This window comes from Mycena indigotica (assembly GCF_014461135.1).
Source record: "Mycena indigotica strain 171206Taipei chromosome Unknown Mind.scaff0015, whole genome shotgun sequence".
NCBI lineage: Eukaryota > Fungi > Basidiomycota > Agaricomycetes > Agaricales > Mycenaceae > Mycena > Mycena indigotica.
Window position 1 is genome coordinate 1,106,843 of NW_023503014.1, and position 141,049 is coordinate 1,247,891.

The 141,049-nt window shown below is 52.7% G+C and overlaps 12 protein-coding genes across 12 annotated transcripts; 5 read left to right on the plus strand and 7 right to left on the minus strand.

Moving 5' to 3' along the window:
• Nucleotides 1-492: 492 nt before the first annotated feature.
• MIND_01339000 (uncharacterized protein) lies at nucleotides 493-2,317 on the minus strand (the record flags this gene model as incomplete). The annotated part of the gene is made up of 2 exons (XM_037369835.1): nucleotides 493-1,962; nucleotides 2,018-2,317. The coding sequence occupies 2 exons, from the start codon at nucleotides 2,315-2,317 to the stop codon at nucleotides 493-495; spliced, it is 1,770 nt and encodes a 589-aa protein (XP_037213831.1).
• Nucleotides 2,318-21,371: 19,054 nt separating this feature from the next.
• MIND_01339100 (uncharacterized protein) lies at nucleotides 21,372-22,978 on the plus strand (the record flags this gene model as incomplete). The annotated part of the gene is made up of 2 exons (XM_037369836.1): nucleotides 21,372-22,577; nucleotides 22,634-22,978. The coding sequence occupies exons 1-2, from the start codon at nucleotides 21,390-21,392 to the stop codon at nucleotides 22,976-22,978; spliced, it is 1,533 nt and encodes a 510-aa protein (XP_037213832.1). The 5' UTR covers nucleotides 21,372-21,389.
• A 690-nt stretch (nucleotides 22,979-23,668) lies between these two features.
• Nucleotides 23,669-25,031, plus strand: MIND_01339200 (FAD/NAD(P)-binding domain-containing protein; the record flags this gene model as incomplete). Its single annotated transcript, XM_037369837.1, has 2 exons — nucleotides 23,669-23,848; nucleotides 23,907-25,031. Exons 1-2 carry the CDS (start codon nucleotides 23,675-23,677, stop codon nucleotides 25,029-25,031), a joined length of 1,299 nt encoding a protein of 432 aa, XP_037213833.1. The 5' UTR covers nucleotides 23,669-23,674.
• Nucleotides 25,032-39,026: 13,995 nt separating this feature from the next.
• Nucleotides 39,027-40,145, minus strand: MIND_01339300 (uncharacterized protein; the record flags this gene model as incomplete). Its single annotated transcript, XM_037369838.1, has 2 exons — nucleotides 39,027-39,753; nucleotides 39,802-40,145. The coding sequence occupies 2 exons, from the start codon at nucleotides 40,143-40,145 to the stop codon at nucleotides 39,027-39,029; spliced, it is 1,071 nt and encodes a 356-aa protein (XP_037213834.1).
• A 5,616-nt stretch (nucleotides 40,146-45,761) lies between these two features.
• Nucleotides 45,762-47,214, plus strand: MIND_01339400 (uncharacterized protein; the record flags this gene model as incomplete). Its single annotated transcript, XM_037369839.1, has 4 exons — nucleotides 45,762-45,985; nucleotides 46,034-46,141; nucleotides 46,213-46,591; nucleotides 46,636-47,214. The coding sequence occupies 4 exons, from the start codon at nucleotides 45,762-45,764 to the stop codon at nucleotides 47,212-47,214; spliced, it is 1,290 nt and encodes a 429-aa protein (XP_037213835.1).
• A 461-nt stretch (nucleotides 47,215-47,675) lies between these two features.
• MIND_01339500 (C2H2 finger domain transcription factor mtfA) lies at nucleotides 47,676-48,582 on the minus strand (the record flags this gene model as incomplete). The annotated part of the gene is made up of 2 exons (XM_037369840.1): nucleotides 48,123-48,582; nucleotides 47,676-47,770 (listed from the first exon to the last, which is right to left on the minus strand). The coding sequence occupies exons 1-2, from the start codon at nucleotides 48,544-48,546 to the stop codon at nucleotides 47,676-47,678; spliced, it is 519 nt and encodes a 172-aa protein (XP_037213836.1). The 5' UTR covers nucleotides 48,547-48,582.
• Nucleotides 48,583-50,840: 2,258 nt separating this feature from the next.
• Nucleotides 50,841-52,221, plus strand: MIND_01339600 (uncharacterized protein; the record flags this gene model as incomplete). Its single annotated transcript, XM_037369841.1, has 8 exons — nucleotides 50,841-50,869; nucleotides 50,920-51,005; nucleotides 51,060-51,163; nucleotides 51,216-51,281; nucleotides 51,330-51,394; nucleotides 51,440-51,574; nucleotides 51,628-52,025; nucleotides 52,082-52,221. 8 exons carry the CDS (start codon nucleotides 50,841-50,843, stop codon nucleotides 52,219-52,221), a joined length of 1,023 nt encoding a protein of 340 aa, XP_037213837.1.
• A 9,213-nt stretch (nucleotides 52,222-61,434) lies between these two features.
• MIND_01339700 (uncharacterized protein) lies at nucleotides 61,435-63,252 on the minus strand (the record flags this gene model as incomplete). Its single annotated transcript, XM_037369842.1, has 4 exons — nucleotides 63,091-63,252; nucleotides 62,877-63,011; nucleotides 62,405-62,819; nucleotides 61,435-62,357 (listed from the first exon to the last, which is right to left on the minus strand). The coding sequence occupies exons 1-4, from the start codon at nucleotides 63,178-63,180 to the stop codon at nucleotides 61,435-61,437; spliced, it is 1,563 nt and encodes a 520-aa protein (XP_037213838.1). The 5' UTR covers nucleotides 63,181-63,252.
• Nucleotides 63,253-79,417: 16,165 nt separating this feature from the next.
• MIND_01339800 (Multidrug resistance-associated ABC transporter protein) lies at nucleotides 79,418-85,935 on the minus strand (the record flags this gene model as incomplete). Its single annotated transcript, XM_037369843.1, has 36 exons — nucleotides 79,418-79,537; nucleotides 79,582-79,605; nucleotides 79,655-79,755; nucleotides 79,809-79,820; nucleotides 79,870-79,925; nucleotides 79,975-80,180; nucleotides 80,232-80,357; nucleotides 80,409-80,431; nucleotides 80,482-80,713; nucleotides 80,765-80,912; nucleotides 80,964-81,066; nucleotides 81,113-81,138; nucleotides 81,188-81,342; nucleotides 81,389-81,509; nucleotides 81,558-81,701; nucleotides 81,754-81,922; nucleotides 81,947-82,250; nucleotides 82,301-82,376; nucleotides 82,421-82,470; nucleotides 82,528-82,580; nucleotides 82,631-82,864; nucleotides 82,911-82,940; nucleotides 82,989-83,343; nucleotides 83,391-83,406; nucleotides 83,458-83,529; nucleotides 83,579-83,610; nucleotides 83,659-83,671; nucleotides 83,719-83,783; nucleotides 83,836-83,886; nucleotides 83,942-83,961; nucleotides 84,004-84,078; nucleotides 84,128-84,846; nucleotides 84,895-85,046; nucleotides 85,091-85,267; nucleotides 85,313-85,567; nucleotides 85,615-85,935. The coding sequence occupies 36 exons, from the start codon at nucleotides 85,933-85,935 to the stop codon at nucleotides 79,418-79,420; spliced, it is 4,836 nt and encodes a 1,611-aa protein (XP_037213839.1).
• An 18,638-nt stretch (nucleotides 85,936-104,573) lies between these two features.
• MIND_01339900 (uncharacterized protein) lies at nucleotides 104,574-106,263 on the plus strand (the record flags this gene model as incomplete). Its single annotated transcript, XM_037369844.1, has 6 exons — nucleotides 104,574-104,628; nucleotides 104,680-104,795; nucleotides 104,961-105,054; nucleotides 105,097-105,612; nucleotides 105,653-105,980; nucleotides 106,026-106,263. The coding sequence occupies 6 exons, from the start codon at nucleotides 104,574-104,576 to the stop codon at nucleotides 106,261-106,263; spliced, it is 1,347 nt and encodes a 448-aa protein (XP_037213840.1).
• Nucleotides 106,264-123,965: 17,702 nt separating this feature from the next.
• Nucleotides 123,966-125,826, minus strand: MIND_01340000 (Multidrug resistance-associated ABC transporter protein; the record flags this gene model as incomplete). Its single annotated transcript, XM_037369845.1, has 8 exons — nucleotides 123,966-124,000; nucleotides 124,038-124,181; nucleotides 124,229-124,239; nucleotides 124,286-124,738; nucleotides 124,787-124,938; nucleotides 124,982-125,158; nucleotides 125,204-125,458; nucleotides 125,506-125,826. 8 exons carry the CDS (start codon nucleotides 125,824-125,826, stop codon nucleotides 123,966-123,968), a joined length of 1,548 nt encoding a protein of 515 aa, XP_037213841.1.
• A 9,395-nt stretch (nucleotides 125,827-135,221) lies between these two features.
• MIND_01340100 (Multidrug resistance-associated ABC transporter protein) lies at nucleotides 135,222-137,081 on the minus strand (the record flags this gene model as incomplete). Its single annotated transcript, XM_037369846.1, has 8 exons — nucleotides 135,222-135,256; nucleotides 135,294-135,437; nucleotides 135,485-135,495; nucleotides 135,542-135,994; nucleotides 136,043-136,194; nucleotides 136,239-136,415; nucleotides 136,461-136,715; nucleotides 136,761-137,081. The coding sequence occupies 8 exons, from the start codon at nucleotides 137,079-137,081 to the stop codon at nucleotides 135,222-135,224; spliced, it is 1,548 nt and encodes a 515-aa protein (XP_037213842.1).
• Between the last annotated feature and the right edge of the window lie 3,968 nt (nucleotides 137,082-141,049).

A 141,049-nucleotide genomic window follows, 5' to 3' on the forward strand; every position in this document is an offset into this window, starting at 1 on the left:
TTCGGCCTCCTTTGGACCGTCCGAGCGCATCCGAGGCACATCCAACCGGCGCCCCCTCGGACGCTCCGACCCACCCCAACCATCGCCCACGGCCTCCTTCGCCCGCACAATCACCGATCCGTCAAGACCCTCCCAACGATCACCTTGGGACAGAGCCTGCAACGCCGCTCAGGACTTCTGCGCTCTACGTCGGCAGTTACGGACGACCAGTATATAGTTGGCGCCCTAGCAGGCGGACCCTTAGAGTTTCTTCTCTTTGGATCCTCCCCTGCTAGGTCGGTCCCTCCGTGTATTTCCGTAGCTTCTATTCACGCTTTGGATCCTCTCCTGCTAGGCTTTCGTTGGAGTCCCCAGGGTTGCCCTTACAGAAGCAAATGTCTCAAGGAATCTATGCTAAAAACCAATTTAAGTTACCTGGCTACTTGATGCTACATGCCCTCCCAAGATATTACCATAACAATATATGTCACACCAAACATTTCATTATAAACTCTAGCTATACTCTCCCGGACTTAACACCCCGTCGCGAAATCTCAAACCCTTCTCGGCGAGGCCTTGCATGCGACGTACGAGTGCATCGCTCAGCCCCGCTGTCGGCCATTTCTTCGTTCGTTGGGGTGTCCGGTGACCTCGCGCAACCGTGCGCGCGGACACGGGCAGTAGGCTCGTCGCACTGCTCGCCGCAGCGGGGACGGCGTACAGGTTTTCACCCTCGCCCTCGCTATTGCTGTCGCTCTCCTCGTCGTCTTCCTCGCTACTGTCATTACCGGAGCCTTCCGCCCCGTCCTCTGAGTCAGACTCAGACTCCTCCTCCTCTTGCTCGGCGCCGCTCTCCTCTTCCTCATCCGTCAATATCTCGTCCCCGGCCACCGCTGCCGGCCGCGGAACCCAGAACACGCCGAGAAATGTAAGCCCTTTGTCCACCCGGCTCTCCACGAAGCGCACGAACACGTGCTCGTCAAACCCCAGCAATGTGCGCAGATACAGCCTCTGTAGGCGCGGAAGTATGAGCACACCTTTCGCGACCGCCAACAGCCTCAGGACGCCGTCTGTTATGACGATCCTCTTCCCCTCAATCACCACATCTGTCAGGTCCAGCTTCTCGAGGGCTTTAAGCGGCGCGAGAACCTCTCCTAGCTCACGCTCGCCAACGAATGTCCGCAATGTGAGCGACACGAGCGTCCGGGCGAACCCAGACCGCTCCGCCATCGCCATAAACGACGTGTGGTGCCACATCGGCGCCGGATGCGTTCGTCTTGCTTTCAAATGGAGGTGGTACAGCCCCGTGAACGTCACGCCGTCCCACAAACGTCGTACCGCCGCGCCGCTTACTGGCGGATCAAAGCAGCACCCCACATCGATCCCGAACCGTCGTACGACGCTACGCACGTGCGGAAGTGGTACATTCGGCGGAGGCATGCGCTGTGCGTTGATGTAGAAGTACGCTGACGCGCCGGATGGCAGGGCACCCATGAACGACAGCGCTGTCCGCGTCTCCATCGGGCCGCCGCATGCACGGAACACATCCACGCGTGACCACGGGACCGTGAGCAAGCACGTGCTCGGTCCCCAGAAGATGACCTCACGCAGCCGCGGGGCCTCTGCGAACATGGATACTGTCTCTGCACGCGTGTGCAGGCCGAGCTTCTCGAGGAGGGGTAGATTTCCGCGCACAGGCCCGAGCAAATGCAACAGATTTCGATCGATGCGAATGTCGGCCTCGCGCCAACGCGCCGAGTGAGGCACAAGCCGAGCAAAAACGTCGGAGGCGTATCGGTCGTCGGATTCGGTGATCACGCGGAGCGTCAGCGGCGCACCCGTGCTGTGCGTAAGGCACGTGTCGAGGAGGGCCAAGAGTACTGTAGGCCGGACGCCACAGCTGCCCCACGTGCCCGTCTCGATCGCGATGTGCGCCCAAAGTTTCGGTGTGCCGTGTATGAGGCGGCGCCAGTGGCAGGAGACCTATGTAAGTTCACTGAGCAACGAAAACCTCCGTAATAGGAATCAGTCAACTCACCTGGCTGAGTGTCACCAGCCACGGCTTCCGCAATCTCTCCAGCTCCTGCTGAGGGCTCCCCGTGTCCGGAACGCCCTGCTTCCTCACGGGGACGAGACCCGATGGCGCACACAAGTCGAACACTTCACACAACAACTCCACCGGCAGTCGTCTGATTGGGGCAAACGCACTGGCGATCGCGGCCGCCTCGGTCCGGACCACAGCCCGCTGTCGTCTGAGGCCATCTAGCTCCGCTTCGCATGCCGCTATTCGTGCGTTGTAGTGCGCCAGCTGCCGCGCGGGGTTAGCAGATGCAGCCATTGCTAACGGAGGGACCACGTTGGCGCGGAGGAAGGGGGAGAAGTTGGCCAAGGCGCGAGCGGTGGCCGGTGGGAACTGGGAGGGGTAGTGGTAAGGGAGCTGCGGTGGACCCTAGCGCAGAGGGCGAGGGCGAGTCCTCGAGCGCGTGAGCGTCGTTGTCGTCGGCGTCGTCGGCCCACATGCCGTCTGTGAGAGAGGGATCCGGTGAATCCGCTTCGTCGTTTGTCGGATGTTTGTCGTCGTCGAGTGGCGTGGCGCGCGCGCGGGGCCGGCGAGGCGGAACGAGGTGGGTGAAAGTAAGAGGAGAAGGGCGTGTGGGAGAAAACGAGGCGTGGCACCTGTCAATCGCTGATCAAATTCAAAAAGACCCGACCCGATTCTAATTTGCCGGGCCCCGCAATCTCCCGCGATCCGACCCGACAACATATCGTAAATCGATTTTTCCGCATTGACATTATAATATCGGATGTTTGGCCGCGCCCATTGTTATGATATTGGGTTACTTCCTATCAGGGAAAAGAAATTGGATATAATTCTGAGCAGTGCCAATCTGTCACTTTTTACATGAGAAATTCATGTTCAAAGACTGTGGCTCCTTGTAAGAACAAACACTTATAAATATGATTTGATGTAGTAATATGATTTGAAAATTGAAGCTGACACACAGAATGGAGCATTATTATGTTGAGGGTTGCAGACACTATATTGCAGCTTATCTGGATACTAGCAAGTTTGCACTAGCCTTTGGACAGCAGTGGCATTTTGCTGTTGCATGTTGGGTGGCTCCAATGCCCTAGAGTGGCTCCACAGGTGGCTCTGTCAATGACATCATCACCACTGATTGCGCAATGGCAAAGCTTGGCCTTTTTTGACTGGCTTGGCCTTTTCTGGTCAAAAAAGGCTGAACCCAACCCTCTTTTTGGTTTAGAAATGGTTTTGGCTGAAGTTAAGTTTGGGTTCGAACTACCAAACCTAGCCATCACTAAGCAAATGTGAGAAATGACAAAGGTAGATAAAAGAAGTATACATGTGAGTGTGGTAATAATGGGGTTGATGGTGAATAGTATGGAGAAGGTATTGGTAGTAATGGTGTTGAGTGGGGTGGGGGTTAATTCAGAAGAGAGTAGGTATGATATACAGAGTAGGCCCTTGTAGCTATGTCAGGCGGACATCCCTTTCAGCCCCCTGGAGACCATTCCGGTCTAATTCCAATTCCGAGCTAACCCCTACTAAAGCCCGCACCCTAGGACCTAGCCTGCAGCGCTACCCAAGCCTTCTGTACTTAACAGTTCTAGACCTTGCTAACCTCTGCAAGTGCCTTAAACAGCCCGAGGCACTTGTGGGAGAACTCCTCAGAGGGCTGGGTTGTTCTAATGTTAGAGGTGTCAAGCTAAACCTTATTACTAACTTAGATTTTTGGGGTGTCTGAACGCTTCTAATTATAGTACTGTTTATACTTGTTCTTGGCTTTGATAAGCACGGCCCTTGCTTCAAAGACACTGTTTGCTATCCAATCACAAACCTACTAACTCCAACTCAAAGTGGACGCCTGGTTCGAAACCGATTTTGGGAAGCCGACTGGTGTCTGGAATAAAGGATACCTGTTAAGTGGAGAATAAATGTGGTTGTTATAGGTGTACTCAGCGGCAGGGATAAGCTCATCCCAGGTATCTTGTTTGTAGTTTTTTTAGATTTAGGTGTTGTTGGGAATGGCATCGCCGGCCGGCGCTTATTCAGCCCGGCCGCTCCGGACCTTCCCCGAGTTTCTTTCTGTTTCTACTTATTCATCTTGCTCACTATTGCTAGAAATTGCTAGAACAAATCTACCTACTATATAAACCAATGTAATAGCAGTAGTAAATTCATACTCTTCTTCTATCCTCCTGCTCCTCTGCGCCTCTTCTTCCGCCTACATCCTCAACAGGTTATGGGCCCCGGCCATAACTGAATTGCCCGAGTATCACACGCCGCCGGAATCTTGCTTCTATCACACATCTGCCACTACCGCGATCTATTCGCACGCCAAGGAATCTACTACCGCGCACGCCTGCTGCGCAACCGCCTACTGTCTAACTACTGCCGTGCACTGCCGCACAACCTACTACTACTGCTTTACCACTGCCGTGCATTGCCGCACACCTGCCACGCTACTCGCCGCCCGCACGCTTACCGCGCACCGCCACTGATTGCCTACTGCCGCGCACGCTTACCGCGCCACTGCCACACTACTTGCTTATCTCGCGCACCGCTTGCCGCGCACCCGCTACCTGCCGCTAACCACCACACTGCTTCTCCGCCATGTCTGCCTCCGAAGCCGCTTCCGCTTACCGCATCCATCACCTGACTGGTGAGGACAACTACGCCACATGGGCCGTCAAGATGACGGACATACTCACCGACTTTGGCTATCTTGAGCATGCCCTGGGCACCGCGCTCCGCCCCGAACACAAACTCGATGACAAAGGAGCTGTTGTCGACCCCCAAGGCACTACTGCCTCCGCCATCACTGCCTGGGACGTCAAGGACCGCAAGGCCCTGTCCCAAATCCGTCTCCGGATCACCGACGACTCTCCGCTCGTCTACGTCACTGCCGCTACCACCGCTGCCGAAGCTTGGCAAACCCTCGCTGACACCTACCAGCCAAAAGGCGTCATCGCCATTGTACTTCTTCGCCGCCAGCTGTTCCGCCTCTCATGCCCCGGAAGGCGGCAGCATCGAGGAACACATACGCAAGCTTACTAACCTCCGCACACGCCTTGCTGGCCAAAACTCACAACTCACCGACAACAAGTTCTCCATCACACTGCTTACCTCGCTACCAGACTCCTGGGACACCTTCATCTCCGGGATCGACACCGCCGCTCTCACGTCGTCCACCAAACTTATTGCCCGCATCCTCGAACAGAACCGCCGCCGCACTGCTAAGCCGAACTCTGATGAGGTCGCGTTAGCCGCCCGCAATACCTCGAACAAGCCGCCCCATAAGCCATTCAATCCCAACGTCACTTGCTTCGGATGCGGCCGCCACGGCCACATCAAGCCAGATTGCAACGACACCCGCCGCGGCATCACATTTACTCAGGCCGAGAAAGACCGCAACGAGCGCAACAGCCGTACCGCGCTCGCATCGTCTGCGACCGCACCAAGGCCACGGACACCCCCAACTTCACTCCAGGGGGAGTTTTTCCTTCCATCCGGCAAGCCCGCGTCAAGCACACAGACATACGCACTCACCGGCGACTCCATCGGGCAACACAGTCTTCTAAATGAAGATTCAGTTGTTATCTCCACCATATGCCCCCCTACTCACGGACTCAACTCTTCTCCATCACCACCTTTCAATCGCGACCCGTCTCGACGTCACGCCGCCGCCTCGATGGGACTCGCGCTTGAGGGGGAGTGTTGGGAATGGCATCGCCGGCCGGCGCTTATTCAGCCCGGCCGCTCCGGACCTTCCCCGAGTTTCTTTCTGTTTCTACTTATTCATCTTGCTCACTATTGCTAGAAATTGCTAGAACAAATCTACCTACTATATAAACCAATGTAATAGCAGTAGTAAATTCATACTCTTCTTCTATCCTCCTGCTCCTCTGCGCCTCTTCTTCCGCCTACATCCTCAACAGGTGTACTGCTTAAGCTTCTAGTTAACACATTTAGTTTGTCTATTAGCCTGCAGGTGGTAAGCCATTGAGGTAGTGGGCTTGACACCAATCAGAGACCAGAGTTTAGGCATGAAGTTAGCAATGAACTGTGAACCACAGTCTGAAATGTACTTCTTGAAGGTTCCATAGTAACTCTAGACATTCAGATAGTATAGGCAGGCACCTCAGACTGTGTATATCACCGTAAGGTACTTGGTGAAGTGAGCACGCATCGTACGCATAGGCTTTAGGGAGCTTGATGATGAAGTCCACCATGACAGTCAGCATTTAGGGGGGACTTTGATTGGGTGTAACTTCCTCTGCAGCAACCTTTGGAGGGTCTTTGTGCAGCAGCATAAGTTACAGGTTGCGACATAGTATCTGATATAGCAGCTGTTAATTATGTGAGCCTGAAGTGCATCAGTAAAATATTATAGATACATTATAGATATTTGTAGAATATTTTAGATACTGTCCTGTAGTATATAAAGGGTTCAGAATAGCTAAACCCCCAGTGTTTACTACAACTAGCCTAATAGCTAGAATACACAAGTACCATTGATGAGTCAAAACTTAACAGCAGCCCATCTAGCCACTGGGAACATGGTACAGCATGAAGTAGGCAAGCCTTATATAGGTAATACTACTGGTAACATGTTACATAGCACATTATTGAATATTGGAAGCCAAGTCATCTAGGTGCACATGGTGATATGTGTCTTGTGTAAGCACCTTGACCTCCTAAACTATGCGACACAGAGATAAGGGTAAGTAGTAGGGTGCAGTTTTTTGATCCGGTTTACAAACCGGTTTATAAACCAGTGTTTATAAACACCGGTTTAGAAAGATTTCACTGGGTCTCTGGTTCATAAACCAGGCTAGTCACATGACTTAAGTGATCCAACTACTGCTAGCTGATCAACATTATTAATTATGAGTCCTGTACATTATATATAGTAAATTATCACCTGTACCACAGGTTACTGAGAGAAAAGAGGTATAAAGGCAACCCTTTCAGCTAGAATGTAAGGCTGGAAAAATTTATATCATGCCATCAAAAATATCACATGTTTAGTTGCCTGGTTTATAAACCAGTTTATAAACACCAGTTTGGGACACTGAAAATTATAAACCGTTTTTAAATACTCAAATATTTAAAAACTGCACCCTAAACAGTACTTGTAACTGCACTTGACTAAATAATCACCAGCAACTGCTTATGATGTTCTGCTCTGTTGTAATCACAAGCTCTGCCAGGAAGTTCATAAATTAAAGAAAGAATGTTGCAAGCTGAAAAAGAAACAAACCTCTAAGGAAAACGAATGATGCTCTATGCTGGAGTGTATATTATGCCTTTTTTCATCACAATACCAGTCAGCTTCCTCTGACATTGAAGGTGGAACCTGTGCTGTCTGCCTAGTCTCTTGCTTAAGGTGTTCTTTGCCTGTGAGAAGAATACAAAGATCTACCCCAATTTAATAGATATTTTTGGGTTCAAGAGAGCTAAAAGGTGCTGATATGATGTTGCAGACAGTATCAGGCACCCAGCAAGTGACAGTGTAGTATTTAGAGAGCTGGAGATAACATAATGAGGGTAGCTCAAGTTTGGCCAACTCCTTGATTGCATGGATCCTTGTGTCAGGGGAACCTCCCTTTCGGCCCGGAGACACGTCCGATTCCGGTTCCGACTCCGGTCCGGCCCTCCATCTCGGCCGCACAATCACCGATCCGTCAACGCCCTCCCGACGGTCGCCCTGGGACCTCGCCTGCGACGCCGCCCAAGCCTTCTGTGCCCGACAGCGGCAGCTACGGACAAGCAGTATATAGTCAGCTACCTAGCAGGCGGACCCTTAGAGTTTCTTCTCTTTGGATCCTCCCCTGCTAGGTCAGCTTCATTTGTATTCGCTTACCAATGTTCACGCTTTGGATCCTCCCCTGCTAGGACCTTGATCTCAGGCCTCCAGGGTTGCCCTTACAGCAGAAGAAACTCTCTACGGGATCAACCGGACAAGATTGCCAGGTTCGGCGCTGACTCAGGCTTGGAGTACGAGTCCGTCCTGCCCTCGTCACCACCCCTGCCACTTGTCCCCTCCTCCTCTACTCCTGTGGTCCCCGCACCCGTCATGCCGTCCGGAGTCACTCCTACCGCAGACGCCCGGCTGGACTCACTCGAGGCAAAAATCGATAGCCTAACTGAGGCCCTTGCTTTACTCACCAACCAGGCTTCCGCTGCCGCTGCCGCCGCTAATAATGCTGGCGGACCCCAAACACCATCGCCGGAGACGTCGATTCCGACTCCGACTCCGGTCCAGGGCAACTCCGAAGCCCTTTTTGGCGATATCAACCTCGCCTCAAAATTGGTCTTGTGACCAAACCCCCCGTTCACCTTCAACGGCGATCGGAAACGCGGCCGCGCATTCCTCTACGCGGTCCGCACCTACGCCCGCCTTGCCCCTGAGGCCTTCGTGGTCAACGGAGAGGCGAGCGAGGAAAAGGCTGTCCGCTATGCCATGTCGTTTATGGCAGAAGGACCCGCTCAGCAATGGGCGGAGCGCCAGCCCGTTTCCGTTTCCGTCCTGGGGCTCGTTCGTTTCCGAGTTTCGACTCTGGTTCGTCGAGGAGAACGAGCAAGATCACGCTCTCTCCAAGCTGGAGACTTCCGCCTATCACATGGGGCACAAAGGATGTCTACCAGTACACTGACGACTTCGAGGACCCGCACCCGGGCCTTCCGTCAATACGAGGCCCTGGTCCGGGCCAAGCTGATTAAGTCAGCCGCCCCCAAGACGCCTGGCGGTTTGATTCGGACTCCGTTTCCGGTCCACCGCATCCTGGCTCCGGCCCCTTTCCGCCCGGTGGCTCCGGTCGTGCCACCCGCGGCCCGCGGCCCGCGCCCCCCGCTCCGGCGCCTCCAGCTCCCGTCCCTATGGAGTTGGATCGCACCAGGGCTCGGGGTGCCTCTCGTCGCGCCTGCTTCAGGTGCGGCAACCCAAACCATCTCGCCCGGGATTGCCCCCTCCCCGCCGATGTCCGCTCGATGGACATCCTCGACGAGGTGATACAACAACTCGGTGACGAGATGTCAGCAGAGTTGATCGCCCGCTACACGGACACAGCTGCCCTGCCGGAGACGGCAGCAGAGTCGATGGCTGGAGAGGATTTTGTCCCCCGCGACGAGTGACTGGTGTGCCCTTGTTCGCGTCCATAAATCGTTTTGCCTCTTTGTATGATGAATGCAGTTCCTTGCCCTACAATGAGCCCGAAACAAAAGACACACCCTCTCCTGCCCCCGCCTCGACTCCGACTCCGACTCCGCCCGTGACTCCGGTCATCGTCCTTCGCCGCCTCACTGCCTGGGAAAAGAAACTATCCAAGCAGTATACTGTTGCCGCTGCCCCTGGGGCGAACTCCCTCCACCTCCCGTTGGAGCTCGAGTCCACCACCAGTGCGTTGAAGCTCTCGCTCTCTGGGCTTGTCGACTGTGGTGCCACCTCCGACTTCATTGACACGAACTATGTCGCTCGGAATGGCATTCCGGTCCGCACTCTTGATCAGCCGATCCCGGTCTTCAATGTCAACGGCACCCCTAATGATGCCGGCTCCATCAAACAGATCGCAGACTTGGTCCTGCGCTACAGAGGCCATGCCGAACGAGTTCAACTGGCTGTCACCCATCTTGGCAAGCAAGACCTTATCCTGGGGTACTCCTGGTTGCGGAAACACAACCCAGAGATCAATTGGGAAACCAAGGAGGTCAAGATGACACGGTGTGTCCGCAATTGCTCAACCTGCCGCGAGGAAGAGCGCGTCAAACGGACCGAGTTGCGGCGACTCCGGTCGCTCCAGAAACGTCTCCGCTCTGGCCCGTTCCCCTCGGTTTGCACTATGGACCTCTCTGGCCCTAAGGACGGACACCCATAGCTGTAAGAATTAGCCTCCTGGCTTAGGTGCACCTAGGAAATGCATTGCCTAGGATACTAACTGTACCTAGCCTAGGTGTACCCAGTGATCTAGGCTAGAATCACCTCAGGGTGTTTGCATCAATATAGCATCAATGATGGAATAAATGGTTATATAATACCTATAATATTAATAATAATACATGGATGATACTTTAAACTCCTTTTCTTCAGGCCGATGACCCGGTATATAGTTGGGAAGGCCTGTGTCAATAACAATCCTAATTTGGACAAAAATGATGTATTGTGATATAGCCATCAAAAGTACTGATGGCAATCAAAAATGGTTCCACATTAAAAACATTATATAAATGGGTGCACTAGCTTAGGTAATAGAATACCAGATAAAGAGTAATAATATATATTTCTATTAAAATAATGCTTTTCCCTAGGGAGAATTGCTAGGCTAAAGTTCTAGGTGCACATAGCCTCTGGCTGTACCTAGTATCCTAGGCAATGCATTTCCTAGGTACACCTACTGGATTTAGGCTAAATACTACCACTACGGCTCGGACGGAGACGATTCCGACTCTGGTCTCGATTCCGACCTGCCTGATCTGACACCGGACTCGGACTCGGACGACGAAGATGACCAGCTCGAAGATGGTGACCGCATCTTCTACACCTCGTTTCGTCCCTCGGAGGAGATACGCGCTGGCAGTACTGTCTCGCAACGCCTGGCCGAAGCCTTCGCCAGGAACTCTGCCCCTCCGCCCTCCGAGATCCCGGACTGGGCTAAGGAGTTCCAGGACGTCTTCAACAAGGAGTCCTTCGATACGCTACCGGAACGGAGAGCCTGGGACCACGCCATTGAACTCGTCCCCGACGCTAAGCCCACCAACTGCAAGGTGTACCCCATCTCGCCCCTCGAGCAACGCGAGCTCGACGCGTTCATCGAGGAAGGGCTTTCGACGGGCCGGATTCGCCCCTCCAAGTCTCCGATGGCGTCTCCGGTCTTCTTCGTCAAGAAGAAGGACGGCGGACTCCGCTTCGTCCCCGTTTTCTCAACAATACGCTTAATAATATTTGGGTCATCGAACTTGGTGGCCAATTTATACGCCCGTTCCTCGCCGTTCTTGCGTTTCCCCGTTTCTCGCCCTGGAGATTCCGAATGAGGAGCCATCCTCGCTGCGTATTCCAATTTCTCATCTTCCGAGTCTTCTCCTCTGAAACGCGCCTTTCATCTCTTCTTCGGCACATCCTCTTTTTCCAACACTTCGGGTTCTGTTTCTTCTCCACTATCCGAATTCGACCCCTCCTCCAGTTCTCTTCGGTCCTGCCTCCGTTTTGACGTTTCCTTCGCAACTTTAGACCGGTTCTCAAGAGACTTCGTTGCCTCGGAAGCTTTCTTTCGTTTGCTTCCGGCCTCCATCCTCGAACTATCTAAAAATTTTGGTTTCCGCCAGCCGAGTTGTCTTTCTGCGAACGTGTGTTCGCGTACTGCGACTCCATCGACTGTCCTCCCGATTGCGAACCCGACCCAGGCGAATTCTGCATTGCCTGGACCATGTTATACATCGTCAAGAACTGTTGAAAGTTCGAATCTCCTGCCGGCAAGCCCGGTTGAACGGGCGCTTGAATGAAGGAAGGATAGGCTTCGTTCCCAACTCCACTCTCCCCCATTCGCTGCTGCGTTCTTCCACCACTTCCGTTTTGCACCATGGGTTCCCGTTGAAGGATCTGTGGATAGGTCTGCACTGGTGCTTGAGGACTTGAAAAACGCTGCTGTTGGCTACCAGTCGACATGCTATTGGCTTGCACTTGTTTCGCCATAGCCGCCATCTGGGCCCGCAACGAGCGGATTTCGTCTTCGCTTGTGTCATACAAGAGATTGTACTGCTCGTTCGGAGTATACTCGTTGAAGAACGACGATTGATAGTTCACTTGCGCGTTCCCCGTCGTTCCAGCTCCTCCACCCTTGCTATACCAATCCAACACTCGTTGATAACGCGACACGTTCTCAGGATACTTAGGGATATAATATCCACCAGGTAATCGCAAACCCCCATTCTCCATAACGATCTTTCCTTGGTCCAATAACGCCCTCTTTTTCGGACAATCCCGCACCATATGCCCAGTCTCTTCGCAGAAATGGCACTGTTCATTTCCTTGCATTCCACCATAGTTTCGCTCTCCACCCTGGCGATATTCTCGTTGAGGCTGCCCTTGGTGCTGGTGAGTCGCTGCTTCTTTTCGATCTAGATTCAGTTGCTACATGCATCTGCTTCATAGTCTCAATCAACTGCTTATCCCGCACAGCCATGACGTCCTTTAACGCATTTATTTCCAGCGCAAAACTCTCCATCTGGTCTCTAAACTCCGACTTGACCCTCGTGTCCGAGGTTAACGGACCTCCACTGAGATTCGACATCGAGATCGATGGTTTAGCATCATCCCTCGATACCGCATCCGCTTCTCTGCCCGACCAGTTGTTCGCAAGCCATGCCACCACCTTGAGAACCTCCTTGTAACTCCAACGATCCCCTCTACGAGTGTTTGCTGCGTTCTGATTTGCATTTGCGTTTGGGCCTAGAATATTTGCGATATTTGGCTGGTTCAACGCCGCTTCGACTGCTGACGCGAAGTCGCTACGCAACGTATTCAAGATCGAGGACACCAACTCTTTGTTCGTGACCAACGATGGAGGCAGGAGTAGTTTTTCTGCTTCTGGTACGAAGAACGCACAAAAACGAGTAACCAACCCCAAATCCTCTCGACTCGCCCCCTTGGCTTCCGCGCAAATCTCTCTCAAACGCCTTCTCGACCCTTCGTTCACCTCATCCAACTCTGGATACATCGACTTTATCGCCGTTTTCCACTCATCGAACGTTCCTCCTTCGTACGGCGTCAAGTTCTTCCACGCTTCCTTCACATATCGAGTATCCAAATACCGCAACACCGTCTCCTTCTTTTCTGCCGCTTCAGTAATACCCGCCTGGTCGATAATGCGGTCGCATTCGTCTAGGAATTTCTCCAACTTGCCAGGAGTCTTCCCATCGAAACTTGGATGACCCGAATCCCAGGTTTCCGGTACTTTAAAACGCGCAGCCATACCCCCCAAGTCCTCCGTTATTCACGTTTCCGTTATCCCCCATGTTGTTGTTTTGTTCAATCGGTTGTTCGTTAATCCGATTTGTGTTGTGTTCGCCTTCAGATAGGTCCGTTAGAGGCGAAGATGGTGTCGACGATTGCTGTTCTTCTTCGACTGTAGTGTTCCTTTCGGATGTTTTGCGCTTTGTAGCTGGTTTTGTTAGTAAGCGCTTTTTTGTTCGATGCTTGAATCGATTTCCGCGACGAAGATGCTTGAGGTTTCGTCGATTTTTTGTGGTGCCTCTCTGTTCCGAGCTCCTTGTGAGTTGAGCGTGGTTCTCGGTGTTGGTTTCTTCGTTAATTTGGGAGCAAAGAGTGGTGTTGGTCGCAGTTCTCCAACGCCTCTTAACAATCCAGGGAAGTCGTTTGGTTGGGAATCAGTGAGATCTTTCTGTTTCCCTTTTGGTGGAATTTTGTACTTTGATCCAAGCGTGTGGGCGCTTGCTTCTTCTTTCTTGTCACAGCTGTTTTTGCACTAAACAGAGTTCTTTGCAATATAACACTCGATCACCCCTCGCGGTGGGCTCCAGATGATGAGGGTGGATGACGGGTGGGGAGACCGGAGATGAGACCGACACTACACAACTAAAACTCAACAACAAAACAACAAATAGTCGTTCTGTCTGAGCGATAACCGTATAACACCGTTCCAAACGTCCAACAACCACCAATAACCGTCTCCTAATACGAGTGCAGAACCCTGGGAACAGAGCCTGTACACGGTTGTGCAAGGTTGTAGGGTAGATCGAATGAAATCTTGTTAAAGATTTGTTTTGTGGTCGTCCTTAAGCGTACTATCGACGAAATCCAGCAATAGGAAAGCGCCAATACGATGCCCAGAACCGTTTATACTCGTTTGGATCAGGAACTAACTGCCTTAAACCCAAGGAGTCGTCTCAAGTCAGGAACTAACTGCCTTAAACTCTCGACCGCCAACCGAAACCAAGTGTACGCCAACCGAAACTCTCTTATACGGCAACCGGAACCCTCAACTCTTCGATCACAACGCCTTTTTACTTGAATGAAAGAGCTAGCAGGATGATATTGACAAGCTAGATCCCCAGATGCACCTAGTAACGGGGCAATCCGTGAATCGCTCAAATACAGGACAGAGATATAAATACTAAAACAGAAAATGATAAGATCAGGTAAATCGCCACAACAGAATGATGGTCCATGTGCATAATTTGTAAGGTATCGTTTCGCCATAAGGCCCAGAGTCGAAAATCCAGGTCTAGATGACCGGTAGCGCGTGTTTGGTGTCAATGACCTTTGTAAATCCTCCTTTATTGCGACCGTCTATGCGTTTTTGTGAACGGTCCGCTAACCGTTGTTGTTATCGTCGTGTTGCTCCACTTCCTAGCTTTCCATCGATATCCATGACTTGAGGTTAACCGCCAGACACCGTTAGGCAAATCTCTTAACGAGATAATCGCAATCTGTTGTCGAGTTGTTCGGTTGGACGGTTGCGGGTTAAGGTCGCCACGATCTGCAGCCAAGCCCTCGTTTCCACTGAGTCATGCTTCCCGTTTAACCGCACCTCCACATGTCCTTATCCTTGCGTAAGTTCCGAAACCGCGTTCCAATGCTGTCAGGGACTGATCCGTTCGAAGCCTGGTTGAACCTTCGTCGGAGCGTTCTGAGTTCGAGTCCCAGCGCGTGTCAGACCGAATATGCCTTTTGGTTTACACTCCCTTTTGGTATATATAAAGGATTGGATGGATCCTCTATGTTGGTTGGGCTCTGCTGTTGTTTTTGGTTGTTGTAAGAGTCGTTCTGAACGGCCAGTTGCTATCCACAACGGTCGAATCGGAACGTCTCCTCGCAGATATCTCCCTAACTGGCCATTCGGGACTCATGCCAGTTCCTAGACGTGCGCTGTACCCGTGAAACGAACAAAAATAGTGGTTTCCTATGTGTGTTCCAGAATGTGGCTTATCAGCGGAGGCCTCCGCGTTCCAAGCGATCAAGGACGCGGTCACCTCGGAACCGGTCCTGGCGATTCCGGACGACGCACGGCCTTTCCGACTCGAGGCGGACAGCTCTGATTATGTGACGGGGGCGGTTCCTTCACAATCCGCCCCGGATGGGAAGTGGCAGCCTGTAGCATTCTATTCCAAAAGCTTAAATGATGTCCAGCGCAACTACAAAATCCACAACAAGGAGATGCTCGCGATCATCCGCGCACTCGAGGAGTATAGACACTTCCTCGAGGGCGCTGCGCACCCTGTCGAGATTTGGACTGACCATAAGAATTTGGAGTACTTCAGGAAGACGCAGCACCTCAACCGGAGACAGGCCCGGTGGTCTCTGTACCTCTCCCGGTTCGACTTCACGCTGCACCACAAGCCTGGCCGCGATATGGGTCGGCCTGACGCCCTCTCCCGGAGACCCGACCACGGAGTCGATTCTGACAACTCCGATGTCGTCCTTCTGCGGCCTGAACTCTTCCACGTCCGCGCACTCGAGGGCGTTTCCGTTTCCGGTCCCGGCTCTGAACTCCTCCGCGACATTTGTGATGCCCTCTCCGGTGAGCCTGACCTGGAGGAGCCTGTCGCACTAGCAGCCCGGCAACTTCTTAAGGTCCAAGGTCAAGCTCGAGGCCCCCGCTCCTCGCGGTCTGACGAGTGGGCCGTCTCCGGCGGCCTTCTCCATTTCCGAGGGAAGATCGTTGTAACAAAGGACAAGGACCTCCGGAGACGCATCATCGAGCTCTGCCACGACACCCGAGTCGCCGGACACGCAGGTCGTTTCAAGACCTTGGAGTTGGTCTCCCGGAACTACTGGTGGCCTCAGACACTGGGGGCATTACCTAAGGCGTGCTGGAACACGCGGGCCGGCCGCAGAGCTCACCGCATACCTACCGCGGGCTTGCTCAGTGACAACAACTTTGGCGTCTAATCGGCATCAAGCCCGCCACGTCCACCGCGTATCATCCACAGACGGACGGTCAGACAGAGCGCGTCAACCAGGAGTTGGAGCAATACCTGCGGATCTTCACCAACTATCAGCAGGACGACTGGGATGAGCTGATTCCGGCGCGGAGTTCGCCTACAACAACCATGTTCACTCCTCCACGCAGCAGGTCCCCTTCATGACGGACACGGGACGGCTCCCGCGCATGGGCTTCGAACCCGGAGTCCGTTCCGCCATGGAGTCAGTGAACGAGTTCCGTGACCGGATCGCCACTGGTGTTGCTGAAGCCAAGGCAGCACTCACTAAGGCCAAAGAGGAGTACAAGCGCTACTACGACCGGAGACGCACTCCGTCTCCGGAGTTTAAGGTTGGCGACCGTGTTTGGCTAGATGCCTCTGACATCAGGACGACTCGCCCCTCGGAAAAGTTCTCCCATCGCCGTCTCGGACCGTTCAAGATAGTCGCGGAGATCAGCAAAGGTGCCTACAAGCTCGACCTCCCTCCGCGCTACTCGAAGCTCCACCCGGTCTTCCCCGTTGTCAAGCTCGAGCTCGCCCAGGACGACCCCTTCAACGGACGCCCCGGCTACGACCAGCCCCCTCCGGACCTCGAGGACGGAGTCCCGGAGTGGGAAGTAGAAGAAATCTTGGACGCAAGGGTGAGGTATAAACGGCTGGACTACTTCATCAGATGGAAAGGCTATGACGCATCGCACGACCAGTGGGTCCGCTTCGACCGCGTCTTCGCCCCGGAGAAAATTGCGGAGTTCTATGCCCACGACACATCGCCTCCGCGACCTTCGACTCGATTCTGTTCCGGTCTATGCGTCGAGACACTGCATTCAAAGGGGGGTGATGTGAGGGGAACCTCCCTTTCGGCCCGGAGACGCGTCCGATTCCGGTCCGATTCCGGTTCCGACTCCGGTCCAGCCCTCCATCTCGCCCACACAATCACCGATCCGTCAACGCCCTCCCGACGGTCGCCCTGGGACCTCGCCTGCGACGCCGCCAAAGCCTTCTGTGCCTGACAGCGGCAGTTACAGACAAGCAGTATATAGTCAGCTCCCTAGCAGGCGGACCCTTAGAGTTTCTTCTCTTTGGATCCTCCCCTGCTAGGTCAGCTTCATTTGTATTCGCTTACCAATGTTCACGCTTTGGATCCTCCCCTGCTAGGACCTTGATCTCAGGCCTCCGGGGTTGCCCTTACACCTTGCAGTAGTGATTTTCCAGTGGTCCGCAAAAGCTAGTGTGTTGAGATATTTTCTCTCTCTTGCCTTGTGGATAAGACCCCGCCTGTCCGTTCCAGCGCTAGTATCGGGCCATCGCGGGCCCTATGCACCCCAGTAGGAGGCATGCACACGTGGGAAGCATATGACCGAGAACAACGCGTCGAGCCGTTGCAGAGCCCAACTTCGGCACCAGGGGACTGGGGAGGAGTACTAGGAGGTTAAAAGTAGTGCGGCCTGCAAGGGATGTATAATTGTCCCCTCTGCGGCCAGGAACGGGGCGAGGAGGAGCAGGAGAGGCCAGGGTGTCCGATCACCCATTTGCAGGCCCACGTATATAATGTGCAATAGTATACTATGTACTCTATCGCTTAGATCGTCTAAAAAACTACCTTTCTTCGTGCAAGGAGGTGCTAATGACTTATCGGGCCTGATATGACCCGATTCAAACCCTTGACCACTGACAGCAGCAAGGGACCAAGTTAACGGGCCCTTTCGGTTTCAATCTACCCCGCTTGCTCTGCTTGCGAGCCCGACAATCAATCTATTCTGTTCCAGGCGCGCGTTCCTAGGAGAAGTCCTTGCACAGCCCAACCCGCAGTCTGACAATCCTTAGGTTCGATATTAACCTGATTGAGGTGAAAAACATAAACATAGTTGAAACATTCAATCTTATCCAAACTTACCACGGGTATATAAAACCAAGAGAGTCTACAAGGGCCTCTGTCAGGGGAAACCCTGATGCCGTCACTTGATCCCATCAAGCGCCGCGTCTCCGCACCCTGACACTCTCCCTCCACTGCCTGCACTACATCCCACATCCAGTGATCCCCAGTCTTCGACTTCCCTGGCCACTCCCCTCTGGAAGTCCCTCCGGAATCACCATCAGGGATCACTAATGCCATCAGAGACCTCTCCGGATGTGGACGCACCACTTCCCTCTGAGACCTTGAGCCTATGGCATTCTAGCCTCTCTGGGCTGTCACTTATCAAGGTCTCCCTACAATCTCTATCCGCTGGACCTCTTGGGTATCCCCAACCTATGTCAGCGTTTGGGCTTACGTTCGGATGGCTGAGCTTTGCCATGGCTCTGCTCTCCACTCCGCCACCACGGCCCCCGTCGTCGGGTCTTCCCCTGGGTGAGGCCTACTGCCGTTAAGGCTCGTGCCCACTGCAGCGCCCCAGGCTGCACGCCCTCACACCTCCACCTCTCTGGAGACGTCCGGGGACGTCTCCGAGTGACCCCCTGTTGCTACCCTTCAGTGGTCATGGCTGGCCGCCATTCCCATTAGTCCTCTTCAATACTCCCTGGCCCTTAGGCTAGACCAGACTCCTTCCCTTTCCGCTCCACGCCTTCCCTCTCCGCTTCCGGTTGCCACGTCACGGTCACAAGCGGAGACGCCCAGAGGCAGCCTGGACCTCCCGAAGCCCTTCTTAGGCCTTCTAGGGATGCCTGGGCCCCTCCCTTGGCATCACGGTCCCAAACCTGCCTCTCCGGAGCTTTGAGGGCTACTCGACACTCACCTAGGGTCCATTAGCGACACCTGACTTCTCCAACCCGTCATCCGTCGCTACGCAGTCACTATATCATTACTCCGGTCACTAGTATATAGTAGTGCACCTGGGCAGAGGGCTCCTTGGCTTGTTCTCTAAGGATTCCCCCTCTGCTCAGGACTCTGATTTTAAGCCTCGCAAGGTTGCCCTTACAGCCTTGGTAGTAGTGTCAGCAAGAAATGCAGGCCAGAACTCGGTTTCCTCAGATTGTCCCTGAGGTTCTACCATCTCCGAATCTAAGCTAGAGTCTTTAGTCAATTTAGCCTGATGAATTGCAAGGAGGTTAGCCATTGCTGAGGACATATGCTCTAAATTGCTATTTCCGCAACAGTCCAACCAGTATCAGTAAAAAAAACTAGTCATAGTGGTTGATGCTGAAAGCATATCGATCATGCTGTTCTGACAAAGCTCATATCTACTGGTGTTAACCCGTCTGTTACTGAGGTTTTAAAAGCCCTAAGAGTTAGCCGTTCTGTTCTACTATAGCATTTAAAGGACTTTAACCTTATTTGCAAGTTTTTAAAATTACAAAAGTTAGCACTTGATGTACTAGTTATGAGTATTCTAGTTCTAGTTAGCAATATCTAATTAAAAACCTCCAACAAAATGGGTTGTAAATCCAGCGCCAATGGGTTAAAGCATCAGTGTGGTGTATTAATGGTCTTAACTTTGGCAGCAGCAAGTTATTTAGTAGCTAAAATACCCTGTGTCTTGTTTAAATGCTCTGTAGCATATAGATAGCTACTACAAACTCATTCTCTAAGGTATAGTTATTTATAAAATTGTTAATAGCTTTTTACGCATGGTTTGTAATATTTTCTTTACATTATAAAACTCATAGACATAATTAAATTGCAGGACTCTATATCAGTAGTAACAATAGAGCATCAACTGCTCTAATCGTGTTTCTTACTACGGTCGAGGAGTATGGTAATCCTTCTCATATTCAAGGTGACCATGGTGGTGAGAACAAAAAAGTATTTATCTATATAATTCTCAAGCATTTTTTATGTAGGGCTTATAAGTTTCCTTTTCTTAATAAGTACCGCTTAGAACATTTTAAAGTTTAATAATAAATACTCAGATTAAACAATTGTAGGTTGAAGTTGGTTCATAGTTTGCTTGCCCTTAGTGAGCTTTTCTTTACCAACTAGAAGATCAACATGGCCTTGAACACAGGAATCCGCAACATTTCTGGCTTCTTAATCTGTTATTTCTTAAGACAATTAACAATGACTATAATAATTTCTGTCGACAATTTCAATAATGTGCATCCTAGTGTTATTAACTACTATTACGGTACCCATGGTGCACCTGCCCATTGTTGATCTCATAAAACTAGTACAGGTTAACTGGCTGATAAAGATATCTTAGAGGCAGGATCAGATGTGGAGAGTTATATAAAATCTGACTCGGAGATCAACAATAAAGCCACCAACATTATAGCTGCTGTTGCTGAGATATATAACAACAACTTTTATTATAAACTAATGGCTATTCCAAAACACTCCTGTCTTTTTAGAAGCAACAACCTATAGCTTTTTAATGACGCACTCTATAAAGCAACACAGCAGAATATTATACTAGAAGGCTTAGGCTTACTAGAGAATAAGTAGGAAAATGGTATTTATTTATTATTTGCTATTCTGAAATCAGGTTGGTAAGGGACAAAGGAACTCCACATTGAGCTACTAGATGATATTTAGTAGCTAAGAGCAGAGCTCTAGGGAAGAGCTAGGAGCCCAGGGACCATTCCTCTAGAAAGGAGTCATATCAAAGTTGATACTAAGAAGTGTTTGGCAATACACAGTAAGGAGCTCCCTCCTGGGTCCTGTGGTTGTCTAGGACCGATTGGGCCTGCTATCAAGGGCGTCCGGCAGCGCATCATAATCCCTGATGGCGGGTTATGATGGCTTGATGGCTAACTACAGCGTGATCCGTGATTATATCTCTTCTCTAGGATATTAGTATTGTTGCTCAGTGCCTTGAGCTTGTAAATTATGAGGGCTTGTTAAGCCCTAGGGCTCTAGGGGTGGTGAGGGCCTGATGGGCCGTATAGAGCCCAACAGCCCAACCCGAACTATGACAACTCCGAAGTCAGCATCAACTCAGTGCTGGACTCATATCTTAGTCTGACTTACTATGACTTATATTCTAGAGTAGTATATATACTCAGCTGTATTCTCGCTACTACATTGAATTATCTAGTTATTCTTTCAACAAACCTCCTCTAATCAGAGGTGAAGAGTATTTTAGTCTCCACCTCTAATTAGAGGGGATATGGGTAAGCTATAGAAAGGTTTGAGCAACCCTAAAGTTTAAGTAATGATATAACATTTTTGCGAAATCTTGTGAGCAATATATTTAATTTACAAATGGGCCTGCATACCTACTATCTATAAATCTCAAAGTTATGAATTAAAAAGGCCAAAATTTACCTCAAAAATTTCCTAAAGAGGCAATTTTTATCTCCCCAGTCATATCGGCTATTAAAGTTGGTCGATAAAACCTAAAAACCGGTTTATAAACAGGGTGTCAGTGGCTATTTTTATCAAACCATTTGATAACCTCCAAAATCTTTACAAACCAAGCCCTATCAATGTACCATCATTTGTCACCACGTCAGATCGGAACCCGAAACAACCGATCATCGCTCTCACGGCGTGACTCACCCACGCTTGACTGTCATGTCCGCCACGTTTTTCACCGACGATGTGCCTGATGAGCTCTGGCTCGAAATCGCCTCCAGTCTTCCGCGAGCACACCTCCAAACACTTCACCAGCTAGACAAGCGGTTAAGCCGGCTCACCCGCCCCTTGCTCTTCGCCGACCTCGCCTTTTCGCGGACGTTTTGCTCGTCGCCGACGCCGCCGATCTTGCCCGCGCGCCCGGCGTTCGACAGCGGGCAGAAGCGGCTGGACTTCTGGCTGTCGGATGATATTGCGCCGCTGGTTGAATCGTGCCACCTGACTGTTAGGGTACTGAGCGAGGACGAGCTCGCCACGCAGATGCCGGTCGGTGCGGACTGTGTCCTTCCCACGGCAACCGACCTCCGCATCCTCTCTCGCCGACTCGTCGAAAACCTTTCCCACTTTGTCCGACTGCGGCGGGTGCAGGTCGACGATGAAACCTTGTCGATGGCCGCGATCATTGGCATACACGGCTTGCCACTGCTGGAGCAGTTGGACCTTACGGGGTGCAAGATTGAAGACGGCGCAATTAGCCTCGCCCTGGCAGTGACACGCGCGCCGCTCTCCTTCGTACAGCTGTCCGCGTTCCAGTCATTTGCCCCAGAGAAGGAGCGGTTCTGGAGCGCGTTTTTCAACGCTGACAGCCTCCGTGCTGTAACCCTGAACATCGACCTCGCTTTCTGGCTCCAGGATCCGCAAACGGCACCCATATTCCGGCGCACGACTAAGCTCACCTTACTCTACCTCGCGGCCGCGCCTGCTGCATCGCTGCCGCGCGTTCTCGCGAAGTCATTCCCCGCCCTGCAAGACCTCGGGCTCTTCCCTGCAGCCCTGGCGCCGCGGACTCGAGACGAGCCCGACCAGTGGGGCGGGGATCCCCATGACTCCTTGTGTCCCATTATCCGCACCGCGCTCCTTCCCATCGCTGGCCAACTGGTGCGCCTCCGTGGGTACTACAGCATCCTGCACCACTTTTCCACGGACCCGTGGCGGGTGAGCCACCTCGGTCTGTCCCCGCACCTCTTCCGCGCGCTCGCCGACCTCATCGAGGACCTCGACCCCTGCGCGACGCTCACGCATCTCTCGCTCAGCATCTTCGATGTCGACACGGAGAGTCTGAACGCGACCCTACGGCTCTATCCGCGGCTGGAGGCGCTCTACCTGCATGGCCTGAATCTTCCAATGGTAAGTAAATCCTCATCCAGCCATACCATGACGATAGCCGTTGACCGAATGTCCAGCGAATGTCGATCTGGACAGAACTGGCCTCGGACCTCACTCTGCCGCCGACGCTGCGCTCACTGCTCGTCAATACGAAGCGCTGGCGGGCCAACGGTCACATGCCTGGAGACGTAACACAGGCCGTCGCCCCAGCGAACGACGCTGACGCGTCTGCGCTACTCCATGCATTTGTTGAGCGATATCCGCAGCTCGCGCGCCTCTGGATCCGCGGACGGGACTTTTTCATCATGCGCAGCGGCGCGGAGCAAGGGGCTGACGCGCGCGTCGTGGCCGTGGGCGACGATGTTGATGCGGTTAGCAACAAGTACATCGACTTGTGGAATCGGCGGGCAGAGTTCATCTAGAGCACAAGCAACCAGCGATATGAATACCCGAGTATCACTTGTCGCGAGCAGCCGTTTTGTTCTTCAGTGGCCCTACGTCACCCATCAGCACATCAAATGATCGGATATTTGTTCCCCCATGCGGGCAACATGCGGTTGCCACGTCAGCCACGGCCATCACACAGCCCCGTTGCTTTTCCCTGCATCTCCACCACCGCTCCCAGGCGATCCCGTCGACGCTGCAGATGCGGCTGCCGCCCGCTGCATATATAGCCGTCCCCCGTTTACCCGCGCATGACGCGTACACACCCCGCTGCAAGCAGTTGATCTGGGTACTAGCATGGGCTGAGCAGCCTGAGCCGTCCGCTGAGCGACGAACGTCCCGACGGCACGCGTACGACGACGCGTCGTCGGGTGTCAAACGGCCTGCCCTGAGCTAAGGACCACAGAATCGGCCTCTATCGAATCTACGGTATCCAGCTGCAGTAATCGCCACGTTGACAACACGTACCAGCACGGTGGCTGGCAGCACCCAGGCTCCCCCGAAGCCCAGAGCCCGGCCAGGCTAAGCCCGCGACGCAGTAAATGGTGGATTCGGGCGGCACGGCATCAAATCAACTTCCGTCGATCCACGTGCTAAACTGGGGTCCGTTTTGCCGTCCCTCTATTTAACGCGCGTGGCTGCTCCGCTGGCTGTAAACTCCCCTACTAGACGCGATGGCTGCGCTGCTCCCGAGCGAAACGACGGTGTGCATTGTCGGCGCGGGGCCGAGTGGGCTCGCGTGTGCATTGGGGCTTGCGCTGCGGGGGGTACCGTTCGTTATCGTGGACGCGCTCGAGGCGGGTCACAATAGCTCACGCGCGGTGGTTATGCAGGCGAATGCGCTCGAGGTGCGTCTACTGACCTCTCCAATGACTCCCCGCACTGACTGATGGAGCAACTCCCCAGGCACTAGAGGCGATCAACCCGGCGCTTGCGGCTGCTATTGTCGCAGACGGCGTTGCGGCTGAGACTATCTCGATGATCAACGTCCATGAGAAGACAATTTTCGACATGCGCATGTCGGAAAATGCTTCAAGAACAAAGTACGGGTACTGCCTGCTCATCGGCCAACACCGGGTGGAGGAGCGGATGCGGGAGTGGCTCGGGCAGGCCGGGGTGGAGATTGCGTGGCGGAAGCGCGTAACGGCGGTCCGGGAGGATGGATCAAATTACGAACTCGCGTTTGAGTCGGGCGAGACACTCCGCGCGCGGTACATCGTCGCGGCTGACGGATCAAAGTCGTCTCTCCGCCAATTCGCGGGCATCCAGTTTCTCAACCCGTACACGAAGACCGAGGCCATTCCACGGCCAGGAGACCCGTCTTTCGTCGTCGCGGACGTTATCTTCCAGGAGCCCTTGCCGCCAAACGTGCCCCGTGACCGACTGCAGATGATGGTTGGCGGCGGTGGCGTTGTTTTGACCGCGCCAATGCTGTCACCCACTTCCAACGCCCTGTTCCGGCTCTACCTCGGCGTCCCCGCCAACCCTCCGTCGCACCCGGATGCCGCCTATCTGCAGGCCGTCCTCGACAAGCGCGGACCTGGCTCCCACTCAAAAGCCTATCCGGTGCCGAAAATCGTGTCGGTGCTCGACAGCTCGCGGTACCTCACCCGGCCCGCGCTAGCCGAGCGCTACGTGCACCGCGCGCCCGGCGGTGCGTACCTTCTCCTCGTCGGGGATGCGGCACACAAGCACGGCCCGACCGCCGGCCAGGGGATGAACATGGGCATCGTCGACGGCGCGGAGCTCGCCGGCGCCCTCGCATCACACATTGCACAGTCCGGGGAGAAGCCCGGGTCAGCAGACCCCGCGCATATATTGGACGCATACTCGACACGCCGCCGGAACGTCGCAAGACAGGTGATTGACATGGTAGAGACGATGGGGCGGGTGGAAGGCTCTGGCGCGGGGTGGACGTCTTCGCTCCGCGCGGCGGCCCTTTGGCTGCTCCTGAAGGTCTCCTTTGTGAACAGCGCGATCTCGTGGAAGATCGGTGGGCTCGGGCACTCGGCACAGATGCTCGGGAAGTAAAGGAGAGATCTGAGTTGATCTAGAGGCTGGATACCCACTAGACAGTTCATAGAAAATTTTGTAGCTTACCCTAACTTATCAAACTATATTTCTTGTTCAAAAGTTCCAAGGCAATTTATAAGCATGACCCCTTCATTGTTCTCGTCATCCTAGAGATTTCCTGCACGTCGATTCCAAAAGTGCATGTATTTCTCCCTGACAAATATTGTGGAGTGTCCAACAGATGCCACGTGCTTGCATCACAGCACTTAACAGGGCCCCGGTGAGAATTGCAAGGCAATGCAAGCAGGCTATCCTTATGACCTAGTACAAAGAAGAAATATGATCAATTGAATTGTAATAGCCTTTTCAATCAAATATAACATCAAAAGCAACTTCCTGTTCATTATTTGAACTATTCATTTATATTCAATCGACTTCATTGTGGAGCTCCCTGGACCTTGAGGCCCACGTTTGACAATTACGGTTCAGGCTGTTATGTTGAGACAGCCAAAAATAGGCCCTTTAAAAGGGTTGTCCATGCGTGGCAAAAAGAGGAGGAATGGGTAGCTGGGATTCAAGCTTAGCACAAGTGTCAATACCTGCGAATGTTTGGCGAATGTCACCACAGGTACCTGCAAGAAAACATCCGTGGGTTTGACCATCCGCAGATACAGGTATCCATTTCCCACGGATGCCAAGAGTACAGGTATGGCTCTGAAAGATCTTAATATTTATTATCTGACCAAGTCTTGAGTTGACTGGGCGGAAATTTCATTTGATCATGATTGTCACACCGAGCTTGTCACATCAAACCTCTTCTCTTCTCTGCCTCACCACCCCGCCCTCCTGGACATGCTCTGTGTCAGGAGTGGCAGCGGCGGTGGCTTCCAGATTTCCTATCTCTTCACCCCTTCTCCCCTAACATTTGCACCTAGGCGAAGATTATCCTTGTAGACAAAAAATCACCCTTCTCGACAAAAACAGACCACCACCCCGCCTTCCTGGATGCACTCTGCGTTGGGAGTGGCGGTAGTGATAGCTCTTTCATTCATCTTCCCCCCTTCCCCTTCCGCCTCAAGATGGACACTTGGGCAAAAAATCGTTACTACCTGTAAGGGCAACCCCGGAGGCCTGAGATCAAGGTCCTAGCAGGGGAGGATCCGAAGAGTGAACATTGGTAAGTGAATACAAATGAAGCTGACCTAGCAGGGGAGGATCCGAAGAGAAGAAACTCTAAGGGTCCGCCTGCTAGGTAGCTGACTATATACTGCTTGTCCGTAGCTGCCGCTGTCGGGCACAGAAGGCTTGGGCGGCGTCGCAGGCGAGGTCCCAGGGCGACCGTCGGGAGGGCGTTGACGGATCGGTGATTGTGCGGGCGAGATGGAGGGCCGGACTGGAGTCGGAACCGGAGTCGGACCGGAATCGGGCGCGTCTCCGGGCCGAAAGGGAGGTTCCCCTGACATCACCCCCCCCTTTGAATGCGGCGTCTCGACGCATAGACTGGAACGGAATCGAGTCGAAGGTCGCGGAGGCGATGTGTCGTGGCTTGCCGGGGTACTTACGATAGAACTCCGCAATTTTCTCCGGGGCAAAGACGCGGTCGAAGCGGACCCATTGGTCGTGCGATGCGTCGTAGCCTTTCCATCTGACGAAGTAGTTCAGCCGTTTATACCTCACCCTTGCGTCCAGGATTTCCTCTACTTCCCACTCCGGGACTCCGTCCTCGAGGTCCGGAGGGGCTGGTCGTAGCCGGGGCGTCCGTCGAAGGGGTCGTCCTGGGCGAGCTCGAGCTTGACGACGGGGAAGACCAGGTGGAGCTTCGAGTAGCGCGGAGGGAGGTCGAGCTTGTAGGCACCTTTGCTGATCTCCGCGACTATCTTGAACGGTCCGAGGCGGCGATGGGAGAACTTTTCCGAGGGGCGAGTCGTCCTGATGTCAGAGGCATCCAGCCAAACACGGTCGCCAACCTTAAACTCCGGAGACGGAGTGCGTCTCCGGTCGTAGTAGCGCTTGTACTCCTCTTTGGCCTTAGTGAGGCGGCCTTGGCTTCAGCAACACCAGTGGCGATCCGGTCGCGGAACTCGTTCACCGACTCCATGGCGGAACGGACTCCGGGTTCGAAGCCCATGCGCGGGAGCCTTCCCGTGTCCGTCATGAAGGGACCTGCTGCGTGGAGGAGTGAACATGGTTGTTGTAGGCGAACTCCGCGGCCGGAATCAGCTCATCCCAGTCGTCCTGCTGGTAGTTGGTGAAGATCCGCAAGTACTGCTCCAGCTCCTGGTTGACGCGCTCTGTCTGACCGTCTGTCTGCGGGTGGTATGCGGTGGACGTGGCGGGCTTGATGCCGATTAGACGCCAAAGTTCCCGGGTGAAGTCCGCGATGAACTGCGAGCCGCGGTCGGAGACGTACTTCTCCGGAGTCCCATGGTGCCGCCAGACGTTCCGGTAGTAGAGGCGGGCTGCCCCTACTGCATCGACCGTCGTATGACACTCCGAGAAGTGGGGCGCTTTCCGAGGGTGTCAACGACGACCATGATCGCGTCGTACCCATGGGCTTCGGGAAGCTCTACGATGAAGTCGACGGAGACGGTATGCCAGCGTTCGGGGGCGTTTCCGTGGGGTGCAGTTCTCCGTGGGGCAGTCTCCGGAGTGCCTTGGTGCGACAGCACAAGTCACAGGTCGCAACATACCGGCCGATATGGCGAGACATCTGAGGCCACCAGTAGTTCCGGGAGACCAACTCCAGGGTCTTGAAACGACCTGCGTGTCCGGCGACTCGGGTGTCATGGCAGAGCTCGATGATGCGTCTCCGGGAGGTCCTTGTCCTTTGGTACGACGATCTTTCCTCGGAAATGGAGAAGACCGCCGGAGACGGCCCACTCGTCAGAACGTGAGGAGCGGGGGCCTCGAGCTTGACCTTGAACCTTAAGAAGTTGCCGGGCCGCTAGTGCGGCGGGCTCCTCCAGGTCAGGCTCACCGGAGAGGGCATCACGGATGTCGCGGAGGAGTTCAGAGCCGGGACCGGAAACGGAAACGCCCTCGAGTGCGCGGACGTTAATACACGGGGAAAGTGAACTAATAGAGGAGTTCAATCAAGACCTCAACCCTATTAATCTACTAATCCACTATTTGTTTGTGTATGTGTGTGTGTTCGGGGGTTCGAGTTGCAGGAAACAACTAACTGACTCAGAATATCCAAATATAGCAATAGAATCTGCTTATTGAGAACTTTCTACAGATCACTTTGTACTGTTGTTATGAAACACAGAAGAAGGAACAATTAAGCTCAACCTCTAAAGTGCTTCACAAAATGAACAAGAATATGTATCTGTTCTTGACACAAGATACTAACTCAATATGCAAACAAACTTGCTTCCTAGCCACTTGTTTCTTACTATAAAGTTTAAACAAGATCCCTTGCTTCCTTGTCCTTGCACTTAACCTAACTTGACTACTACCTTGCTACCTGGTTACCTGGTTGTCACACTTGTGACCTAGCTGCCTTGCTTACTTGCCAAATATGGTAATAAGTGGGGTGGGATTCGTTCCTCTCATCTACTACAATCGAGCTCCTTATATACTACTCAGAAATTAATTATGTAATGTGACAATTAAACCAATGATGTGACAAAAGAAGCACTATGACTCAGTTGGAGTCAGTATGACTCAGTTCGAGTCATTGTGGCTGTGCATTCTAGAATATTCTGGACAATCAATCTTCTATATTGGAATGTTCTATTCCCATAACCAATGGTTCTGGTTCAGGTCTAGGCCGGAGTTCTGTGGCTGTGCTGCTAGAGCGGTCCAGAGCTGGTATTCTTAGCATTTCTGGGTTCATCTAGGTCTCTAGACCTATCAGACTCATATAATTCTGCTATAACTTTGGAATGTTCTCAAGTATTTAGAGCATTCAAATCATAATATTTGCTCTGTTTGATCAGTTTCTAGATGTGCTCCATTTACAGGCTCATCATCTCCCTTTTTCATAAATATTGACCGTCCTCGGTCAACTGATCATACTTGTATTTGACTACATTTTTCATCAAAACCCAGCTACATTTTTCACTGGACATGGAATTACATTTTTCAGTAATACCATGGATGAACATTCCAAGGTTACTTTCAGAAGTCTAGTGAATTTAATTATCCACCACTTATGTCTGACACCTAGTCATTATTTTGCTGAACACTACTGTGGTTGTCTAACAATATTGGGATTATCACTATATATTTCCCAGAATTTTCCACAATTTTATGGCTTGCCATCTAATTTTTCTGAATATTCCCAGCAGTATTCCATCCCATATCACCTTCTTTGTAGTTATCCTGCGCGATGATATGTTATTTACATCAATCGGTCTTTGTCCGAAGCTGTTCTGCTTTGGTCTTGCACTTCTGCAGCATATATCATTGATATCCTCTTATAACGGAGTCTTATCCTAATAAGATTGTTCTTATCGGTCATAATCAGTTGCCGATCATAGACCTCTCATGTTTGTTTGTCCTCAATCGCATTTAGCAGCTCTCGAAAATCTTATCTGACGGTCGGCGATTTCGGTCCATTTCGGCGGTCGGGATCTTCGGTCGGAATCGGTCCGTTCCCGATCACCGTTCTCACGCGCTACCTTAACCACCATCTACGCTGCTTCAGTCAGCTCCTCTCCGGTCCAACACCCTCGCGTTCGCAATCTAGACAACCTGGACGACTTCATCAAGCCCTGGGCAACGCTGGCTTCCAGCCTTTCAGTCTATCTCGCGACTTCCGCGGGGCTGTGTCGGCGACGCGTCATCGCTCGACGCTGGTGCTTCTTTCGCGTCTCGCGCTCCGTTTCGCGTTTCTTCGACGGCGGGATGCTGACGGAAACACATTGGAGTGTTTCCCAGGTCCGGGATTATCGTGTTGGACAGGGTGAAGCACTGGTATGGGGTTCCATGCAGAGGGACCAGCGAGATACTCTCGGGTGAGTGCTCCTTTTCAGTTCTTTATGAATCTAGTCGGTCTCCTTTGCTTTCGCACCCTGTACCTCTCGTGTCGTGGCGCCTGCCTCGTGCAACTGCGCAACGTCGAATCCCGCGCTGTGTGTTCAGGATCGCTCGCGATCTCGACACGAACGTGGTCCCTTTTCGAACCCCGGTCCGTCATTCCGGCTATCTCTCACGGTAACTTCTGGGCAGATCCAGGCCCTTCCCTATGACTCTTGGTGACTCGCTGCGGAAGCGGCACCGCTATTTGTGGCCTTAGTCAGCCGCCTCCGCTGGCCTATATATATGTGGGCTTTCTCCTCCATTGTGCTCAGCTCCCCACCTGTATACCATTACATAATCCAGTTTAATGTACCATTATTGTTCAAATCCGCTACTCAAACTGTGCAGTTCCCATCCCGGAATGCGCAGTTTATCCAAGTTGGAGTCATGACTGATTCAACTTGATCAAGTTGAATTATCTGAGCCTTGACAACCTTGATATATGATAGTACATATTAAAGAGCAGTGACCCTAGGTCTTCAACTGTTCCTTTTTAGTTGACAGGCCCGAGTTCAGAGCTCTAGGCTATAATCCAGTCATACAATATTGTATATCATGACTGTCATGTTGAGAAAATGGGTAACATAGGTAAACGGAATGCATAACTTAAATCTCATAATTTGTAGAGGCCTGCTCCACCATATCTTCAAAATTTATAAATTAAATTCCAGATTAGACATAATGGTTGAGTTCATTGAAAAGTCTTATTATAATAGACTTGAACTCTCCAGGCCAGTGGTTCATTTCCTGATGGGAGACGCTTGCCATCACCAAGCTGAAGTTTTCCTCTGTGATCCAATTTGATCCATGAATCACGAATATGCTTCATTTTCTGAGGGCACTCCCTGGCAAAGTGACCTGTGTGATCACAGTAATAGCATCTAGACTTATCTGCAGTACTGTATGACTTTCTTGCAGGGCTTTTGTCTGTAAATTTGTTGACGGATTTATTGATATGTTCAGACTGTACAGCTTGACCAGACTGAAACATTGCAGAAAACTTAATTGGTGAAGTACCATATGTCAACTCTAATTCAGCTTTCTTAGCCTCAATATAGTACTCAGCAATTTCAGTCCTATTCTTGCCTATAGAGAACTTTTCTGCAATACCAAGTAAATCTTGTAATGTGATAGAGCCATTGTCGATTGACAGAGGCTCTATAATGACTTCCATATTCATCAAGGAATCAGAAATTTTGGAAATAATATTTCTGATTGCCCATGCAAAATAGTGTGTCAATGTAGAAACATACAAGTTACAGAACATCATATGGATTGATTTCTGTGAGTCTGGTATTACTTCTGCAAGCTTTGCACATCTGATATTGTGAATATGAAGCTTTCCACATTCTACTTGAGAGATTCTAGGCATTGTAATGAATGACCTAAGAGTATCTTCAAAATTATTCAAATGAATTTTGGGCTGGTTGTATATAGCCTTCACTTCATCAACAAATTCACTATAACTGTGAGGAGGCTGGTAGCTGTCAAGGTCCCTCCAACTGAATTGTTTGACAGGTGGAACATAACAGGTTAAGCACTCCTTCTTGTCCTGCTCATTGACTATGGGAGCACATTGGATAATTCTATTTATTTGATAAATGTAATCATCCAAATCATCAGGACCATCAGTTTTGAGTCTGGGACGATCTTCATCCAAAACATTTGGAACTTGAAAAGGAACCAAGAATGACATAATTGACCAGCAATTCTGGGTAGGGGATTAAAATGAAGAAAGAAAAACTGAATTGAAGAGAAAGTAAAATTTGATCAAGTTTCTTTGTCCTTGTCAAATAATTGGTAAGTAGTGTTGTCTTCTCACTACTTGGGTATATCTAAGCTTACACTTAGGTTTTTGATCTGGTGGAAAGTGTGCAAGATTCTTTTTGAATTATGCAATTGGATTTCTGAATGAACCCCCCCTGCAGTGGGCTCCAATATAATACACGGGGAAAGTGAACTAATAGAGGAGTTCAATCAAGACCTCAACCCTATTAATCTACTAATCCACTATTTGTTTGTGTATGTGTGTGTGTTCGGGGTTCGAGTTGCAGGAAACAACTAACTGACTCAGAATATCCAAATATAGCAATAGAATCTGCTTATTGAGAACTTTCTACAGATCACTTTGTACTGTTGTTATGAAACACAGAAGAAGGAACAATTAAGCTCAACCTCTAAAGTGCTTCACAAAATGAACAAGAATATGTATCTGTTCTTGACACAAGATACTAACTCAATATGCAAACAAACTTGCTTCCTAGCCACTTGTTTCTTACTATAAAGTTTAAACAAGATCCCTTGCTTCCTTGTCCTTGCACTTAACCTAACTTGACTACTACCTTGCTACCTGGTTACCTGGTTGTCACACTTGTGACCTAGCTGCCTTGCTTACTTGCCAAATATGGTAATAAGTGGGGTGGGATTCGTTCCTCTCATCTACTACAATCGAGCTCCTTATATACTACTCAGAAATTAATTATGTAATGTGACAATTAAACCAATGATGTGACAAAAGAAGCACTATGACTCAGTTGGAGTCAGTATGACTCAGTTCGAGTCATTGTGGCTGTGCATTCTAGAATATTCTGGACAATCAATCTTCTATATTGGAATGTTCTATTCCCATAACCAATGGTTCTGGTTCAGGTCTAGGCCGGAGTTCTGTGGCTGTGCTGCTAGAGCGGTCCAGAGCTGGTATTCTTAGCATTTCTGGGTTCATCTAGGTCTCTAGACCTATCAGACTCATATAATTCTGCTATAACTTTGGAATGTTCTCAAGTATTTAGAGCATTCAAATCATAATATTTGCTCTGTTTGATCAGTTTCTAGATGTGCTCCATTTACAGGCTCATCAACGTGGAAGAGTTCAGGCCGCAGAAGGACGACATCGGAGTTGTCGGAATCGACTCCGTGGTCGGGTCTCCGTGGCCGGGAGAGGGCGTCAGGCCGACCCATATCGCGGCCAGGCTTGTGGTGCAGCGTGAAGTCGAACCGAGAGAGGTACAGAGACCACCGGGCCTGTCTCCGGTTGAGGTGCTGCGTCTTCCTGAAGTACTCCAAATTCTTATGGTCAGTCCAAATCTCGACAGGGTGCGCGGCGCCCTCGAGGAAGTGTCTATACTCCTCGAGTGCGCGGATGATGGCGAGCATCTCCTTGTCGTGGATTTCATAGTTGCGCTAGACATCATTTAAGCTTTTGGAATAGAATGCTACAGGGTGCCACTTCCCGTCCGGGGCGGATTGTGAAAGAACCGCCCCCGTCGCATAATCAGAGCTGTCCGCCTCAAGTCGGAAAGGCCGTGCGTCGTCCGGAATCGCCAGGACCGGTTCCGAGGTGACCGCGTCCTTGATCGCTTGGAACGCGGAGGCCTCCGCGTCGCCCCAAGTCCATTGCTGGTCCTTCTTGGTGAGCACGAAAAGTCGGCGCGCAAGGGTCGAGAAGTCCCGAATGAACCTGCGGTAGAAGTTAGCGAACCCAAGGAACTGCTGAATGTCCTTCTTGTTTTCCGGAGTCGGCCAAGCGGAGATGCCTGCGACTTTGACGGGGTCCATTTCGACGTGGTTGTGGGAGATGATGACTCCGAGGTACTCAATTGACGATTTTTCAAAGTCGCACTTCTCCGCTCGAAGGTACAACTTGTGCTCCCGGAGTCGCCGTAAGACCTCCTGGACAATCTGCCGGTGTTTCCGGAGGTCGGAGTGGGCGATCAGGATGTCGTCAAGGTAGATCATGACGTCTCCGGAGAGGATGAGGTCCTGGAAAATGTCATTCATCATCGTTTGGAACGTCGCGGGAGAGTTTGTCAGGCCGAAATACATCACCAAGGGCTCGAACAGGCCTCGGTTAGTCCGGAAAGCCGCTTTCCACTCGTCACCTTCCTTGATCCGGACGTTGTTGAAGCCCCAACGGACGTCGAGTTTGGTGAAGTAACGAGCACCTTTGAGCCGGTTGATGAGGTCGTTGATCAGCGGAAGGGGGTACCGGTTTTTGACAGTCATCGCGTTGAGAGCACGGTAGTCCTGGACGAAGCGGAGTCCGCCGTCCTTCTTCTTGACGAAGAAGACCGGAGACGCCATCGGAGACTTGGAGGGGCGAATCCGGCCCGTCGAAAGCCCTTCCTCGATGAACGCGTCGAGCTCGCGTTGCTCGAGGGGCGAGATGGGGTACACCTTGCAGTTGGTGGGCTTAGCGTCGGGGACGAGTTCAATGGCGTGGTCCCAGGCTCTCCGCTCCGGTAGCGTGTCGAAGGACTCCTTGTTGAAGACGTCCTGGAACTCCTTAGCCCAGTCCGGGATCTCGGAGGGCGGTGGGGCGGAGTTCTTGGCGAAGGCTTCGGCCAGACGCTGTGAGACGGTGCTACCTGCGCGTATCTCCTCTGAGGGACGGAACGAGGTGTAGAAGATGCGGTCACCATCTTCGAGCTGGTCATCTTCGTCATCCGAGTCCGAGTCCGGCGTCAGATCAGGCAGGTCGGAATCGAGACCGGAATCGGAATCATCTCCGTCCTCAGGGCCAGAGAGGTCCATAGTGCAAACCGAGGGGAACGGGCTGGAGCGGAGACGCTTCTGAAGCGACCGGAGTCGCCGCAGCTCGGTCCGCTCGACGCGCTCTTCCTCACGGCAGGTCGAGCAATTGGGGGCACCGTGTCATCTTGACCTCCTTGGTTTCCCAATTGATCTCTGGGTTATGCTTCCGCAACCAGGAATACCCCAGGATGAGGTCTTGCTTGCCAAGATGGGTGACGGCGAGTTGAACACGCTCGGAATGGCCTTTGTAGCGTAAGACCAAGTCCGCGATCTGGTTGATGGAGCCGGCGTCGTTCGGAGTGCCATCAACGTTAAAGACCGGAATCGGTTGCGCTAGGGTGCGGACCGGAATGCCATTCCGGCGACATAGTTCGTGTCGATAAAGTCGGAGGTGGCACCACAGTCAACCAGGCCAGAGAGCGAGAGCTTAAGCGCTGGTAGTGGACTCTAGCTCCAACGGGAGGTGGAGGGAGTTCACTCCAGGGGAAGCAGCGACAGTGTACTGCTTGGGCAGTTTCTTTTCCCAGGCAGTGAGGCGGCGAAGGACGATGACCGGAGTCGCGGGCGGAGTCGGAGACGGAGTCGAGGCGGGGGCAGGAGAGGGTGTGTCTTTCGTTTCGGGCTCATTGTAGGGCAAGGAACTGCATTCATCATACAAAGAGGCAAAACGATTTATAGACGCGAACGAGGGCACACCAGTCACTCGTCGCGGGGACAAAATCCTCTCCGGCCATCGACTCCGCTGCCGTCTCCGGCAGGGCAGCTGTGTCCGTGTAGCGGGCGATCAACTCCGCTAACATCTCGTCACCGAGTTGTTGGATCACCTCGTCGAGGATGTCCATCGAGCGGACATCGGCGGGGAGGGGGCAATCCCGGGCGAGATGGTTTGGGTCGCCGCACCTGAAGCAGGCGCGGCGAGGGGCACCCCGAGCCCTGGTGCAATCCAACTCCATTGGGACGGGAGCTGGAGGCGCCGGAGCGGGGGGCGCGGGCCGCGGGGGGCACGACCGGAGCCACCGGGCGGAAGGGGGCCGGAGCTGGGATGCGGTTGACCGGAAACGGAGTCCGAATCAAACCGCCAGGCGTCTTGGGGGCGGCTGACTTGATCAGCTTGGCCCGGACCAGGGCCTCGTATTGACGGAAAGCCCGGGTGCGCCAGCTAAGGTAGTCCCGGAGGTCCGGGGGTCGTTCGAGGACATGATTCCGTTGTTGATCAGGGGGTCAAGTCCGTGGCGGAACTTGGTCACCTTGACCAACGCGTCTTCGAATCCGGCGAGGTCCATCAGGTCCTCGAAGTCGTCGGTGTACTGGTAGACATCCTTTGTGCCCATGTGATAGGCGGAAGTCTCCAGTTTGGAGAGAGCATGATCTTGCTCATTCTCCTCGACGAACCGGAGTCGGAACTCGGAAACGAACAAGCCCCAGGACGGAAACGGAAACGGGGCTTTGCTTCCGTGGCGCTCCGCCCATTGCTGAGCGGGTCCTTCTGCCATAAACGACATGGCATAGCGGACGGCCTTTTCCTCGCTCGCCTCTCCGTTGACCACGAAGGCCTCAGGGGCAAGGCGGGGCGAGGTGCGGACCGCGAGAGGAACGCGCGGCCGCGTTTCCGGTCGCCGTTGAAGGTGAACGGGGGGTTTGGTCGCAAGACCAATTTTGAGGCGAGGTTGATGTCGCCAAAAAGGGCTTCGAGTCGCCCTGGACCGGAGTCGGAGTCGGAATCGACGTCTCCGGCGAAGGTGTTTGGGGTCCGCCAGCATTATTAGCGGCGGCAGCGGCAGCGGAAGCCTGGTTGGTGAGTAAAGCAAGGGCCTCAGTTAGGCTATCAATTTTCGCCTCGAGTGAGTCCAGCCGGGCGTCTGCGGTAGGAGTGACTCCGGACGGCATGACGGGTGCGGGGACCACAGGAGTAGAGGAGGAGGGGACAAGTGGCAGGGGCGGTGACGAGGGCGGAACGGACTCGTACTCCGAGCCTGAGTCAGCGCCGAACCTGGCAATCTTGTCCGGTTGATCCCGTAGAGAGTTTCTTCTGCTGTAAGGGCAACCCCGGAGGCCTGAGATCAAGGTCCTAGCAGGGGAGGATCCGAAGAGTGAACATTGGTAAGTGAATACAAATGAAGCTGACCTAGCAGGGGAGGATCCGAAGAGAAGAAACTCTAAGGGTCCGCCTGCTAGGTAGCTGACTATATACTGCTTGTCCGTAGCTGCCGCTGTCGGGCACAGAAGGCTTGGGCGGCGTCGCAGGCGAGGTCCCAGGGCGACCGTCGGGAGGGCGTTGACGGATCGGTGATTGTGCGGGCGAGATGGAGGGCCGGACCGGAGTCGGAACCGGAGTCGGACCGGAATCGGGCGCGTCTCCGGGCCGAAAGGGAGGTTCCCCTGACACTACCCTACATTTGTGGACGTGTTTTGCATCGGCAGTGGCAAAGCCCTGGGGAGATTTTCTCTCCTCTCAAGCCTCAAACTTTGCATCTAGGTGAAAAATGGATAGCCCACCCTGTCATAGGCCTATCATGTGTTTAAAGGTTCCAGACCTACACATATGCACATATTCATACATAATTGTTTTTGCACAAAGAAAAAAGTTTCACAAAGATGGAATTTTTATCCCACTTTTTGATCACATCAGTGGTCACATGACGTGAATCATGGGAACATATTACCTTATATGGCAGGAGGGTGAGGGGGGGGGGGTCCCCAGAGGGTTGGAAAAAAACTTTCCGACCCTATATCCATGTTTTGAATTTGAACCCCCCTTGTCATGGGCCTGAAAGTATATACTTAGATGTAAGTATAAGGGTTGAGAACTATAGAAATTAGAGTATACACTATATTTTCAGGTTCTTTATTCCCATATAAGGCTCAAATCTTTCATATCCCCCTCCCCCCACCCCATGTGCCTGATAAGATATTGAATACCAGTTTATAGGCCAATTGAATACCTTCCTGCTCATATATAACATGTTAGGAACAGATAAGAACTCATTAAGATATGACCCTACCACTATTTTGAAAACTCAGGGTTGAGTCAGTAATTTGCATTTTCTGACTCAACCATTGACTTTGAAGCATAGGTCTAAACTGAATAGTAACATGTATTAAGGGTCCCTACAATCTGGTAACATTTATTAGAAAGTTGGAGGTCAGACCCTTGGGGTTGACTTGAGGGTTAACTTGAGGGTTGACTCTCAAGTCACTGATATACATATAATATCTCTTACAATTTCTCCAATGTATATACTGACAATTTTAATCACAATTTCTGGCATGAATAAATTTGAGATTTCAACAATGATTTCATTGTACTGTAAACCTACAGTTTCAGCAGTGGAGAAATGCAAATAGAAACAAAGAGAATCTATGTGCATTTCTTGTCAGACTGCAGGTCGGGATGTGCAAGGACTTCTCCTAAGAACGCGCGCCCGGAACAGAACAGACGGATAGTCGGGCCCGCAAGTACGGCGGGCGGGGTAGATCGAAACCGAAAGGGCCCGTGAACTCGGTCCCTTGCCGTAGTCGGTGGTCGAAGGTTCGAATCGGGTCGTGTCGGGCCCGATGAGTCGATAGCGTCTCCTCGCATGGAGTAAGGTAGTTCTTCAGACGATCTAAGCGATAGAGTACAGGGTACACTATCGCGCCTTATATACGCGGGCCCGCAAAGGGGGTGATCGGACACCCTGGCCTCTCCTCCTCCTCCTCGCTCCCGTTCCTGGCCGCAGAGGGGACGATCGTACATCCCTTGCGGGCCAGGCGCTACTCCTGACCTCCTAGCACTCCTCCCCAGTCCCCTTGTGTCGAGTTGGGCTCAGCGACGGCTCGACGCGTCGTTCTCGGTCACGTGCTTCCCACGTGTGCCTTCCGGGGCGCATGTTCCCCGTCGTCACGTGCTGCGTGTTACGGGCCCGCAATGGCCCGACACCAGCGCCGGAGCGGACGGGCCGGGTCTTATCCGTGACATTTCTCCACTGCTGATTTCCTTTGTATCATCTGTGCTGAAACTGTCAGTGAAATCCTTTGTTTCACTGTCAGTTTCGCCACATTTGATGCGCGTGATATCATGACCAAATATATGTGCACAGATATCAACCATTTCAGGAATGGTTTCAGTCCCATAGATAGTTTTCATCTCAGACTGTCTAAAACTAGTATATATTTGACTAAAATCATTCTCAGTTTCAAAAATGTATATTTTGGGCAAATCTCCATAGGTTGATTTGGTTCTAGATTCTACCAGAATCTAGAACAGTTTCTACTTTAAGGGATATTTTACCAAATCTGGTGTGTTTGGGTTACCTTAAAGGCTTCATTTCAGCTGCTGCCAGTTGTATTGCTCTAGACCTAAGCAAGGAATGACACAAAGAGTAGGAGTAGGACTAGGAGGAATAGAAGCCATACAAAACTTGAACAACTGTGCTACTCAGGTGGCCTGTAGCCCCGCTGCCCCAGTCTGACCAAAGTTCAACCCGAGACATCTTCACTAAATGTCTGGGCCTTCCTGGCCTCCAGCGTTGCCCAGTCACCCAGGTCAAATATTCGCGGGAGCGCCTCCCAGAACGCCTCGTCTGCCAGGCGCTTCAGGCGGCGCATCTCCCCCAAACACCCGCCACAGACATGCATGTCCGCCATCGCCTTCCACCACGCCTCGCCCCAGAGGTCGAGCGGCATCACATACTGCTCCTTCGGCGACTCCCGCATCTGCTCCGTGCGCTTCCGGTAGGCCAAACGCGTCTCGGGACAGGCGGCGGCCGGCGACGCCGGCTTGGTGCATTGCGTAATCTGCCGCGGCTGCCAGAGGAAGTCGAGCGCCTGCGTGCGCCATTCGAGGTCGAGCTTTCGCACGGCATCGCCCCAGCGGCGCTTGTCCGCCAGCGACAGGTCGGAGGCGAGCACGGGGAGGGAGCTCTTGGAGCGTGTGAGGCGGTAGAAGGCCATCGGGAGGAGCCACTCGAGCCGAAAATCACGCGCGATGAGTATGATCTCGATGCAGAGCTCGGCGCTGGCGCCGTTGACGAATGACGCGGGCATCGCCGTAAGCGTGTACCAATCATCCAGCGTGGTCGGGTGGGTACGAGCGAGATGGGCGAGCGCGCGCCGCTGCAGCCAGCCAACGTCGTATTTGTGGCTCAGTCGGAGGACAGGCCGCAGTTTCTCGAAGGTAACCGCAGCCGGCGGGGACTCGAAGAAACTAATTATGACTCAGCAGGGACTTGTGTGCGGAAACCGGCGTGCGAACCTTGGGTACATTATCCCGCGCAGAAACGCCGCCATGTCTCCCGCCGAGTCCGAGACCGCCACCACTAGACACCCGTCAATCTTCTCGGCGTCGGCCGGGACGGGAATGGACAGCATGTCGCGAAAGAATGCCGAGTGTGTCGCCAGATATTGGCCAGACACGCGAAATAGGGTGTCGTCCGCGCGGATGATCAGCCCGCAATCCTGGAAGTACAAACCTTCAGCGCGCTTAAGATCCGGACTGCCCGACGTCTGAGCCACGGCCATGTCCGTGTCGGCGCTCATTTGTGGTGGTGGTCTGGGAACAACCTGTGATAACACTGCCTCAATGATCGGCAGAATCATGTGAGGAATATGATCTATGTATTTGCGTCTCCGAGTCTCTGCAAAGTCCACGTATTAGTACATTACCTACTCTATGTTCTACGGTGCGACGCGGCTGGGGACAGTCACTCTCGAATCTGCATCCCAATACGTCGAAAACAGCCCCGTCTCTAGGCTCACACCGTCCTCAGTTGTATGCGTGCGATGCGTGCCGACGGGAGTGGCGTGCCTCGAGACAGCAGGGTCGCGGATGTTCAGCATCAATCGCGATATCATGATAGACGAAACGCTACTGGGTGATAAGCCGTGAAAATATGAAGTTTGGCAGACGGACATATTGGTGAAAGTATCGAGGATGCCACGTGTAAAGTCCTGGGCTCTTTATAAGTTCGGGAGGCCGAAGGAAACTTAGCGTACCTCCCCGACCTGGAACACGATGAGTTTCGGGCTTCTACTGTAGAGCAGCAGATACGCACCGCAAAACTGACAATGTTCCCAATGTTACAGAGGATCATAACGCTGGCAGCAGTCAGCGTCCACTGGCATGTCGGACCCGAACGGCATACCCGAAATACAGACACCCTAGATTTTGTTTCAGTACTTGCTTCAACTGGAAGACAACAGGACTCGCCATCGCGCATCAGGATACCAACCAGCCCCATGCTGCCCCTTATCCGGCCTACTCCCACTCCACGCACGCCGAGCGAAACGACGGTGCGATACAGCGTCAGCGCGAAGATCATAGAGTCGAAAAGGCCCATCGCGGACCATGCGACTATCAAGCCCGTACTTCTGCGCGCAGGTCAGTAAAATCCGAAGTAGCTGGATATGATTTAGATGTACTCGCTGGATGGGATGCTTCGCGCACAGCCGGTCTGCAGCGCGAACGTTTTGCCCGCCTCTCCGGGGGTCGTGTGGAGTCCGCCCCACTGCAGAAAAAGGTATTCAGTGAGAGCCACGCTAAGGGACAAGCGGACGCACTAGGCCGACGGCAACCATAATGAGACCAAACGCAAGCATGCCGACGAGGACGGACCGGGATTGGTCATAGAGCGCGTATGTGCGGAGAAGAAGCATGACTATCGGTAGTTTGAGCACTGTACATTGACAGTCCTGAGCCTTGAAGCATACCTCCCACGAATACCTGTACGACCAGTACGAAGTAGCGATGATACGTTTCGAGGTCGTCGCAGCTGAATGAGCGGATGAATCTGGGAGAGAGAGTTATAGCAGCGGCGAGGACTCACAACTATAGCCAGTCAGCTCAGTCCAGATATCCAATTGTCGACACGCACTTTTAGCTTCCGTTCCCCCGGCTTTGCACCCCAAAACTGCAGCACCACGACGGGCACGTTGCCCAACAGCGTCGCATAGCGGTTGACGAAGAACAGCACGCTGGGGACACTTGCGCGGGCTCGGGTCCGGACGAGTGGCGCCCAGTACCGCGCCACCTCCCACTCGAGCGTAAGCAGGTAGTCGTAAAAAAGCAGCGCTGCGGAATGCGTCGGAGCTTGAATTTGTGGGGCCGGCGGGACTTACTGAAGGCGGCAATGTTGATGTAGTGGTTGAGGGTTCTGCGAGACGACAGTTTAGCAGCGCACGCAATGCATATGGTCGTAGGACTCACATCTGCTGGTGCACGTCCGCGGGCATATGCGTCGCGCCACCGTCCGTCATAGTCGAGACCGCGGGCCGCACATCTACGGGAGGTATGACAGTCTGCCTGCCTTGGACGCAGGAAGGGGTCGATGCAGCGGTCGCACAACGTGGAAGTGGGAGGCAAAGAAGAAAACGCCATTCCGGCTATTCGCCAGCCCCATGACGTGTGATTGATTGCATTATTGCGTAAATGCGCAAATGCCGCTCAACAGCCGCATTCCGGCTGTCCGACAGCCAGGCACAAGTATACAACACCCAAGCAGACCGGTGGTTGACACACCGGGGTTCCTGCCAAAAAATGGGCCCTGAAGCGGGATTTATTGATGATAAATAGTAGCCAAAAAAAAGATATATATTTTAACAACTTGGAAAGATAATATAACTTGATTTATAAGAAATTGGAGCATATATTAAGTCATCAGATTGGACTTGACTTAGAGCCAATCACAGGGCCTGGTTTTTAAAAAAATTTCTAGGTTATCAAACCTGTTTTATAAAAAACCTTCTCAGACCCCTGTTTTTAAACCATTTTTTTTAGTTTATAAACACCTTCACTGAGATTCAAGTTGCCAAAATGAACCAAATTTTCCATTTTAGGCAAGGGGGCATGTGAATGGCGGATAAGATAAGATATACCATAAAAGGAAATATTTGATCACACATGTCTGTTAAGCACAGTTCCATAGCACTTTCAGTCTCTGCATTCTGGGCAGGGAGCCCTTCCCAAAGTCCCAAGAACATGGACATCATCTTTCTGCCCCAAGGCCACCAATGCCGCTCCAGTTGCTACTGTCACAAGCTGGACTGCCAGTCTATACTCACTGGCAGTACTAGCAGGATTGTGACAGGTAGGACAGACCATGGTTTTGCAATCTGTTGTTCTTCATTCTGACATGGTGGCTTTTGGCCAATGAGAAGCTTGATAGAGCTGGCACATGCACTTCCCTTTGGCCTATGATTATGGTACAGCTTGCAAAGAACTTCCAACAAGTTCCAAGGCCTATTCAATGGTCAAGCAAGCATTCTGAGGCTATTGTGCATTTACCCAGCCCATTATTAGCCTAATAAAACCTAAATATAATCATTGACAGAAATTATTTTAAGCCCTCCCAGGGTGACCAACCACCCAGCATGTAGTCAGATTGTCACATCATGATGCCCCTTGATTTTAGGATATCTGCTTTAGTATCCATGGTGCCTTATATTAGCTTGGAAAAAAAGGCTATTTTTACTATATATCAAAGTTTGATCGTCTTGATGGTTATTTGATCATATCAACAGCAGCGGATAGCACCCTCTTCTTGTCCTACAGGATGAAGTTTATAACAAAATCAGGACAATTAGTTCTGATTTGGCCAGAAACATTGTCAAGAGCGTTCACCTCCTCTTGGATGCTTACTAATACAAACATTAAAAACAGGGCATTCTGGGAGAAGGTGTTGAGAAACAAATAAAACAGGAGTGTTTTAAACCTGGTTTCAAAACACCCTAATAAAAACAAGGCCCTAAATCACACTGGAAATTCAAAGAAAAAAAGGCCACTGGAAGCAGGATTTTTATGTGACAAATGTCTGTCAAAATCAATACCCCTGATTGTTTGCAAACCAAGGCCCTTGATTTCCATGCATATGACCAGAACATTACCAAATAAGGTAATTCCCCAGTGCAACTATATCCAGGGCCTTGATTTAGCAGCAATCAGCCTGTCATTTTTGGCACTGGATCCTTGCCATATAAATCCAGCTTCGAGTGGCCCTTTTTGCCCAAATTGCCAGTGTGCAATATCACCTGACAACTTTGCGGCTATAATTAATGCACCAAATATGCTACAAGATATAAGACCACATATATAAACAATGGGGGCCAGCACCAAAGTACACCTATAATAAGTATAAGGGCATAGTAAGGGGAAAAAGAAGACATACACAAGATAAAGAAAACAAACTAAACATCTAAAGTATATAAGGAAACAAGCAAAAGGCCAAATGGGATGACATTCAAATCATTCAATAGATTTATAAGGGCAACCCCGGAGGCCTGAGATCAAGGTCCTAGCAGGGGAGGATCCAAAGAGAAGAAGCTCTAAGGGTCTGCCTGCTAGGTAGCCGACTATATACTGCTTGTCTGTAGCTGCTTGTCCGGCGGACAGCTTGCATTATGCGTTATATGCCCCGGACAGTTGATCGAAATGGGACAGTGCCTTGAATGGTCCCAGACAGCAGTGGGAGAACTTCTCCAAGGGGCGACTCATCCTTGATCTCACCCTTACAGTACCCACTATAGATTGCTAGGCTTACTCATACAACAAGATGTGACACTGGTATCTATGTTATACAATGCCATAGTATGTCAATCAAGTGTCTGTGTTACATGTTACACTGTAAGGGCAACCCTGGAGACTCCGATGAAAGCCTAGCAGGGGAGGATCCAAAGCGTGAATAGAAGCTACGGAAATACATGGAGGGACCGACCTAGCAGGGGAGGATCCAAAGAGAAGAAACTCTAAGGGTCCGCCTGCTAGGGCGCCAACTATATACTGGTCGTCCGTAACTGCCGACGTAGAGCGCAGAAGGCCTGAGCAGCGTCGCAGGCTCTGTCCCAAGGTGATCGTTGGGAGGGTCTTGACGGATCAGTGATTGTGTGGGCAAAGGAGGCCAAGGACGAGGGTTAGGGTAGGTTGGAGCGTCCGAGGGGGTGCCCGTCGGATGCGCCTCGGATGTGCTTGGACGGTCCGAAGGAGGCCGAAGTGGGGGTTCCCCTGAGATACACAGCCAAAAAAAACTCCTTAGAAAAAAATTGCTAACATCAAAATTCAATTTTTTTTAGCCTTCTTGGGCACAAAACAATGGAAAATTGCAGGACACTTTCAAAATACTACAGTATGCATTAATTGATTGAAGGCCAGTTTCAGCTCTATACATGCTCTTACACAACATAGATGGTAATCTGTATGTACAGTTAGAACTGCAATGCAAGACCAGTCTGATACAAGACATTAAGTTTCTGAATCAGGGTATCAAATATAGCATACACTGCAACTACCCTTCGCGACCATGTTTTGTCGACAATCAGTGCACCTTATTCAAGCTCAAATATTTATCAAAAAATAGTGTCACATTTTTATTACCCTATTTGTCATATATGCAGGTGATATGTCATATGTGATGACAATTTGTCACTTGTTTGTGATACATTAGGTACACTTTGGTACTGCCCCTGATCTTTGATTAAAATATGGTCTTAGATCTTATGATATATCCTCCAATTCCTTTAGGGTGCAGTTTTTAAATATTTGAGTATTTAAAAATGGTTTATAATTTTCAGTCTCCCAAACTGGTGTTTATAAACTGGTGTTTATAAACTGGTTTATAAACCAGGCAACTAAACATGTGATATTTTTGATGGCATGATATAAATTTTTCCAGCCTTACATTCTAGCTGAAAGGGTTGCCTTCATACCTCTTTTCTCTCAGTAACCTGTGGTACAGGTGATAATTTACTATATACAAGTATACTAACCCGCGCCTTCGGCATGGGCAAAAGGTGGTTGCAGCGCCCGCACGGCCGCTCGCCTGCGGCTCGCAGCCGGCGGGCGGTATCCGAGGGGGGGGGGTGGTCACATGAATTTCACGTGCCATCAATCAAAACGCATCACTTTTTGCGTGACTTTCTGTCAATGCCGGCACGGTAGTGTTTTAATATTATAGATAATGTACAGGACTTATAATTAATAATGTTGATCAGCTAGCATTATTCCTTACAAATCAAGTCTATTTTCCTGGGATTTTATTTGTTATGTTTCCAAGTTGTCAATATAATCCTACTTCAGGGCCCATTTTTTGGCAGAAACCTCAGTGTGACAGACAGCCAACGCAGTGATTTGTTTCAGGTTCACCCTGTTGGCGGATCTGATATCCGCCGCATGATGATCGGATTCCATCAAGAATGCTGTGCACCCTTTTCCTCTTTCGTTCCCCCATGAGGGTCCCCGCGCTGCCGGTGGAGCTGCTGCACTACATCGCCGTGGAGGCGGACCACGATGCGCTGCTGACTCTGGCATGCACCAGCCAGGCGTTCCACGCCGTCGGCCAGCGCCTCATCTACCGCGACATCCGGCTGCGCTCGCCGCGCGAAATCGTGCGCTGCTTCGACGTCCTGCGGCGGCGGCCGGAGCGGGCGCGGGCTATTCGGAGGCTCTACATGTGCGTCGTCAACGTTGGCTTTAGCCTGTGTCTCATCCGCTACGGAAGCCGTGGACTGGACGGGAGTGTCAGACGGAGACTCCTCGGCGCTTTTTCTCGCCTTATCATTGCGGGCCTCAGGCATGCGATTCACATCAAAGAGATATATGTGCCCAGGTGCTTCCCCATCGCCAAAATCATCACACAGTCGGGGCTCTCGTTCCCCGCTCTCCATGCCTGGAACACAGTCGCGAGCATAGCGGACCCTCCTTTTCTGCACCCCACCTCGTCGAACTCCACCTCAGTTGGCATTCCGATGATGTGCAACTCCCGCTCCTTCCCGCCTTGGAATGTCTCACCGCGCCCTCCCGCACTGTGACGATGCTTCGGCCGAACAGCCTTCCGTCGCTCCAGCACGTGTCAATCGACTGGATCCCCGGAGAGGGGCTCTGCACGGCGGCGCTGCTCGCACTACAGAAAGTGGGCAGCCTCCCGAAGTCGCTGACCAACGCTTTGCGGGCCGTGGATGCGGGCTTGTTCCCCGCCATTGCCAAGCACGCGTGGTACATCGAGGAGTTGGTGTTCCTTCTCGACGACTACGACTTCGAGGAGTGGGAAGACCAAAATGTGTGTTACTCTGCTCCGTCCGACATGTCTCATGCGTTGCTCAGGCCTTCGAAGCGACCGTCGTGGAGGCCCTTCCGGCGTTGCACCACCTGGTCTCGCTCAAGCTCCTCCCTCCGCATGTGGAGTACAATCCCGATCTGGAAGTCGACGAGGACAAGGCGAACGACTTCGTGGACGAGTTTGCCCGCGTTTGCTACTACGGCGACCTGGTGCCGACGCTCAGCACGTGCATCCTCAACGGCAACTCGTACGCGCCGGAATGGACACGCCGGCCCCGGATCGTCCGGCCACCGCCCCGGTTCCCGCTGCCCGAGCGAACGCCCGTGGTCACGGGAGCGAAGCTCGAGCCGGCGACGGCCCAGGACGCGTGGCTCCCGCTGCTGCGGCGCCACCGGGTGATGACGACCGAGATCGGGCTCGAGGAGCTCCTGCATCTCGGCTGGCTCTACAACCACATCCGCCTCCTGAACGAGGACCCCACGGCCCCGGACGCGCCGGTGATCAGCGCAGACTTCCGGCGGCCGAATGCGCCGGTGTACCTGCGGCGCTGGCGCGAGATGTGCCGCGCGGCGGTCGGGCGGGGGGGAGACGTGGGTGTGGCAGGCGCAGCGGATGGTGGATGAGGTGAGGAGCTCGACGGAGTGGCGGGTGCAGCGCGAGGCCCATCGGCGTGTCAACGGTGCGGACCAGGAGGGAGACAATGGTGACGATTGAACGAGTCAGACAACATGTCGTGTTGGTGTACATGTGCACAGGTGAAATGGTGCAGTAAGTATTGAGAATCGAGCCTAGTGTGACTGACTACATAATCTAATAATATCTTGAAAATGACACCTTTTCTCGCGGGATTGTGAAGCCGCAGCGGGACACCGAAAACATCAAGCGAGGTCATGGATGAATGCAAATTTCATGTTGTGGAGGGAAAAAGCAAGTACAATACAGGGTGTCTAGGCAGCGGGTAACTGGGAAGATGTATACAGTCATCTGTAAAGCGTCGTAAATATAGATCATCATTATTGATATACAAAATCCTGCATTCTATGGCCGAACCACGACGCGGCTCCAAAAATAACGCGGGGTCGGTTCAGGCTGCGGGGGCCGCGTGGTTGCGATGGTGCCGGCGCATGTTCGATTTGACGTTGAACTGGCGCCCACAGCCGGGGAACGGGCACGGGTATGCTGCGAAGCGGATCAGCCGACGGGCAATGGAGGAGGAGGGGTGGAGCAGAAGGGTGGACAGCATGGGAGGGCGAGGACGCGGATCACTGGCAGGCGCGCCCAGGCCGTGTCAGCTGTCACCGCGCTTCTTATTGCGCCATCGCGGACGCCGCGGCGCGCAGGCCCATCGTCGATCCGCGCGAGGTGACGGCGATTGACGGGTCGGCCTGTCAGGCCGTGCGCCCGAGGTGCCAGAAGACGTGATGCCCTCACATCGCCATGCGGATACACGGAATGTGCGAGCTTCCGCGGGTCTCCCGAAGGGCAGAACAACGGACACCAAAGAAGCGGGCGGGAAGCTGCGGCCACTCACGCGTCGCACCAGAATGGGTGTTTTGGTGGGTTTTGAGGCTGCTTGGGCGGCTGAAGCGCCGGCGGCAGATCTGGCAGACGTGTCGTCGCGTTTCTTCATCGTCGCTGAGCGGCGGCAGGTCGCCCTCGCCCTCGCTCTGGTCGTCTTCCTGGCTCGAGTGCGATGACCGTGGCGACTTGGTGCCGCTGGTGAGCGGCGAGGCGGGGATGGCGAACGTTTGCGGGAGAGCCAGCGCAGCAGGGGTGGCCAGCTGGAGTCGGCGAGGGAGGAGATGCGGGGGGAAGGACCTCGTGTATGCTTGGGAGTGCAACACCATACCCCGCGCGGCTGGAACCAGCAGCGTGCGTGGCTTGAAACATGGGCAGTACCGTGTGGTGTGGAAGAGGGGAGCAAAGGGCGCTCCAACTGCATATTTATGGCGCATGACAGGCAGGCCGACCGCGGGCGGTGGCACCTTCCAACTTGGTGTGGGCACGGACCAGGGTCCACGATCTCACGGTGATAATCTCGGGCTAGAGAGAACCACGAATGTGATTGGCGCCTCGCCATTGCCGGCCCAGCTAAATACGTCGCGATCAACCTTCTCGGGGACGCTAGACTTAATTACCTCGCGGGCTGACCTCCTCGAATGACGTCCGCCGTCGACGCGCGCTGCCATTGGCTCTTGATCGGCGGCGTTCGTGTAGATCTCCCGAAGCCAGACAAAGAACGAGACCGTCGTCAACTCTGTGTGGTCAGACGGACCGAATCTTGACATCTCGCCTCATACCCAATGACTAAGACGTCTAAGAACGGCGACGGAACGGCATACCAGTGAATTATTCACGGCGCCACTCCATTTATAGACCGAGGAGCTGGCTCCCTGGCGGCTGGCGCCGTTCACTGCAATGGTGACTCGGAAACGTGCAAATACGGCTTCCCGGCCGGAACGCAATACAAGATGTCCAAGTGGAGACCTCGAAACTTCGACGAGCCCGAATTCGGGCAGGCCTCAGCGTAATGCCGGGCACTCAAATAGTAGCAAATGGGTTCGAAGACACGTTAATGGGACTTCGCTGTGCAGAAATCAGTGGCTGGAACGGACGAGGGGGTGGAACTGCTTGCCATTCTCGGGGTTGCGCTCCCGCGATCTGACGACCTCCTCTGCTTGCGTCCACATGTCCTTCTCTGGGCCAGGACGCACGCCGCGCTCCCAGTCGTTCCAGAACCCTGCGTACGTTGGCTCCAAATGCGGCTCCGTGGAGAAGTAATCAATGACAACCCTCCGATCCGCCAAATTCGCCTCCAGCTCTGTGTCTCGGACCTGCGCGAGCAAGAGTACTTGCAGACGCGGAGAGTCACGGAGGAGGTGCTGTATGAAGGTGATTCCCGGACGGGTGGGGGCAAAGTTGAAGCGAAGATGTGTCAGGCAGGGCACGGCGGGCAATGCGCGACAGACGCGAGCAAGGATGCTTCCATCGCTGTGGCCTGTGTCATGGAAGCTGATACCATCATGCAGGCTGAGATGCGTCACGTGCTGCAGCGCCGGGTGGCGCGGGTCGATGGCGCCAGGTTCTCCGGGGAAGAGGTGGCTGAGCGTCGCGGTCAAGCGCTGGATGCGCAGCGGCGCCAGTCCGCGAAGAACGTCGGGCTGCTGGAATAGATACGTCAGCCCGACGCTGCGCAGGCCACGGCACTTGTCGAGGATCTGGAGCACATCCGCCACTTTCCAGTGCCCGGTCGACTCCATAAGGACGTGCTTTACGTGGACGAAGTACGACGCGGGCTGCCGGCGGATTTCGGCAACGAAGGCGGCGGCATGCCGCGAGTGATTCAGACGGACGACGTAGAAGACGAACGGCGTTACCCTGCGGGCGGATAAGCGGAATTGAAGGTGGGCAAATGAGAAGACCGGCCAATGGTGTACGCGACGGGCGACGAGTGAAAGCATAGGAATCGATGCGAGGTCGGAGATGGCAGCCAGCTCGAAGACTTCGCGCTCCAATTCGGGCGGGAGACGGGGCTCAGGAAGAGCCATGTCGTCAGTCGTGGAAGAGTGAAAGCAAGTGAGTCATCGTGACTAAGCGCATGTGATCATCAACAAAACTATTTTGCGTTACCATCGTTTGACCGTCGTCTGTTCGAGTCCCGAACACCGCAACCAATTGTGTAATTATAAGGGTTTGTACATATACAATGCGTGCAACCACATGCGACATGGAGATGCTCAGTAAATGGTCTTAGAAGTCCACATGCCACTGAATCCGTTCGAGAGTCGAAGCTCACATGTGCCATTCTTTCGGCCGAAGCTGCCGCCATCGGTCCTGTCGCCGAGTTTTTCCCACACTCCGCATTTTTACTCTTGACCGCCATGTCGAAGCATGTCGATCTCCTTGGGATGTCCTCACTCTCCTCTCCGTCACTTCGAATCACCACTGCCACGGACGATCGATCGCGAAACACCAGAACATCCGCATTCTGCCTCTCTTTCGTGCCCTCGTCGCCCCAATTGGTCCTCCTTGTCGCATGCGAGAGGGCTTAAGAGAATGAGGCCAGTCCTCGTTACCTCCAGTGAGCTTCTAAATGTGTCTCAGGCACAAGACATCACCCTCAGTCAGGAGGAGGGGACAAATCCTAAGAAAGTCTAGACGCCGAGTTGTCCCTGACTCGGACAGGCTTCGTATATAGGCCCCGTCGCCGGCTTGTGGGTTCCGGCAAATTTTATTTCCCTTCACGCCAATGCCTGCTTTCCTGGAGGATGTCTTTGCGTGCGTGGACCGCTCTTTCGCGTTCCACAGACCACTACTGACCCGATTAGGCCCCCGCTCATCGGCACATGGATCAACTCCATGGTATACATGGTGGAGCTGCTCCTCGCGTACGAGTACTATACCAACAAACACCGTGCGCCGTCTTCATCGTGTTCTCCGGTCCATACATACTGACATCACCCACAAGTTCGTTCGCCAGGCGCAAATACCACCTTCGTGCGCTGGATCGTCGCCTTGCAATTGCTAATTGACACCGTGGGGACGATAGGAGATTCGGCCTTCGCTTATCTGGTATGTACCTCCTTGCGCCTGCCATGTTCGCTGAGCCTGAGGCTGATTGCAGATGCTTGTTACCCACTGGGGTGACATGGCCTACCTTGCATACAATGCGTGGCCTGGGGCTGTCTATGTGAGTCCCCACCATGTTCGCTCTCCGAAAAGGCTCACCGCTAAACAGTGCATAACGTCCGGTATCAGTGGCTTCATTGTCCAGCTTTACCTCGTCTGGCGCTACGGTATACTGTGGGTCGTTGGTTGTGGTGTTTGTGCGCGCTCATTCCCCACTAGGTCGAAAAACTACGTCATCTGCGGCATACTGGTACTCGGAGCGTTGACCGCCGTCAGCGGGGCCATTGGGCTCGGAATATTATCGATGGTACACCGAAGCACCAGCGACAGAAAGAAGATTGTGCCTATCTCCATGTTCGTTCAACAAGTTTTCTAAGTTAAATTCGTCTGAGTCAATGTAACGACAGGGTATGGCTTATCGCGTCTGTTGTGACGGACATTGGCGTCGCAGGCGCGCTGGTCATCACCCTGCGCGGCTTCAAGAGCAATTTTAAGAGCACGCGTAGCATCATCCACCGACTTATCGTAGGGGCGATCCAGACCGGCTCCGCCACCGCCGTCGTCGCCGCTGTGACGCTGATAACATTCGCGCTGTGGCCGAACACAGCCCTCTCCCTCGCGCCAGGCTTCTTTCTCGGCCGGCTCTACGGCTGCACGCTCCTGTTCAACCTCACCACGCGCCGGATGGGCGGCGCGGGCGACCCGAGCGACGCGTCTGACGAGCACTTCTCAGGCTCACGCGGCGCCTCGGGGACCGCTCGAGATCGTGATCGCGCGACGCGGCTGGATACGTTTGGCGGTATCCGTGTGTTCTTTTGCATCTGTTTCTGGCGACCCCGTGGGCTAACCCTTCGCGCACAGATGTCCACCAGATCGTGCAGGTTAACAATGACGACGATATTCGTGGCCTTGACTCGAAGCTGGCGCGCAGCGCGGTGGACGACACGGGCGACGAGGCCAGCGTGGGCGAGAGCAAGGCCCATATAGCGGGAGTTATTTAGCATTGATGCAGGTATGAGGGGTTATGTACTATTTATATGCGGCTTGTGCGCATCAGGTCTTAATGAAAGTTGTTTTACCATTGCCTTGATCTATTCACTGTCAAGCATGCCTGAATACTAAATTAAGCGGGATTTTGCTAATATACTGGGACTACATACATGTAATCTTATGATCTAAGTTGATATGATATCATCAGATAGTCTAGCACCTATATAAACCAAGCCCTACACCTCCACCCATTTCCTACCATTGAACAAGTGTTAGAGCTAGTCAATTCCTAAAGGCCTTAGGTGCTATATAACCCAGAATAGAGATATGCTAGAGGGGTAAGGTATCAGTTTCTAGGAGGTGGACTAGTACTTAGTAATATATTACAGTATTAGGTGTAGATCAGCAAATGATTGGTCAATGCTGACACAATTATTCACCTGTGACCATAGGTCACTTAATGAAAGTTGTTTGTATCGTCAAAATACACAACTTTGATTTTGTGACGATGTGTAACATTCTCTAATGATTATACAGTCAAATGGCAAAAATTTCCTTTTTAGGAAATTTGTCACACATCATGACACACAAGTAACAGTGTGTCCCTAGGCAGTGAGTCTAACCTGTTACCTAAGTCTCTAGAGACTTCAATTATTTATTATTATTTATAACATTAGAGATTGGGATGATAGCTTCTTTGTGACATGACATCACATACCATATACCAGTGTCACATCTTATTGTCTGAGTCTTACCACATCAAAATTATTTAGAATTATTTATACCTGATCTTAGATATTGACTTGTATCCTTCAGGAAAAGTTACCATATATGGAAACAGCATCAATCACATCAGATTATGTTGATTCATCCCCACACCTGTCGTATACACAAAAAAAAAATACTCCAAGTCTCAGGATTATTGGAGAATTATCTGAGCAAATATCATAGTATAGGCCCAGACGCTCTGCTAATATGTGAGGATATCTGGGATTGATAGGTGGATTATTTGAGATGAGATGATATTATACTCAGAGCCATATCCACCACTAAGCCTTGGCCCTATTGGTGCAGTGATTATAACACAAGATCGATCAAATGGCCCTGTGTGGGATATTATATTAAGAAGTTGTCTATGTTATCTATTTTATTGTTGTTACATGTTTGCTCCTATATAGTGGTTTTGTGTCTGGTGTTTCCCGCATTAAGGCCCTTGCACTGACTTAAAGTCTCAGAACCTGACCTAAAACGTTCTAAAAAGTGTTTAAACAGGTATGGCTACATCCCTGTAACAGAAGCCGGTCTGGAGTTCCGTCACACAGATCAGAGCGCGTAAAGAACAGGCGTAAAAGATAGATTCTTTCTGAAACTCTACCTAATACAGGCTATATATACTAAGGAAAAAAGAATGACATCATTAGAGTGCAGACATCAGCAGCAGCACACTGAATATTATAAGGAAGACAGATATTAGATTATTACACTGCAGCAGCGGCGGAGATGTGCTCTAGTCCGCTATAATCCCCTAGCCCATTGTTTTTGACTTCTCCCCTTTCCTAGTACAACAACTTATAATGCCTATCCAGTTAGCACCCTGCCCATTATCACCCAACAAGAATATAATAATCTCTTCCCAGGTCCCTCCTACTATCCTGTTATATATTATGTGTCTAATAGCATCAGCTTATGCAAAATAACCTCAGGCTCTATTTTACTTTATTTAATAATAGAAGCTATCTTAGAGGCCCTTAAGGCTTTGTCTGTTTCTTGTTTATCTAATGTCCAAGTATTGCTGATTTTGTGTACTAATGCTGCCTATGTAACCCTATTTATATTAGAAGTTCTTGTTAAATGATCAAAACCTTCAAGTTAGGGTATTAATATAGCAAGCCTCTATCTTATCTCTTTATTCTTAACTAAACCCTTGTTTAGACTCTACTCCTCAGTTACAATCAAGTGGATCTCCTAATACTGTGTTAAATATAGGCTGCTTGTTTAATTAGCAACTGATAATAATCTTATAAATATAAAAGATTAGACCTGAATAACTATTGCCTCAGGTTTTGCTTGTTTTATCCCTTTTACAAGTCATACATCTCTAAAGGTCTACATTCTGTCAGGGTTCGGGTCGGGCCGTCGGGCCCTATACGGCCCAACAGGCCCTCACCACTCTTAGAGCCCTAGGGCTTGACAAGCCCTCATAATTCACAAGCTCAAAGCACTGAGCAACAACACTAATATCCCAGAGAAGGGACATAATCACGGATCACGCTTTAGTCAGCCATCACGCCATCATGACCCGCCATCAGGGATCATGATGCGCCGCCGGACGCCCTTGACAGCGGGCCCAATCGGCCCTAGACAACCACAGGGCCCAGGAGGGAGCTCCTTACTGTTGCATTGTCAAACACTCCTTAGTGTCGACTTTAGCATGGCTCCTTTCTAGAGGAATGGTCCCTGGGCTCCTAGCGGAGCAACCAGGGACGACCAGAGGCATCCCCTGCTCCATTCTGATCGACCCTCAGCGGGCCCGATCGGCCCCTAGCGCCCACCGTATATAAAGACTAGAGTATTACTCCTGTACCTTAGGTTTAGCATTGAAGTCTCTTTCTTTGAACCCTACTCCGGCCTGGTCCTCTAGAGCGGGGTTGCTGCGATTATACCCCAGGAAAGGGGTGTCTAGACGACTTCCAACGCTCCAGGTTAGCTTGCCTTATTGACCTGAGCCCTTGGTTGGGCTGGACAGCCCAGGCTCTTGTCTCTTATGTTCACCCTTGTCCTAGCCACTTCTTCTTGCTCTCTGGCCTCAAGCTCGGGGTTCCCCTGGTACGGGGCGATGGGAGGGTCCGGGCCCGATCGGGCCCGCATGTCACGCGTCACACCGCGCCGTCACGCGGTGTCTAGGAGCCACAGCGACCCGTTTCTCCAGGAAAGGAGATATGTCACCCCTTAGACTGGCAACCCTCTTTAAACCCCTCAGGGGTGTCGGGCCCGCAGCCCCTGTTGCGGGGCTGCTCCCCTCGACCCCCTCGACCATCGGGCGTGACCGCGTCACGTCACGCCCCGCCCAAACGGCTTGTTAAACTGGCCCAGCCTATGCCTTGCCCTATGTCTTGGGCACCAACTCTACTAGGCAGCACTCTTTAGCTATGGACTCATTCCCTTCAGCAGGGGTAGGACACTCTAGGCGACTACTCGTATCCTGTGACACCGCTGTCACACAACGTGACAGCGGGGGTGTCTCAAGTTGCCCCGAGTTGTCCCTACCCTGCTCTCTATTGCAGCAGTGGCACCATCTACGCTGCCTGATTGTTGACTACCCAGATACGGGGGTTGAACCATCTTTCCCACACTTGTCAGACTGGCAGGAGACCATCACGTGGGCCCGGGCCGGCCCTGTTCCTGACACATTCTCTGTTATGTCTAGAGATCTACTAGCAAGAAATGATGTATCTAAGCTTAAAAACTAGTTAAGTAGAGTTAGATTGGCTTGCTCCTTTCTTGCTTTCCTTCTGTTACCTTCTAAAATTACCTTATAAGACCTTATCACCATATGGAAAACCATTTCCTATCTTATTCAAGATCTCTAATTTTAACAGTCTGGTCTGCCCTAAGATCTTTAATTTTAAGAAGAAACTTCTTTAAAATATGCAGATTGGTAAGTTATAGAAAGACAACAATCGAATTTACTATTTACAGGGGTCTTATATCTGCTTGTGACATTGATAGCTGTTACTACTTAGTGTAACTTTGCAGCTTTAGAGGAACTAGTTGTTTGTTTTAAAGGAACTGGTTGTTTGTCTAACTTCTCCCTTCCCCACTAATAAATAAAAATTCTTAATGCAACTTACTGCAAAAGGTATAAACTAGTTAGACAAACACTGTTCTGCTTACAATGCAAAATTCTAACTAACTTATGCAACTATATCTTGTGCTTTTGTTCAGGTGCAGTATCCTCTTTAAATAGGTCTAGGTCTCACTTCTGGAGCAGTATTATCAGATTATCTAGAAGTAGCATATCTTGGCTGCTAACAAGTCAAAAAAAACTGAGAAACTGTCTTAATTATATTTATTAGGTCTCCTCTTAGAAGTAAATCTCTCTGCAAAGCAAGGTAAGTTTAACCTAGGGAGGCTATGTTTTAACTAATCTATTAATGTTTAGAAAACTGCTGTTTCTTTTAAAAGTGTAAATAACCTATAGAACCTACCCCCTGCCTAAGAATCCTGCTTAATAGTTTATCAGGTCCTTTTCTACCTTCCGAGGTATTACTCTTTTATGAGATTTTATCAAATCTGGTAGTAGTAGATAGGGTTGAGGACTTAAAAAAGAACCTAGTTACCCTACTAGCTACTACTAACTATGCCTGACTTTTTCTGAACACTGTGTCCTTTGCTCATCTTTTTAGCAATAGCCCTAATTTATGTTTATACTATAAGTAGGAATAGAAAGCTTAAATGGGGCTTTGCTTCTGTGGCGCTCCGCCCATTGCTGAGCAGGTTCTTTTGTTATAAACAACATGGCATAGCGGATGGCCTTTTTCTTCGCTCGCCTCTCCGTTGACCACGAAGGCCTCAGGGGCAAGGCGGACATAGGTGCGGACCGCGTAGAGAAATGCGCGGCCGTGTTTCCGATCGCCGTTAAAGGTGAACGGGGGGTTTGGTCGCAAGACCAATTTTGAGTTGAGGTTGATATCGCCAAAGAGGGCCTCGGAGTCGCCCTGGACCGGAGCAGCCCATTCACTCAGATTTGCTCGCAAAACCTGGGTAGTTGCCCACCGCTGTTGCACGCAAAATTGGGCAGTTGCCCATGACAAAGCATGGAGGTCATTTTGTCACTCGTGTCACATTAAACAAAAAGATTATTTTATTAGTATTTCATTGTTTTGGTAGGTTATCTAATGTCTGCTGATGGCATCAAGATAAATTGACCAATGTGGAACGATTTTTGATGGAGATCAATAATTATATCTATTATATGATGAACCATCAATTTGACCGTTATTTCAATCAATATCCCTTTTATGGGTCACATAGCCACCCTGATGTTTATCCGGGTCTTTGGCCTGAAAAAATGGTGATTCCTTAATTTATTTATGTAGTTAGATTAGTCATATCTTTCAACTTCAAAAAGATATACAAAATATATCAATTGTCACAGAGGATGTCACAATCCTGCCATACCAGTTTTTGCACGCAACGCACGGTGGGCAGTGGCCCAGGTTTTGCTCGCAAAATTGGGTGCATGTCCTGACCGGAGTCGGAGTCGGAGTCGACGTCTCCGGTGGTGGTGGTGTTTGGTGTCTGCCAGCAGTATTAGCGGCGGCAGCGGCAGCGGAAGCCTGGGTGGTGAGAAGAGTAAAGGCCTCAGTTGGGTGGTCGATTTTCGCCTCGAGTGCATCCAGCCAAGTGCCAGCATCCGTAGCAGCTTCAGAAGACATGACAGGACTGGGGACGACAGGAGTGACAGAGGAGGAGGGGACAAGTGGTAGGGGCGGTGACAAGGGTGGAACGTACTCGTACTCCGAGCCTGAGTCAGCGCCGAACCTAGCAATCTTGTCCGGTTGATCCCCTATAGAGTTTCTTATATTCATCGTTCCAACTATAGCCTGGCGGCAAGGCCTTACCTTGGGGCACAAAATAACAGAGGTGTTTTGCGTAAGGAATATTGCCACTAGGAACCTTTATGTTGTCAGCCGCAGCTGCTCCGCAACTCGGACATTGGCATTTTGTTGCTGGGGCAGGTAGCACCACATTGTTTGCTGGCTTATGCTTCCGTTACTTAACAGGCTGCAATTGTTTTGGTGAAGGAGGAGGTGGTGTAAGCGGAGAGGACAGCGGTGTAACGGCAACCCTGGAGGCCTGAGATCAAGGTCTTAGCAGGGGAGGATCCAAAGCATGAACAATGGTAAGCAAATACAAACGAAGCTGACCTAGCAGGGGAGGATCCAAAGAGAAGAAACTCTAAGGATCCGCCTGCTAGGGAGCTGACTATATACTGCTTGTCCGTAGCTGCCACTGTCGGGCACAGAAGGCTTGGGCGGCATCGCAGGCAAGGTCCCAGGGCGACCATTGGGAGGGTGTTGACGGATTGGTGATTGTGCGGGCGAGATGGGGGGCCGGACCGGAGTCGGAAACGGAATCGGACCGGAATTGGAGACGTGTCCAAGGGGCCAAAAGGGGGGGGTTCCCCTGACAGGTGGGCGGGACAATATTCTGCCCATTCTGGGCAATGCGGCAGCCAACAGGCGGGTATGGAGGGAGCGGCAGGCTCAGTGATGGACGCAAAATGAAGGGGAGGGATGTCAGGCAAGTGGAAGGGGGAGAGCCAGCCGGGGGAAAGAGAGAATATACTTAAGAGCACTTGAAAAGGACTTGAAGAGACTTGAGGAGGCAACCTGGGGGCTTGAATGGACATGAATTTGAAGAGCAGGAGGGTTTGAGGTTTTCATGAGGGTTTGAGGCATTGAGGAAGGCTGGAGGAGGACTTGAAGGTGGGGTGAGAGCAAAGTCCCAGGGCGCTGATCTGCGGAAGCATAGCAATTTGATGACTGAGTTCCAGCATTACATTTGCTGCGCTATGATTGTCCTATTGTTGGGTTGTTTTCATCAGTTGGTTTGCACAGCTGGTGTTCCGATGACATACAGCTGCTGTCAGATAGTAACTCAGCCAGCGCCAGCTGGAACTCCCAGCTGATGTACTGCTGCACTCTTCAAATTTTTCAGTGATCATTTGTACTGCAAACCATGCTATATTAATTACTTATACTATGATATATAAACCACAGGAGCAGCACCGGCTTGTTATAGCAGCAAAAATAGAAGATGCATTGGTGATACAGTGCATGCCCATGCTGCAAACAGAGGGTGTGCAGCTCAGGGCAGGCAGATCTGGAGCAGAGACTGCCAACTGCTTAGGCCTAGGGGGCTACCCTCACAGGATGCAGTTGTGACACAGACCCAGCACAGCCCACTTGAATTCCTTAGCTGCCCTTCCCTTGTACCTAGAATAGTAATTGTTCCTGCAAGTCTTATAGCTAAATCAGCTGAGTTGACCAGGGAGAATAATAATCAAATATCACAGTAGGGTGAAAAAAAGAACAGTTCATAGAATCTGATCCCACCGCAATACACACCCGCGGGGCGAACCCAGGGTATGTGCACCAGCAATCATGAACAGAGAGCTAGACCACAGCCGGTGAGTGGCCATGGATGGGCACCAGGTCATCCGGTTGACTCCCTGAGTCTCCCTCCCCACAGTCGGTGCAGGGGAAGGATATATATAAATATCAATATATATATCTGTGTGTGTGGATTTTATGCTCACCTCCCAATTTCACGCTCACCTCAATCAAACTACTAGCCCCTGATAGTTTCCCTGATGATTTTATCCAGAGCAATTTTAAAAAAACAGACATGTCCAAGAATACAACAAATTTAACACCCACCCATGCTGCGAATGCGGCCGCGGAGGAGTGGCCCTCGAGCGAGTAATCCCACTTGATGCTAATTGCTGAACCCACGGCTCAGAATGCATGCTGCTTATGCACCCATGTACCACCAAGTGTGCCACAACATGAAGAGGGTGTGGACAAAAACACAACGCGACATCTTTTCCCTACGTGCGGAGGCCCGCTGCGAACGGGCACAGGCACATGCATGCACACGGGGTGATTGCACCCTTCGTGGCGGACACGCGCACGAGAAGGCAAGGAGAAGCAATAGTAAGTGTTTGGATTATTCGACATGTGCCTCGTGCGGCGAGCACTGGCAACACGGCATGGGTATGCTCCACCGTGCAATCGGCGGATGTCCATTAACTACCGCTAAAATCAAAGTGACTAGGCCTCTCTGACATTGTCTTCGACTCCGACCCCAGCGGATTGGCCTGCGAGTCTGCGACAGGCAATGAAAGCCCATCAACAGGCTGAGCGGCCGCCACTCATCATGTGATTTGATGATGCCATCAAAAGTGGTGATAGAATTCGTATTTCTAGTCAAATTCATCAAAATAATGTTGCTTATGGTTGATGTATGGGACTGGAGCCCTCACAGAGTTCCAAGGAGGCCATCCAAGGCTATATATAATCAATAAGCAATGATAAATTCATGACAACAGTCACACTGCACCCCAAGTAAGGTGTTCACAGCCTTCCCAGAGGAAGGTAGTAGGCATTCTATATATCCACTTTATATTCCATGCTAAAATACTACAAATGTGGTGCAAAGCCAACCTCAAACCTACCAGAACCTCCCAAAACTTTTACATAGCAAAAGTTTTTTTTTGACCCTCCCTGGGACTACCCTATGTACGTGTACGTGATAAGCATCTCGACACCCCCGTGATTCCACACATGACGCGCGCTTCCGCGGAAAAATGAAGGCAGTCCGACTGGTTTCTGTACCTTCCCTACGCGCGCACGCCCGCTGCGAACGGCACATGCACGGCGGTGCGATGATTGCGACCGACGCGCTCAGGGAGGCACCCCCCGCTGGTGGCTGGATTGTTCGGCGGAGGGGACATCGACGCCGAGGGTGCTACATCGCCGCCGATGGTGTTTGGGTGCTAGCACCAGGAGCACCGCGAAAAACAGACATCTGTACTTCTTCCAAATAGGTGCGGGACGGGGCGAACCCAGAACCGTGCGACCTCACCTCACGAGATGGTGATCCAAACGCGCGCTTCCATTGCATGCATCGCATCCTCCGCATTGGGAGCGCACCGCGCGCACGACACAACAAAAACGTGTTTCTAGTCATCCCGCCAGCGCACGCACGCCGCCCGCGCCGCGAACGCAGGGCGTGCGGTCCAGTTCCGCGTGCTGGTGATTCCGCAAACGCCGAAGCGCACTTCCATGGCATTGCATCCTGCACTATCTGCCACCTTAGGGGGGGTTCACAATCCCATCGTGCAATAACGGCAGTCCGGATCCAGACGGCGCCAAACCCCCGCTGTAGTGGCATTGTTCGGCGCCCGGCGACGCTGCGCCGGGGGCAATACTAAAAGCAGATGTTGACTTCCGGATGCACACCCGCCCGCTGCGAACTTACTTGATTGTGATCTTACTTGATTGCGAGCTCACTTGCTGGTCATTCCACAAACGCGCACTTTCATTGCATTGCATGCATTGCATCCTCCACATACTTTCTTTCAACTACCAATACTACATCCCTCCGTTCGTGCTCATCCATCCCTCCTCTCTACAGCGAAAGAAACTACACACGCTCTACGACAGCCCGAGGAGGCCCTTGACCGTGTTCTTGATCTTGTCGAGGATGCCCTCCTCCTTCTTCGGCTCCTCCTTCGGGGGCTCGGCCTTCGGCGGCTCGGCAGCCTTCGGCGGCTCAGCAGCCTTCGGCGGCTCAGCAGCGGGTGGGGGCGGTGGTGGCGGGGCGGCGCTGGCGGCGGCGGGTGCGGCGCTCGACGACGCAGGTGGCGGTGGCGGGGGTGCAGCGGCAGCGTTAGCAGGGTCGGCAGCGGGGTCGGCAGCGGCGGCGTCGCCGGTCTCGTCAACGACCTCGCCTTCGCCCTCGCCCTTGACAGCCTCGCCGGTCTCATCGACAGCCGCGCCCTCGCCGGTCTCGTCGACGACCTCGCCCTCGCCCTCAGCGGCGGCGTCGCCCTCAGCAGCAGCGGCGTCGCCCTCGGTGGCGGCGGCGCCCGCGGCGGCGTTGTTGATCGCGTTGGGGTCGTCGATCGACTCGGGCGCCGTGGCGTTGCCCTCGGCAACGTCGCCCTCGAGAGCGGCGTCACCTTCGGCGGCGGCAGCATCGCCCTCTGCAGCGGCGGCGTCACCAGCGGCTGCGGCATCACCCGCAGCGACATCACCCTCGACCGCCGCCGGGTCCGCGGCGGGATCTGCGGCGGGGTCCGCAGCGGGGTCGAGCGGCGCGCCCGTAACAGGGTCGATCGGGGCGCCGGTCACAGGGTCCACGACGGCGCCCGTGACGGGGTCGATGACGCCCGGGCCCGCGGCAGTGGGGTCCACGACGCCCGCGCCAGTACCGGCGCCGATGCCGGCGATGCCGTTCGCGATGCCCGCGCCGACGCCCGCCGCGACGCCGTTCGCGATGCCCTGCCCGATGCCCGCGCCGATGCCGGTCCCGGTGCTGGGCGGGGGTGGGGGCGCAGCGGCGTCCTTGGCTTTGGCTGCGGGTGGGTTAGTAAGGAGGGAAGGGGGAGGGGGGAAGGCGCACCCTCGTCGGCGGCCTTCTTGTCGGCGGCGGCCTTGTCGTCTGCGGCCTTCTTCTCGTCAGCGGCCTTTTTGTCAGCAGCAGCCTTGTCGTCCGCCGCCTTCTTGTCGTCAGCGGCCTTCTTGTCCGCCGCCGCCTTGTCGTCAGCAGCCTTCTTGTCGTCCGCCGCCTTCTTCTCGTCCGCCGCCTTCTTATCCGCCGCAGCCTTGTCGTCAGCAGCTTTCTTGTCCGCCGCGGCCTTGTCGTCGGGCTTCTTCTCAGCGGCGGCCTTCTCGTCCGCGGCCTTCTTGTCCGCGGCCGCCTTATCATCAGCCGCTTTCTTGTCGTCCGCCTTCTTCTTGTCGTCGGCGGCCTTCTTGTCAGCAGCAGCTTTGTCGTCGGCCTTCGGCGGGGCTGGCGCAGCAGGCTTCGGCGCGGCCTGCGTATCCTCATATCAGCACCGCCATAGAAGCAACACGTTAGGAAAGGGACGCACGGGTTTCGGTGCCGCCGGTTTGGGCGCGGCGGGCTTCGCGGCGGGCTTCTTGGCCGCGGCCTTGGGCTTCGCGGCGAGCGGCTTCGGCGCGGGCTTCTTCACGGCGGCCTTCTTCGCGGCGCGCACCGCGAGGTCCTGCACGGGCTTAGCAAGCTGCTCTACCGGGAAGGGGGGGGAATGGGGCAGAGGGAAGGGGAGGGGGAAGGGTACGCACAGATCCATCGTCCCGGCGGAACTCGATCGGGGCGGCGAGCGTCTGCGCGGCGGCGAGCGCGACGACGAGGGTGGCGACGGGGATACGCATAGTGAGTGTATTCGGTGGGTCTTCGTGGGGAAAGAGGGGAAAGGGCGGCCGGGCGCAGCGAAAACGAACAGAACGAAAAGAAAGTAGTGCGAAGGAAGTGGAAAAAACCCGCCGGGGGCAAAGGGAGGGAAAGGGAAGGGAAGGAAGGGAACGCCTTCGAGTGATGGTGGGCCCGCTGATATACGTCGCTGCCCGGCGGCGTGTGCGAACCGAATCCAGGAAGGTGATGCAATAGAAGGCGTGCGACGTGATGCAATCTGCTGATGGTGGAGCAGGGCTGTGCGGCGATATTGGGCCGTCGTCAACGGGCGCACGCGAAACGCGTCGTGCGGCGATCCGGGGCCCGTGTATCCTTGGCACTCGTGGTCCGTCGTCCTGCGCAGCCCACTCTCGTCCCGCGGCGACGGCGAGCGGCCCCGCGTACGCACACCCACCAGGCCACCCCTCGTCGCGCTCGCCGGCGTCGCCTCGCGGGCACGTGCACGTGTCCGTCGCCACGCACTAACTCCGCTCGCGGCTCCACCCGTAACGACGGGGGCTCCAGCCCCCTGACGCTGCCCGTTTCCCGTCGCGATGGCGCGATGCCTGGGCGAGATGGCCGGGCCACGGCCATGGCAACGCCTTATGTAACGTTCGCGACGGGTGCGATGACGCAACACCCGCTGCCGGTGGACGTCGGCCCCTGGCCCCGGGATCGGCGGCCGCCCACGCTGCCTTCGAATTCGAAGCCAAAAAGACGAATGGACGGAGATATGCGTAAACGCAGCTGCGTTCTGGCTGGGTTCGCGGCGCCCAGGGTGAAGTGGTGCGTAGGACCGCGCACGGGGATCGGCGGGCAGCAAGCCAAAATGACAATCAAAGAGAATTCACGCAGCTGCGCCCGCGTCGAACGGGCCGCTCTGGATATCTACCACCGATTTTATAGCGTATGTTGTGAGCGTGCAGCTTGCTGGCCTGCCAGTGCCGCAGGCCATAAAGGGAGTGGAGCTTGTTTATCTGTAGCCACTACGCCATCCGATACATCCACAGATATTGAATACAGTTCTCTGCACCACCACCACCACCACCATCCCCCTCCCGCTCAAAAAAAAAATGAAAAAAGAGAGCCAGCCCTGCCACACTGGCAAAAAGTAGAGCCTTGCCATTGAAACCACCAGCTGCACCCGGCTCGAACAGACACCAGTACACCCATGCAAACCATCATTTACGAACATATAGCAGGTGTTGAATGCAGCCTAGTTCCAGCACAGCAGCTGGTCTATATGCTGCTCCCGCCTGTGGGTGGCTGTGTGTATCATATAATTTCTGTACACCAAAAAGAATGCGCAAAGACCGAAGGTGCTGCGCCTGTGTCGAACAGGCTGCTCAGGATCTCTGGTACATGGTACATCGCAAATGTTGTAAGCATGCAGCTTGCTACCAAGGCCGAGTAGCTGACTGATGAAGTGGTTGTGTATCTGTCCTAGTCAGCAGCCCTTCTGATGCATCCACAAATATTAATCCAGTTCCCTGCACCACCATCATCCTCATCCCCCTCCAAACAAAAAGAGCCAGCCCCACCGCTGCAGCAAAAACTGTACAGAATTAACAAATCGGGCCACCAGCTGCACCCGGCTCGAACGGGCGCCAGTCCACCCATGCATACCATGATCTATGAACATGTAGTCCTGTAGTGGGTATAAATGCAGCCTTCTTTTAGCACAGCAGCTGGTGTATATGCTGCTGCTGCATGTGGGCGGCTGTGCAGTGTTCACTCAATATACAGTGTGATATATAGCTTCTGTAGCTGGTATATGGTCCCCAAAGTGATGTAATGATAAAGGTTCATTGTAATTGTAAAGTATATCTGGATATGCCCCTGGTATATGCACAGTAAGCACCCTGCTCCCATGACAAGTACATGGCCCACATCAGAACTTTTCTTTTCTACTTGTGGTGGTAGGACCATGAATTAGGGCCCCTGCCAAAAAGACCAGCAACATATGCAACAAACATTGCTGCGCCTGCGTTGAACAGGCCGCTCTGGATATCTGCGACAGAGTTTTTTGCATATGTTGTGAGCATGCAGCTTGCTGACTAGGGGAGAGAGATGAAGTGGTGCCCGTTGATGAGCTTGGAAATGGAGTATATCTAGAAACTGATCAGAGGGGCTAAATAATTTATTTTTAATGCTCCAAATACTTGGGAATATTCTATACTTTCCAGAAGACTCATTCTATTATTATACTTGTCTAGGCATGTCTAGGGACCTAGAAACACCTAGAAAGGCCAGGAACACCAGTTCTGGACCGCTCTAGTAGCACAGCCACAGAACTCCGGCCTTGGTCTAAACCAGAACAACGGTAAACTGCGGGAATAAACTCTAATTGTGGTATAGAACATCTCAATATAGAAGATTGATTGTTCAGAATATTCTAGAATGCACAGCCACAATGACTCAAAATGAGTCATACTGACTCAAAATGAGTCATAGTGCTTCTTTGTCACATCATTGGTTTAATTGTCACATCATTAGTTATTTTTCTGAACAGTATATAAGGAGCTCATTTGTAGTAGATAGAATAATGGTGAACACCCCAGGAAACTACTAGTTGTGACGCTACTAATGTCACACTAGCTAGTTTTGCTGTGGGTATCAACCTTAAACAGTGATTTATCTCAGAAGACTGTTAATTGTGGCAGTGGTGTCACATTAGTGGTTTTGCTGAGGTTACCAACCTTCAGCAATCCTGTGTATAGTAAGACACAGTTATAGTGAATTTGTGCATAGTAAGGCACAACCAGTGAATTTGTGTATAGTAAGACACAGCCATAGTAAACCCCGTGCATGTCAGGGGAACCTCCCTTTCAGCCCCTCGGAGACGTCTCCGATTCTGATTCCGGTTCCGATTCCGGTCCGACCCTCCATCTCGCCCGCACAATCACCAATCTGTCAACGCCCTCCCAACGGTCGCCCTGGGACCTTGCCTGCGACGCCGCCCAAGCCTTCTGTGCCCGACAGCGGCAGCTACGGACAAGCAGTATATAGTCAGCTCCCTAGCAGGCAGACCCTTAGAGTTTCTTTTTTTTGGATCCTCCCCTGCTAGGCCTTGATCTCAGGCCTCCGGGGTTGCCCTTACAGTGCATAGTAAGGCACATCTTAGTAAACCTGTGCATACTAAGGCACAACCATAGTAAGCCCCAAGTAGATTGGCTACAGTAACAGTCATTTTGCTTACCTGGTAGTTGAGTATTGGTACTCTTCTACTAAAACCCTCAACAAACTTCAACCCTTTTGTTGTTCTTTGTTCATCCTTGAAAGTTCTCTTTAATCACAACATTCAATATTTAAGTACCACCAGTAGCACATCTGAATCAGTTAAGTAGTCGTTTCCTGCGGCTTGAACCCTGAACACAAGTGACAAATACACACATATTTTGGATTTGATTTAGTTGGTTAGATTTGATATTTAGCTACCTAGCTCATTTCCTCCGTGTATTACCGTTTATCTGTAGTTACTGTATTCATAACTGTGCTCATCTCAATCCTGGAGGGTCCAACGAGAGTCCTAGCAGGAGAGGATCCAAAGTTTGAATAAAGGCTATGGGAAATACATAGAGGGACCGACCTAGCAGGGGAGGATCCAAGGAGAAGAAACTCTAAGGGTCCGCCTGCTAGGATGCCGACTTTATACTGGGGGTGATAATAGTGGTCCATAGCTGCCGACATAGAGTGCAGAAGGCCTGAGTGGTGTTGCAGACTTTGTCCAAGGTCGTCTTCTATGCTTTGTTTCACCAGCCACCTATCAATTCTTGATCTCGAACCGCCTTGTTCGGCAGACTGAAAGTAGGTGTATTGTTTAGTTATCGGGTGGTCCTGATGCCACGCGTCTACCAGGTTGAGGCTGGTTTTCATCTTGTCCATAGCATTGACGACTCGCTTCGGGTCGGGGTGGACAGGTAATCTGTTGATGGCAGATTCTACCATGTTGAAGTCGCCCCCGACAGCATCCGGTTGTCTTATATGGGGCCGTTCTTGGAACCAGTCCTTGATGTATCTCCAAAATTCTGCATTCTCCATTGCGTTGTTCGGTATGTATACCCCCAAGATTAATAGTGGGGAGCCGTCTCCATGTCTCATTTCCAACAGGAGAGCTCTACCCAGCACAATCTCGTGCCTGGTGATCTTATTGGTTAGGACCAGAAACTTATTCAGTATAAATGTCACCCCCTTCGCATTTGGGGTTGTTGGGTCTTGCGTGAATTCCACTCGCATGGCATGTCCAAAGAGTGTGTCGATGCAGCTCTTCTGTTCATCATTCAGGTGCGCTTCCGTTACTACCATAACTCCATATTTACCCTCTCGGACAAAATCTGCTAGGCTTCCGGCCACTTGCTATTATCATGTTGCGGGTTCTGTCAGGGGAACCCCCGCTTCGGCCTCCTTCGGACCCTCCAAACGCATCCGAGGGGCATCCGACCGGCGCCCCCTCGGACGCTCCGACCCACCCCGACCATCGTCCACGGCCTCCTTCGCCCGCACAATCACCGATCCGTCAAGACCCTCCCAACGATCACCTTGGGACAGAGCCTGCGACGCCGCTCAGGCCTTCTGCGCTCTACGTCGGCAGTTACGGACGACCAGTATATAGTTGGCGCCCTAGCAGGCGGACCCTTAGAGTTTCTTCTCTTTGGATCCTCCCCTGCTAGGTCGGTCCCTCCGTGTATTTCCTGTAGCTTTTATTCACACTTTGGATCCTCCCCTGCTAGGCTTTCGTCGGAGTCTCCAGGGTTGCCCTTACAGGTTCACATTCCCATTGCCTAATTTAATTGCTGCTTTGGTCGTCTTCCGTTTGCGTTGCGCTCGTCTGCATTGCTGGCGGTTGCCGTTTGTGCCTTGAGTAGCATTTCTCGGGGGAATCTGGACGGTAGCTGTCACATGATGAACAGGTCTAGTCTGTTCTTGTGGGGGAATGTACTGGCGACCTTCTCTATGCACCAAGTAAGCCTCTTCCCAATGGTCAGGGTGTATTCCCTCGAGGAAGGGGTTGTTATCATCTTTGTCGATGTTTGCAGCGCATGCAGCAGCTGTTGTTGGGTGGTCTGCGCCTTGTGATGGGGCAGCACCACTTGCAGCAGTAGTGTCAGTGCGTGCAGCACCGTTTGGGCCTTTAGAAGGTGGTTTCCGCCATATTCTGGCGCGGTCACATGTGCATTGTGGCCGGGTTCTGTGTTAACAGCAAGCTGGTGCACAGCTCGTTCCAACGCGTGCGGTGTTGCTGCAGGCCTTTCAGCTTGCATTTCCCTTAGGGAGTGTGGGGACTGTGAGCATGTGTGCTGGCTCTCGTGTCATCCAGCACTCCCCGCGGGGACCTTCCTCCATCTGGGCTACTCTCATTGGACAGCCCATGGCTGGAAGCAGAGCCATAGCCACCCAGAGCAGTGTCCGTTACCTGTAATTTCACCGTTAGTAATTTTATTTATATTGAGAACTTAAAGAGGGTGGTAAGGACCCTTCGGTGCGGCCACGTTCGAAGGGTCACCTACCGTTTGAAGGGCGCCTGTCTTGTACAGAGTATTTTCTTGGGGAATACCCTGTCCGCAACAGGCTTGCCAGGTTTGCTAGCTAGCAGCGCCTCCAAATTGGGTAATAATAATGTGACACTATTTTTTGACAAATACCTGGGTTCGAATGAGGAGCACTTATTGTCTACAAAACATGGTCAGGAAAAGGGTAGTCACAATATATGCTATATTTGTTAACCCAATAGAGTACTTGATTTCCTGTAAATCAGATACACTTTTTGCAACTGTTATTGCATATAAATCAAAGTAGCAAAAAAGGCTCTTGTTTTGGACCACTATTTCTTATATATAAATTCTGCTTAGGGGACCATTTTTTGGCTGAAACCCCAATGTGACTATCAAGGTCAGAGGTAGGGCTAACTCAGACTCTAAGATTAGTACTATTACTGAGTATATAGACTGAGAAAATAGCTGTCATCATCCACCTTACTATAATTGAATATTCTATGATTATAATATAGGATAGTCATAATATAACATAATATATTCAAACATAATATATTCAAACATAATCATATTCAAGTCATCAACAAAGGGCATAATATATTCATAATATTCTGAATATATTCAATATTTAATCAACCATAATATAATTCTGGCCAGCACTAGGTGAAATTGCAATGATATCTCATTTCCGTGTGAAGATTTTGCCACTTTGGGTGATCCAATAAAACCCGTGACATCGATTTTTCAATCTTTCTTCTCGACTTGGCTTAACCGCCATGTTGCTGTCACAAGAGCTCCTAGAGGCCATCATCCTCCATATCGCAGATGACAATGAGGCATTGCGCGCCTGTCTGGCGTCTGCCCGTGCATTTTGTGTCATCTGCAAGGCCCAGCTCTTCCGAACTGTTGATATCGGACAACAGGTGCGGCTGGCCCGTGACTGTCTACTGTTCATGTCAACACCACACCTAGTCCGATATATCCAGAAGTTGTAGTCATGAAAGTATGTCTAGAGGCAGATAAAGAAGATATAGGTTTTCTGGAGGAGTTAGCGGAGTTGTGTGCAGAGTATAGGGATATAAGGTATACTGAAGAAGGAAGACTGGCTAAGTTTGGCATGAAGTTTAAGGCTATAGTGGTCAAATTATCTAAGCTACCTTAAATACGGAAGCTTGCACCAAGTATCTGGCAACATTAGAGAAAGGTTTTGCACAGTCACTTAGATTGGCTATAAACACTAGGAACCTCTTGAAGGAAGATCCTACTGCTTAAAAGGTGCTGCTGCTGCTTCATAGCTAAATAATAGGAGGGAGGACCCAATTAAATTAAAGGACCTGATTGAAATGGTAGAAATGTTCTTATGCTCTGGTGGAAGTGATACTTAATACAGATGCTCCAGAGATCAAAAGGTCTGAAAGATTTCCAAGGGTTAAGCTTGAAGAGAGAGATGTAAGGTTGGATGACTTCGAAGGACAAGTGTCTGGTCTTAGAGATGCTGTGGTTATAAGACAGAAGCAGACACAGGTCCCAAGAAAGAGTTGGTCAAGACTTTCCAGAACCAAAAAAATGCACCACCACCTAGAGAGTTCTCTGATGAAGATGAAGACCCTGAATTATTAGAGACCCTAAAGATTCTAAAGAGGAAGAAGGGCTTAGACATTAGAAATGTGACTAGAAACCAAGAAAGTAATAATAGCTTCAGCTAGAGTTGAACTCAAGAATTTCCAAATTTGGACTTAACAAATCATCAAAATGATTTTATTAAGTGATAAAGAGAAACCTGGGTAGTGCTTGATTGACTGAGTAGGGGTGGGACCTGGTGGAGGATGATCAAAATTAGAGTAGATACTGTCCTACAAATCCAAGAAACTGGTAACCCAGAGAGTGTTAGATTGTGCACAACGAGTGCTGGCCTTGGCTCTGAATGGGGCAGCCTCAGTAACACAAATATTATAAATCAAATCTCTAGTGCGACATTTGACAAGACCTTGAATAGAAAAAACATTACCAATGTTGGCTAATCTAGCCTGAGACACATTAGAAATAGCATGGAAACCTGGAAGTAGAGGTGGAGGAGGAGCTTTTTAAACATTCAGAGGAGAAAAAGTTGGAAATTGCAGAGGTGCAAGATGTGGAACTAGATAGGAATGCTGCCTATGGCCGTAGCCACGGGTCGACAGTAACAGCTTACGGGTAGTTCTTGCCGTGCTCTTAAGCATTTTCCATCTCCTATCAATAGGATAGTTATGATTCAGCCTACAGCTGTTGTAACTGTTGATTTACAGCCTGCGCGGCTATTACTACGAGTCTGCAGTTTGATGTGATTAAATTGTTAGATTCACACTTAACAACAGAATAACAATGCCTGCACAGATATCTGGGTGGTTGTGCTACTAAGATAGTATACTCATCATGTCATAAACTGCAACATCTTAGCAACATTCCTAACTGCCTAAGGCCCATAAATCCGATCATCACTGAAGCTGCTACTGAAGGCAGAAATTAGCTTGGAATCCAGATAGGTAATGATATAACTGACTACCAAAATGCAATGCACATTTTGATGCAACAACTTCCCTGGCTGCCAGCAGTGCTCTGGAGCAGATCAGCTGTCAACCTGTCTTGTAACAAAATTTGGTCTTAAACATCACAATTATTTACCCCCCTTTACCTATAATTATTTGCCACTTGGGGAATTCAACTAATAATGCTGGGGCTTATCAGTGGCAACATCTATTGTTGCTACTAATAATATACAGTGTGTTGTGGGCTACACAGATGGCCAGTCTAAATCTTCCAAAAGATATCAAAATAGAAAATTGATAATTAAAAAAGTCGAGTTCTTATCTATGATATTAGCTAGAAGAAAAGCACAAGTACTCACAGGAACAAGCAATTTAATAAACAGAATAATGTACGATATAAATCACCAGAAATAAGTCTAAAAAAAAAAAGAAAATTTTGTCAAAATATTCAAGAAAATTAAATTAAATTTGAGAAAATTCAACAAATAAATTCTTAGTTAGACTTGGGTATTTCTAAGCTAGGAGAGATGAGAGAGGGCTAGAGAATGCAGGTCTCCAAAGACAGGGTCTAGTATAGAAAAGTGATCTATAACAGCTAGGGGAAGAGAAGGAGTTTTAAAATTAATAAGAGCATGATAGATAGCAGCACTTAGGAGATACCAGAGAGGCCTGAAGAAAAGTTAGAGAAAAAAAGCAAAACAAGAAGCCAAGCAAATCTAAAATTCATTAAAAAAAAAGTGCAGGCATTGCCGATACAATATTAGTAGCAGTAAAGACCAAGTAGTGCATAGTTGGCACAAGTGGTGAATTTCTAGAGAAAATATAAAAACCTTAACAAAGTATAAGCAAAATGCGATGCACCTGTGGATAGAACTTAAGGGCTAATTCAACATCGTTAATTATAGTGTGGTTGTTAAATTTAGAGACCTTAGGAAAAAATATTTGCTAAGATTATTAACTTTACAAGGAGCAAAGCTAGGTAGAGAGAATGGAAAACAAAATAACAAGTTGACTAAATTAAAATTAGAAGTATAAGGCAGTAGCAAGACCAAGGAACATATTGGCAAAGACGTAAGCTAGCCTAAGAGAAGATATATCCTAAGAGGGATTAGCAGTAAGAAAGGTATGCTAGAGAGCCTAGAGACAAGAATATAAAGTAGTAATGTAAGCAGTGGTTAAGCTAATGCTTTAAGGTTAGCAAAGACAATGAGGAGGTTGTTAGCTAAGTGGTAAGGTACAGATAATAGAACTCAATAATATTCTTTACTTTAAGCTAGAATCGAGGTATAGTAAGTAAAAATTATGTTAATAAGGTTAAGCCTGCCAACATAATAGCCATAGCAAGGATAGGTAGGGGAGTGGGTAGCAATGCAGAAATTGACCTGTCTGACTCTGGTATTTTCCAAAACAGCTATTATGCAGAGGGACAGAGGGATAGGAGGAGGATAAAGTTCAAGTAAAAGCACTATAAAACAGGAACGGGCAGGGATGTTGCTAAGGAAGGGATACCGTTTAAAGGCTCTCATTGAGCCCCTTTAAACGACCCTCCCGCTTTCAGTGCTGAGTTAAAGACTTGAGGCACAAGTCCAACACTCTTGACAGGGAGGGGGCCGGTTGGGCCATATAAGGTGTTGTTGAAATCACGCTGTCAAGGGCTTTCTAACGCGCCTAATCTCGTAGAAACCTGTTCACAACTTATCAAGATTCACCTTAACTCCCCCAGGGCAAGTAAGGGAAAGGTAAGCAAGGTGAGGCTTGTTTGAGCATGTTTGACATGTTATCTAGATCCCATGACGTGTTCTATACATCCCCCATCAAGATTTGCACCTTCCTGAACTCTACAATTAAAGAATTGTAGCCAATCTAAACTATTGTGTATAGTATCCTTCTTTTCTAACCTAACCTAAGTAATAGCTAATAACCCTACAGGTGAGGGCAGGTTTGCTGATTAAGGAAGAGGAGACAAGATGGACTTAGAAAAGAGAAGAAGGTGTGACTTAATAATTATTAGATCTTGTATTAATAATTTTGAGGCTTTGTTCTGCTGAGAGCAGCTAAGGGACCTGTAGGCAATAACATCTTAATACTAAGGCCCAAACAACTAGAACCTCCTTAGAAGTGGTTTAAGGAGAAGATAAGATAAAGGAGAGAGAGAAAATAAGATGTAACTACTAAATCTCATGTTAATGATTTTAAGGCTTTGCTCTGCTGAGGACACCCAAGTGACCTGCAGGCAACAACATCTTAGTGCCAGGTGTGTCACATGTCACGTAGTGTTACTCTAGGAGATTGGTGAAAAAATGGTCTGTATTATATTATTTATTTTTATTCATTTCTACATACTGGACTTAGTGAAAATTTACCTTAGACTTTACAATTATTCACCCCCCTTCATTAATAACGCTGGGGCTTATCAGTAGCAACCTGCATTATTGCCACTAATAATGTATAGTATACTATAGGCTAAACAGGTGAATCTAAGGCTATTAACTACCTATAATATTTTAAGCTAGGAAACACTACAGGATTGTAGATGTTAGAGTCTATATTAGCTATAAGGTGCACTATTGAGTGTGTGTGTTGTTGAGTGCATGTGTTAAGCAATGAGAAGCAGTTTAGAGATAAGAGTACCTTTAAGTTGAGCTTTTTAAGTTACATTTCTTATGGCATAGGGAAGCAGCAATGGGGGCAAGTATCCCTCTCCCTCTCCCTCTCTCTTGGAATTGCTAAACAAGTTTATCCTATAAGACTAAAACATCCTCCAAGCTAAATATTCTTGACCCATAATTAACAGCCTTTAGATCCTCTAAGAATTGTATTGTAGGTAGTTTGAGTTGATGCTTGATAAGCAAAGCCAGAACCTCAGACATGAAACTGGCCTGGGCTGTAGTATCATCCCATTATGTATGCAGTTTTTAGAAAACGTCGGACAAGTTCACACTTCCCCAGCCTAAAACTTAAGGATAAATAAGTAAAGGATAAGAAAATAATAAGAAAAAGTTGGCTTACTATCTATAGGTTGGCTTACTATCTATAGGATGTTGAAGGGTTCAAATTTCTATTATCTCTAAATTGAGATATTATAATGAGAGCTCTAAATGGTTGCATTTTTGGCGGAAAAACTGACGCCTCGCTACCAAGTCCTAACACACCTGGGATGGAACAAGCAAGGGAGCATGGTTTCATGTTCACACCCGCAAAGAGTGAAAAGGGCAACAGTCATTTCGCAACACTTCATACAATGAAGATCTGGGTCCTTGAGTGCCTCGAGCCGCATTGACGTCAAGTCATCGAAGACGATGGTCTCCCCGATGATCAGATGATGATTGCATATATCGACATTTATCCGGTTCATATGAGTACCGGCTTCCGCTAATTCGTGTTCACTGAAGCTCCACATATCATTCTTATCTATGTTCCTGGCGGCTGTACCGGCATTGCTCAACCATGTGATGTGGGTCTCAATCGAGTCATCAAGCATTTTCTCAAGCAAGAGTTTCAGGCTTGGCTTGCACAGTATATGCGCGCAACCAGATTACACAGGGTGTGGCTCCTCCTGATGTGCACTTTCCGAAGCATATTGGGCCCCTTCAGGACATGGCAGTCATGCCACTAGTCAAACTTTATGAGTTCTTGCTGACCTCCAAGGGTCAGCGGCTCATCAAACAGAGCTTTGCAAAATGCCAAGTCCCTGATTCACCATGGTGCCTGTCGGAAGACTGTCTTTATGGTCGCTCAAGCGAGAAGGCGCTCCTCGGATATCTCAGGTCAGATCCGACACTTGCACAGGAGATCAGCAATCGATGTGGGGCGGCCAAGCTTGATCGAATTTTAACCAATGCTGAGAAGGAAGGAGCAGCAGAGGCTGAATTGGATGAGTCCACTTTTGATGATTCAGATATTCCACTGGCAGAAGTTGTAGATGCTGTCTCAACTGGGACAGACATAGATGGATTGGAGTCTATAGGCCAACTTGAGGATGTAAATTATATATGAATTATTATTTTTTTTTGCTTTTTTCCAATTTATTTAATTACCTAAAATTATTATTTTAAAATGAATATCCCAGACCTACAACACCAGGCCTGTTATGCATTACATGTTGCAACAAGCTGCAACACAACAAAGGTACCATTATGCGTTATGTTGTACCCCTACAGATCCCTGCAGTATATCCTTATATATTTATCAAAATGTCTGATGGCAATTAAAAATCATTCCACATCCATCAAATCACTTAAACTACAACAATTCCATCAGTAATATCCTATTAAAAGACTAAAAAACAAATAAAAGCTTTTAGCAACACTACCCAACAGGAATCAGCTCAACTTTAAAATGATGATGAACTGCTTGTTCTGGACATTGCTAGCTTGAAGTTGGTGTTTTATCATCTTTTGCTCTTATGGGTTACAGCATGGATATACTTTCCATAGAGCCCAGAACACACCAACTACAATCTGTTAGTTCTATTTGTTTATAGAGTTGTTTCTATATTTAGCATCTCTTGCATTTTTTGCATTTTATTGGTACTTTTGGGAAGCTATGATAAGAACTTTTTACAAGAACATAAATTGATTAATAAAATACTGGAAGCGCAGTGTGAAACGATAAGTCTTCCACTATGCTCATAGCAGCCTTATATATAAAGAAGTAAGGGTTATAGTAAGTAGGATTGAAGAAAGGAAGGCGGCTTTGGTATGTTTAAGTGTGAACTTATATGTGTCGAAGCTAGAGGTGTGTCGACTTGTTGCTAACCCTGTACAATCACACCACCCCACTATTACCTGATCCAATTATTCATAATGATCAACTGACAAATTTCCGTTTGAGGAATTTTGTTACACTTGTCATACTATGCGATATTGTGACCAAGGCAATAAGATCGAACTTTTCGATAGTGTTGACGTCGGATGAAGAGTACTGGGAGTCTCGTGCCGAAATGATGCCAAAGACTGTCTGCTTGGCACGCTTCATGGGCGGCATAGAGGTAGAGTCGGATTCTCGGGAAGTCGTCACAGTGTCCAAATGGGTTCGTATGCTCGCAGCAAGAACAGGCTGAGCAACAGGAGCTTTAGCAGCCTTGGCCTTCTCTTCTGAGTCGGCCTTGTACTTGGGTGCTTGACCACAGAAGCCGTTGATATGTGCGGCGAGGGAGCTGGGTACACCATTGCAGTTGACATGGGTGAGGTTACACACTAATAAACATGAGTCAAAGCAAATGCAAGGGTTCATAGTCACGCACCTGCAGGCTGCTTCAAATCGAGCCTCCTTCTCCCCTGGCTCCATCAAGTCCTCCCAAGGTCGCGTATCGTCCCAATGCTGTGGTTGGGTTGGTCTGGAAGTAGGCAACACATGCATGGCAGGCAGCACGTATGTGACTCCTGTTCTGGCCGGGCCGATCCGGTCGCTCCGGCGACCTTGTACTTTGTATGTCTTTCGCCTTGTTACTTATATCTCCATATGTCCTTATGCTTGTTACTTTCCATATGCACTCCGTACCTTGTACTTACTTATGGTCTTCCCTTTCTACTTACTCGTAGTATTTAAGCAGCTAAAGTAGCTACGGTACTTTAGCTTGATTATAAACGTTACTTGCACTCCTCCTCTGTGCGGAACGACTCCGATTACTCTCCTCTCTTCTCTTGTCCTTCAACCGGACTCCTCTCCGCTCGCGGACCTTGTCCGCTCCGACTCCTCTCCGGTCCGGTTGGTCTTGTGTTCATTCGTGTCAGGCAGCTACTGGCTTGTTAGCTATAGTAGAAACCCCCTCTGTTCTGCACGGCACTTGACAGGCCGGTCCCAGAAGTATGACCAGAGGACATGCCGCTCGGTCCCTTGAGCCATCGCGAGTGCGAGAATCAGAGAAGAAAATTTCCATATATTACATCATGATGTGACTGCGTGACTCCAAGGCCTTAGGCTTCGCAGAGCCGAAAGTCCCGATACACTAAGCCTTACACTAAGGCTTAGTCTAAGCCCTTAGACCTTAGGGGAGGTCGAAGCCTTAGGGCTTCGGTGCAACACTGGCTTGCAGGCCCAACAATCCATCTGTTCTGTTCTGGGTGTGCGTTCTTAGGAGAAGCCTTGCATGGCCTGACCCACAGCCTGACCTATTTCTCATATATATATATAGGTATACTTTAGACCTTATCCCTGATTTTTTAACATATATGGTCTTGTATCTTGTGGTATATTCAATGGCTAGCCACAAGATTGTCAGCTGATATTGGCTTTGAGTTAAGTCCAATCTGATAACTTAATATATACCCCAATTTCTTACATATTTGTTCCTGGAGTTTATTTGTTAGCTTTCTAAGTTGTTAAAATATACATCTTTTTGTCCACTATTTATCATAAATGAATCCGACTTTAGGACCCATGTTTGAGCAGAAACCCCGGTGTTCATGCCGGACGTTATGCGGGGATTGGCATGATGGCTGATGGTACACCATCACATCCGGGTCCATATCATATCTGTATTTGCACTATTATAAACAGATGATGTTCTCCCGCATCCTTGACGTCAAGCGCCACACTGTCGCCCTTCCTTGCTCCACACCCCCATGAGCCTGTCGTTGCTGAAGCCTCAAAGCTTGAACAAGATTAAATGGCGGGTGCCTTCAGCTCAGAATGCAAAATACTTAATGTTTGTGCAGGCTTCTCGTCCAGCCTGAGCCCACAAATTCAAGCCTTATCGCTGCTCTCCTCCCAGATGACGTCCTCCTCGACATCGTGCGTATCTCCGCGCGGACGGACACCGCTAGCGCGCTCACACTGGCGGTCTGCTCGAAGGCCGTCGGGCGGGCAGCAGAAACTGTGCTCTACGCCTCTGTCACGCTGTCCTCCATCTCCGCCATCCGGACCTTCTGCAGCACCCTCCGCTCTAAGAGCCACCACATCCTCGCCGGGCTACGCCGGCTGACACTGCGCATCCCAACGCCACAGCTCTTCGACGACTTCTGGGCCCTGGTGGGCGAGCGCTGCCCGGGGTTGGAGCACCTCAAAGTATGTGATGCGGAGATCGCCAAGCTACTCCGGCCCGGGCTGCGCATCCGCCCGACGCGGCTCACGCTCCTCGCAGACCCCGCGCGGGGGTCCAAGCTGCGCGAGTCGGTCCTCTTCTTCGCGACGCGGTACGGCGTGGGCTTTGCCGGCCCGGTGGTGCCGGAGCTTGACGAAATCGTCAGGCGCGTCCTGGGCGCGGACCCGGACCCGGCGCTCTACAGCCGCCTCACGCACGTGCACATCGCGTCCGCCTGGCCGGACGCGGGGTGGTACACGATCCCCGCTGTCTTCGCGCTGCTGCGCGCACGGCCCGCGCAGCTCCGGCAGGTCACGCACGTCGCGCTGCGCGGGACCGGCAACGAGATGATCGCCGGCGTGTGGGAAGATATTCGGCGACTGCCGGCGCTGCGCGTGGCGGTGTTTGCGGTGCCGCCGTACCGCGGCGGGTGGACCGAGATGGTTCCGCGTGATCCGCGGTTCGTGGCGTTCAGCGCCAAGGATGTGGATTTGGATGATGATGGTGATGGGGAGGAGAGCCCGCATTGGGCGTGGGGGGAGCGGAAGATCATGGAGAGAACGCAAAAATCAAAGGCTGCCAATAAGCAGAGACCTTCTTCTTAAGTCCTTCCGAATAGATAATATGTGATATTTATCAGAAGTAGGGCTAAGTAGGGCTCACTTAGACTAGGATCAGTACTATGACTGAGCGCATGGAGTGAGAAAATAGCTATGATCATCCACCTTACAATAGCTAAATATTCTGGGCTTATAATAGAGTATAGTCATAATATAACTTGATATATTCAAACATAATCATATTTCCGAAGGGCATAATAGATTCATAATATTCTGAACATATTCAATATTTAATCAACCATAATATAATTCTGGCCAGTACTAGAATAACCTGGTGCAGATACAAAAATATAATTATTAAATTGAACCCAGTGGAAGAGTGTTATTAGTACTAGTATAGTGCAGTACTCCTAAAGCAAATTAAACTTACATTTTTTGGCCAAAAGGTGTCCATCAAAATTGGTTCTTTGATGACCTCTGCAGGGTGAATATGGGTGGAGGGCACAGTAGAGGGAAATTGGCAGTAAAGAGAGCGCGCATTCCCGCACGGCTTGATGAGCCAGTTGGACAAATATGATAAGTATATCAAGCCAACATCCACAAGAACTATAATAACACTAATCCAATAAAACGCCAGCCATCCGGTACAGATTCTCTCTGTCGCCAGATTCGTCCACCAGCGCACGCAGCTTTCCGCCCTCGATCTGGAGGAGCGCCTTGGGGGCATCATATTCCACCTGTAGGACCTCAGCATATAAATTGAGTGGCAGAAAAGACGTACAATCTTCCCCGCATCCAGCACCATCTGCGGAGAGTTAGAGTCGCAGCTGCGGGACCAGAACCGTAACACTTACAATCTTATCGGCGTCCATAATTGTCTGCAGCCGGTGCGCGACGGTGAGCAGGCTCACGTCGCCCTGCAGCTCTTGGCGCAGCGAGTTCTGGATTATCGCGTCTAGACGATCATTGTCAGCACGATCAATGTCAGATATCCGAGAAGCGCTGCACCGGTTTTATAATCTGGGAACCGATCAGTCGCAACGCGGCCTAAACAGCCCGGTCTACATACCGATGGCAGACGTTGCCTCGTCAAGAATCAGTATCTTGCTCTTGCGTACGATTGCCCTTTCCCATTGTTAGCGCACACTAGTATGCAAGTTAATTCGAAACTCACCTGGCCAGCGCGAAAATCTGGCGTTGGCCCACGCTCAAGTTCCCGCCCCCAGCGGACAGAGGGCTATCAAGCGTGATACGGCCGTCGTCCATGTCGCTCTGCAGAGCAGCCAGCCCCGCCGCCTGTAATGCATGATTCAGGGTGGCGTCGTCCTGCTGCCCGAACGGATCCAGGTTCGAGCGCAGGGTACCGCTCAGAAGCTCTGGCTGCAAAGAATCAGACACCTGCCATTGCTGATTAAGATGGGAACAGCTTACAACTTGGGGAATGATAGTTATACTCGAACGGAGGGCATCGAGATTGAGCTTCGAGGTGTCTAGACCGTCATACGAGACCAAACCGTCAGTTGGGATGCAGCGCAAGAGGGAGAGAGTTAGTGAGCTCTGAATTCCACTGTGTCAACCGTGTATCGTCATATTTGTGAATCAGCCGACCTTTCCGGACCCTGTCCTGCCCACTGCACGCGCATTCAGCTTTCTCGTACCCCGAAGCATAGTCCCAACTTACCGATTCCAACACGCTCCCCCGCCTTCACGCGGAAAGACAGATTATGGAGGACGTTCGGCCCGTCCTCAGAGTACCGCGCCGACAGATTCTCGACGACGAGCTCTCCGCTGGCAGGCCAATACGCCGGCGGCACGCCCGAAGGGGTGGCCGGCTTCTCGTGGTCGATGTCGAGGTAGCCCTTGATCCGCTCGAGGCTGTTGCTCTCGACTTCAAAGTCGTTCACGGTCCGCACCTGCGCGTGATTAGCACCCTAGAATGAGCAGGCAGCGCAAAGCAAACTTACGACCCAGAGAAGCATCTGCGTGAACACCAGCGCCATGCTGATGATGAATCCGGCGTCGCCCGCGCTCGTGGGGCGAATATAGAGCAGGTATGTTGCCAGACTTGCCGAGAAGACCGCTCCCAGAATGTCCACGCGGATGCCTATCCATCTGCGAATGTGTCAGCAGCCTGAGCAGAAGACCTCGTGTGGACAACTTCACCTGTTCAGGTTGTAGTAGTTGCGCGCGGCTCTGGTATATCTGTCGATCCGGACAAGAGACTCCCTTGTAAACTTTTCCTGGGCTCCAAACGCCCGGATAGAAGCTGTGCGGGCCGTCAGATCCATTGCAACCAGAAAATAGTGGCATACTGAGTCCCGCGATGGCGGCGCCGAAACTGTCCGGTAGTGATCAAAGTGGTGTTTCAGCAGAAGTGTGGCACTAACTGAGCAAGAACGGGGGCCCGGGTATTCGACATCAGACGCTTGACCGGGAGCTGTCCCGCAATGTAGACCTGCCCCATCCACGCGCCAAACGCGCCGACGGCGACGCCCGGGAAGAAGAACACCGGTGCATAGAGCAGAATCGCACCGAAACGCACCTAAGCCGTGAAGTGAGGGAGCACAAGTTCAGAACGGAGGACATACCAGCATCGAGCTGAGCAGCGCCGACAGAGGCCAAATCTGTCGCGGGATCGAGTCGTCCACGGCACGGACGTCATTCGTCACCCGCGCAAGAATCCGCGAGACAGGCGTCACATCGAGCCAGCTAAACGGGAAGTTAAGAATGAATCACTCGAATCCAGGAAGTACACACCGCAGCGGCGCGGTAAGCACCGATTCGATTAGGTGGCGGTGTATGATTTTAGATGCGCGCAGTTGGCCAAACACGAGGAAGAGGTACACGAAGCTGAGCGCAGAAGTCGAGATGAAGACGATTCCGCTGAAGATCGAGAGGTTTCTGGGAGCAGTGACTGGTCAGCAAGTCAAATTATGCATACGCGGCTGCTCACAGGACCACATTGACCTCGCTGGGTGGCCGATCATCATACTGCTTTGCCCACCGCCCAAGCTGCCACGTGCGCAAAATGACGAAGCTCTGGTTGAACAAGAGGCTGCCATAAAGAATCACGAAGAACATGACCGGATGTTTCCCGCCCATCGCGGAGAAATACATCTTGACTGTGGACGCAAGTCAGCCAAAACCAGGCATGCGAGAAGTAAAGGACTTGCGTGCTGCACTACTGACGTGGCCCATCTGAATCTCCTCCGCTACAATCAATTTTCCGTCGCCGCTCTTGGGCTTGTTGTCCTCGGGCACCTTCGGGTCGATGACCTCCTGCTGCTTGTCGAGTTGCTCCGCATCCTCTGCCACAGCCGCCTCGATCTGGGCCATGACGGAGCCGCGTTTGCTGAGCTCCGAGACAGTGCCTTGCGCTTGAATGCGCCCGTCCGAACCAAATGTGACGATATAGTCCGCGATGGGACGCGTGAGTGCGATGTTATGCGTCTTTTGAGAGTTGAATATACTATACCATTCAGTTGAGATTAAGGACATACCACAAGGATGACCGTGCGGTTCTCGATAAGATCTCCGCCAAAGAGTTTTTCGACGATCCATTGGGCAGTATGCACGCTGAAACAAGTCAAGCACAGGAAGAAAGCAAAGGTAAGGCATACTCCAGCGCAGCCAAGATGTCGTCCAGGAGGAGGATCTTCGCATTTGAGTACTAGACACACGTTTCGACCTCTTGAGCTAATGAGTCATAAATAATGAGATGACTTACGACAGCCCGCGCAAGCGTCAGCCTCGCCTTTTGCCCTCCGGACAGTGTCAACCCTACCCCCGGAGCCTTAGTCACAAATCACTGTCCCGAGCGAAAAATCTACCTTTCTCCCCGACCTCGGTCTGGTCGCCGGCTTGGAAGAGCCTCAAGTCCGGCTCCAGCGCGCACTGATACAGCACCTTGCGGTACCGCGCCTCGTCATACGGCGTGTCGAACGTGATGTTCTCCCGGATCGTCTCGTTGAGCACCCACGACTCCTGCGCGGCATACGCGACGCCGCCCGCGCGCGGCAGATTGTACCACGCGTCGGGCGTGGACGGCATGAAGTGCATCTCCCCTCGGGTCCAGTCAGCATTGCGTTGCCATGAACGAAAATAACGCACCAAGCAGCGCCATAAGCAGCGATGTCTTGCCTGTCTCCATTGATCAGCAGACGCACCACGACTGCGAGCGGCACACACCAGCGCCGGTCGGGCCGATCACGAGGTTGATCTTCCCCTGCGCAAACAGCACCTCGCCATCGACTTTGAGCTGGAACCGCCGCGCGCGCGTCCGCGTCCGCGCCCCGTCTGCTTCCCGTGCCCACGCGAACGGCGCATTGCGGAAGCCGATCCGCTCGTCGGCGGCGGCCGCGTCGCCGAGCAGTGCGGCGGCGTCTGTGTCCTTGGGGCTGAACTCGTCGAGCAGCTCTGTCTGTATCGGGGTGTGAATATGCGGTGTAATCTGGGCGGACAGGAGACTGACGTCGCGCAGGAACGCGTACAGACGGTCGAGCGAGACTTTCCCCGACATGGACTGGTTTATGCGGTAGGTGACCTGGAAATAATGTAAGTACACTTGTGACGATTGGAATAGACGGCTACAATGGCGATGGTTTCCCTATTAGGTCTGTCAGAGCGAGTTTTCGGAGCTAGAAGGATCTCAGCATACCTTAGGAAGTCGAATATGGTCATGCTGGAGAAGACCTTTGACGCCGTCAACGCCTCCTTCATAATCAAGGTGCTGCTTGATGGTTAGCGCACCGGTGCGAGAAACAATGGATATCGCGCACTAGGTCCCGTAAGTCAAGACCATTGTGGTCACCTAGGTCTATTGAGACATGCCGACTGATTACACGAGGAAGGGACATACAGGGATGAGAAAACTATCAGCAGGTCAGCATCAGCACAGGACCAAGGAACAATGTCATACTTAACAGTGCTGCTGATAAGTTCAATGAACTGCCGCTTGCGGATCCAGGAGAGCTCCAGGTCGCGCTGTCGGTGTGTCAGCACGGTAGTGAACAGCGCCAGCCAGTATATACACCACCTTTTCGAGGATTCTGTCCTCCATCTTCTGTTCCCAGCCAAATAGCTTAATCTGTGATGGGAAGCCGTGAGCAGCAATATCGCGGAAGTAACTACATCGAGCTGACCATCCGCAGCACATTGACGGCTAAGATGTGTCAGTCGATGACCAAACGCAAGAGCACCGTACCTTCGCTGACACTGGACACCCGCTCGTCCGTCCGCTTCAGGCGCTGCTTCTGCACCTTCCCGACGAGGCTCCCCACTGTCTCTCGGTCAAGCGGCTTGTCGCTCTAATGAGAAACGAAACGCACTGTACCCCGGCAGCGGCGCCAGGAGCACGATCGACGCGACGCCGACCCACACGGACCACCCGAGGAGCACATACAGGAAGTATATCCCGATGACCAGCTGCAGCGGGATGTACAGGAACAGATCGATGAAGTCGCGGCTGTCGGCTATACACCAGCTCAGCGTGTCGCGCAGGAGGGACAGGAACACCCACTGATGTTGCCGCTGGAGCGCGTGAGTCAGACGCTGGACGAGCGGAAGAATCACGCACAGGTCGGTTGTCACCAAGTTGTTGATTTTCCCCACCATCGACTGGCCCTTCTCCTCCGCCTTCTTGTCGGCCTGCTTTGCAGTCTTTTGATTGCCGTCTTTCTGTGCCGCACTGCTGCTGCTCGACGAGCGGACACTCGCCGAACTGGGCTGGATCGTTGTCGATTCCGCATCGCCCTCAGCCGCGCTCGTGCTCCCGGACTCACTCACCGCCGCCGCAACGGGCTGTTGGTCAGTCGCCGCTGCCTGAGCGTCTTCATCATCTCTGCTGTCCGCTTTGACGCGGATGCGCAGACTGTGCGCGAAGACGAGCTGCGTGACGACCGACTCGGTCCACACCAGCGTGCGCGTGTTGACAAAGATGTACGCCTGGAACGCGAGCGCGCCGATGAGCGGCCCGCCCGCGACGAGCGCGATCCACACCCACGGGCGCACGACGTGGCTGTCGGGCTGGTCGCGCGTCTCGATGTACCTTCGGAAAGGAGTCAGCGCTCTGGCAACCTGCACATGTACAGCTTACAGCAAGAGCCGGTTCATCGCGAACGGCCCCGTGTAGTTGGCGAGGCAGCGGACGACGACGAGCGCAAACAGGGCTGCGAATTCTCTCCAATAGACACGCATGAGGCCGAAGAACGGGTGGCGTTGTTTGGCGCCGGAGAAGACATCGAGGAACTGCAACTTGTGTTAACCAAGTATTTGTGATGCAGACTACGCACCTTGAAGCTGCGCCGCTTGAGGTGCTCGGCCCCGTCGGTGTCGCACAGCGCGTAGAGCTGGTCCTCGGGGACCTCCTTCTGGCGATACGCGGCGAAGATGATGGTGTCGAGAAAGAAGTAGAGCGCGAAGCTGAAGACCGACGCGGTCTGCTCAGGGTTGAGCTCTTTTTGCGGGTTCTGGGTAGTCATCAGCGGAGGCTGCAGCGGATTCAATGCACGCACAGAGGGATCGACGGGTGTGTAGAGCCGTGGTGTGAATAGCGGCACGACAAGGCCGCTGAAGAACACCAATGCAATTTTGGCTACCATCTTCGCGCCACGGTCGAGCGGCTCCTGCGTGAATGTGGCGAGCGGCATGACGTCGCGGTAGATGTAGAGCGCGGACGCGGCAAGGAGGACGAAGTTGGCGTGGCACACGAGCCGCTGGCGGTACTTCCGGGGGTCTAGGGTGAAGAACGACAGAAAAGCCGCGTAGAGCTGTAAGGAATGAGGATAGGCAGCAAAAAGATAGAGTGATAGCGCACATATGGCCCCGTTCCAAGCAGCATCTCCTGCCACGTATCTCCCTCGTCAATAGCCACCGCGACCGAAAGCCCTAACGCTGCCGCGGTAGCGACAAACCGCGTGACGCGCCACGCAAGGATAGCACCCCAGCCAATCGCCGGCGTGGCCCCCGTCGACCCTCCCCGAGAGCGGAATGCCACCCCGGTCTGCACCAGCAGCACAGACGCAGAGACCGCGGCGGCGTAAACGGGGAGGCGCAGGAGGGCATCATCGTCACCCAGCGAATGGCGGAAAGCAACGTGGCGCAGGACGGCCTGGGGGATGGCGAACGACAGGTCCATTGGCCGCCTTGTTTCCGAGGAACACCGCTACTTGTACGGGCAGCAAGCGCCCAGGAGTCAGTTTCGCGGTTGCGGTGGTGGGTGGGAGAAAGACGGCTAATTGGAAAATCAGCGATCTGTCAGTGATGGGACCCGAAATAGCCGGACACGGAGTATAAATAAATCGTAGTGCCGGGCCAAAGCCAAAGAGTTTACATCGTGTGGCCTTTTTTACCACCTCAATAGGGAGGATGCAGACGTCGCTGGAGGACGGCGGAGCGGAGGTGCGTGCTTTTCGAGTCTTGGGTCGTTGCATGTTGTCTCCCACGCTGATGATTGTCGATGACGTGGCCATAAAGGTGCGAGGGCCAACAGCTTCGGACGTAATTTGGACGGGATGGGACGGAAAAGTATGTGAGCAGTATTGCAACAGAAGGTGGTCATGTCAGATTTTGACATGCCGCCAGCGTTGCCGGGTGTTACCCGAGTGTCAGCGATGACAGGGTTTGACATGAGGACCCCGGAGATAATATATCAGTATCAGAAACGGACCGAATGTACCCGATCGATAATGCCAATCTACCTTGCCTTTAACTTCCAGCTGCAATGCCCCTTCGTAGGTCCCCCAGTGGTGAAATTCAGCAAATCCTCCTTATACTGCTCCCAGCTCCTTGTGAATGGCTTGATCCGAAGATCCACCATTACTGGACTCGAGGGTACGGTGATAATTGCAACAGAAGGTGGTCATGTCAGATTTTGACATGCCGCCAGCGTTGCCGGGTGTTACCCGAGTGTCAGCGATGACAGGGTTTGACATGAGGACCCCGGAGATAATATATCAGTATCAGAAACGGACCGAATGTACCCGATCGATAATGCCAATCTACCTTGCCTTTAACTTCCAGCTGCAATGCCCCTTCGTAGGTCCCCCAGTGGTGAAATTCAGCAAATCCTCCTTATACTGCTCCCAGCTCCTTGTGAATGGCTTGATCCGAAGATCCACCATTACTGGACTCGAGGGTACGGTGATAAGCGCATGATAGAAGCAATAAAGGAGGATATTGCAAAGAACCCTGAGTTCCGGGGAAAGGCATATACAATCAGGTAAGTTGTGTACTGGCTGGCTTTAGGGAAAACATCTCATACCTATGCTAGTGTTTCAAGCTGTTTCCGGGCACGGCGGCGGCTTAACCTGCTTGGCACATACCAGCAGAAGCACCAGCCAAATGCATATGCCAATGTGCCACAAATCATTGCTAGCCTCCGACCAGCATATCCTAATATGGGAGCACGGTCACTGGTGGTTGTGCTTCGATGGGAGCACGGTATTAAGATCCCTGAGTTTAATTAATTTATAAATTTATGCTCAATTACTGATAAAGATTTATAGAAAGGATTTACTTGATATTCTGCGGACTATTGAGCCAGAAGCTGTTGCACGGAGATATGGTGCTCGCTTCAAACGCTCACGTTTTTACAGTGCAGGTGTAATGGAGATCTGGACCTTTGATCAACATGACAAATGGAAGTACTTTGGCCTATATATGCATCTAGGAATGGATCCATACACCGGACGATTTCATTGGAACAAGATATGGTGGACCAACCGGAATACAGCTCTTGTTACTGGATACTATCTTGAAGCAGCAAGGCGAGAGAATAGTAAGTTTTTAAATACTTCTCTTTTTCTGATGTTATTTTATTTTATTATTTTTATTATTTTTTTACTGAAAAAATCTAAAATATTTGCAGCAATTCCTTTACTCACATTTAGTGATACTGGCCGTGAAAATAACGGCATTGCTAAATGTCATACTGCCATGCGTCAAGAGCTTGATGAATCTCTCCAAGGCACAATTCAGCACAAGTGGCACTATGATAAAATGAACATCAAATCAGAAATTAGTTGGGCTCGTATCCGTCGTGGTTGGGCTGTAGGATTTGAACATCTTTTGGAGCAAGGCGAAGTACTTGGCATCATTGATTTCTCACGTCGTGATCCAGTTGATACGTGCGTTTTTTTTTGACACTCATCTGATGGATTCATAATACTTAAAATATGTAGCTTCCTCTTCCGATGGCTCTTTATTCCCTATCTACAGGCAGAGCTTGATGCTTGGACAGATCGTCAAAATGGCAGTATGCGACGTGCTTACAAACATAAAATCCTTCCGCATGGTATTCCAGATGAAATTCATGTAAATCCTGAAAGATGGCATGGCCAGAATTTTGCTGTAAGAACTTTACTAATCCTCTCCAACAAACTTTTACCAAGTTATAGGTTTCTGTTTCAAATGAAATGTTAGACAGGATGACATCACTTTGGTCTCCACCAACAAGCCCAGTATTTGAACTTACATCCCCTGCTTTCCATGCACAGGTTCAGCAGCTGTATGATGATATTGGCCGTCCAGAAATCACCTATGATTCCATCTGGGACACATTTGTCATTTTGCGTGACTGCCTGGAGCAGGACTTGACTGATGGTGACCGTGGTGCCATCCTGACAGCATATAAGTCATTGGAGCAGAACTTTGACTATGATGTTCAGCCTATCAATTCTGGTCAAGACAATGAAGATATTGATATGCCTGAGATAGATGATAACTTTTTTGGTGAACGTCTATTCAGTGATGAGGAAGAAGATGAAGCAGTGGAATATGCAGTTGATCTTCCAGAAGATGAAGAGGAGGAGGAGGAAGAAGTCCAAAGTCTTTTGATAAATCAATAAGCAAATGATTGATATGCATGTAACTAACTACGTACATGCGACGTGATTAAGGTAAACATAGGCTAAGAGAATAGAAGAAGAAAAAAGTAAGGAGAGTATATTTATGTGGCCTTTGAGCGAATTGGCCTAAATTCATTAAGGGGTGTTAAGTTATAGTCAGTGCAAAATTGGTTGCATTGATGATCCCTCTTGAAGTTGTGGAAGGCTGCAGAAACATTACCTCTGGCAAATAACTTGCCAAGTGCCCTTGGACATTTTGTCAGCAATTATTGCCACAAAATTGCATAGAACGTACGGATCAGTGATTATCTGAGGATCAGTCAGCAGAAAATTTCCCCCATTATCAAGTCCACCTAAACATTTGTGTCAGTCATGCACACAATCAGCCAATAGAACAACAAACCCTGATAGTCACTGACAAAGAGCATGCCATCAGAAAGGAGATACTGAGCATGTTGTGTGAATGAGAGGAAGAGCGCAATCGGGTCATTTTGAACTGAGGACAAGACCCGTGCAGAGCCATTGTTGATATACTTTGTGAAGGTCCCAGTAATGCGCTCCTCAACCATGAAAACCTTTGAATATCTTCCGCCACCCTGCTCAACTGCAAGTCCGACCTCCGCAAAACGAAGCTGTGGGGCTTGAAGCGTTGAACGCCAGTATGGATCATCAGCCATCTTCGTTGCGCGCCAAGCACGCATCATAGCGTAGGTAGCTTCGAGAAGCGCATTACCCCACTGATGCGCGCTGATCTCGTCTGGAAGATGTTGGAGCTGAGCTTCCGGAGACAAGGTCTTGCGGTTAGCACCAGCTATACGGATATCAGATGTGTAAATAATGCACGATAAGACAGACAGACCTTGTCCATTATGTGCTTCTTTGGCGCAGATCTCGAGGCGACATGACGTGAATGGAGACGTTGATATGTGTCCGAAGTATGCCGCTTTAAAGCCACCAATGCTCTTGTGGTTGAAGTCAATGGTCAACGCATACTCGGACTCTGCCGCGAATCGGTCGAGGCGGCTTGATGACATAGCTTTGGTGAGCTCGTTGAGTGGGAGTAACAGGACCATCTTCAGGCCGACACGGAACGTGCGGAACTGAACTACATTCATATCAGGATCCGCATGTCATAGAACTTGAGGAAACCTACCAAACAGACGAGCATCCCGCGCATTAGTACTTGTGGCCAATGAAAGTGCCCGTGCAAGATCATCGGGACCGGGGATGACCACTAGGGCCAATCCGCCATCGGAACTGGTAGGTACGGCGGCGGTGGCGGTAGTGGTCGTGGCGGCGGCGGCAGGAGCAGGAGCAGCGGGAATCTGTGACGACTGGACGGCGCGAGACGACTGAACGGGCGCGAGACGACGCAATGGCACGAGACGACGCAATGGCACGAGACGGCGCGATGGCGCGAGACGGCGCGATGGCGCGAGACGATGGGATAGACATGGAATTACTCTTTTCGTTGCTGGGAACTACGGAGGCTGACGTCAGAGATTCCACCGCTTTAGATGACTCGATCATCTTTTCCGACTGTAGTATCGTCAGTGGTGTGGAAATGCACACAGCGTGAATCACTCACATATGTCTTGGCCCGTTTTCGCGGCTTCACTGACCCAGTCCCCTTCCGTTTACTCATTCCCCGCGCCGCCGTCCCTTCCTCTAATGCCAACTCCTGCTCATCCATCTCAATAGTCCAGCTGCGATAACGAGCCATCCAGTTGGGCGACAGCATCAGTCGGATGACAGGAACAGTCGCTTTGTTGTTGAAGACAAGGCTGCTCCCATCCTTGCCCGGCTTGAAGAAGTGCTGTCGAATAGCGGGTGTGTCGGACTCAAGATTGAAGGGAATGCCAGCTGAGTTCTGCAGCTCGACGTCAGAGATATAAAGAGGGAAAATCTCGGTGTAGCCGAGGTTGGTAAGCGCGTCGCGATAAGGTTCTTGCATCCAACTGAACGCGAGATCGAGTAGCGATGAAGCAGTGATATTGACAGGGACAACCTCGGGAATCGTTTTCATACACGTCTAGGCATAAGGGTCAATAGGCATTTGCAGCAGAAAAAATGACCACGCACCTCGAAAGTCTGAAATGTTGTCTTCACCAAGTGGACGAGTCGGATTGTGATTGAAACAGTGATAGCCGTGCTGGTACCAAGTGCGCGCTTCCGATGCGCTTGGTGGGCAGCCTCGTAGTTGCTGTGGTTCGCGTTATACCCACCAGCACTATGGCGGACTTGAGGGCCTCCCGCGCTGGATCCCGCTAACCCTGGTAAAGCACCGATAGCCCGGACTTCGACTCTTTCTAAGAGAGCGTTAATAATGGCCGCAAGAGGGGGAGGTATTATCTTACCATGGCGCTGGGCCGCTGCGACCAGCTGATGAATCTGGGGATCACCCGTGATACGGCGCCCCCGAGGAGCCTGCGGTACAGGCGGGGGCGGCATAGCATGTGCGCGGTTGGACTGTACCGAGCTAGAGGAAGCTACACTTGGAGTTAGGCAAGCCACAATCGATAAATCAGTATGCTTACCCACGGCAGACACGCGTTTAGTCGATTTCTGCGCAACCAAGGCATCGTAACATGGAGCACAAACCTTCACTGTCGCGCCATCTCGATTCAACTGAAGGCCGTACAGCTTGGTTCCGAGAGGATGAGTGCCTGCGTTAGCAGTGGAAGTGCCAATGCAGAACTTCGCTCGCTCGCAGTACACGCTCTGTGATTGAGAGAGAGATATGTTGATGAATGGGCGTGAAGCAGACATGAGCGTGTTGCACCAGTGCGATTGGGGAGCTTTTATAGCGCCTCGAATACAGGAAAAATCGTACGACTCGAACTTCGCCGTCGAGAAAGCTACTGCTCACCCTGGGGCTCGCCGCCGCCGTGCCAGCGTGTTTCAGCTAAGCGATCCGGGCGGAGCAACTTGATTTGCTCCAGGTTCCGTAGGAGAGAGCGGCGCAAACAACCAGCACGTAATAGCGCGCTGGAAGCCTGAAGTCGCGCGCAAGCCGGAGAGAGCATACCGACGGCTAATGGGTGCAGGGATCCCCCCAGAAAACGGGAGCGGTGGCCCACCACAGTGTCACTGCCAGACTTGTGCCGCGCTTGGGCCGAATCGTATGTGGGCCCAGCCAGCCGTGCGTTGAGCTTGAAACTTCACAAACAGAAAGACGATGTGACCGTCGAGTGCTGTATCAAATTTCGTGACGATCGAAGGAGAAATGGAGGCGCGGCGGGTGCCACGACATGGGTGTCGCAGCCAGAGCCGAGCATCCGACAGGCCGGAGCAGGGCCCAGCCGGGTAAAGCAAAAGGTCCAGTGTTGGCCGAGGAGCACACAGAGTAGATTATCGTTGCGCTGGGAGCAAATAACAAGCTAGCGGGCGAAGATGCGTTGGCGGTTCTGACGGGGAAGCGGGCGGTCAAAATAGCCGGACGTTGAGTATAAATAAGTCCTGGTGTCGCCGCGCCGACAAGGGTTTCATGGTGCGGCCTTTGTCTTGCCACCGTCCTCAGGGCGGCCGGACTGGAGGACGGCGGAGCGGAGGCGCGTGCTTTTCGAGGTCGCTCTTGGGTCGCTCCGAGCCGCGTTGGCGTCTCCCACGCTGATGATTGTCGATGACGTGGCCATAAAGGTGCGAGGGCCAACAGCTTCGGACGTAATTTAAATTTGGACGGGATGGGACGGAAAAGTATGTGAGCAGCCTAATACAACGCAACTATGTATAGCTCTGATAAGCCCACCCGTAGCCCACCGGACGTGGTAGATCTTCGCAAGCCTTTAGTGCGAAGGCCCGGCTTCCGACCTGTTGGCAGGCGTTGGTTTCTGACTCGAGTCGACTGCCTTCTGCCTCCTCTCCTCGATCTTCCGCTCCGCCCACGCCCAATGCGGGCTCTCCTCCCCATCATCATCCGAATCCACATCCTTGGCGCCGAACGCCACGAACCGCGGATCACGCGGACCCGTCGCGGTCCACCCGCCGCGGTACGGCGGCACCGCGAACACCGCCACGCGCAGCGCCGGCAGCCGCCGCACATCCGCCCACACGCCGGCGATCATCTCGCCGCCGGCCCCGCGCAGCGCGACGTGCGTGACCTGCCGGAGCTGCGCGGGCCGTGCGCGCAGGAGCGCGAAGACGGCGGGGACCGTGTACCATCCCGCGTCCGGCCACGCCCCCGCGATGTGCACGTGCGTGATGCGGCTGTAGAGCGCCGGGTCCGCGTCCCGCGGGGTCGCGGCGCCGAGGACGCGCCTGACGATCTCGTCAAGCTCCGGCACCACCGGGCCAGAGAAGTGCATCAAGAGGACCGACTCGCGGAGCTTGGACGCCCGCGTGGGGTCTGCGAGGAGCGTGAGCCGCGTCGGGCGGACGCGCAGCCCGGGCCGGAGTAGCTTGGCGATCTCCGCATCACATACTTTGAGGTGCTCCAACCCCGGGCAGCGCTCGCCCACCAGGGCCCAGAAGTCGTCGAAGAGCGGTGGCGTGGGGATGCGCAGCGTCAGCCGGCGCAACCCGGCGAGGATGTGCCGGCTTTTAGAGCGGAGGGTGCTGCAGAAGGTCCGGATGGAGGGCAAAGTGACAGAGGCGTACAGCACAGTTTCTGCCGCACGCCTTCGAGGAGACCGCCAGTGTGAGCGCGCTAGTGGTGTCCGTCTGCGCGGAGAGGCGCACGATGTCTCTGGAAGCCGTCGTCGACGTTGTCCGCGTTGTGCGCGAGACCCGGGCCGGTGAGCGCCGAGCGCATTTGTTCCCCGTTCTGGCTGAAATCTTCAGCGCAGGTAGCGCCAGTGCGGCGCTCTCGTCTCTGACGTTTTCAAGTGGAACGGGGCAGCGGCTGGGTCTGCACGCAACGGACGTTGTTGCGCGAAACCCGAGGACGGCGGGCCGAGTTCTCGTTCGTTTCGCTTGACACCCACAGGGCGGGGAGCACGAATATGTCCCTCCGATTTCTCAAAATCCCAGGCGGAACGGCCCCACACTTGGCTCTGCGCGGCCCGGCCGGCGTTTCCCGAAAGCAGCGGCGTCTCGGCCCGCCTCGCGCGCGTCTGACCTGGAAAGGAAGCCGCGGCCAGCGACGCTATATGCGTCCATCTCCAGCGAATCCCGAAAGAAGCGATCCAGTCGTCGTGCTCCATCGCGCCGTCTTGTCTAAGTGAGTAAACTCAGTCTTCTGCTGAATTCAAACAACTATAAGTGACTTTGACTCCAAAGCCATCCTTGGCACGAACTGGGGCCCATCCTGCCCACTCACCTTCCCTTTCGTCTCTCCTGCCCTCATCGCGGCCCCGGACGACCGCGGCCTGCTCAAAACGAGTCCACAATACTCTGGGCGAAACAACTTCAAGTTCTTGGGAGTTCTGGGGTCAAATCTCACGAAGGTCACCATCGGGGCGGTCGACTGGCGCTAAACTCGCTGCGCGCAACGCGCGCCACTGTCTCTTCATTCCGGTGGACTTTCCGGCGATCTGCTTGCTGTATCCAGGCCACGACTTTGGCCCAAGCTTGGTCGCTTCGCCCGGAAGTCGCCTTGGGCCACGTTCTTCAAGTCCGGGGTGTCTCCAGAGACTGATCGCAGCTGTCTCGGCACGTCTCCGCGGTCTGCAACAGTCTACGGATGACATCTTCGCCGCCAGTGTGGCGCGCGTTGTGCGCGAGATCGGTGAGCAGCAACCGCATCTTTTCCTTGTTCTGGTTGGAATTTCCAACGCAAGTAGCGACAGTCTGGCCCCTTTGCTCCTAAGACCTTCAAGGCGAACAGGGAAACGGGTGGGTCTGCGCACACCGGACGCTGTTGCGCGAAACCCGAGGACGGCGGGCCGGGTCCTTGTTCGTTCCGCCTGGGATTCTCAGGGCAGAGAGCACGAATATCTCCCTCCGCCTTCTCAAAATATCAAGCGGAACGGGCCAGCGACTGGCTCTGCGCGGCCCGGCCGGCGTTTTCAGAAGGAAGCCGCGGCCCGGCCAGCCTCGTTTGCAAATGACCGCGGGAAGCAACGCTATGTGCGCACATCTCCAGCGAATCCCAAGCGAAACGGTCCACTGGCAGTCGCCATCTTGCATCGCGCCATCTCGTCTCGGTGAGTAAACTCAGTCTTCTGTTGAATTCAAGGGCTGAATTTCAGACACCTTCTCCCGAATCTCGATCTTGTTCATCCTGGGCGCTCGATCACGCTGGCGCGCGGCTGCGTTATGTGCATGCGGTGCCCGAATCCCGCAGCCGGCTGCCGGCCTTCCGCTGCACTTCGTCGGCCCAAACGGCACGAGGGGCTGGGGAGACATACTGCTTCCCCCAGCACGCATCTCGCACTGATCCACCGCCGGTATCCCTCGATGCGCTACTGGAGCAGGAGCCAACTTGAAGGCGTCGAGGTATATAATCTTAGAATTTCGTGTAGCTAGAGCGGTTAGCGCGCAGGACATCATTTTGTCTTCATTCAATATTCAATCTTGAGCTGGACTGAAAATTTGCCTTGTCCCCAAGATAGCTACAGCCAAGGATGGGTTTAGGTGTAAGTCCAATAATATGCCTGAATGAAGATACACTGACTTAAAAGCACATATTGACTAAAGATATAGGCAATTAAGATAATTAAAATGAGATAAATAACTCAATTAAGATAATTGAAATCAGATAAATAGCTCATGTGGTAAGGTTAAATGTCAGTGCAATGCATTGCCTGAGTTAATGCAGCTTGGCAGACAACATCAATCGTAACAGTAAAGTTCAGCTGTTATGTTGTATTGGGAAACACACATCAAACCTATTTTGGGTTGAACACCCATTCATAGCCCTTTGAAACCAGATCGAAACAGACTTAAATCTTGACTTCTATGCAGAATTAGTGGTATTGAAATACTTGGAAAGTGAGCAAAGAGACACTAAGAGAAAAAGACAAAACCACACAAACCAACTCTAATACAAACACAACAAACAAACAAACAAATAAACACAAGACAACACAAAACCTAATCTGGACTTAAGACCACCTATGCCAAGCTTCAGATTAATCAGATCACGTCGGAGTTTGATTTGGAGTAGTTTGGTTTTTTTACATGCATAAGTTCGGAGGCTCTTACTAAAGTATCTAACAGTTGCAATTCAGACAGCACTCCCAATGGCGCATCTTTGATGTTTCGGCTGAGGCTGACACACTGTCAGTCCAAAATCAGCCTCCGTGATCAGCCTACAGTGCAGCTCCGTCGCTCGGTCATGTGTCTGCCAACCTGCATCCACACACTGCCCACTTTATGACAAACACTTTTGCTGACCTTCACCATCATCACTTCAAGGGTCGAGAAGTCCCGAATGAACCTGCAGTAGAAATTAGTGAACCCAAGGAACTGCTGGATGTCCTTCTTGTTTTCCGGAGTCAGCCAAGCGGAGACGCCTGCGACCTTGACGGGGTCCATTTCGACGTGGTTATGGGAGATGATGACTCCGAGGTACTCAATTGACGATTTTTCAAAGTCGCACTTCTCCGCTCAAAGGTACAACTTGTGCTCCCGGAGTCGCCGTAAGACCTCCTGAATGATTTGCTGGTGTTTCCGGAGGTCGGAATGGGCAATCAGGATGTCATCAAGGTAGATCATGACGTCTCCGGAGAGGATGAGGTCCTGGACAATGTCATTCATCATTGTTTGGAACGTCAGGGAGAGTTTGTTAGGCCGAAATACATCACCAAGGGCTCAAACAGGCCTCGGTTAGTCCGGAAAGCCGCTTTCCACTCGTCACCTTCCTTGATCCGGACATTGTTGAAGCCCCAACGAACATCGAGTTTGGTGAAGTAACGAGCACCTTTGAGCCGGTTGATGAGGTTGTTGATCAGCGGAAGGGGGTACCGGTTTTTGATGGTCATCGCATTGAGAGCACAGTAGTCCTGGACGAAGCGGAGTCTGCCATCCTTCTTCTTGATGAAGAAGACCGGAGACGCCATCGGAGACTTGGAGGGGCAAATCCAACCCGTCGACAGCCCTTCCTCGATGAACACGTCGAGCTCGTGTTGCTCGAGGGGTGAGATGGGGTACACCTTGCAGTTGGTGGGCTTAGCGTCGGGGACAAGTTCAATGGCGTGGTCCCAGGCTCTCCGCTCCGGTAGCATATCGAAGGACTCCTTGTTGAAGACGTCCTGGAAGTCCTTAGCCCAGTCCGGGATCTCGGAGGGCAGAGGGGCGGAGTTCCTGGCAAAGGCTTTGGCCAAGCGCTGCGAGACGGTGCTGCCTGCGCGTATCTCTTCCGAGGGACGGAACGAGGTGTAGAAGATGCGGTCACCATCATCTTCGAGCTGGTCGTCCTCGTCGTCTGAGTCCAAGTCCAGTGTCAGATCAGGCAGGTCGGAATTGAGACCGGAATCGGAATCGTCTCCGTCCTCAGGGCCAGAGAGGTCCATAGTGAAAACCGAGGGGAACGGGCCGGAGCAGAGATGTTTCTGGAGTGCGGACCGGAATGCCATTCCGAGTGACGTAGTTCATGTCAATAAAGTCGGAGGTGGCACCACAATCGACAAGCCCAGAGAGCGAGAGCTTCAGTGCGCTGGTGGTGGACTCCAGCTCCAACGGGAGGTGGAGGGAGTTCACTCCAGGGGAGGCGGCAACGGTATACTGCTTGGGTAGTTTCTTTTCCCAGGCAGTGAGGCAGCAAAGGACAATGACCGGAGTCGCGGGCGGAGTTGGAGACGGAGTCGAGGCGGGGGCAGGAGAGGGTGTGTCGTTCATTTCGGGCTCATTGTAGGGCAAGGAGCTGCATTCATCATACAAAGAGGCAAAACGATTTATGGACGCGAACGAGGGCACACCAGTCACTCGTTGCGGGGGACAAAATCCTCTCCGGCCATCGACTCTGCTGCCGTCTCCGGCAGGGCAGCTGTGTCCGTGTAGCGGGCGATCAACTCCGCTAACATCTCATCACCGAGTTGTTGGATCACCTCATCGAGGATGTCCATTGAGCGAACATCGGTGGGGAGGGGGCAATCCCAGGCGAGATGGTTTGGGTCGCCACACCTGAAGCAGGCGCGAGGAGGGGCACCCCGAGCCCTGGTGCGGTCCAACTCCATAGGGACGGGAACTGGAGGCGCCGGAGCGGGGCGCGGGCCGCGGGTGGCACGACCGGAACCGCGGAAAGGGGCCGGAGCCTGGATGCGGTTGACCGGAAACGGAGTCCGAATCAAACCGCCAGGCATCTTTGGGGCGGCTGACTTGATCAGCTTGGCCCGGACCAGGGCCTCGTATTGACGGAAGGCCCGGGTGCGCCAGCTAAGGTAATCCCGGAGGTCCGGGGGGGTCGTTTGAGGACGTGATTCCGTTGTTGATCAAGGGATCAAGTCTGTGGCGGAACTTGGTCACCTTGACCAGCGCGTCCTCGAATCCAGCGAGGTCCATCAGGTCCTCGAAGTCGTCAGTGTACTGGTAGACATCTTTGTACCATGTGATAGGCGGAAGTCTCCAGTTTGGAGAGAGTGTGATCTTGCTTCTTCTCCTCGACGAACCGGAGTCGAAACTCGGAAACGAACGGGCCCCAAGACGGAAACGGAAACAGGGCTTTGCTTCCGTGGCGCTCCGCCCATTACTGAGCGGGTCCTTCTGCCATAAACAATATGGCATAGCGGACGGCCTTTTTCCTCGCTCGCCTCTCCGTTGACCACAAAGGCCTCAGGGGCAAGGCGGGCGAGGTGCGGACCGCGTAGAGAAATGCCCGGCCGCGTTTCCGATTGCCGTTGAAGGTGAACGGGGGGGTTTACCAATTTTGAGGCGAGGTTGATGGCGCCGAAAAGGGCTTTGGAGTCGCCCTGAACTGGAGTCGGAGTCGGAATCGACGTCTCCGGAGATGGTGTTTGGGGTCTGCCAGCATTATTAGTGGCGGCAGTGGCAGCGGAAGCCTGGTTGGTGAGTAAAGCAAGGGCCTCAGTTAGGCTATCGATTTTCACCTTGAGTGAGTCCAGCCGGGCGTCTGCCCTAGGAGTGACTCCGGACGGCATGACGGGTGCGGGGACCACAGGAGTAAAGGAGGAGGGGACAAGTGGCAGGGGCGGTGACGAGGGCGGAACGGACTCGTACTCTGAGCCTGAGTCAGCGCCCGAACCTGGCAATCTTGTCCGGTTGATCCCGTAGAGAGTTTCTTCTGCTGTAAGGGCAACCCCGGAGGCATCCTAGCAGGGGAGGATCCAAAGCGTGAACATTGGTAAGCAAATACAAATGGAGCTGACCTAGCAGGGGAGGATCCAAAGAGAAGAAACTCTAAGGGTCCGCCTGCTAGGGAGCTGACTATATACTGCTTGTCCGTAGCTGCCGCTGTCAGGCACAGAAGGCTTGGGCGGCGTCACAGGCAAGGTCCCAGGGCGACCGTTGGGAGGGTGTTGACGGATCGGTGATTGTGCGGGCGAGATGGAGGGCTGGACCGGAGTTGGAACCGGAATCGGACCGGAGTCGGACGCGTCTCCGAGGGGCCGAAAGGGAGGTTCCCCTGGCATGAAGACTAGATTATAGTACATTCAGAAACCCTTCCAGCCATACCAGAACCATTCTAGAAGCTCAAAAAATAACTCTTCTGACAAGCCCAAGTGAGTATATGAATTTTTGGCTAGGTAAAAGTGAGCTGAATGCTAGATTGTAATAGATCCAGAGGCCTTTAGAATTATACCAGAACTACTCTGTAAGTTCTAGAAATGACTGAGATACAGCCCTAGTACTGTTTTGAAGTTATAGAGTAGCCTATCAGTTGCACTAACAAAAGTCAGTAGATTTGTAGTCAGTACAAGTGAGTTCAATGCCAAGTTGAAACCTTTCTAATGATATCAAATGATAAAGCAGAAATCTTAACAAAGTTCATAAATTTCATACTCATTTAGCAGTTAGTAGCTGCCATAAGTGGCATGGACAAAAGTCAATAGATTTGACTGTTATAAAGGTGAAGAAGCACCGGAGGCAAGACTCAAGGCATTAGAGGTCTTTCTTGTGTTGCCCTGGCTTTTCCCGGGGGTTTTAGCCCAAAAAAAACAGCAGCAATAGACAGGGACCCCAAAACCATGCCTATAGTGCGCCTAGTGCTAACAGGCACTAGGCGCTCTACTGCCTGGGTATTTGCCTCCAGTAAAGCCTTTCTGATTATATAAACATCATTCTTAATAAATCAAAACTCTTTGAGTTAATTACTGTTTTGAAGTTATTTGATTGACTTGTAGTAAAACAGTATAGATTGGTAGTCACCCATGTCAGAGTTGAGTTTTAAGGTCTTGTAAAGATCTTTCTGGTCATACATAACTTGGCACAAACAGACTAGAAAGAAACTTAACTGCCATAGTATTCTGTAGTAAAAGATTTGTAGTGCACTTGCTTCAATGTGAGCTTTTTAATGATATATAAAATTGACTGAGTTATGTTAGTAACAGGGTAAAAGTTCAGATTTGGATGGGCAGTTGCGGGATTGGCCCTGACAGGTAAGACCCAGATAATAGAGAATTTAAATAGCTTTCTAATGGTATATAAATCATCTGAAACGGATAAGAATTGGCTGAGTTATAACCCTAACACTGTTTGAAAGTGGAATTCCCGGATTTCCACGACATGAGGGGTTGAACCGGCCCTAAAGTCGGATTTCCGCGGACTTCCACTTAAAAGACACTCGTGATTTTTCACTTTTCTGTGTTTTCTGGTCCAACCATTAACAATTGGGCTTAGCTCCAAACTGAACCAAGTCATAAAATTTGAATATCTACAATTTTCATTAATTGAGCCCGACCCTAAAGTGGAAATGCGCGGATTTCCACCTGGCAGTTAGGTTAGGGATTGAACCAAGCGCTACAGTGGAAATCCGCGGACTTCCACTCTAAAAGACACTCGTGATTTTTTACATTTCTGTGTTTTCTGGCCTAACCATTGACAATCAGGCTTAGGTCCAAACTGAACCTAGTATTCAATTTTGAATATCTACAACTTTCATTAATTGAGCCGGCCCTAAAGTGGACTCCATGGATTTCCACCCTAAAAGACAGTTGTGATTTTTCACTCTTTCTCAATTTGTGAGCCAACCAGTCAGTCAGTCGGTTCATTCATTGAGTCTTTAGGGCTAGTCTTATATAAGTCATTTATAAGGTCAGCCCTAATGGACTGTTACTTTAGGGCCAGTCTTTATATTTTATTTATATATAAGTCATTTATGGGGCCGGCCCTAAAGTGTGGGAAAAAAAGAAAAAAAATACCCATAGTACAGAAAGAGAAGCCAACATGAGTTGTGAATGCAGGAAGAGTACAATCCACCAGATGATCCACTTTGTAAGAAGACTTTTGTTATTCTGACTCTTTTAGCAGTTTTACTGAGTTGCCAATCAGGTGTAGTGGCTGAATGGGAGGTCACTACTCTCCCATCAGCTTAGTGGCAGTCTTTTAGGAAGGAAGACTGCCAGACCAAGAAAAATGCCACAACCAAAAAAAAAAAAGACAGTTACTAGCAAACCACTGACGAACACACCATGACCAACAGGTTGAGCTCAGCTCGGAAGGTGTTGAACCAACCTCGCTACCCGCAGGCTTACCATAGCATATCCTATCTCCGCCAATTTAATGAAGCACAGACCAGACTGATCCACTTTCACTGTCTTCCCCCAGAACCCACAACAGGAAGAGCAGGGTCATTGAAGCCAAGCTACTCTTCCATATATAAGGCAGGCCCACCCCTCAGCCCACCCCAGGTCCAAATCGCCCAGAGGCGTGAAAAGCGCTGTCCACAATTTCGCACACACGGAGTCCGCAGCAAGTCCGCAGATCGCAACTTGGCGGTCCACTGTGGGTTCAACTCGGGCACAACACAAATATTATTTCTTTTTTTTACACAACATGGGTGGAGAAATATGTGGTATAGTCTGCGGTACTGGCTGAGAATGAAGGTATTTAACGCACTGTACCCCGGGAACGGCGCCAGAAGCACGATCGACGCGACGCCGACCCACACGGACCACCCGAGGAGCACATACAGGAAGTATATCCCGATGACCAGCTGCAGCGGGATGTACAGGAACAGATCGATGAAGTCGCGGCTGTCGGCTATACACCAGCTCAACGTGTCGCGCAGGAGGGACAGGAATACGCACTGATGTTGCCGCTGGAGCGCGTGAGTCAGACGCTGTACGAGTGGGGGAATCACGCACAGGTCGGTTGTCACCAGGTTGTTGATTTTCCCCACCATCGACTGGCCCTTCTCCTCCGCCTTCTTGTCGGCTGTCTTTTGATCGCCATCTTTCTGTGCCGCACTGCTGCTGCTCGACGAGCGGACACTCGCCGAACTGGGCTGGATCGTTGTCGATTCCGCATCGCCCTCCGAGCTCGTGCTCCCGGACTCACTCGCCGCCTCGCCCGCAACAGGCTGTTGTTCCGTCGTTGCCGGCTCATCATCTCTGCTGTCCGCTTTGACGCGGATGCGCAGACTGTGGGCGAAGACGAGCTGCGTGACAACCGACTCGGTCCACACCAGCGTGCGCGTGTTGACGAAGATGTACGCCTGGAACGCGAGCGCGCCGATGAGCGGCCCGCCCGCGACGAGCGCGATCCACACCCACGGGCGCACGACGTGGCTCTCGGGCTGGTCGCGCGTCTCGATGTACCTTCGGAAAGGAGTCAGCGCTCTGGCAACCTGCACATGTACAGCTTACAGCAAGAGCCGGTTCATCGCGAACGGCCCCGTGTAGTTGGCGAGGCAGCGGACGACGACGAGCGCAAACAGGGTTGCGAATTCCCTCCAATAGACACGCATGAGGCCAAAGAATGGGTGTCGTTGTTTGGCGCCGGAGAAGACATCGAGGAACTGCAACTTGTGTCAACAAGTATTTGTGATGCAGACTACGCACCTTGAAGCTGCGCTGCTTGAGGTGTTCGGCCCCGTCGGTGTCGCACAGCGCGTAGAGCTGGTCCTCGGGGACCTCCTTCTGGCGATAGGCGGCGAAGATGATGGTGTCGAGAAAGAAGTAGAGCGCAAAGCTGAAGACCGAGGCGGTCTGCTCAGGGTTGAGCTCTTTTTGCGGGTTCTGGGTAGTCATCAGCGGAGGCTGCAGCGGATTCGATGCACGCACAGAGGGATCGACGGGTGTGTAGAGCCGTGGTGTGAATAGCGGCACGACAAGGCCGCTGAAGAACACCAATGCAATTTTGGCCATCATCTTCGCGCCACGGTCGAGCGGCTCCTGCGTGAATGTGGCGAGCGGCATGACGTCGCGGCAGATGTAGAGCGCGGACGCGGCAAAGAGGATGAAGTTGGCGTGGCGCACGAGCCGCTGGCGGTACTTCCGGGGGTCTAGCGTGAAGAACGACAGAAAAGTCGCGTAGAGCTGTAAAGAATCAGAATAGGCAGCAAAGAGATAGAGTGATAGCGCACATATGGCCCCGTTCCAAGCAGCACCTCCTGCCACGTATCTCCCTCGTCAATGCCCACCGCGACTGAGAGCCCTAACGCTGCCGCCGCAGCGACAAACCGCGTGACGCGCCACGCAAGGATAGCACCCCAGCCAATCGCCGGCGTGGCCCCCGTCGACCCTCCCCGATAGCGGAATGCCACCGCGGTCTGCACCAGCAGCACAGACGCAGAGACCGCGGCGGCGTAAACGGGGAGGCGCAGGAGGGCATCATCGTCACCCAGCGCGTGGCGGAAAGCAACGTGGCGCAGGACGGCCTGGGGGATGGCGAACGACAGGTCCATTGGCCGCCTTGTTTCCGAGGAACACCGCTACTTGTACGGGCAGCAAGCGCCCAGGAGTCAGTCTCGTCGGCTGCGGTGGTGGGTGGGAGAAAGACGGCAAATTGGAAAATCAGCGATCTGATGGGGACCGGACACGGAGTATAAATAAGGCCTGGTGTCGCCGCGCCGACAAGGGTTTCATGGTGCGGCCTCTGTCTTGCCACCGTCCTCAGGGCGGCCGGACTGGAGGACGGCGGAGCGGAGGCGCGTGCTTTTCGAGGTCGCTCTTGGGTCGCTCCGAGCCGCGTTGGCGTCTCCCACGCTGATGATTGTCGATGACGTGGCCATAAAGGTGCGAGGGCCAACAGCTTCGGACGTAATTTGGACGGGATGGGACGGAAAAGTATGTGAGCAGCCTAATACAACGCAACTATGTATAGCTCTGATAAGCCCACCCGTAGCCCACCGGACGTGGTAGATCTTCGCAAGCCTTTAGTGCGAAGGCCCGGCCTCCGACCTATTGGCAGGCGTTGGTCTTTGCCTCGAGTCGACTGCCTTCTGCCTCCTCTCCTCGATCTTCCGCTCCGCCCACGCCCAATGCGGGCTCTCCTCCCCATCCCCATCCCCATCATCATCCAAATCCACATCCCCCGCGCCGAACGCCACGAACCGCGGATCACGCGGACCCGTCTCAGTCCACCCGCCGCGGTGCGGCGGCACCGCAAACACCGCGACGCGCAGCGCCGGCAGTCGCCGAATATCTTCCCACACGCCGGCGATCATCTCGTTGCCGGTCCCGCGCAGCGCGACGTGCGTGACCTGCCGGAGCTGCGCGGGCCGTGCGCGCAGGAGCGCGAAGACGGCGGGGACCGTGTACCATCCCGCCGGGCCGGCGAAGTGCATCAAGAGGACCGACTCGCGCAGCTTGGACGCCCGCGCGGGGTCGGCGAGGAGCGTGAGCCGCGTCGGGCGGACGCGCAGGCCGGGCCGGAGCAGCGCGGCGATCTCCGCGTCGCATACTGTGAGGTGCGCCAACCGCGGGCAGCGCGCGCCCACCAGGGCCCAGAAGTCGTCGAAGAGCGGTGGCGTTGGGATGCGCAGTGTCAGCCGGCGCAGCGTGCCGGCTTTTAGAGCGGAGGGTGCTGCAGAAGGTCCGGATGGAGGGCAAAGTGACAGAGGCGTACAGCACAGTTTCTGCCGCACGCCTTCGAGGAGACCGCCAGTGTGAGCGCGCTAGTGGTGTCCGTCTGCGCGGAGAGACGCACGATGTCTCTGGAAGCCGTCGTCGACGTTGTCCGCGTTGTGCGCGAGACCCGGGCCGGTGAGCGCCGAGCGCATTTGTTCCCCGTTCTGGCTGAAATCTTCAGCGCAGGTAGCGCCAGTGCGGCGCTCTCGTCTCTGACGTTTTCAAGTGGAACGGGGCAGCGGCTGGGTCTGCACGCAACGGACGTTGTTGCGCGAAACCCGAGGACGGCGGGCCGAGTTCTCGTTCGTTTCGCTTGACACCCACAGGGCGGGGAGCACGAATATGTCCCTCCGATTTCTCAAAAATCCCAGGCGGAACGGCCCCACACTTGGCTCTGCGCGGCCCGGCCGGCGTTTCCCGAAAGCAGCGGCGTCTCGGCCCGCCTCGCGCGCGTCTGACCTGGAAAGGAAGCCGCGGCCAGCGACGCTATATGCGTCCATCTCCAGCGAATCCCGAAAGAAGCGATCCAGTCGTCGTGCTCCATCGCGCCGTCTTGTCTAAGTGAGTAAACTCAGTCTTCTGCTGAATTCAAACAACTATAAGTGACTTTGACTCCAAAGCCATCCTTGGCACGAACTGGGGCCCATCCTGCCCACTCACCTTCCCTTTCGTCTCTCCTGCCCTCATCGCGGCCCCGGACGACCGCGGCCTGCTCAAAACGAGTCCACAATACTCTGGGCGAAACAACTTCAAGTTCTTGGGAGTTCTGGGGTCAAATCTCACGAAGGTCACCATCGGGGCGGTCGACTGGCGCTAAACTCGCTGCGCGCAACGCGCGCCACTGTCTCTTCATTCCGGTGGACTTTCCGGCGATCTGCTTGCTGTATCCAGGCCACGACTTTGGCCCAAGCTTGGTCGCTTCGCCCGGAAGTCGCCTCGGGCCACGTTCTTCAAGTCCGGGGTGTCTCCAGAGACTGATCGCAGCTGTCTCGGCACGTCTCCGCGGTCTGCAACAGTCTACGGATGACATCTTCGCCGCCAGTGTGGCGCGCGTTGTGCGCGAGATCGGTGAGCAGCAACCGCATCTTTTCCTTGTTCTGGTTGGAATTTCCAACGCAAGTAGCGACAGTCTGGCCCCTTTGCTCCTAAGACCTTCAAGGCGAACAGGGAAACGGGTGGGTCTGCGCACACCGGACGCTGTTGCGCGAAAACCCGAGGACGGCGGGCCGGGTCCTTGTTCGTTCCGCCTGGGATTCTCAGGGCAGAGAGCACGAATATCTCCCTCCGCCTTCTCAAAATATCAAGCGGAACGGGCCAGCGACTGGCTCTGCGCGGCCCGGCCGGCGTTTTCAGAAGGAAGCCGCGGCCCGGCCAGCCTCGTTTGCAAATGACCGCGGGAAGCAACGCTATGTGCGCACATCTCCAGCGAATCCCAAGCGAAACGGTCCACTGGCAGTCGCCATCTTGCATCGCGCCATCTCGTCTCGGTGAGTAAACTCAGTCTTCTGTTGAATTCAAGGGCTGAATTTCAGACACCTTCTCCCGAATCTCGATCTTGTTCATCCTGGGCGCTCGATCACGCTGGCGCGCGGCTGCGTTATGTGCATGCGGTGCCCGAATCCCGCAGCCGGCTGCCGGCCTTCCGCTGCACTTCGTCGGCCCAAACGGCACGAGGGGCTGGGGGAGACATACTGCTTCCCCCAGCACGCATCTCGCACTGATCCACCGCCGGTATCCCTCGATGCGCTACTGGAGCAGGAGCCAACTTGAAGGCGTCGAGGTATATAATCTTAGAATTTCGTGTAGCTAGAGCGGTTAGCGCGCAGGACATCATTTTGTCTTCATTCAATATTCAATCTTGAGCTGGACTGAAAATTTGCCTTGTCCCCAAGATAGCTACAGCCAAGGATGGGTTTAGGTGTAAGTCCAATAATATGCCTGAATGAAGATACACTGACTTAAAAGCACATATTGACTAAAGATATAGGCAATTAAGATAATTAAAATGAGATAAATAACTCAATTAAGATAATTGAAATCAGATAAATAGCTCATGTGGTAAGGTTAAATGTCAGTGCAATGCATTGCCTGAGTTAATGCAGCTTGGCAGACAACATCAATCGTAACAGTAAAGTTCAGCTGTTATGTTGTATTGGGAAACACACATCAAACCTATTTTGGGTTGAACACCCATTCATAGCCCTTTGAAACCAGATCGAAACAGACTTAAATCTTGACTTCTATGCAGAATTAGTGGTATTGAAATACTTGGAAAGTGAGCAAAGAGACACTAAGAGAAAAAGACAAAACCACACAAACCAACTCTAATACAAACACAACAAACAAACAAACAAATAAACACAAGACAACACAAAACCTAATCTGGACTTAAGACCACCTATGCCAAGCTTCAGATTAATCAGATCACGTCGGAGTTTGATTTGGAGTAGTTTGGTTTTTTACATGCATAAGTTCGGAGGCTCTTACTAAAGTATCTAACAGTTGCAATTCAGACAGCACTCCCAATGGCGCATCTTTGATGTTTCGGCTGAGGCTGACACACTGTCAGTCCAAAATCAGCCTCCGTGATCAGCCTACAGTGCAGCTCCGTCGCTCGGTCATGTGTCTGCCAACCTGCATCCACACACTGCCCACTTTATGACAAACACTTTTGCTGACCTTCACCATCATCACTTCAAGGGTCGAGAAGTCCCGAATGAACCTGCAGTAGAAATTAGTGAACCCAAGGAACTGCTGGATGTCCTTCTTGTTTTCCGGAGTCAGCCAAGCGGAGACGCCTGCGACCTTGACGGGGTCCATTTCGACGTGGTTATGGGAGATGATGACTCGAGGTACTCAATTGACGATTTTTCAAAGTCGCACTTCTCCGCTCAAAGGTACAACTTGTGCTCCCGGAGTCGCCGTAAGACCTCCTGAATGATTTGCTGGTGTTTCCGGAGGTCGGAATGGGCAATCAGGATGTCATCAAGGTAGATCATGACGTCTCCGGAGAGGATGAGGTCCTGGACAATGTCATTCATCATTGTTTGGAACGTCGCGGGAGAGTTTGTTAGGCCGAAATACATCACCAAGGGCTCAAACAGGCCTCGGTTAGTCCGGAAAGCCGCTTTCCACTCGTCACCTTCCTTGATCCGGACATTGTTGAAGCCCCAACGAACATCGAGTTTGGTGAAGTAACGAGCACCTTTGAGCCGGTTGATGAGGTTGTTGATCAGCGGAAGGGGGTACCGGTTTTTGATGGTCATCGCATTGAGAGCACAGTAGTCCTGGACGAAGCGGAGTCTGCCATCCTTCTTCTTGATGAAGAAGACCGGAGACGCCATCGGAGACTTGGAGGGGCAAATCCAACCCGTCGACAGCCCTTCCTCGATGAACACGTCGAGCTCGTGTTGCTCGAGGGGTGAGATGGGGTACACCTTGCAGTTGGTGGGCTTAGCGTCGGGGACAAGTTCAATGGCGTGGTCCCAGGCTCTCCCGCTCCGGTAGCATATCGAAGGACTCCTTGTTGAAGACGTCCTGGAAGTCCTTAGCCCAGTCCGGGATCTCGGAGGGCAGAGGGGCGGAGTTCCTGGCAAAGGCTTTGGCCAAGCGCTGCGAGACGGTGCTGCCTGCGCGTATCTCTTCCGAGGGACGGAACGAGGTGTAGAAGATGCGGTCACCATCATCTTCGAGCTGGTCGTCCTCGTCGTCTGAGTCCAAGTCCAGTGTCAGATCAGGCAGGTCGGAATTGAGACCGGAATCGGAATCGTCTCCGTCCTCAGGGCCAGAGAGGTCCATAGTGAAAACCGAGGGGAACGGGCCGGAGCAGAGATGTTTCTGGAGTGCGGACCGGAATGCCATTCCGAGTGACGTAGTTCATGTCAATAAAGTCGGAGGTGGCACCACAATCGACAAGCCCAGAGAGCGAGAGCTTCAGTGCGCTGGTGGTGGACTCCAGCTCCAACGGGAGGTGGAGGGAGTTCACTCCAGGGGAGGCGGCAACGGTATACTGCTTGGGTAGTTTCTTTTCCCAGGCAGTGAGGCAGCAAAGGACAATGACCGGAGTCGCGGGCGGAGTTGGAGACGGAGTCGAGGCGGGGGGCAGGAGAGGGTGTGTCGTTCATTTCGGGCTCATTGTAGGGCAAGGAGCTGCATTCATCATACAAAGAGGCAAAACGATTTATGGACGCGAACGAGGGCACACCAGTCACTCGTTGCGGGGGACAAAATCCTCTCCGGCCATCGACTCTGCTGCCGTCTCCGGCAGGGCAGCTGTGTCCGTGTAGCGGGCGATCAACTCCGCTAACATCTCATCACCGAGTTGTTGGATCACCTCATCGAGGATGTCCATTGAGCGAACATCGGTGGGGAGGGGGCAATCCCAGGCGAGATGGTTTGGGTCGCCACACCTGAAGCAGGCGCGAGGAGGGGCACCCCGAGCCCTGGTGCGGTCCAACTCCATAGGGACGGGAACTGGAGGCGCCGGAGCGGGGGCGCGGGCCGCGGGTGGCACGACCGGAACCGCGGAAAGGGGCCGGAGCCTGGATGCGGTTGACCGGAAACGGAGTCCGAATCAAACCGCCAGGCATCTTTGGGGCGGCTGACTTGATCAGCTTGGCCCGGACCAGGGCCTCGTATTGACGGAAGGCCCGGGTGCGCCAGCTAAGGTAATCCCGGAGGTCCGGGGGGGTCGTTTGAGGACGTGATTCCGTTGTTGATCAAGGGATCAAGTCTGTGGCGGAACTTGGTCACCTTGACCAGGCGTCCTCGAATCCAGCGAGGTCCATCAGGTCCTCGAAGTCGTCAGTGTACTGGTAGACATCTTTGTACCATGTGATAGGCGGAAGTCTCCAGTTTGGAGAGAGTGTGATCTTGCTTCTTCTCCTCGACGAACCGGAGTCGAAACTTCGGAAACGAACGGGCCCCAAGACGGAAACGGAAACAGGGCTTTGCTTCCGTGGCGCTCCGCCCATTACTGAGCGGGTCCTTCTGCCATAAACAATATGGCATAGCGGACGGCCTTTTCCTCTCGCCTCTCCGTTGACCACAAAGGCCTCAGGGGCAAGGCGGGCGTAGGTGCGGACCGCGTAGAGAAATGCCCGGCCGCGTTTCCGATTGCCGTTGAAGGTGAACGGGGGGGTTTACCAATTTTGAGGCGAGGTTGATGGCGCCAAAAGGGCTTTGGAGTCGCCCTGAACTGGAGTCGGAGTCGGAATCGACGTCTCCGGAGATGGTGTTTGGGGTCTGCCAGCATTATTAGTGGCGGCAGTGGCAGCGGAAGCCTGGTTGGTGAGTAAAGCAAGGGCCTCAGTTAGGCTATCGATTTTCACCTTGAGTGAGTCCAGCCGGGCGTCTGCCCTAGGAGTGACTCCGGACGGCATGACGGGTGCGGGGACCACAGGAGTAAAGGAGGAGGGGACAAGTGGCAGGGGCGGTGACGAGGGCGGAACGGACTCGTACTCTGAGCCTGAGTCAGCGCCGAACCTGGCAATCTTGTCCGGTTGATCCCGTAGAGAGTTTCTTCTGCTGTAAGGGCAACCCCGGAGGCATCCTAGCAGGGGAGGATCCAAAGCGTGAACATTGGTAAGCAAATACAAATGGAGCTGACCTAGCAGGGGAGGATCCAAAGAGAAGAAACTCTAAGGGTCCGCCTGCTAGGGAGCTGACTATATACTGCTTGTCCGTAGCTGCCGCTGTCAGGCACAGAAGGCTTGGGCGGCGTCACAGGCAAGGTCCCAGGGCGACCGTTGGGAGGGTGTTGACGGATCGGTGATTGTGCGGGCGAGATGGAGGGCTGGACCGGAGTTGGAACCGGAATCGGACCGGAGTCGGACGCGTCTCCGAGGGGCCGAAAGGGAGGTTCCCCTGGCATGAAGACTAGATTATAGTACATTCAGAAACCCTTCCAGCCATACCAGAACCATTCTAGAAGCTCAAAAAATAACTCTTCTGACAAGCCCAAGTGAGTATATGAATTTTTGGCTAGGTAAAAGTGAGCTGAATGCTAGATTGTAATAGATCCAGAGGCCTTTAGAATTATACCAGAACTACTCTGTAAGTTCTAGAAATGACTGAGATACAGCCCTAGTACTGTTTTGAAGTTATAGAGTAGCCTATCAGTTGCACTAACAAAAGTCAGTAGATTTGTAGTCAGTACAAGTGAGTTCAATGCCAAGTTGAAACCTTTCTAATGATATCAAATGATAAAGCAGAAATCTTAACAAAGTTCATAAATTTCATACTCATTTAGCAGTTAGTAGCTGCCATAAGTGGCATGGACAAAAGTCAATAGATTTGACTGTTATAAAGGTGAAGAAGCACCGGAGGCAAGACTCAAGGCATTAGAGGTCTTTCTTGTGTTGCCCTGGCTTTTCCCGGGGGTTTTAGCCCAAAAAAAACAGCAGCAATAGACAGGGACCCCAAAACCATGCCTATAGTGCGCCTAGTGCTAACAGGCACTAGGCGCTCTACTGCCTGGGTATTTGCCTCCAGTAAAGCCTTTCTGATTATATAAACATCATTCTTAATAAATCAAAACTCTTTGAGTTAATTACTGTTTTGAAGTTATTTGATTGACTTGTAGTAAAACAGTATAGATTGGTAGTCACCCATGTCAGAGTTGAGTTTTAAGGTCTTGTAAAGATCTTTCTGGTCATACATAACTTGGCACAAACAGACTAGAAAGAAACTTAACTGCCATAGTATTCTGTAGTAAAAGATTTGTAGTGCACTTGCTTCAATGTGAGCTTTTTAATGATATATAAAATTGACTGAGTTATGTTAGTAACAGGGTAAAAGTTCAGATTTGGATGGGCAGTTGCGGGATTGGCCCTGACAGGTAAGACCCAGATAATAGAGAATTTAAATAGCTTTCTAATGGTATATAAATCATCTGAAACGGATAAGAATTGGCTGAGTTATAACCCTAACACTGTTTGAAAGTGGAATTCCCGGATTTCCACGACATGAGGGGTTGAACCGGCCCTAAAGTCGGATTTCCGCGGACTTCCACTTAAAAGACACTCGTGATTTTTCACTTTTCTGTGTTTTCTGGTCCAACCATTAACAATTGGGCTTAGCTCCAAACTGAACCAAGTCATAAAATTTGAATATCTACAATTTTCATTAATTGAGCCCGACCCTAAAGTGGAAATGCGCGGATTTCCACCTGGCAGTTAGGTTAGGGATTGAACCAAGCGCTACAGTGGAAATCCGCGGACTTCCACTCTAAAAGACACTCGTGATTTTTTACATTTCTGTGTTTTCTGGCCTAACCATTGACAATCAGGCTTAGGTCCAAACTGAACCTAGTATTCAATTTTGAATATCTACAACTTTCATTAATTGAGCCGGCCCTAAAGTGGACTCCCGGATTTCCACCCTAAAAGACAGTTGTGATTTTTCACTCTTTCTCAATTTGTGAGCCAACCAGTCAGTCAGTCGGTTCATTCATTGAGTCTTTAGGGCTAGTCTTATATAAGTCATTTATAAGGTCAGCCCTAATGGACTGTTACTTTAGGGCCAGTCTTTATATTTTATTTATATATAAGTCATTTATGGGGCCGGCCCTAAAGTGTGGGAAAAAAAGAAAAAAATACCCATAGTACAGAAAGAGAAGCCAACATGAGTTGTGAATGCAGGAAGAGTACAATCCACCAGATGATCCACTTTGTAAGAAGACTTTTGTTATTCTGACTCTTTTAGCAGTTTTACTGAGTTGCCAATCAGGTGTAGTGGCTGAATGGGAGGTCACTACTCTCCCATCAGCTTAGTGGCAGTCTTTTAGGAAGGAAGACTGCCAGACCAAGAAAAAATGCCACACAACAAAAAAAAAAAAGACAGTTACTAGCAAACCACTGACGAACACACCATGACCAACAGGTTGAGCTCAGCTCGGAAGGTGTTGAACCAACCTCGCTACCCGCAGGCTTACCATAGCATATCCTATCTCCGCCAATTTAATGAAGCACAGACCAGACTGATCCACTTTCACTGTCTTCCCCCAGAACCCACAACAGGAAGAGCAGGGTCATTGAAGCCAAGCTACTCTTCCATATATAAGGCAGGCCCACCCCTCAGCCCACCCCAGGTCCAAATCGCCCAGAGGCGTGAAAAGCGCTGTCCACAATTTCGCACACACGGAGTCCGCAGCAAGTCCGCAGATCGCAACTTGGCGGTCCACTGTGGGTTCAACTCGGGCACAACACAAATATTATTTCTTTTTTTTACACAACATGGGTGGAGAAATATGTGGTATAGTCTGCGGTACTGGCTGAGAATGAAGGTATTTAACGCACTGTACCCCGGCAGCGGCGCCAGGAGCACGATCGACGCGACGCCGACCCACACGGACCACCCGAGGAGCACATACAGGAAGTATATCCCGATGACCAGCTGCAGCGGGATGTACAGGAACAGATCGATGAAGTCGCGGCTGTCGGCTATACACCAGCTCAACGTGTCGCGCAGGAGGGACAGGAATACGCACTGATGTTGCCGCTGGAGCGCGTGAGTCAGACGCTGTACGAGTGGGGGAATCACGCACAGGTCGGTTGTCACCAGGTTGTTGATTTTCCCCACCATCGACTGGCCCTTCTCCTCCGCCTTCTTGTCGGCTGTCTTTTGATCGCCATCTTTCTGTGCCGCACTGCTGCTGCTCGACGAGCGGACACTCGCCGAACTGGGCTGGATCGTTGTCGATTCCGCATCGCCCTCCGAGCTCGTGCTCCCGGACTCACTCGCCGCCTCGCCCGCAACAGGCTGTTGTTCCGTCGTTGCCGGCTCATCATCTCTGCTGTCCGCTTTGACGCGGATGCGCAGACTGTGGGCGAAGACGAGCTGCGTGACAACCGACTCGGTCCACACCAGCGTGCGCGTGTTGACGAAGATGTACGCCTGGAACGCGAGCGCGCCGATGAGCGGCCCGCCCGCGACGAGCGCGATCCACACCCACGGGCGCACGACGTGGCTCTCGGGCTGGTCGCGCGTCTCGATGTACCTTCGGAAAGGAGTCAGCGCTCTGGCAACCTGCACATGTACAGCTTACAGCAAGAGCCGGTTCATCGCGAACGGCCCCGTGTAGTTGGCGAGGCAGCGGACGACGACGAGCGCAAACAGGGTTGCGAATTCCCTCCAATAGACACGCATGAGGCCAAAGAATGGGTGTCGTTGTTTGGCGCCGGAGAAGACATCGAGGAACTGCAACTTGTGTCAACAAGTATTTGTGATGCAGACTACGCACCTTGAAGCTGCGCTGCTTGAGGTGTTCGGCCCCGTCGGTGTCGCACAGCGCGTAGAGCTGGTCCTCGGGGACCTCCTTCTGGCGATAGGCGGCGAAGATGATGGTGTCGAGAAAGAAGTAGAGCGCAAAGCTGAAGACCGAGGCGGTCTGCTCAGGGTTGAGCTCTTTTTGCGGGTTCTGGGTAGTCATCAGCGGAGGCTGCAGCGGATTCGATGCACGCACAGAGGGATCGACGGGTGTGTAGAGCCGTGGTGTGAATAGCGGCACGACAAGGCCGCTGAAGAACACCAATGCAATTTTGGCCATCATCTTCGCGCCACGGTCGAGCGGCTCCTGCGTGAATGTGGCGAGCGGCATGACGTCGCGGCAGATGTAGAGCGCGGACGCGGCAAAGAGGATGAAGTTGGCGTGGCGCACGAGCCGCTGGCGGTACTTCCGGGGGTCTAGCGTGAAGAACGACAGAAAAGTCGCGTAGAGCTGTAAAGAATCAGAATAGGCAGCAAAGAGATAGAGTGATAGCGCACATATGGCCCCGTTCCAAGCAGCACCTCCTGCCACGTATCTCCCTCGTCAATGCCCACCGCGACTGAGAGCCCTAACGCTGCCGCCGCAGCGACAAACCGCGTGACGCGCCACGCAAGGATAGCACCCCAGCCAATCGCCGGCGTGGCCCCCGTCGACCCTCCCCGATAGCGGAATGCCACCGCGGTCTGCACCAGCAGCACAGACGCAGAGACCGCGGCGGCGTAAACGGGGAGGCGCAGGAGGGCATCATCGTCACCCAGCGCGTGGCGGAAAGCAACGTGGCGCAGGACGGCCTGGGGGATGGCGAACGACAGGTCCATTGGCCGCCTTGTTTCCGAGGAACACCGCTACTTGTACGGGCAGCAAGCGCCCAGGAGTCAGTCTCGTCGGCTGCGGTGGTGGGTGGGAGAAAGACGGCAAATTGGAAAATCAGCGATCTGATGGGGACCGGACACGGAGTATAAATAAGGCCTGGTGTCGCCGCGCCGACAAGGGTTTCATGGTGCGGCCTCTGTCTTGCCACCGTCCTCAGGGCGGCCGGACTGGAGGACGGCGGAGCGGAGGCGCGTGCTTTTCGAGGTCGCTCTTGGGTCGCTCCGAGCCGCGTTGGCGTCTCCCACGCTGATGATTGTCGATGACGTGGCCATAAAGGTGCGAGGGCCAACAGCTTCGGACGTAATTTGGACGGGATGGGACGGAAAAGTATGTGAGCAGCCTAATACAACGCAACTATGTATAGCTCTGATAAGCCCACCCGTAGCCCACCGGACGTGGTAGATCTTCGCAAGCCTTTAGTGCGAAGGCCCGGCCTCCGACCTATTGGCAGGCGTTGGTCTTTGCCTCGAGTCGACTGCCTTCTGCCTCCTCTCCTCGATCTTCCGCTCCGCCCACGCCCAATGCGGGCTCTCCTCCCCATCCCCATCCCCATCATCATCCAAATCCACATCCCCCGCGCCGAACGCCACGAACCGCGGATCACGCGGACCCGTCTCAGTCCACCCGCCGCGGTGCGGCGGCACCGCAAACACCGCGACGCGCAGCGCCGGCAGTCGCCGAATATCTTCCCACACGCCGGCGATCATCTCGTTGCCGGTCCCGCGCAGCGCGACGTGCGTGACCTGCCGGAGCTGCGCGGGCCGTGCGCGCAGGAGCGCGAAGACGGCGGGGACCGTGTACCATCCCGCCGGGCCGGCGAAGTGCATCAAGAGGACCGACTCGCGCAGCTTGGACGCCCGCGCGGGGTCGGCGAGGAGCGTGAGCCGCGTCGGGCGGACGCGCAGGCCGGGCCGGAGCAGCGCGGCGATCTCCGCGTCGCATACTGTGAGGTGCGCCAACCGCGGGCAGCGCGCGCCCACCAGGGCCCAGAAGTCGTCGAAGAGCGGTGGCGTTGGGATGCGCAGTGTCAGCCGGCGCAGCGTGCCGGCTTTTAGAGCGGAGGGTGCTGCAGAAGGTCCGGATGGAGGGCAAAGTGACAGAGGCGTACAGCACAGTTTCTGCCGCACGCCTTCGAGGAGACCGCCAGTGTGAGCGCGCTAGTGGTGTCCGTCTGCGCGGAGAGACGCACGATGTCTCTGGAAGCCGTCGTCGACGTTGTCCGCGTTGTGCGCGAGACCCGGGCCGGTGAGCGCCGAGCGCATTTGTTCCCCGTTCTGGCTGAAATCTTCAGCGCAGGTAGCGCCAGTGCGGCGCTCTCGTCTCTGACGTTTTCAAGTGGAACGGGGCAGCGGCTGGGTCTGCACGCAACGGACGTTGTTGCGCGAAACCCGAGGACGGCGGGCCGAGTTCTCGTTCGTTTCGCTTGACACCCACAGGGCGGGGAGCACGAATATGTCCCTCCGATTTCTCAAAAATCCCAGGCGGAACGGCCCCACACTTGGCTCTGCGCGGCCCGGCCGGCGTTTCCCGAAAGCAGCGGCGTCTCGGCCCGCCTCGCGCGCGTCTGACCTGGAAAGGAAGCCGCGGCCAGCGACGCTATATGCGTCCATCTCCAGCGAATCCCGAAAGAAGCGATCCAGTCGTCGTGCTCCATCGCGCCGTCTTGTCTAAGTGAGTAAACTCAGTCTTCTGCTGAATTCAAACAACTATAAGTGACTTTGACTCCAAAGCCATCCTTGGCACGAACTGGGGCCCATCCTGCCCACTCACCTTCCCTTTCGTCTCTCCTGCCCTCATCGCGGCCCCGGACGACCGCGGCCTGCTCAAAACGAGTCCACAATACTCTGGGCGAAACAACTTCAAGTTCTTGGGAGTTCTGGGGTCAAATCTCACGAAGGTCACCATCGGGGCGGTCGACTGGCGCTAAACTCGCTGCGCGCAACGCGCGCCACTGTCTCTTCATTCCGGTGGACTTTCCGGCGATCTGCTTGCTGTATCCAGGCCACGACTTTGGCCCAAGCTTGGTCGCTTCGCCCGGAAGTCGCCTCGGGCCACGTTCTTCAAGTCCGGGGTGTCTCCAGAGACTGATCGCAGCTGTCTCGGCACGTCTCCGCGGTCTGCAACAGTCTACGGATGACATCTTCGCCGCCAGTGTGGCGCGCGTTGTGCGCGAGATCGGTGAGCAGCAACCGCATCTTTTCCTTGTTCTGGTTGGAATTTCCAACGCAAGTAGCGACAGTCTGGCCCCTTTGCTCCTAAGACCTTCAAGGCGAACAGGGAAACGGGTGGGTCTGCGCACACCGGACGCTGTTGCGCGAAACCCGAGGACGGCGGGCCGGGTCCTTGTTCGTTCCGCCTGGGATTCTCAGGGCAGAGAGCACGAATATCTCCCTCCGCCTTCTCAAAATATCAAGCGGAACGGGCCAGCGACTGGCTCTGCGCGGCCCGGCCGGCGTTTTCAGAAGGAAGCCGCGGCCCGGCCAGCCTCGTTTGCAAATGACCGCGGGAAGCAACGCTATGTGCGCACATCTCCAGCGAATCCCAAGCGAAACGGTCCACTGGCAGTCGCCATCTTGCATCGCGCCATCTCGTCTCGGTGAGTAAACTCAGTCTTCTGTTGAATTCAAGGGCTGAATTTCAGACACCTTCTCCCGAATCTCGATCTTGTTCATCCTGGGCGCTCGATCACGCTGGCGCGCGGCTGCGTTATGTGCATGCGGTGCCCGAATCCCGCAGCCGGCTGCCGGCCTTCCGCTGCACTTCGTCGGCCCAAACGGCACGAGGGGCTGGGGGAGACATACTGCTTCCCCCAGCACGCATCTCGCACTGATCCACCGCCGGTATCCCTCGATGCGCTACTGGAGCAGGAGCCAACTTGAAGGCGTCGAGGTATATAATCTTAGAATTTCGTGTAGCTAGAGCGGTTAGCGCGCAGGACATCATTTTGTCTTCATTCAATATTCAATCTTGAGCTGGACTGAAAATTTGCCTTGTCCCCAAGATAGCTACAGCCAAGGATGGGTTTAGGTGTAAGTCCAATAATATGCCTGAATGAAGATACACTGACTTAAAAGCACATATTGACTAAAGATATAGGCAATTAAGATAATTAAAATGAGATAAATAACTCAATTAAGATAATTGAAATCAGATAAATAGCTCATGTGGTAAGGTTAAATGTCAGTGCAATGCATTGCCTGAGTTAATGCAGCTTGGCAGACAACATCAATCGTAACAGTAAAGTTCAGCTGTTATGTTGTATTGGGAAACACACATCAAACCTATTTTGGGTTGAACACCCATTCATAGCCCTTTGAAACCAGATCGAAACAGACTTAAATCTTGACTTCTATGCAGAATTAGTGGTATTGAAATACTTGGAAAGTGAGCAAAGAGACACTAAGAGAAAAAGACAAAACCACACAAACCAACTCTAATACAAACACAACAAACAAACAAACAAATAAACACAAGACAACACAAAACCTAATCTGGACTTAAGACCACCTATGCCAAGCTTCAGATTAATCAGATCACGTCGGAGTTTGATTTGGAGTAGTTTGGTTTTTTACATGCATAAGTTCGGAGGCTCTTACTAAAGTATCTAACAGTTGCAATTCAGACAGCACTCCCAATGGCGCATCTTTGATGTTTCGGCTGAGGCTGACACACTGTCAGTCCAAAATCAGCCTCCGTGATCAGCCTACAGTGCAGCTCCGTCGCTCGGTCATGTGTCTGCCAACCTGCATCCACACACTGCCCACTTTATGACAAACACTTTTGCTGACCTTCACCATCATCACTTCAAGGGTCGAGAAGTCCCGAATGAACCTGCAGTAGAAATTAGTGAACCCAAGGAACTGCTGGATGTCCTTCTTGTTTTCCGGAGTCAGCCAAGCGGAGACGCCTGCGACCTTGACGGGGTCCATTTCGACGTGGTTATGGGAGATGATGACTCCGAGGTACTCAATTGACGATTTTTCAAAGTCGCACTTCTCCGCTCAAAGGTACAACTTGTGCTCCCGGAGTCGCCGTAAGACCTCCTGAATGATTTGCTGGTGTTTCCGGAGGTCGGAATGGGCAATCAGGATGTCATCAAGGTAGATCATGACGTCTCCGGAGAGGATGAGGTCCTGGACAATGTCATTCATCATTGTTTGGAACGTCGCGGGAGAGTTTGTTAGGCCGAAATACATCACCAAGGGCTCAAACAGGCCTCGGTTAGTCCGGAAAGCCGCTTTCCACTCGTCACCTTCCTTGATCCGGACATTGTTGAAGCCCCAACGAACATCGAGTTTGGTGAAGTAACGAGCACCTTTGAGCCGGTTGATGAGGTTGTTGATCAGCGGAAGGGGGTACCGGTTTTTGATGGTCATCGCATTGAGAGCACAGTAGTCCTGGACGAAGCGGAGTCTGCCATCCTTCTTCTTGATGAAGAAGACCGGAGACGCCATCGGAGACTTGGAGGGGCAAATCCAACCCGTCGACAGCCCTTCCTCGATGAACACGTCGAGCTCGTGTTGCTCGAGGGGTGAGATGGGGTACACCTTGCAGTTGGTGGGCTTAGCGTCGGGGACAAGTTCAATGGCGTGGTCCCAGGCTCTCCGCTCCGGTAGCATATCGAAGGACTCCTTGTTGAAGACGTCCTGGAAGTCCTTAGCCCAGTCCGGGATCTCGGAGGGCAGAGGGGCGGAGTTCCTGGCAAAGGCTTTGGCCAAGCGCTGCGAGACGGTGCTGCCTGCGCGTATCTCTTCCGAGGGACGGAACGAGGTGTAGAAGATGCGGTCACCATCATCTTCGAGCTGGTCGTCCTCGTCGTCTGAGTCCAAGTCCAGTGTCAGATCAGGCAGGTCGGAATTGAGACCGGAATCGGAATCGTCTCCGTCCTCAGGGCCAGAGAGGTCCATAGTGAAAACCGAGGGGAACGGGCCGGAGCAGAGATGTTTCTGGAGTGCGGACCGGAATGCCATTCCGGTGGACGTAGTTCATGTCAATAAAGTCGGAGGTGGCACCACAATCGACAAGCCCAGAGAGCGAGAGCTTCAGTGCGCTGGTGGTGGACTCCAGCTCCAACGGGAGGTGGAGGGAGTTCACTCCAGGGGAGGCGGCAACGGTATACTGCTTGGGTAGTTTCTTTTCCCAGGCAGTGAGGCAGCAAAGGACAATGACCGGAGTCGCGGGCGGAGTTGGAGACGGAGTCGAGGCGGGGGGCAGGAGAGGGTGTGTCGTTCATTTCGGGCTCATTGTAGGGCAAGGAGCTGCATTCATCATACAAAGAGGCAAAACGATTTATGGACGCGAACGAGGGCACACCAGTCACTCGTTGGGGGGACAAAATCCTCTCCGGCCATCGACTCTGCTGCCGTCTCCGGCAGGGCAGCTGTGTCCGTGTAGCGGGCGATCAACTCCGCTAACATCTCATCACCGAGTTGTTGGATCACCTCATCGAGGATGTCCATTGAGCGAACATCGGTGGGGAGGGGGCAATCCCAGGCGAGATGGTTTGGGTCGCCACACCTGAAGCAGGCGCGAGGAGGGGCACCCCGAGCCCTGGTGCGGTCCAACTCCATAGGGACGGGAACTGGAGGCGCCGGGGGGGGCGGGGCCGCGGGTGGCACGACCGGAACCGCGGAAAGGGGCCGGAGCCTGGATGCGGTTGACCGGAAACGGAGTCCGAATCAAACCGCCAGGCATCTTTGGGGCGGCTGACTTGATCAGCTTGGCCCGGACCAGGGCCTCGTATTGACGGAAGGCCCGGGTGCGCCAGCTAAGGTAATCCCGGAGGTCCGGGGGGGTCGTTTGAGGACGTGATTCCGTTGTTGATCAAGGGATCAAGTCTGTGGCGGAACTTGGTCACCTTGACCAGCGCGTCCTCGAATCCAGCGAGGTCCATCAGGTCCTCGAAGTCGTCAGTGTACTGGTAGACATCTTTGTACCATGTGATAGGCGGAAGTCTCCAGTTTGGAGAGAGTGTGATCTTGCTTCTTCTCCTCGACGAACCGGAGTCGAAACTCGGAAACGAACGGGCCCCAAGACGGAAACGGAAACAGGGCTTTGCTTCCGTGGCGCTCCGCCCATTACTGAGCGGGTCCTTCTGCCATAAACAATATGGCATAGCGGACGGCCTTTTCCTCGCTCGCCTCTCCGTTGACCACAAAGGCCTCAGGGGCAAGGCGGGCGTAGGTGCGGACCGCGTAGAGAAATGCCCGGCCGCGTTTCCGATTGCCGTTGAAGGTGAACGGGGGGGTTTACCAATTTTGAGGCGAGGTTGATGGCGCCGAAAAGGGCTTTGGAGTCGCCCTGAACTGGAGTCGGAGTCGGAATCGACGTCTCCGGAGATGGTGTTTGGGGTCTGCCAGCATTATTAGTGGCGGCAGTGGCAGCGGAAGCCTGGTTGGTGAGTAAAGCAAGGGCCTCAGTTAGGCTATCGATTTTCACCTTGAGTGAGTCCAGCCGGGCGTCTGCCCTAGGAGTGACTCCGGACGGCATGACGGGTGCGGGGACCACAGGAGTAAAGGAGGAGGGGACAAGTGGCAGGGGCGGTGACGAGGGCGGAACGGACTCGTACTCTGAGCCTGAGTCAGCGCCGAACCTGGCAATCTTGTCCGGTTGATCCCGTAGAGAGTTTCTTCTGCTGTAAGGGCAACCCCGGAGGCATCCTAGCAGGGGAGGATCCAAAGCGTGAACATTGGTAAGCAAATACAAATGGAGCTGACCTAGCAGGGGAGGATCCAAAGAGAAGAAACTCTAAGGGTCCGCCTGCTAGGGAGCTGACTATATACTGCTTGTCCGTAGCTGCCGCTGTCAGGCACAGAAGGCTTGGGCGGCGTCACAGGCAAGGTCCCAGGGCGACCGTTGGGAGGGTGTTGACGGATCGGTGATTGTGCGGGCGAGATGGAGGGCTGGACCGGAGTTGGAACCGGAATCGGACCGGAGTCGGACGCGTCTCCGAGGGGCCGAAAGGGAGGTTCCCCTGGCATGAAGACTAGATTATAGTACATTCAGAAACCCTTCCAGCCATACCAGAACCATTCTAGAAGCTCAAAAAATAACTCTTCTGACAAGCCCAAGTGAGTATATGAATTTTTGGCTAGGTAAAAGTGAGCTGAATGCTAGATTGTAATAGATCCAGAGGCCTTTAGAATTATACCAGAACTACTCTGTAAGTTCTAGAAATGACTGAGATACAGCCCTAGTACTGTTTTGAAGTTATAGAGTAGCCTATCAGTTGCACTAACAAAAGTCAGTAGATTTGTAGTCAGTACAAGTGAGTTCAATGCCAAGTTGAAACCTTTCTAATGATATCAAATGATAAAGCAGAAATCTTAACAAAGTTCATAAATTTCATACTCATTTAGCAGTTAGTAGCTGCCATAAGTGGCATGGACAAAAGTCAATAGATTTGACTGTTATAAAGGTGAAGAAGCACCGGAGGCAAGACTCAAGGCATTAGAGGTCTTTCTTGTGTTGCCCTGGCTTTTCCCGGGGTTTTAGCCCAAAAAAAACAGCAGCAATAGACAGGGACCCCAAAACCATGCCTATAGTGCGCCTAGTGCTAACAGGCACTAGGCGCTCTACTGCCTGGGTATTTGCCTCCAGTAAAGCCTTTCTGATTATATAAACATCATTCTTAATAAATCAAAACTCTTTGAGTTAATTACTGTTTTGAAGTTATTTGATTGACTTGTAGTAAAACAGTATAGATTGGTAGTCACCCATGTCAGAGTTGAGTTTTAAGGTCTTGTAAAGATCTTTCTGGTCATACATAACTTGGCACAAACAGACTAGAAAGAAACTTAACTGCCATAGTATTCTGTAGTAAAAGATTTGTAGTGCACTTGCTTCAATGTGAGCTTTTTAATGATATATAAAATTGACTGAGTTATGTTAGTAACAGGGTAAAAGTTCAGATTTGGATGGGCAGTTGCGGGATTGGCCCTGACAGGTAAGACCCAGATAATAGAGAATTTAAATAGCTTTCTAATGGTATATAAATCATCTGAAACGGATAAGAATTGGCTGAGTTATAACCCTAACACTGTTTGAAAGTGGAATTCCGCGGATTTCCACGACATGAGGGGTTGAACCGGCCCTAAAGTCGGATTTCCGCGGACTTCCACTTAAAAGACACTCGTGATTTTTCACTTTTCTGTGTTTTCTGGTCCAACCATTAACAATTGGGCTTAGCTCCAAACTGAACCAAGTCATAAAATTTGAATATCTACAATTTTCATTAATTGAGCCCGACCCTAAAGTGGAAATGCGGATTTCCACCTGGCAGTTAGGTTAGGGATTGAACCAAGCGCTACAGTGGAAATCCGCGGACTTCCACTCTAAAAGACACTCGTGATTTTTTACATTTCTGTGTTTTCTGGCCTAACCATTGACAATCAGGCTTAGGTCCAAACTGAACCTAGTATTCAATTTTGAATATCTACAACTTTCATTAATTGAGCCGGCCCTAAAGTGGACTCCACGGATTTCCACCCTAAAAGACAGTTGTGATTTTTCACTCTTTCTCAATTTGTGAGCCAACCAGTCAGTCAGTCGGTTCATTCATTGAGTCTTTAGGGCTAGTCTTATATAAGTCATTTATAAGGTCAGCCCTAATGGACTGTTACTTTAGGGCCAGTCTTTATATTTTATTTATATATAAGTCATTTATGGGGCCGGCCCTAAAGTGTGGGAAAAAAAAGAAAAAAATACCCATAGTACAGAAAGAGAAGCCAACATGAGTTGTGAATGCAGGAAGAGTACAATCCACCAGATGATCCACTTTGTAAGAAGACTTTTGTTATTCTGACTCTTTTAGCAGTTTTACTGAGTTGCCAATCAGGTGTAGTGGCTGAATGGGAGGTCACTACTCTCCCATCAGCTTAGTGGCAGTCTTTTAGGAAGGAAGACTGCCAGACCAAAAAAAAATGCCACAACCAAAAAAAAAAAAAGACAGTTACTAGCAAACCACTGACGAACACACCATGACCAACAGGTTGAGCTCAGCTCGGAAGGTGTTGAACCAACCTCGCTACCCGCAGGCTTACCATAGCATATCCTATCTCCGCCAATTTAATGAAGCACAGACCAGACTGATCCACTTTCACTGTCTTCCCCCAGAACCCACAACAGGAAGAGCAGGGTCATTGAGCCAAGCTACTCTTCCATATATAAGGCAGGCCCACCCCTCAGCCCACCCCAGGTCCAAATCGCCCAGAGGCGTGAAAAGCGCTGTCCACAATTTCGCACACACGGAGTCCGCAGCAAGTCCGCAGATCGCAACTTGGCGGTCCACTGTGGGTTCAACTCGGGCACAACACAAATATTATTCTTTTTTTTACACAACATGGGTGGAGAAATATGTGGTATAGTCTGCGGTACTGGCTGAGAATGAAGGTATTTAACGCACTGTACCCCGGGAACGGCGCCAGAAGCACGATCGACGCGACGCCGACCCACACGGACCACCCGAGGAGCACATACAGGAAGTATATCCCGATGACCAGCTGCAGCGGGATGTACAGGAACAGATCGATGAAGTCGCGGCTGTCGGCTATACACCAGCTCAACGTGTCGCGCAGGAGGGACAGGAATACGCACTGATGTTGCCGCTGGAGCGCGTGAGTCAGACGCTGTACGAGTGGGGGAATCACGCACAGGTCGGTTGTCACCAGGTTGTTGATTTTCCCCACCATCGACTGGCCCTTCTCCTCCGCCTTCTTGTCGGCTGTCTTTTGATCGCCATCTTTCTGTGCCGCACTGCTGCTGCTCGACGAGCGGACACTCGCCGAACTGGGCTGGATCGTTGTCGATTCCGCATCGCCCTCCGAGCTCGTGCTCCCGGACTCACTCGCCGCCTCGCCCGCAACAGGCTGTTGTTCCGTCGTTGCCGGCTCATCATCTCTGCTGTCCGCTTTGACGCGGATGCGCAGACTGTGGGCGAAGACGAGCTGCGTGACAACCGACTCGGTCCACACCAGCGTGCGCGTGTTGACGAAGATGTACGCCTGGAACGCGAGCGCGCCGATGAGCGGCCCGCCCGCGACGAGCGCGATCCACACCCACGGGCGCACGACGTGGCTCTCGGGCTGGTCGCGCGTCTCGATGTACCTTCGGAAAGGAGTCAGCGCTCTGGCAACCTGCACATGTACAGCTTACAGCAAGAGCCGGTTCATCGCGAACGGCCCCGTGTAGTTGGCGAGGCAGCGGACGACGACGAGCGCAAACAGGGTTGCGAATTCCCTCCAATAGACACGCATGAGGCCAAAGAATGGGTGTCGTTGTTTGGCGCCGGAGAAGACATCGAGGAACTGCAACTTGTGTCAACAAGTATTTGTGATGCAGACTACGCACCTTGAAGCTGCGCTGCTTGAGGTGTTCGGCCCCGTCGGTGTCGCACAGCGCGTAGAGCTGGTCCTCGGGGACCTCCTTCTGGCGATAGGCGGCGAAGATGATGGTGTCGAGAAAGAAGTAGAGCGCAAAGCTGAAGACCGAGGCGGTCTGCTCAGGGTTGAGCTCTTTTTGCGGGTTCTGGGTAGTCATCAGCGGAGGCTGCAGCGGATTCGATGCACGCACAGAGGGATCGACGGGTGTGTAGAGCCGTGGTGTGAATAGCGGCACGACAAGGCCGCTGAAGAACACCAATGCAATTTTGGCCATCATCTTCGCGCCACGGTCGAGCGGCTCCTGCGTGAATGTGGCGAGCGGCATGACGTCGCGGCAGATGTAGAGCGCGGACGCGGCAAAGAGGATGAAGTTGGCGTGGCGCACGAGCCGCTGGCGGTACTTCCGGGGGTCTAGCGTGAAGAACGACAGAAAAGTCGCGTAGAGCTGTAAAGAATCAGAATAGGCAGCAAAGAGATAGAGTGATAGCGCACATATGGCCCCGTTCCAAGCAGCACCTCCTGCCACGTATCTCCCTCGTCAATGCCCACCGCGACTGAGAGCCCTAACGCTGCCGCCGCAGCGACAAACCGCGTGACGCGCCACGCAAGGATAGCACCCCAGCCAATCGCCGGCGTGGCCCCCGTCGACCCTCCCCGATAGCGGAATGCCACCGCGGTCTGCACCAGCAGCACAGACGCAGAGACCGCGGCGGCGTAAACGGGGAGGCGCAGGAGGGCATCATCGTCACCCAGCGCGTGGCGGAAAGCAACGTGGCGCAGGACGGCCTGGGGGATGGCGAACGACAGGTCCATTGGCCGCCTTGTTTCCGAGGAACACCGCTACTTGTACGGGCAGCAAGCGCCCAGGAGTCAGTCTCGTCGGCTGCGGTGGTGGGTGGGAGAAAGACGGCAAATTGGAAAATCAGCGATCTGATGGGGACCGGACACGGAGTATAAATAAGGCCTGGTGTCGCCGCGCCGACAAGGGTTTCATGGTGCGGCCTCTGTCTTGCCACCGTCCTCAGGGCGGCCGGACTGGAGGACGGCGGAGCGGAGGCGCGTGCTTTTCGAGGTCGCTCTTGGGTCGCTCCGAGCCGCGTTGGCGTCTCCCACGCTGATGATTGTCGATGACGTGGCCATAAAGGTGCGAGGGCCAACAGCTTCGGACGTAATTTGGACGGGATGGGACGGAAAAGTATGTGAGCAGCCTAATACAACGCAACTATGTATAGCTCTGATAAGCCCACCCGTAGCCCACCGGACGTGGTAGATCTTCGCAAGCCTTTAGTGCGAAGGCCCGGCCTCCGACCTATTGGCAGGCGTTGGTCTTTGCCTCGAGTCGACTGCCTTCTGCCTCCTCTCCTCGATCTTCCGCTCCGCCCACGCCCAATGCGGGCTCTCCTCCCCCATCCCCATCCCCATCATCATCCAAATCCACATCCCCCGCGCCGAACGCCACGAACCGCGGATCACGCGGACCCGTCTCAGTCCACCCGCCGCGGTGCGGCGGCACCGCAAACACCGCGACGCGCAGCGCCGGCAGTCGCCGAATATCTTCCCACACGCCGGCGATCATCTCGTTGCCGGTCCCGCGCAGCGCGACGTGCGTGACCTGCCGGGGCTGCGCGGGCCGTGCGCGCAGGAGCGCGAAGACGGCGGGGACCGTGTACCATCCCGCCGGGCCGGCGAAGTGCATCAAGAGGACCGACTCGCGCAGCTTGGACGCCCGCGCGGGGTCGGCGAGGAGCGTGAGCCGCGTCGGGCGGACGCGCAGGCCGGGCCGGAGCAGCGCGGCGATCTCCGCGTCGCATACTGTGAGGTGCGCCAACCGCGGGCAGCGCGCCCACCAGGGCCCAGAAGTCGTCGAAGAGCGGTGGCGTTGGGATGCGCAGTGTCAGCCGGCGCAGCGTGCCGGCTTTTGGAGCGGAGGGTGCTGCAGAAGGTCCGGATGGAGGGCAAAGTGACAGAGGCGTACAGCACAGTTTCTGCCGCACGCCTTCGAGGAGACCGCCAGTGTGAGCGCGCTAGTGGTGTCCGTCTGCGCGGAGAGACGCACGATGTCTCTGGAAGCCGTCGTCGACGTTGTCCGCGTTGTGCGCGAGACCCGGGCCGGTGAGCGCCGAGCGCATTTGTTCCCCGTTCTGGCTGAAATCTTCAGCGCAGGTAGCGCCAGTGCGGCGCTCTCGTCTCTGACGTTTTCAAGTGGAACGGGGCAGCGGCTGGGTCTGCACGCAACGGACGTTGTTGCGCGAAACCCGAGGACGGCGGGCCGAGTTCTCGTTCGTTTCGCTTGACACCCACAGGGCGGGGAGCACGAATATGTCCCTCCGATTTCTCAAAAATCCCAGGCGGAACGGCCCCACACTTGGCTCTGCGCGGCCCGGCCGGCGTTTCCCGAAAGCAGCGGCGTCTCGGCCCGCCTCGCGCGCGTCTGACCTGGAAAGGAAGCCGCGGCCAGCGACGCTATATGCGTCCATCTCCAGCGAATCCCGAAAGAAGCGATCCAGTCGTCGTGCTCCATCGCGCCGTCTTGTCTAAGTGAGTAAACTCAGTCTTCTGCTGAATTCAAACAACTATAAGTGACTTTGACTCCAAAGCCATCCTTGGCACGAACTGGGGCCCATCCTGCCCACTCACCTTCCCTTTCGTCTCTCCTGCCCTCATCGCGGCCCCGGACGACCGCGGCCTGCTCAAAACGAGTCCACAATACTCTGGGCGAAACAACTTCAAGTTCTTGGGAGTTCTGGGGTCAAATCTCACGAAGGTCACCATCGGGGCGGTCGACTGGCGCTAAACTCGCTGCGCGCAACGCGCGCCACTGTCTCTTCATTCCGGTGGACTTTCCGGCGATCTGCTTGCTGTATCCAGGCCACGACTTTGGCCCAAGCTTGGTCGCTTCGCCCGGAAGTCGCCTCGGGCCACGTTCTTCAAGTCCGGGGTGTCTCCAGAGACTGATCGCAGCTGTCTCGGCACGTCTCCGCGGTCTGCAACAGTCTACGGATGACATCTTCGCCGCCAGTGTGGCGCGCGTTGTGCGCGAGATCGGTGAGCAGCAACCGCATCTTTTCCTTGTTCTGGTTGGAATTTCCAACGCAAGTAGCGACAGTCTGGCCCCTTTGCTCCTAAGACCTTCAAGGCGAACAGGGAAACGGGTGGGTCTGCGCACACCGGACGCTGTTGCGCGAAACCCGAGGACGGCGGGCCGGGTCCTTGTTCGTTCCGCCTGGGATTCTCAGGGCAGAGAGCACGAATATCTCCCTCCGCCTTCTCAAAATATCAAGCGGAACGGGCCAGCGACTGGCTCTGCGCGGCCCGGCCGGCGTTTTCAGAAGGAAGCCGCGGCCCGGCCAGCCTCGTTTGCAAATGACCGCGGGAAGCAACGCTATGTGCGCACATCTCCAGCGAATCCCAAGCGAAACGGTCCACTGGCAGTCGCCATCTTGCATCGCGCCATCTCGTCTCGGTGAGTAAACTCAGTCTTCTGTTGAATTCAAGGGCTGAATTTCAGACACCTTCTCCCGAATCTCGATCTTGTTCATCCTGGGCGCTCGATCACGCTGGCGCGCGGCTGCGTTATGTGCATGCGGTGCCCGAATCCCGCAGCCGGCTGCCGGCCTTCCGCTGCACTTCGTCGGCCCAAACGGCACGAGGGGCTGGGGGAGACATACTGCTTCCCCCAGCACGCATCTCGCACTGATCCACCGCCGGTATCCCTCGATGCGCTACTGGAGCAGGAGCCAACTTGAAGGCGTCGAGGTATATAATCTTAGAATTTCGTGTAGCTAGAGCGGTTAGCGCGCAGGACATCATTTTGTCTTCATTCAATATTCAATCTTGAGCTGGACTGAAAATTTGCCTTGTCCCCAAGATAGCTACAGCCAAGGATGGGTTTAGGTGTAAGTCCAATAATATGCCTGAATGAAGATACACTGACTTAAAAGCACATATTGACTAAAGATATAGGCAATTAAGATAATTAAAATGAGATAAATAACTCAATTAAGATAATTGAAATCAGATAAATAGCTCATGTGGTAAGGTTAAATGTCAGTGCAATGCATTGCCTGAGTTAATGCAGCTTGGCAGACAACATCAATCGTAACAGTAAAGTTCAGCTGTTATGTTGTATTGGGAAACACACATCAAACCTATTTTGGGTTGAACACCCATTCATAGCCCTTTGAAACCAGATCGAAACAGACTTAAATCTTGACTTCTATGCAGAATTAGTGGTATTGAAATACTTGGAAAGTGAGCAAAGAGACACTAAGAGAAAAAGACAAAACCACACAAACCAACTCTAATACAAACACAACAAACAAACAAACAAATAAACACAAGACAACACAAAACCTAATCTGGACTTAAGACCACCTATGCCAAGCTTCAGATTAATCAGATCACGTCGGAGTTTGATTTGGAGTAGTTTGGTTTTTTACATGCATAAGTTCGGAGGCTCTTACTAAAGTATCTAACAGTTGCAATTCAGACAGCACTCCCAATGGCGCATCTTTGATGTTTCGGCTGAGGCTGACACACTGTCAGTCCAAAATCAGCCTCCGTGATCAGCCTACAGTGCAGCTCCGTCGCTCGGTCATGTGTCTGCCAACCTGCATCCACACACTGCCCACTTTATGACAAACACTTTTGCTGACCTTCACCATCATCACTTCAAGGGTCGAGAAGTCCCGAATGAACCTGCAGTAGAAATTAGTGAACCCAAGGAACTGCTGGATGTCCTTCTTGTTTTCCGGAGTCAGCCAAGCGGAGACGCCTGCGACCTTGACGGGGTCCATTTCGACGTGGTTATGGGAGATGATGACTCCGAGGTACTCAATTGACGATTTTTCAAAGTCGCACTTCTCCGCTCAAAGGTACAACTTGTGCTCCCGGAGTCGCCGTAAGACCTCCTGAATGATTTGCTGGTGTTTCCGGAGGTCGGAATGGGCAATCAGGATGTCATCAAGGTAGATCATGACGTCTCCGGAGAGGATGAGGTCCTGGACAATGTCATTCATCATTGTTTGGAACGTCGCGGGAGAGTTTGTTAGGCCGAAATACATCACCAAGGGCTCAAACAGGCCTCGGTTAGTCCGGAAAGCCGCTTTCCACTCGTCACCTTCCTTGATCCGGACATTGTTGAAGCCCCAACGAACATCGAGTTTGGTGAAGTAACGAGCACCTTTGAGCCGGTTGATGAGGTTGTTGATCAGCGGAAGGGGTACCGGTTTTTGATGGTCATCGCATTGAGAGCACAGTAGTCCTGGACGAAGCGGAGTCTGCCATCCTTCTTCTTGATGAAGAAGACCGGAGACGCCATCGGAGACTTGGAGGGGCAAATCCAACCCGTCGACAGCCCTTCCTCGATGAACACGTCGAGCTCGTGTTGCTCGAGGGGTGAGATGGGGTACACCTTGCAGTTGGTGGGCTTAGCGTCGGGGACAAGTTCAATGGCGTGGTCCCAGGCTCTCCGCTCCGGTAGCATATCGAAGGACTCCTTGTTGAAGACGTCCTGGAAGTCCTTAGCCCAGTCCGGGATCTCGGAGGGCAGAGGGGCGGAGTTCCTGGCAAAGGCTTTGGCCAAGCGCTGCGAGACGGTGCTGCCTGCGCGTATCTCTTCCGAGGGACGGAACGAGGTGTAGAAGATGCGGTCACCATCATCTTCGAGCTGGTCGTCCTCGTCGTCTGAGTCCAAGTCCAGTGTCAGATCAGGCAGGTCGGAATTGAGACCGGAATCGGAATCGTCTCCGTCCTCAGGGCCAGAGAGGTCCATAGTGAAAACCGAGGGGAACGGGCCGGAGCAGAGATGTTTCTGGAGTGCGGACCGGAATGCCATTCCGAGTGACGTAGTTCATGTCAATAAAGTCGGAGGTGGCACCACAATCGACAAGCCCAGAGAGCGAGAGCTTCAGTGCGCTGGTGGTGGACTCCAGCTCCAACGGGAGGTGGAGGGAGTTCACTCCAGGGGAGGCGGCAACGGTATACTGCTTGGGTAGTTTCTTTTCCCAGGCAGTGAGGCAGCAAAGGACAATGACCGGAGTCGCGGGCGGAGTTGGAGACGGAGTCGAGGCGGGGGCAGGAGAGGGTGTGTCGTTCATTTCGGGCTCATTGTAGGGCAAGGAGCTGCATTCATCATACAAAGAGGCAAAACGATTTATGGACGCGAACGAGGGCACACCAGTCACTCGTTGCGGGGGACAAAATCCTCTCCGGCCATCGACTCTGCTGCCGTCTCCGGCAGGGCAGCTGTGTCCGTGTAGCGGGCGATCAACTCCGCTAACATCTCATCACCGAGTTGTTGGATCACCTCATCGAGGATGTCCATTGAGCGAACATCGGTGGGGAGGGGGCAATCCCAGGCGAGATGGTTTGGGTCGCCACACCTGAAGCAGGCGCGAGGAGGGGCACCCCGAGCCCTGGTGCGGTCCAACTCCATAGGGACGGGAACTGGAGGCGCCGGAGCGGGGGCGCGGGCCGCGGGTGGCACGACCGGAACCGCGGAAAGGGGCCGGAGCCTGGATGCGGTTGACCGGAAACGGAGTCCGAATCAAACCGCCAGGCATCTTTGGGGCGGCTGACTTGATCAGCTTGGCCCGGACCAGGGCCTCGTATTGACGGAAGGCCCGGGTGCGCCAGCTAAGGTAATCCCGGAGGTCCGGGGGGGTCGTTTGAGGACGTGATTCCGTTGTTGATCAAGGGATCAAGTCTGTGGCGGAACTTGGTCACCTTGACCAGCGCGTCCTCGAATCCAGCGAGGTCCATCAGGTCCTCGAAGTCGTCAGTGTACTGGTAGACATCTTTGTACCATGTGATAGGCGGAAGTCTCCAGTTTGGAGAGAGTGTGATCTTGCTTCTTCTCCTCGACGAACCGGAGTCGAAACTTCGGAAACGAACGGGCCCCAAGACGGAAACGGAAACAGGGCTTTGCTTCCGTGGCGCTCCGCCCATTACTGAGCGGGTCCTTCTGCCATAAACAATATGGCATAGCGGACGGCCTTTTTCCTCGCTCGCCTCTCCGTTGACCACAAAGGCCTCAGGGGCAAGGCGGGCGTAGGTGCGGACCGCGTAGAGAAATGCCCGGCCGCGTTTCCGATTGCCGTTGAAGGTGAACGGGGGGGTTTACCAATTTTGAGGCGAGGTTGATGGCGCCGAAAAGGGCTTTGGAGTCGCCCTGAACTGGAGTCGGAGTCGGAATCGACGTCTCCGGAGATGGTGTTTGGGGTCTGCCAGCATTATTAGTGGCGGCAGTGGCAGCGGAAGCCTGGTTGGTGAGTAAAGCAAGGGCCTCAGTTAGGCTATCGATTTTCACCTTGAGTGAGTCCAGCCGGGCGTCTGCCCTAGGAGTGACTCCGGACGGCATGACGGGTGCGGGGACCACAGGAGTAAAGGAGGAGGGGACAAGTGGCAGGGGCGGTGACGAGGGCGGAACGGACTCGTACTCTGAGCCTGAGTCAGCGCCGAACCTGGCAATCTTGTCCGGTTGATCCCGTAGAGAGTTTCTTCTGCTGTAAGGGCAACCCCGGAGGCATCCTAGCAGGGGAGGATCCAAAGCGTGAACATTGGTAAGCAAATACAAATGGAGCTGACCTAGCAGGGGAGGATCCAAAGAGAAGAAACTCTAAGGGTCCGCCTGCTAGGGAGCTGACTATATACTGCTTGTCCGTAGCTGCCGCTGTCAGGCACAGAAGGCTTGGGCGGCGTCACAGGCAAGGTCCCAGGGCGACCGTTGGGAGGGTGTTGACGGATCGGTGATTGTGCGGGCGAGATGGAGGGCTGGACCGGAGTTGGAACCGGAATCGGACCGGAGTCGGACGCGTCTCCGAGGGGCCGAAAGGGAGGTTCCCCTGGCATGAAGACTAGATTATAGTACATTCAGAAACCCTTCCAGCCATACCAGAACCATTCTAGAAGCTCAAAAAATAACTCTTCTGACAAGCCCAAGTGAGTATATGAATTTTTGGCTAGGTAAAAGTGAGCTGAATGCTAGATTGTAATAGATCCAGAGGCCTTTAGAATTATACCAGAACTACTCTGTAAGTTCTAGAAATGACTGAGATACAGCCCTAGTACTGTTTTGAAGTTATAGAGTAGCCTATCAGTTGCACTAACAAAAGTCAGTAGATTTGTAGTCAGTACAAGTGAGTTCAATGCCAAGTTGAAACCTTTCTAATGATATCAAATGATAAAGCAGAAATCTTAACAAAGTTCATAAATTTCATACTCATTTAGCAGTTAGTAGCTGCCATAAGTGGCATGGACAAAAGTCAATAGATTTGACTGTTATAAAGGTGAAGAAGCACCGGAGGCAAGACTCAAGGCATTAGAGGTCTTTCTTGTGTTGCCCTGGCTTTTTCCCGGGGGTTTTAGCCCAAAAAAAAACAGCAGCAATAGACAGGGACCCCAAAACCATGCCTATAGTGCGCCTAGTGCTAACAGGCACTAGGCGCTCTACTGCCTGGGTATTTGCCTCCAGTAAAGCCTTTCTGATTATATAAACATCATTCTTAATAAATCAAAACTCTTTGAGTTAATTACTGTTTTGAAGTTATTTGATTGACTTGTAGTAAAACAGTATAGATTGGTAGTCACCCATGTCAGAGTTGAGTTTTAAGGTCTTGTAAAGATCTTTCTGGTCATACATAACTTGGCACAAACAGACTAGAAAGAAACTTAACTGCCATAGTATTCTGTAGTAAAAGATTTGTAGTGCACTTGCTTCAATGTGAGCTTTTTAATGATATATAAAATTGACTGAGTTATGTTAGTAACAGGGTAAAAGTTCAGATTTGGATGGGCAGTTGCGGGATTGGCCCTGACAGGTAAGACCCAGATAATAGAGAATTTAAATAGCTTTCTAATGGTATATAAATCATCTGAAACGGATAAGAATTGGCTGAGTTATAACCCTAACACTGTTTGAAAGTGGAATTCCGCGGATTTCCACGACATGAGGGGTTGAACCGGCCCTAAAGTCGGATTTCCGCGGACTTCCACTTAAAAGACACTCGTGATTTTTCACTTTTCTGTGTTTTCTGGTCCAACCATTAACAATTGGGCTTAGCTCCAAACTGAACCAAGTCATAAAATTTGAATATCTACAATTTTCATTAATTGAGCCCGACCCTAAAGTGGAAATGCGCGGATTTCCACCTGGCAGTTAGGTTAGGGATTGAACCAAGCGCTACAGTGGAAATCCGCGGACTTCCACTCTAAAAGACACTCGTGATTTTTTACATTTCTGTGTTTTCTGGCCTAACCATTGACAATCAGGCTTAGGTCCAAACTGAACCTAGTATTCAATTTTGAATATCTACAACTTTCATTAATTGAGCCGGCCCTAAAGTGGACTCCGCGGATTTCCACCCTAAAAGACAGTTGTGATTTTTCACTCTTTCTCAATTTGTGAGCCAACCAGTCAGTCAGTCGGTTCATTCATTGAGTCTTTAGGGCTAGTCTTATATAAGTCATTTATAAGGTCAGCCCTAATGGACTGTTACTTTAGGGCCAGTCTTTATATTTTATTTATATATAAGTCATTTATGGGGCCGGCCCTAAAGTGTGGGAAAAAAAAAAAAAAATACCCATAGTACAGAAAGAGAAGCCAACATGAGTTGTGAATGCAGGAAGAGTACAATCCACCAGATGATCCACTTTGTAAGAAGACTTTTGTTATTCTGACTCTTTTAGCAGTTTTACTGAGTTGCCAATCAGGTGTAGTGGCTGAATGGGAGGTCACTACTCTCCCATCAGCTTAGTGGCAGTCTTTTAGGAAGGAAGACTGCCAGACCAAGAAAAAATGCCACAACCAAAAAAAAAAAAAGACAGTTACTAGCAAACCACTGACGAACACACCATGACCAACAGGTTGAGCTCAGCTCGGAAGGTGTTGAACCAACCTCGCTACCCGCAGGCTTACCATAGCATATCCTATCTCCGCCAATTTAATGAAGCACAGACCAGACTGATCCACTTTCACTGTCTTCCCCCAGAACCCACAACAGGAAGAGCAGGGTCATTGAAGCCAAGCTACTCTTCCATATATAAGGCAGGCCCACCCCTCAGCCCACCCCAGGTCCAAATCGCCCAGAGGCGTGAAAAGCGCTGTCCACAATTTCGCACACACGGAGTCCGCAGCAAGTCCGCAGATCGCAACTTGGCGGTCCACTGTGGGTTCAACTCGGGCACAACACAAATATTATTTCTTTTTTTTACACAACATGGGTGGAGAAATATGTGGTATAGTCTGCGGTACTGGCTGAGAATGAAGGTATTTAACGCACTGTACCCCGGCAGCGGCGCCAGGAGCACGATCGACGCGACGCCGACCCACACGGACCACCCGAGGAGCACATACAGGAAGTATATCCCGATGACCAGCTGCAGCGGGATGTAAAGGAACAGATCGATGAAGTCGCGGCTGTCGGCTATACACCAGCTCAGCGTGTCGCGCAGGAGGGACACGAATACGCACTGATGTTGCCGCTGGAGCGCGTGAGTCAGACGCTGTACGAGTGGGGGAATCACGCACAGGTCGGTTGTCACCAGGTTGTTGATTTTCCCCACCATCGACTGGCCCTTCTCCTCCGCCTTCTTGTCGGCTGTCTTTTGATCGCCATCTTTCTGTGCCGCACTGCTGCTGCTCGACGAGCGGACACTCGCCGAGCTGGGCTGAATGGTTGTCGATTCCGCATCGCCCTCCGAGCTCGTGCTCCCGGACTCACTCGCCGCCTCGCCCGCAACGGGCTGTTGTTCCGTCGTTGCCGCCTCATCATCTCTGCTGTCCGCTTTGACGCGGATGCGCAGACTGTGGGCGAAGACGAGCTGCGTGACGACCGACTCGGTCCACACCAGCGTGCGCGTGTTGACGAAGATGTACGCCTGGAACGCGAGCGCGCCGATGAGCGGCCCGCCCGCGACGAGCGCGATCCACACCCACGGGCGCACGATGTGGCTCTCGGGCTGGTCGCGCGTCTCGATGTACCTTCGGAAAGGAGTCAGCGCTCTGGCAACCTGCACATGTACAGCTTACAGCAAGAGCCGGTTCATCGCGAACGGCCCCGTGTAGTTGGCGAGGCAGCGGACGACAACGAGCGCAAACAGGGTTGCGAATTCCCTCCAATAGACACGCATGAGGCCAAAGAATGGGTGGCGTTGTCTGGCGCCGGAGAAGACATCAAGGAACTGCAACTTGTGTTAACCAAGTATTTGTGATGCAGACTACGCACCTTGAAGCTGCGCTGCTTGAGGTGTTCGGCCCCGTCGGTGTCGCACAGCACGTAGAGCTGGTCCTCGGGGACCTCCTTCTCGCGATATGCAGCGAAGATGATGGTGTCGAGAAAGAAGTAGAGCGCGAAGCTGAAGACCGACGCGGTCTGCTCGGGGTTGAGCTCTTTTTGCGGGTTCTGCGTGGTCATCAGCGGGTGTTGCCGCGGATTCGATGCACGCACAGAGGGATCGACGGGTGTGTAGAGCCGTGGTGTGAATAGCGGCACGACAAGGCCGCTGAAGAACACCAATGCAATTTTGGCCATCATCTTCGCGCCACGGTCCAGCGGCTCCTGCGTGAATGTGGCGAGCGGGATGACGTCGCGGCAGATGTAGAGCGCGGACGCGGCAAAGAGGACGAAGTTGGCGTGGCGCACGAGCCGCTGGCGGTACTTCCGGGGGTCTAGGGTGAAGAACGACAGAAAAGTCGCGTAGAGCTGTAAAGAATGAGGATAGGCAGCAAAAAGACAGAGATAGCGCACATATGGCCCCGTTCCAAGCAGCACCTCCTGCCATGTATCTCCCTCGTCGATGCCCACCGCGACTGAGAGCCCTAACGCTGCCGCCGCCGCGACAAAACGCGTGACGCGCCACGCAAGGATAGCACCCCAGCCAATCGCCGGCGGGGCCCCCGTCGACCCTCCCCGAGAGCGGAATGCCACCCCGGTCTGCACCAGCAGCACAGCCGCAGAAACGACGGCGGCGTAAACGGGGAGGCGCAGGAGGGCATCATCGTCACCCAGCAAATGGCGGAAAGCAACGTGGCGCAGGACGGCCTGGGGGATGGCGAACGACAGGTCCATTGGCCGCCTTGTTTCCGAGGAACACCGCTACTTGTACGGGCAGCAAATTGGAAAATCAGCGATCTGTCAGTGATGGGACCCGAAATAGCCGGACGTTGAGTATAAATAAGTCCCGGTGTCGCCGCGCCGACAAGGGTTTCATGGTGCGGCCTCTGTCTTGCCACCATCCTCAGGGCGGCCGGACTGGAGGACGGCGGAGCGGAGGCGCGTGCTTTTCGAGGTCGCTCTTGGGTCGCTCCGAGCCGCGTTGGCGTCTCCCACGCTGATGATTGTCGATGACGTGGCCATAAAGGTGCGAGGGCCAACAGCTTCGGACGTAATTTGGACGGGATGGGACGGAAAAGTATGTGAGCAGCCTAATACAACGCAACTATGTATAGCTCTGATAAGCCCACCCGTAGCCCACCGGACGTGGTAGATCTTCGCAAGCCTTTAGTGCGAAGGCCCGGCCTCCGACCTATTGGCAGGCGTTGGTCTTTGCCTCGAGTCGACTGCCTTCTGCCTCCTCTCCTCGATCTTCCGCTCCGCCCACGCCCAATGCGGGCTCTCCTCCCCATCCCCATCCCCATCATCATCCAAATCCACATCCCCCGCGCCGAACGCCACGAACCGCGGATCACGCGGACCCGTCTCGGTCCACCCGCCGCAGTACGGCGGCACCGCGAACACCGCGACGCGCAGCGCCGGCAGCCGCCGCACATCCTCCCACACGCCGGCGATCATCTCGCCGCCGGTCCCGCGCAGCGCGACGTGCGTGACCTGCCGGAGCTGCGCGGGCCGTGCGCGCAGGAGCGCGAAGACGGCGGGGACCGTGTACCATCCCGCGTCCGGCCAGGCGCCCGCGATGTGCACGTGCGTGATGCGGCTGTAGAGCGCCGGGTCCGGGTCCGGGTCCCGCGGGGTCGCGGCGCCGAGGACGCGCCTGACGATCTCGTCGAGCTCCGGCACCACCGGGCCGGCGAAGTGCATCAAGAGGACCGATTCGCGGAGCTTGGACCCCCGCGCGGGGTCTGCGCGGAGCGTGAGCCGTGTCGGGCGGACGCGCAGCCCGGGCCGGAGCAGCGCGGCGATCTCCGCGTCGCATACTGTGAGGTGCGCCAACCGCGGGCAGCGCGCGCCCACCAGGGCCCAGAAGTCGTCGAAGAGCGGTGGCGTGGGAATGCGCAGCGTCAGCCGGCGCAGCCCGGCGAGGATGTGCCGGCTTTTGGAGCGGAGGGTGCTGCAGAAGGTCCGGATGGAGGGCAAAGTGACAGAGGCGTACAGCACAGTTTCTGCCGCACGCCTTCGAGGAGACCGCCAGTGTGAGCGCGCTAGTGGTGTCCGTCTGCGCGGAGAGGCGCACGATGTCTCTGGAAGCCGTCGTCGACGTTGTCCGCGTTGTGCGCGAGACCCGGGCCGGTGAGCGCCGAGCGCATTTGTTCCCCGTTCTGGCTGAAATCTTCAGCGCAGGTAGCGCCAGTGCGGCGCTCTCGTCTCTGACGTTTTCAAGTGGAACGGGGCAGCGGCTGGGTCTGCACGCAACGGACGTTGTTGCGCGAAACCCGAGGACGGCGGGCCGAGTTCTCGTTCGTTTCGCTTGACACCCACAGGGCGGGGAGCACGAATATGTCCCTCCGATTTCTCAAAATCCCAGGCGGAACGGCCCCACACTTGGCTCTGCGCGGCCCGGCCGGCGTTTCCCGAAAGCAGCGGCGTCTCGGCCCGCCTCGCGCGCGTCTGACCTGGAAAGGAAGCCGCGGCCAGCGACGCTATATGCGTCCATCTCCAGCGAATCCCGAAAGAAGCGATCCAGTCGTCGTGCTCCATCGCGCCGTCTTGTCTAAGTGAGCAAACTCAGTCTTCTGCTGAATTCAAACAACTATAAGTGACTTTGACTCCAAAGCCATCCTTGGCACGAACTGGGGCCCATCCTGCCCACTCACCTTCCCTTTCGTCTCTCCTGCCCTCATCGCGGCCCCGGACGACCGCGGCCTGCTCAAAACGAGTCCACAATACTCTGGGCGAAACAACTTCAAGTTCTTGGGAGTTCTGGGGTCAAATCTCACGAAGGTCACCATCGGGGCGGTCGACTGGCGCTAAACTCGCTGCGCGCAACGCGCGCCACTGTCTCTTCATTCCGGTGGACTTTCCGGCGATCTGCTTGCTGTATCCAGGCCACGACTTTGGCCCAAGCTTGGTCGCTTCGCCCGGAAGTCGCCTCGGGCCACGTTCTTCAAGTCCGGGGTGTCTCCAGAGACTGATCGCAGCTGTCTCGGCACGTCTCCGCGGTCTGCAACAGTCTACGGATGACATCTTCGCTGCCAGTGTGGCGCGCGTTGTGCGCGAGATCGGTGAGCAGCAACCGCATCTTTTCCTTGTTCTGGTTGGAATTTCCAACGCAAGTAGCGACAGTCTGGCCCCTTTGCTCCTGAGACCTTCAAGGCGAACAGGGAAACGGGTGGGTCTGCGCACACCGGACGCTGTTGCGCGAAACCCGAGGACGGCGGGCCGGGTCCTTGTTCGTTCCGCCTGGGATTCTCAGGGCAGAGAGCACGAATATCTCCCTCCGCCTTCTCAAAATATCAAGCGGAACGGGCCAGCGACTGGCTCTGCGCGGCCCGGCCGGCGTTTTCAGAAGGAAGCCGTGGGAAGCAACGCTATGTGCGCACATCTCCAGCAAATCCCAAGCGAAACGGTCCAGTCGCCATCTTGCATCGCGCCATCTCGTCTCGGTGAGTAAACTCAGTCTTCTGTTGAATTCAAGGGCTGAATTTCAGACAAGTATGAGGCACCTTCTCTCGAATCTCGATCTTGTTCATCCTGGGCGCTCGATCACGCTGGCGCGCGGCTGCGTTATGTGCATGCGGTGCCCCGCGTCCCGCAGCCGGCTGCCGGCCTTCCGCTGCACTTCAAGTTCGGTAGCGGTTGGCGCGCAGGACATCATTTTGTCTTCATTTAATATTCAATCTTGAGCTGGACTGAAAATTTGCCTTGTCCCCAAGATAGCTACAGCCAAGGATGGGTTTAGGTGTAAGTCCAATAATATGAATGAAGATACACTGACTTAAAAGCACATATTGACTAAAGATATAGGCAATTAAGATAATTGAAATCAGACAAATAACTCATGTGGTAAGTTTAAATGTCAGTGCAATGCATTGCCTGAGTTAATGCAGCTTGGCAGACAACATCAATTGTAACAGTAAAGTTCAGCTGTTATGTTGTATTGGTAAACACACATCAAACCTATCTTGGGTTGAACACCCATTCATAGCCCTTTGAAACCAGATCGAAACAGACTTAAATCTTGACTTCTATGCAGAATTAATGGTATTGAAATACTTGGAAAGTGAGCAAAGAGACACTAAGAGAAAAAGACAAAACCACACAAACCAACTCTAATACAAACACAACAAACAAACAAGCCAATAAACACAAGACAACACAAAACCTAATCTGGACTTAAGACCACCTAGGCCAAGCTTCAGATTAGTCAGATCACGTCGGAGTTTGATTTGGAGTAGTTTGGTTTTTTACATGCACAAGTTCGGAGGCTCTTACTAAAGTATCTAACAGTTGCAATTCAGACAGCACTCCCAATGGCGCATCTTTGATGTTTCGGCTGAGGCTGACACACCGTCAGTCCAAAATCAGTCTCCGTGATCAGCCTACAGTGCAGCTCCGTCGCTCGGTCATGTGTCTGCCAACCCGCATCCACACACTGCCCACTTTATGACGAACACTTTTGCTGACCTTCACCATGCTCCACTGGGTCCTTCTTGCTCCACTCTGCATCGTCTGATTTTGTCTGAATCGTGATTCTGAATCTGACATCCTGCAAGTGAATCATCACTTCAAGGGTCAAGAAGTCCTGAATGAACCTGTGGTAGAAATTAGTGAACCCAAGGAACTGCTGGATTTCCTTCTTGTTTTCCGGAGTCGGCCAAGCGGAGACGCCTGCGACCTTGACAGGGTCCATTTCGACGTGG